The 101448-nt window shown below is 41.8% G+C and overlaps 1 protein-coding gene across 2 annotated transcripts; it reads left to right on the top strand.

Moving 5' to 3' along the window:
* Positions 1–7216: 7216 nt before the first annotated feature.
* On the top strand, positions 7217–85926 carry GXYLT2 (glucoside xylosyltransferase 2). 2 transcript variants are annotated; one of them, XM_061128064.1, is made up of 7 exons: positions 7217–7491; positions 29182–29374; positions 34633–34764; positions 63011–63262; positions 64940–65063; positions 75923–76095; positions 80983–85926. In XM_061128064.1, exons 1-7 carry the CDS (start codon positions 7217–7219, stop codon positions 81163–81165), a joined length of 1332 nt encoding a protein of 443 aa, XP_060984047.1. In that variant the 3' UTR covers positions 81166–85926. The 2 variants fall into 2 exon arrangements, with proteins under 2 accessions (XP_060984047.1, XP_060984048.1); XM_061128065.1 differs by lacking the exon at positions 7217–7491 and adding an exon at positions 25067–25107.
* Positions 85927–101448: the final 15522 nt, after the last annotated feature.

Below are 101448 nucleotides of genomic sequence, written 5' to 3'. Positions count from 1 at the left end.
CCAATCTAAATGGTCCTGAGCCCCATCTTGGTGCAGGCCTCTTTCCTGAGTGGTCCTCCGGAAGACAAACTGCCCCTAGCGTACATGCCCTTAGGCTTGAGGGTGGCCAAAGGGCAGGTGTTTGCAGGAGAGTGGATGAAGCTTGGGCATGTGGGTAGGAGTGGAGGAAGAGGGGATGAGCTCAGGACTGGGGATAAGGACTTACACTCACCACCTCCAAGTATATGTGTAGAAATCTTGAATTTCCTCCTGGACAGTGGTTAGTTTGACCTGTAAATATTTAAGCAAAGGATAGGTGGGGCTCCATTTTTTTTTTTCACTTTTATATTATATTGGAGTGTGGGCTTCCCAGGTGGTTCAGCAGTAAAGAATCTGCCTGCAATGCAGGAGATGTGGTTTGATCCCTGGGTTGGGAAGATCTCCTTGAGAAGGAAATGGCAACCCACTCCAGTATTCTTGCCTGGAAAATCCCATGGACAGAGGAGCCCAACAGGCTACAGTCCATGGGGTTGCAAAAGAGTCAGACACAACTTAGTGACCAAACAATAATGGTTAGTTTCAGGCGTACTGAAAAGTGAATCAGTTATACATATACATCTATCTACTTTTTCAAATTCTTTGTCCAAATAGGTTATTACAGAATGTTGAGTAGAGTTCCCTGTGCTATAATGGTGGTTCTCTGTTTTTACTCTCACCCCAGACCCTGAGAATTCTAGGGATGGACCTGATAGAACATTGTCACTGAGTTGAGTGCTGCCTTATATCGCTTTGACTGTTAAAGTCACAGAGTGTCACTCTTTGGGGAACCCAGTTTATTCAAATGTCCCCATTCTAACTTCACAACTTGTTTAGGTTCTAGGTTTTATTTCCTATCCAAAGAAAAATTTCACTACAATAATGCTGAATAATCTCTTGGGTTTCTTACCGTCTTATAGTTTCTTGGCTTCAGAGATTTTCCTTGTTTTCCCACCAGGTCAGTGACACATATCAAGAGACGTATATATATCTTCAAAGGATACCAAATAACATTTGAACCAATAAGAAAGTGAAAGTCGCTCAGTCGTGTCTGACTCTTTGCAACCCCATGGAATGTATAGTTCATGGAATTCTCCAGGCCAGAATACTGGAGTGCGCAGCTGTTCCCTTCTCCAGGGGAGCAATTGAACCAATAAGGGACATTTAATTATACTCCACTGGAAAAACAACATCGTGGAGATGTTAATTCATCATAAGTTAATTTATAAATTTTTCTTAATACCAATAAGGTTTTTTTTTAATTTTAGAATGAGACAAGCTAGTTCTGAATTCATATGGAAAAATAAATAAGAATGGCCTGGGAAGCTCTAAAACAATGGAACTCATCCTGCTAGGTATGTAAACATGTCATCATTCCAAGGAAATAAAACTGCACGCTAACATGGGAGACAGACGAGCAGAATGGGACAGAAAACTCCCAAAATATCCAAAACTACACCTAGGAATGCAGCACATGACCAAGGTGGCATCTGGAATTGATGGAGAAAGATAGACTGTGCAGTTTAAGTGTTCAGAAAACCACAGGAAGATAAAGTTGGGCCCAAACTCACCCAGAATAAATGCCAAGTGAACCAAAGATTTACATTTAAAAATGAAACTATATTTATTCATAAGGTTTGTGTATGCAGATTCTAGAAACTCCTACAAATCAATCAAAGGCAACTCAACAGAAAAAAGAGCAAAAGACTGGGGCAGAGATTTCATAAAATAAGAGGTCTAATTGGCCAGTACATCCATGAAAAGATGCTAACTTCATTAGTGCTCAGGGAAATACAAATTAAAACCACATTGAAATACCACTACACAGTCTCCAGAGTGGTTAAAGTGAAAAAAGACAAAACACTTGGAGAGAATGTTTAGCAGAAAGAACTCTCATGTGTTGCGGGTAGGTGTGTCAGTTGATACAATCACAAGGGAAAACTGTTGGGTAGCATCCACTAAAGCTAAGCTTATGCCTACCTTGCAACACAGCAGTTTGCCTCCTAATATATATATCCAACATACACATATTCCCGTGCTCACCAAAAGACAAATACAAGAAGGTTCACAGCAGGTATTCAGTGAAAACATTTCCTTCCAACCCTGTCGTCCATCTGTTCTGGGCTTCTTACTCCATAAGATAAAGATATCTTTATTATTCAAGCTCTTGCTCAAAATGTTGGATCACCACCAGCAGCAGGAGCAATGTTTAACGGCTTATTAGAAATACAGACTCTCGGGTCATGGCTCAGATATACCACATTGATATCTACATTTAACAAGATCTCCAGATAATTTGTCCACCCATTAAAGTTTGAAAAGTCATAGTCAGATTCTCTTCTGTTCCTGTTGACTGATATAGACATAACCCTAAGCCTCCTCTCCTTTCAACTGAGGTATTTACTGGCTACCATCTTGTACAGATCACTTTACACCCTTCTCTTTGCTCAAGCTACATATTTACATTATCCTCTGGTGCAGGGGGTGGAGGGCCATGGTTAACAACACAGACAGTAGAGTCAGAGTACTTGAATGAAAAATCTTTCATCTGCTTGTTTTTTTTTTTTTTTTCATTTATTTTTATTAGATCTGCTTTCTTTTAAAAAAGAAAAAGAGATTTTTTAAGAGCAATATTTTTAGGTTCACTGTAAAATTGAAGGGAAAGTACAGAGAATTCTGATACACTTACTGCTTCCTCACATACACAGTCTTCTCTCCACCAACATCTCAGCACCAGAGGGGAACATGCTTTCACCTGATGAATATACGCTGGCACACCATTATCACCCCAAGTGTTAGATGCACCATAGTTTATTTATCCATCAACTGCTGAGGGACATTTTGGTTGCCTCTAAGTTTTCACAGTTACTAATAAAGCCTATTACTGATTACTAATAACCTGCACTCAAGTGTCAACAGACATAAGTTGACTAAATACCAACGAGCATGACTGCTGGATTGTATGGTAAGGGTATGTTTAATTTTGTAACTGTCTTCCAAAGAAGCTGTATCATTCTGCATGCCCACCAGAAGTGCATGAGTGTCCCTGTTGGTCCACATCCCTGTTAGCATTTGGTCGTGTCAGTGTGCCAGATTTTGGCCATTCTAATAGGTGCATAGTCGTATCTCGTTGTTGTTTTAATTTGCATTTCCCTAGTGACAGAATAACCCACTCCAGTATTCTTGCTTGGAGAATCCTGTGGACAGAGGAGCCTGGTGGGCTGCTGTCCATGGGGTCGCACAGAGTCGGACACGACTGAAGCGACTTAGCAGCAGCAGTGACAGAATGTGGAGCATCTTTTCATTCGTTTACTTGCTATCTGTTTATCAGCTGTGATGAAGTGTCCATTAAGGTCTTCAGTCCATTTTTTTTTTTTTTTTCAGTCCATTTTTAAATCAGGTTGTTTCTTTTCTTATTGCTGAGTTTTAAGAGCTCTTTGCATGTTTTGAATAACAGTCCCTTGTCAGATGTGTCTTTTGCAAATCTTTTCTTTCAGTCTGTAGCTTATCTTCCAATTCTCTTGCATTTGTCTTTCACAGGACAGAAGTTTTTAATTATAATAAAATCTATCTTATCAATAATTTCCTTCATGGACTGTGCCTTTGGCATTATATCTAAGAATTTGTTGCCATCTCTGAAGAGTTGTAAGCAGAAGAGAAAGTGAAAGTGAAAGTCACTCAGGTGTGTCTGTTTGCAACTCTATGAACTATACAGTCCAAGGAATTCTCCAGGCCAGAATACTGGAGTGGGTAGTTGTTCCCTTCTCCAAGGGATCTTCCCAACCCAGGGATCGAACCCAGGTCTCCTGCATTGCAGGCAGATTCTTTACCAACTGAGGCACCAGGGAAGCCCAAGAGGAGAAATAGGACTCAGTATATGTTTTTAAAAAATTATTCTGGTTTAAGGATTGGAAGAAGGCATGGGGGAAAGCAAGGAGGTTTCTAGGCCACAAAAGAGCTACATCATACAATTTAAAGTAGCGAGGGGTGGAGTGGGAATAATTTATATGAAATACAATGAAATCCCATGAGGAACTGGGCAAGGTTTGGTCTTGTCAAACAATCCTTACTGACAACTCAGGAGAAAGGTGGACAGATGTCAACTGCACCTTGGAGGTAGAGCTGACAGAACTTGCTGACTCTCAGATATGGGAGGTAAAGGAGGCAGCCTTCTAAAACAGCTCCTAGTAATCCTGGTATTCAGGCCCTTGTGTAAACCTCTCCACTTAAGTGTAGAACGGGTTTAATGCCTTGCTTCCAATAAGAACATGGCATTGCAATAGAATGTCACTTCCTAAAATAGATAATAAGACCATCACTTCTGTGTTCTCTCTCTAGCTCTTCTGATGTCCTTACCCTGATAGAGAGAGTCACCCGGCAAGGCACTGAGGGTAGTCTCTGGCAAAGAGTCATCAAAACAGAAACTCTCAATACAATGCTCTGAAAAGAAACCACCCCTTTCAACAACCATGTGAGTCTTAGAAGCAGATCCTTTCCCAGTTGAGCCTTCAGTGGAGACCACCACACCTGGGCCAACACTTTGATTACAGCCTTTTTTTTTTTTTTTTTGATTGATTACAGCCTTTTGAGAGTCTGTGAAGCAGAGATCCCAGCTACACTCTGCTGGTTTCCTACCTACAGAAAGCATGAGATTGTATGTGTATAATATTTTTTTAAAAATATTTATTTATTCAGCTGTCTAGTCTTAGTTGAGGCATGTGGGCTTAGTTGCACCACGTGAGCTTAGTTGTACGTAAAATCTTAGTTTCCTGACCAGAGATCAAACCCACATCCCCTGCATTGGAAGGTGAGTCTTAACCACTGGAGCACCAGGGAAGTCCCTGTATGTGTATTATCTTAAGCCACCAAGTTTGGGGGTTTGTTATACAACAATAGATAACCAATACAAGTGTGAGCAAAACAGAGAAACCAAGGATGCTTCCTACCTAATTTCTGGCTTGAGCATCTGGGTATCTAGACATGCCAAAATTCCAAGGGAAAGAACAGATTTCTGGGATAGAGAGACAAATAAAAAAAGCTTTTGGTATATTAGACATCCAAGTGAAAAACTGGGTGAATCCTAGATAATGTATCTGGAACCCTTTTTCCATGACATTAGATGTCAGAGCAGTAACCAAAACATGAATTTGAACTCAGGGAAAGGAAGTAAATCAGGCCTTTCCTTTGTTCCAGCAAGGCTGAATAAATCAGGGTCCTCTGTTTGTTCAAACCTAGCTGGCCCAAGTTCTATTTTGGTATCTGAGACCAAAACCTTAACTGCTAGTCATGTGTGACTTGGCCTCATTTTTTATTCTTGTTGCACATGTTTCTTCTTGAGGAAGAGAGGAGGTGGCAAGACAGAGTTTGGAAATTCTTGCTTCGCTTGGTCACATACCAACATAATAATGGTCATTTCTGAACTCAGAAGGCCTGAACATCACACCTTAGCCTAACCCAACGTTTTTCCACAGCATCGCCATGTTGGCAGTTGGCCCAAAACATTTTTTTTTTCTTTAAAGGTATTTTATTTATTTGGCTGCACCAGGTCTTGGCTGTGCCATGTAGGATCTAGTTCCCTGACCAGGGATCAAATCCATGCCCCCTGCAGTGGAAGCACAGAGTCTTAACCACTGGGCCACCAAAGAAGTCCCAACCCAGAATGATTTGTTGTGTGTTACTGGAGTGTCCTAGCATTGTAGGAGGTCTAGCATGTGCCAGTAGAATCTGCCAGTTATTGACAACCCCAAACATCCTTTGCACAATTCCAAAATGCATCTTACTGAGACAGCACCTCACCCTTGGTGAGAATCAATGAATTTTTTGTGCTCACTCACCTGCAACATCTGCCATACACACCCTGAGCCTCCATCCTGCCATCTCCCAGGTACCTGCTTGACCAGAGATTTCAGGTGTTTATACGTACTCATTCTTAAAACTTTAAATACAATAGAATTTCAAAGAATTAAAATGTAATGCTAATATGAGAACCATTTGGAATATAATTGAATTTTAGGTGATGTAGAAGGCAACATGGAATCTTGTAGAACCTCAGAGACAGTGCCATAACTAGCGTTCTTTGTTCCATGGCCAAGCTGAAAAGAAAGTTAATAGAACACTGGCTGTCAGTTCATGATAAATAATAAGAGCAGGAGCCCTCATGGTTCAGATTTAAGATGGGATGCCCTGGAAGAAGAGTCAGAAACTTCCAGAAACTTGGTCTGATAATTCTGGCTGTTAAAGTCTCAGAAGAATGCATTTCTCCACCGGGTTGTGAACTTATTACTCTATCTCAAATGCATGTCAGAAAGCGTGCGTTTATGTATATAGGACAAGCTCTGTTTTACTGTACTAATTATCACATAATTGGTGCTCATGTTTTATTAAGCAGCAATTGTGAGCTAAGCACCGTGTGAGTTTCTTCGAATGCTTTGTTTAAGGTAAGGCCCACAAACACCTCTGGGGAGAACAGCAATACAATCCCAGTTTGCATGGAGGGAAATAAAGGCTCAAGAAAGCCGTGCAAATTGCTCCAGATCACTTAGCCAGTGAGGTGTAGAGGCAAATTTCAAACCCACACTCTAAAATTCGCTCTGTAACTTCTTTAGACTCTATGGAGCTGGAATCATGTTAGCGTACAGCCAGGCCTTGCAATCGCCAGGCCAGACAGGGATGTCCCGGCCTCATCGGACTTGTGGATAGCTGCGCGAGTGCGTGGACAGATGGATAAAAATAAATGACGGGGGAAATGCATGGGATAATGAGGGAATACAATGAACAGGGGATGGAATGGAAGAGTAAGTGAGTGAGTGAAATGAGGAAGTAAACGGGGGAACGGAACGGAGTGGGAGAGAATGGGTCAGTGGATGGGTGGATGGATGAAGGAGTAAGGGGCTTTGAGGCGGCCGGACCAGAAGACCGAGCGCCTAGCTGCCGGCGGGTGGGCGGACGGGCAGCTACTCCACACAGTACGGTAGGCGCGGGCTGCCCCTCCTCGGGCCGGCTCACGCCTCCCCCTCTCTCCCTCCCTCCTCTTCCTCCTCCGTCGCGCGCCCGCCCGCCCGTCGGCCGCCGGGACCCCAGTCCCCGGCGGGCGGGCGGAGGAGGCGGCCGCCGCGCGCCGCTGCCCTCGCCCCGCCGCCCGGGGCGCCGCGATGCTCAGAGGGGCCCGGCCGCCCGGGGGCCGCCGCCGCCGCGCCGCACCATGAAGCTCCGCAACAAGGCGGCGGCGCTGCTCCTGCTCGCGCTGGCCGCGCTCCTGCTCGCGCTTCTGTCCCTGCGCGCCGGCCGCGCCGCACCCGCAGCGCCCCTCGCGCGCCCCGCGTCCACCCCGCCGCGCCGCCCCGCGCCGGCCCCCGCGCGCCTCCCCGGCTGGAGCGCCCTCCCGGGGGCCGGCCCGAGCGCTCGTCGGCGCCGGCCTCCTCGTCTGCGCCCCCGAGCCGGCCGTCGGGGCGCCGTGAGCCTGAAGAAGTCGGCGAGGTGAGTCGTGGCAGCCCCGGAATCCCATCCGTGGACCCGTGTCTCCCTCCCTCCAGCCGTGTCAAGGCCAAGGGAGGCTGTGGGCTGGAGGGGCAAACTCCAGGTTCACCCACCGGCTGCCCACTTTTACGTCTTACCCTGCTAGAAATGAAAAATCGTCTTCTTGGAATCCTGTTAACAGCGCAGTGCTAGTCATCACGTACCTTTTGGAAAGGGAAGTGTCAGGGGAAATGATTGGCATGTTACATTCTTAACTGTCCGGGCAAAAGCGTATATTTTCATTTTTCCAAACTTGCGCCCTTTCTCAAAAGCCATCGCGATGCAGGAATGCTTTATCTAACGCTCATATTTCACTGGAGATTTTTTTTTTTTTTTAAACCAAAAACTTAGATCTGATTGAGTTGGAGAAGTTAGATTTTTGCTAAGTACTGGCTGTCTCTTATTGAACCTCGAATTCCCCTGTGGTTAGAACAGAAGAGGCACTCTACCTGAGGGTGTTAAGAAGAAGTGTTCTCCCAGGAAGGAGTGATGCGTGGCACGGGAAAGACAGTGTGGCTTTGCTTGTTACTCCTTCTTTTTCAGACTCCTGTATGGTCAAGAGTCCTGCAAGGAAAACATCTTAGCCTTCAACATTCTGTTTGATATCCTCTTTCTCTACACAGAGCTTAACCCGCCACAGCTTTTCATCAGAGCGTTTTATCTTTGGCCTTAGGGTTGCTGGAACGCCTGCAGGTTAGGGATTTGCGTTTATTTCCTTTGTTGTGGAGAGAGCTTTTTAACAATCCCCCTGGCTTGTAACCGTCTGTTTCCTCTACCCTTTTGAGGCTGTTGATGTTTCTAACTGCCAGTTGCGGCATCCACCTTTGCTGGGCTCCCTAAAGACTTGAAGCGACTGGAAGACTTCTTTTTGACTATAGTGACTAAATCTGGTTTGACGTTTTTACTATGAGAGAGAAGTCAGGAGACCTCAGTGAGTAGCTGTGTCAGCTTTTGTTTCTCTTCTGCCTGATAAGAGATGTACAGATGAGTAGGGATGAGTTTCAGGGGCAAAATCCCCAATGACCTATAGAATTGTTTTTGAGTACTTGGAACCATTTATAACCTCTTATGAATGTATTTGCTCTGTAAGGATATTTCTGTTAGGAACTAAATAGGGTTTTCCCTCCTAGGTACTAAGGTTTCTTGTAATGGGTTCTAATACAATTTAACTACAAGGTTGCTGTGATTTGTAAGTTGATGGGACAACTTGAAAGATAATAAGATTGGACACCATTTGTCATGGCTAACTTTACAAGGCATAGTGTTAACCTCAGTGCATTAAAAGTCATTATTAATGCAGATTATGTTTCTTAATTACACCATCGGTACCATAACCCTATAATGGTGGTTCTCCCAGAGTGCTCTTTGAACCAGCAGCACCAGTTTTACCTGGGGCTTTGTTAGAAATGCAGTCTTACCCTTCCCTTCTTCCACCCCACCCCTAGACCCTCTAAGTAAGAAATCAGGAGGATGAGGTCAGTAATCTGTGTTTTAATAAGCCCTCCTCTTGTTTCTGATGCACACCGAACTTTGAGAGCCTGCTCTAAGTAAGCACTAATCAAGCACTAATATTATCCCCATTTTACAGATGAGTAAAATATTACACAGGTTTAACAATTTGTCTAAGTTTCCAAGGTGAGGTTAAATATCCCAGCAGTCTGGGTCCAGGTTGAGCCCTTTAGTACTAGTCCACATGTCATACACGAGGCTTGCCTGCATTCATCATTTTCCTGAGATTTTTTTCTAAAGAAATGTGACCAATTTTTGGAACTGTCTTCATCCTTCAAGGTGTTGGGAACACTGGGGCAGCATCTTCTTGTCTCTATCTGAACAAATTGGCTCTGACTCAGAAGAGATCACGAACAGAATCCAAATGGATGTTTTCAGGAAGGACTATTTCCATGAGCAACAGCACCTCCTGAAGTCATTTTTCTTCTGAACATATCTTGTAGATTATCATGGAAATCATGGCCAACACCATAAGAATAAAAAACAAAATTTTGAAAGTCAGGAAAGAATGAAAAACAAAAAAGCCACAGGAAGTCTCAAATGCATAAATGTGAATGCTCAAATGCATAAATGTGAAAGTCCTGTGGCAAAGTTGACATTTTTGGGGCCTTCTTAAGGTTTCTCTTGCTACCTGGACGGGAATGGTGACAGAAGCAGTAAGGGAGCAGGGGGCAAGATCTTTGCATGGACGCCTTTGTTGCCTTCCTAATCCTGCCTGGGTTAAATTTTTGTGGTTTAGGAGGAATTTCATTTTAGGGAGGGAAAAGTAAGCCTCATATTTTCAGAAAATGAGTGCTTTAATCTCCTGATGTGGCTAGAATCCAGAAGAGATGAAGGCTACATGCATGATCTGGTATCTCGGGCCTGGGGAGTAGTCAGTAGAAATTGTGGGGCTGGATGAGACCCAGTCCACCACCTGCTGACCATCCTTCCAGGGCTGCACTGCTTCCTGCAGAGTCGTGGTATAAGTGAACTCCCGCCACGTCAGCTCAGCAAGCATGGCATTCTCCTTCCACATCTTGTTTTCATTTCAGAGACGTTTCCAGGGATTTGACTAAGTTAGCAGGCAGACCCTACAATTTTATAAGTAGTCATTTGTATGCAATCTGTCCTGTGGTGGGCTCCCCTTTCCATAAATATAAAGGCAGGAGGTGAGGTCTGAGTTTTAGGTCAAGGGTGGAATCTGAAAACGGACACCACACTCTTAAGTAGCGGTTCCAGGGCACAAGAGAAATGAAATCTTCCTTCTATTTTGGTTTTTTTTTTTTTGGTGATTTAGACCTGGCTGACTTCCAAAACAAATTTGAGACGACTAACAGTAACTGACACATATACAATAAGGCCATTGAAATACTTATGAAACATGAAAAGTCATAAAGAGGAGGTGGGAAATAAGTACTGTTTGTCTGAGACTAAGGCCTCTATTGTTGTGAGGATTAAGTGTTCAATTTATCTCTAAGCTTCCTGGCAGCCATGTCAAAAAGGGAACCATGATGGCCTGTGTTATTTTCTTTGAATGATAAGAGGAAAAGTTTATCAAGAGGGATCATTTTTTTTTTTCATGGAACTGAATCCTAAAATGAGAACCTTACATTAGAATTGATTTCAGAAGACTGTCTGTCCAGCATGCTTCTGAATACCCTTTGAGCCTGCCTACAGAAGAGGAAGTTTAATATAACTGCCCATCATTGTGATAGGAAAAAGAATTTGTCATCTGGAGTCCACAGGATTGGGTTCTATTCTGGAACCATTTCACCCTAATTTCTATATCGTTCAAATGAGAGTCGATCCACAGATTTTCTAAGATCTCTTTCAGCTCTGCCATTTGACCGTCCTGTGATGAGATCATCAAGTTCAGCTGCAAAATCCCAGCAAGGACTGTTGCTTAGCCCTTTGTGCTGTGTCTTGCAAAATCACTGTTTCTCATTTATTGGCTGTAACCTAGAACTCCTGCGGATTAGTCAGCCTCCACCCTCTCCTGAACTCCTCTTCTTTGTCTTTTGCGTTAGCCTGGATAGTGCTGTTTTCTCTAGAAATATGGCTTCTAAGGGAGACTTGGGATTGTCTAAGCCCCTCTGTGATTTTATTCCGCAGTCATTCAGCAGATGTTTATTGCACATGTGTCCTGAGTCAGGTACTTATTGTGCAATGGGAGGTGGAGTTTGAAAGAGGGATGACAACACAAAAACACATTACATATTTGGCAGCCTCCACAGCTGCCCCAGTGAGAGGAGGCGAGCATATTTGCTCATCAAGACACAGCACTTTCTGCAGTTCCCTTTGGTCTCTGAGAGAAGTCGTCTCAGAGGGTTCAAGCCTGAATAAAGGTCTCACTAAAGAGGGACTATGTTATACAGCAAAATGCCAGGCCTGTGGCCAACCTATAATTAACTGGTCACCCCAGAGCACATTATAGACCTCCAGATCTTGAGGACCATCTATGATACTTGGTCACTGTGACTGCAGATTCTACTTTCACATTCATTTTTGTTGATTGCTCCCTGAGACCCCTCTTTCACCCTCTCCATGAATTCATTTAGAAAGTCCTCTTGGTTTTATCTCAAAATATAACCCCAGTCCCACCATTTCTACTACTTTCGTGGTTACCACCCAGCTCCTGAACACCGTGGTTTGGCCTGGACCGCTGGAGTAGCTTCTCTTTGACTTGGGGTGTCCACTCTAGCGCCCTCTACAGTCCATTTTCTATACAGCTGCTGAAATAATCTTAAATAATGTGACAGAAAGTTTGCTGGCTCCAGTCACTAACTTCACATCATACACAGTAAAATTCAGTTTCTTAGTGTGGCCTTTGAACCCTATTTCAGGCCCATTTAGCTCTCTGACCTCATCTCCTATCCCTCCCCATTTCACTCACTCTGCTTCGACCACTCTGGCCTTTAAAAACACTCATTCTTACCTCAGCATTGCTTACTTTTTCCTATGCCAAAATGTTCTTTGCTCCTATCCTTGTGTGGCTACTAGCTTCCCCATTTCTTTCAGGTCTATGCTTTCAGGTTTTCACCTCAGAGGAGTCTTCCCAGCTGGGACCCTGCCCATCATCCTCTACCTCCCCGCTCTTTAGTGTTTTTTTTTTTAATAGCACTCATCATTATATGAAGATACTACTTTGCTCCTTCCCCCTTCATGCACGCTTCATATCTTGTTAATCAATGTAGAGCTGGCACCTAGAACAGAGATGAGTGTCAGTGGGTACTCAGTAAATATTTGTTGAGTGAACTAATGAATGAATGAATGAACAGCACCCCCCCCCCTTATGCCAGCACTATACTAAGACTTTGCTTCTATTATTAAATTGCATATTACTTAATAATATTCAAAACATTCTTATACCTTTTAGAGAGGATCTCTAATAGTAGCATCCTTTCAAGAGAGGGAATATTTTTCTTTTAATAGGTTTTAATTTTTTTAGAGGGCTTCCCTCATAGCTCCGTCGGTAAATCATCTGCCTGCAATGCAGGAGACCTGGGTTTGATTCCTGGGTCGGGAAGATTCCCCTAGAGAAGGGAATGGCAACCCACTCCAGTATTCTTGCCTGGAGAAGTCCATGGACAGAGGAGCCTGGCAGGCCATAGTCCATGGGGGGGTCCAAGAGTCAGACACAACTTAGCGACATTTGTGGAAAAGTTGGGGAGTATGCAGGCCAGAGGGTTCCCATGTATCTTGTACCCAGTTTCCTCTCTGATTAAAATCTTACACTGGTATGATACATTTGTTATAATTTACCAAATAATAGCAGTACGTTATTACTAATGTTTGGTGTATTTAGATTACCTTAGTTTTTACTTAGGGCTCTTTTTCAGTTCCAGGATTTTATCTATGACATCACGTTACATTCAGTTGTCACATCTCTTTGAGCTCCTCTGGGCTGTGGCAGTTTCTCAGACTTTCCTTCTTTGTTGATGACCTTGAGAGTTCTGAAGAGCACTAGTAAGGTATTTTGTAAGATGCTTCACTATTGGAATGTGTCTGATATTTTAGTCAGTGTGACTCTGGGGCTATGAATTATCAGGAGAAAAACCATAGACGTATAGTGCCATTTCATCCCACCATATCAAGTATATATACTATCAACGTGAATTACTGTTGGCGCTGGTCACCTGGCTGAGATAGTGTTTGTCAGCTGTCTCCATTCTCGACTTACTCTTTCCCTGTCTCCATACTGCACTCTTTAGAAGGGCGACACTGCACAACGGCCACGTAAGGAGTGTGGAGTTCTGTCCCCCCTCCCTGAGGATGGACCGCCTGCTTAATCACGCAGTCATGTCCAAGTCTTTGTGACCCCATGGACTGTAGCCCACCAGGTTCCTCTGTATGGGATTCCCCAGGCAAGAATACTGGAGTGGATTGCCATTTCCTTCTCTAGGGAGTATGGAATATCTGTATATAATTTATTTGAAAGTCTTTTTTGTGTGAGCTATTGTGTTTCTTCTCCCCCATTTATTAATTTATTCAGTCATAAGTCAGTATAGCATCATAGATATTTTATACTCTGAGTTACAATGCAACATGACTTAATTTTGTTGTTGAAATTGTTTCAGTTCAAGTCATTAGTAGCTCTTACTGCTGCTATGGGCTGCTATGGGCTTCTTACTGCTGCTAAAGGGCTGCTATGCCCTTTAGACATACTCCCATCCCTGTGTTTTGGTTTTTTGTTTTCATTCTTGGCTTTCTGGGCACTTTCTTACTCTCTGGCGCTATAAGAGGCTGCAGGCTCACTTCCTGTGTTTCCTGCTTCAGTCATAAAATCAGTCATTTCTTCCAGGAGACCTGATTTCTCTCATTGGAAAGTGGTATTAGAAGCCAAGATGTGGATACTCAATATGTATGTTGCTACTGGGGTGTCATTTCGTTTAGCCCTCACAGCTGAGAGAGCAAAACATATATGTGTGTACTAACCTATGTATGTGAGGTGACTTCCCTAGTGGCTTGGACAGTAAAGCGTCTGCCTATCATGCGGGAGACCCGCGTTCAATCCCTGGGTTGGGAAGATCCTCTGGAGAAGGCAATGGCAACCCGCTCCAGTACTCTTGCCTGGAAAATCCCATGGATGGGGAGTGTGGTGGGCTACAGTCCATGCGCCCGCAAAGAGTCGGACATGACTGGGAGACTTCACTTTTCTCTGTGTAAGTTAAACATGGATTTATACTTAATGTCTCCAACTGTAGTCCACTACCACATGGATCATTCTAACCTCTTTTCCTTGATTCTCTGGGAGAGGGAGTGTTTTTATTACCTAGAAGCACCAGCGAAAGTTTTCTCCCATCTTATTGGCTTTGTTTGGTTTAAATGCCTACAGTGTGGATGAGGAAATGAAAAGGAATAGAGGAGTGAGATGGGATCAGCTAATTAATTTAAACCAAGCGAGGTTCACCACTTAAGTTAGGGATGAGGCCAAATATGCCTGAACTGTGGGGTGGAGATAAAGTAATAGACGTTGTTGTTGGCTCCTGACCTCTATTTTCCCATCCCACCCCCAGATTGACAGTGAGGTATACCTCCAGGCAATGGTCTAAACCTACCGTAACATCCCCATCCATGCCATAGTGTAATCTTTTTATATCCAGGACCAAGATAGCATTTCATTTCTCTGGCAATAGTTACTGATCTTACAGGGGTTACATGACCCAAGCTGGCCTAATCAGCCAGAAGGACTTATTTTATGTTAGTGGACAAAAGACTTTATCCTCTGGATATGAACAGGAAAATTAACAGTCCCAGTTGTCACTGCCATCCTCAGAAAACCAGCCTTGACTGAAGTCATCACTCTGGGCAGTAGAGAAAGATGAAGACTGTGGATCCTTGTGGATACTGCTCAACCCTGAGAAGCACAGCTCTGCAGGCCTGACCCTTCTTGAAGCCTCCTGTTCCAAACTGCAGTTGAGATTTCCATTATTTGCAACCAAAATCCTCTCCCGCCCTGCCATGATGTGCCATATGTGGCATCCTGCTTCCCTGACCAGGGTCATACCTGCATACCCTGCATTGGAAGTGCAGAGTCTTAACCACTGGACTCCCAGGGAAGTCCCTAAACTCCTTTTAATGGAACTAGATGGTTCTTTACATCACAACCTAAGTGCTATTGATGAAGAAAAAAGGGGAACAGCTACAGGGCCACACAGGAAATGAAGGTCCCTTACACCCTGGAGCTGCCATCCTGTGCCCTTGACCTTGTCCCAGGCAGCAGGTGATTCCGGGATAAGTTCCTAAGCCAAATTAGAGCCTTTGAGGGGTGGGGGATTTAAAAAATTGGGATCAGAGAGGCAGGATAAGGGAAAAGTATTTCTAGTGGCTGGAACTAGAAACTCAGGGACTGGCAGCTCTGTCTCTGCCGTGGAGAAAGCTGGAGAGTTCATGGACCCAGGATAACAAGGAGGGTTGAGAAGCAATGCCAAGCAACTGGGGTGGGGGTGGGCTGGGTGCTGACATAGTTCCCAAGGCCAGCTTCTGCCCTCTGCTGGCTGTTCTGGTCCATCGTGTCCGACTGTGACCCCATGGACTGTAGTCTGCTGGGCTCAATTCTCCAGGCGAGAATACTGGAGTGGGTTGCCATTTCCTCCTCCAGGGAATCTTCCCAACACAGGGATCGAAAACGGATCTCTTGCATCTCCTTCAATAGCAAGTAGAGTCTTTACCACTGCGCCACCTCGGAAGCCCTAATCCCTGTCCTAACTTCCATGAATTGAGTTTCTGTCACTCACCACCGAAGAATTCTGACTGATGTAGATATGTCGCACCTGATTTTAACACCTTTAGAAAGGTTCATAACTAGTGGCCGTATTGACGCTTATCCTCCTAGAAACTCACAAGAGAGATCTCTTGGAAGAAAATTGAGAACAGATTTGTTTTCTTTGAAAATACTTCTCTTCATGTTATAGTTTACTGTAAGAAAATAAGACGTAAAGTTTTTTGTCATATCTATCTTGTGGGTGTGTGTGTGCTCAGTCGTGTCCGACTCTTTGCGGTCCCATGGACTATAGTTCACCAGGCTCGTCTGTCCATGGAATTCTCCAGGCAAGAATACTGGAGTGGGTTGCCATTTCCTACTCCAGGGGATCTTCCCCACCCAGGGATCGAGCACGCATCTCTTTCATCCCCTGCATTGGTGGACATATTCTTTACCACCAGCACCACCTCTTATCACCACTTAAAATGCTTTTTCAAAAAACAAAATAAGAGGCAGGCTTGAAGATGGAATTCATGTTCCTCTCTAGAACTTCCCCAGCACTTGATATATTTTATATCATGAAATTTTGAAAACTGCCCCAGAAAGAAGAGTTTCTTGATTCGATGCCTTTCTTTGGATTCCGTGCTATTTTGGCAGCCAAGAGCAGCTGCGGTGTGTTTGAGGGTGCTCTTTAGGTGCCCGCTTCCCCCCAACCTCTTTTAGCAACACAGAAAACTGTCATCTTCTGGTAAATACTCAAAGCTGCACAATTTAGAGTCCAAGCTTTCCATAAGTAGGAGGCAATAGAGAACACATAATTTAAAATGCAATTTCCTTTTATATGAGAGAGAACTGGGGTCCAAAGAGCTAAAATAATAATAACGTACATAAAGCAGCAAGCACAGGCCCAGCTCATGGAGATCCGTCAGCATGTGACATGCTGTTCTGGGTACTGTTCTCATCCTGGTTGCTTTATTATTTAGAAACTGAACCCTAACTAGATCCAGCTGACTGGCTGTGTGGCTTTGAATGAGTCAGTGCTCCTCAGCAAATCTAGGCTTTCTCCTAAGTTCAAGGAGGAAATGAAACAATGTGAGTCAAATGCTGGCACGGAACCTGCAACATGAGAAGCTCTCAGCAAATGTTAACCGGAGCTAAGATGTGGATTCAGGCAGGCTTTTCACTGGGTTGTGTCTTGAGGAAATGCACACAGCCTCTGTGTATAGCGAATGCTATCCTAACTCAATGACCTGGTCCTTAGGAAAAGCTGGGGAAATAGATGGAACAGCTTTCCCTGTCTCTGGTAGAATTGGGTGATTTTTCTGGAGAGTTTGAGAACCCCAAAGTCTGGCCATCTATAGCTTTGACTTCTGCTCAAGGGCAGAAAAGCTATTGTTTCTGAGCTTAGAAAAGCAGAGGGTAAGTGAAGAGTTTGCAGGAATTAGGCAGTGTCTTCAGGAACCAAAATGCAGGATTTTGTCCACAGACACTGCTCTTCAGGAGCCTGTGTTTCTGCTTGGGCTTGAACTCTTGCTCTGCTTTCTTCTCTCAATTTTGTGGGAATTACAAGGAGCCAGTTGTTTGACCGCTGCTCCAAAGTAACAGGCCTTAGTGTTCAAGTATCAAATATCATCCCTCAGGAGAAATGGGGTAATGGACTTCGCTGGTAAAGTCTGAGGAGTTTAAAAAGTGTGCAAACACTTCAAACCTGATTTGCAATAATTGAGTATTGACCTGTTTTTTGCTGCTGTGCCTTGCCTATTTTGAGCATGGGTATAAAGGATTTAGAGAAAAATGAAGGCTTCTGATGCCTCTAAGTTATATTTAATAATAGTGATAATTAATGATAGCATATATTTATTGATGACTTAAAACATTCCAGGTACTATATAAAGCATTTTGCCACATTATTTCATTTAATCTTCATAACAATCTAAGAGACTGATACGGATATTGGATAGGTAATACTGTTTAGTTGGAAGTGATGGAATCCCAGCTCCTCAGCTTAATCATAATCATATCACTTAATCATAAAAAGGGATTTACTAGCTCATAAAACTGTGAGATCAAGTAAAACTGCAAAGGAGATCAAGCTTCAGTCACAAATGTATCCAGGATGTCTGTCTTGTCTTGCTTGTTTAGTCACTCAGTCATGTCCGACTCTTTGTGGCCCTTTGGAGTGTAGCCCAGGCTCCTCTGTCCATGGGATTTTTCAGGCAAGAATATTGGAGTGGGTTGCCATTTCCTGCTCCAGGGGATCTTCCCAACCCAGGGATGGAACCCATATCTCCTGTGTCTCCTGCATGGCAGGCAGATTCGTTACCCACTGAGCCATCTGGGAAGCCCATCTGACCATCTTGCCTCTATTTTTTAGCTCTGCTTCCTTCCGTGTGGGCCACACTTGTAGGTCAGCTTTTTTCTGTGTGATAGTTCCAACAGATCTGGACTTGTGTCCTCCTCCTTTAGTAACCTTGAAGGGAAAGACTTCATCCAGCAAGAGTCCCGGGGCTGCCTCCACTGCTCTGGCTTGGATCCCATACGCACCCAATCCCTGATGGCCACACCTGGGGGGGAGGATATTTCAGCCCATCCCAACCTCATGGACTGAGAACTGAGGTTCCCACCAAAGAAAACTGAGGTGTCCTTAGCAGAAACACCTGGAAATGGATGCTAGTAAGAAACAAAAGCAGAGAACCACTGGAATCAATAAGCCCATTTTACAGATGGAAAATCTGAGGATTAGAGATGGTGAAAGTGTTGGCCCAAGAGATGGAACAGCCAAGTCACAGGCTTAGAATTTGAAGCCAGGTCTATGTGCAACTAGATCTATATTGCTTTTTTTTTTTTTTAACTTTAGCAAGGAAGGGTATTTATTGGTTCACATAACTTGAAAGTCCAGTAGATATACTAGCTTCAGACATGAGTTGATCTTTGCTTACAACCACCCTGTATTTGAGAACAAATCCTGAAATTTGAACTCTTTGCTTGCTTTCCAGAATCCCTTTGAAGAAGATACCTTTAATTAAATCTCTTTTCTTTAACTTTGAAAGTTGTTGATTTTTATAAGGGAAAAAATAGATTATAAAAGTCATCTCATTTTTAATGCCTTCTATATATCTACATATTTATAAACACATACCCACATATATTGGTTATATCTCTGGAAGGTGGTATCTGCCTGTGTGCTCAGTCATGTCCAACTCTTTGCAACCCCATGGACTGTAGTCTGCCAGGCTCCTATGTCCATGGAGTTTTCTAGGCAAGAATACTGGGGTGGGTCACCATTTCCTCTTCCAGGGGATCTTCCTGACCCAGGGATTGGACCCATGTCTCTTGCGTGTCCTGCATTGGCAGGCGGATTCTTTCTTATTGCACTACCCGGAAAGTGGTATACCAAAATGTTAACAGAGGTTATCAAATTGGGTACCCCCTCTTTTACTTGTCTATATTTTGCATTTTTTATGCTAAATATATGCATTACTTGCATATTGATGAAACAATTTAAAGTATATTAATTATCATAAAAATTAAAAATCCCTTATTGGCCTAAGGCATAAGAAGATGGAAATCCGTTGGGGAAACTACTTTTCCTCCCTTTAGGTTGGTAGGTCCTTCATGCTCTTTTTTGGGGAATGAGATAGAGGTGCCCATTCACAGAATATATAATCCACACTCTTCTCCCTCATATGTCACCAGACATTTATTTCAAACAAGTGCTGCTGGTTCATATTTTTAAAATCTCAATAACATCTTAATTTGAAAAGAAAAGGGAGATGGAGAAATAGAATTCCCTGTGTGTCAGGAACAGTCATAAGGGGGAAAACTGAAATGAGAATTAGTCCAGGCAGCGTCCTAAAGTTTTGGAAGGAGAAGAATTATGAATGCAATTGTGTATAACCTCAGCTAAGGACAAGTGGCGAATGTGGATAGCATATTAAAAAGCAGAGACATTACTTTGCCAACAAAGGTCTGTATGGTCAAAGCTATGGTTTTTCCAGTAGTCATGTATGGATGTGAGAGTTGGACCATAAAGAAGGCTGAGCGCCAAAGGATTGATGCTTTTGAACTGTGGTGTTGGAGAAGACTCTTGAGAGTCCCTTGGACTGCAAGAAGATTCAACCAGTCCATCCTAAAGGAAATCAGTACTGAATATTCATTGGAAGGACTGATGCTGAAGCTAAAACTCTAATACTTTGGCCACCTGATGCAAAGAACGGATTCATTTGAAAAGACCCTGATGCTGGGAAAGACTGAAGGCAGGAGGAAAAGGGGATGACAGAGGGCAAGATGGTTGGATGGCATCACCAACTCAATGGACATGAGTTTGAGCAAGCTCTGGGAGATGGTGAAGGACAGGGAAGCCTGGTGTGCTGCAGTCCATGGGGTCGCAAAGAATTGGACACGACTGAGTCACAGCAAAGGGTGAGTAGATAGATTAGGGAGGAAGAGATGGTGCAGGTTTACTATGGGAATCACACCTGGCGGGTCTCTAGCGGGCGCTGAAATCCAGTTCACCTTCAGATCACTGAGTCAAGAGCTTGAAGTAAAGATAAAGGCTTTATGTACCTAGAGGGGGCTTCTTTTCTGACTCACTTGTGTGTGGTCCCATATATAGCATCATAATGAAAAGCAAGGCTTCTTAAGTCTTGAGTTTGAATCCTGACTCTGCTACTTCCTAATCATAAACCTTGTATATGTGTACAATGATGGCTAAAGGCAGACACACACACATACAAAATCACCACCTTTGGGCATTGACACCTATTGTTCTTTAGAGCTAGACTTTGTTTAGGAACACAGCCATGTTTCACATGTCGTGATCCAAGCAAAATATGAATTATTAATAATTGGATTCACTTATCAAATGATTTTATTAATCCTTCCCCTCATAGCAGATATTTTTGCATCGTGTCAACACTGATCATGTAATGCAGGGACTCCAAGGCAAATGCCAGCTTTTCTGTCTGTCTTGGAAGATTAAAGACTGTTGATTTAACTCCAAACCATGGGTCATTAAAAGTGATTTAACTGTTAGCACAGTCCTGGGCGTCATGTCTGGTTTGCTAAGTAAAGGCTCTACTCACAGCTTCAGTGTGGAAATTTTTTGTCAGGGGTTTCATGTGTTCCCAGACCTGTAGTTTGCAAGGAACTTCATTAGTGTCTCTGGCTGCCAACACTTAACATGGATATAATCACCCATCACCAGACTCTTTTGCTAGGAGCTAAATCAAGGTATTTCCACTTTTTCAACTGCCACTGTGACCTCATTTGCAAATCTCCATTTTCAAATAGCCATGGCTTCATCTTAAAAGAGATTCCACTGGGACAGGGGTGGGGGGAAGAGCATTCTACAAGTCAAGTCTTCCCTAGGGTGAGCATATTCAACTCAAATCTTAAAATTTGTCTGTTTCCCTTCCTTCCCACCTCTCCCCTCAAATTTCTGTGTTTCCTTCCCTATTAAAACTTGTCACCAACAGTTCTGGTTCAGGCTGTGATTTTCTATCCAGCTCACACTGCCAGCCCATATCATAGCATCAGGTTTACCTGAGTTAATTTAGCCTGTCAGTTAAGAAGCCCTGATAACAGAGGTACCAGGAGACAGCAGAAAAGAGGGTCTGAGTAGAAGCAATTACTCGCGTTAATAATTCAGTGTGTTTTGCAGTAATGGGCTCCAAAGTAAATAGCACTACACATAAATGCCGTATTTCATTATTTATACACTCCAGAAATTGAAGTTTAATTAAGTCACACGCTTGAGACTTTTAAGCAATTAAGGAGATGCTCGTCTCCAGCAGTGCGGAGGTGGTGGTTGAGCCTTCTCTGCTGCTCTGAGCATCATTTTTCATTGGATCACAGGGTGGGCATAAACCAGGACAATGAGGGTGGCGTTTTCCAAACCTCAGTCATTCCTACATCAGCATCATGATTCTTAAGACTATACTACTGTATGCTAACTTGAAAAGAAAAAACTTAAATCTATCCTTGTTATAAATGTGTGCTTTTGTGTACTTATTTAATAGTGGCTTTATTGCAATATAATTCAGATACCCTTAAAAGATGTACAATGTGGAGATTTTTAGTTTACTCACAGAGTTGTGCAACCGTTCCTGCTATCCAGTTTCAGAACAGTTTCATCACTTGGAAAAGAAACCTTATACCCATGAAACAGTCACTCCCCCTTCCCCCCTTCTGTGAGTTCCTGGTAACCACTAACCTGCCTTTTGTCTCTATGGATTTTCCTATCCTGGACTTTTTGTACACTTGAAATCATGCAACATGTAGTCTTCTATATTTTCACAAACTATTTTAAAGGTTCTAATATGTTGACAGATGCATCAGTGCTCCATTCCTTTTTATTGCCACATAATATTCCTTTATATGGGTATACCACATTTTGTTTATTCAGTCATCAGTTGATGGACACTTGGGTTGGACTTTTTGGCTATTGTAAATAATGCTACTATGAACATTTACAAGTGTACATGTTTTTGTGAGAACAGTTGTTTTCATTTCCCTTGGGTGGATACCTAGCAGTAGAGTTACTGGGTCATATGGTAGTTCTGTACTACCAGCTGATATATCAATACTTTGGCCACTTGATGCAAAGAACTGACTTATTGGAAAAGACCCTGATGCTGGGAAAGATTGAAGGTGGGAGGAGAAGAGGATGACAGAGGTTGAGATGGTTGGATGGCATCACTGACTTGATGGACATGAGTTTGAGCAAGCTCCAGGAGTTGGTGATGGACAGGGAAGCTTGGTGTGCCGCAGTCCATGGGATCGCAAAGAGTCGGACACGACTGAGCAACTGAACTGAACTGACTAATGGTAGTTCTATAGTTAAGATTTTGAGGAACTGTTTTCCAAAGCAGTTGCACTATTTTGCAGCCTCACCCGTCGTGCTTGAGAATGCTGATTTCTCCACATTCGTAGTATATTTGTTTTTAAAGAAAACTTTTTATCACTGACATAAATTGTTAACAATAACATAAATAGAAGGGAATTGTCAAATCAAACACTAAGAAAACAAGACAGCTTTTCATTTCTAACTTGGTACTTGTGCCTGCTGAAGGCTCTCTAGCTGAGGCCTGCTGTCTTCTCAGTTGAAAAGGAGAATTTGGCAACATTAGAAAGACATATTAGCACTGTTGAAAAAGAACTGAAAATGGAATAACTTCTTACTGGGAGACTCAATGTTATTTGATGCAGTGTCTAAATGATAACTGCAAACTATGCATCACCTCTTCGGAACACAAGGAATTGGAGGCACTGAGGGCAGTGCAAGCGTGTTTCATCTTGTTTCAGCTGTCAGCCCCATAGTTACCTCATACAAGGAGCTCAGAGGTGGCTGGTCTAATGTTTGCTATGTTTTTTGTTTTCCTTCTCATAGTCTGGATGTTTTCTAAGAACTCTTGGAAACTCAAAAATACTACATCCTTGATAGGATAATAGCTGTTAACCCAGTAAATTCCTTCCTGGGAATGTAGTATAAGTAAGTAACGCAAAAAAAGGGGGAGAAAAATCTATTGACCTATCCATGTTTAGTGCAAGATTTTATATGTACATATATATAGATAAATATATATATGTATATTTGAGAAAAATTGAGAACAGCCACCATGAAAGAAATGGTAAGCCATGGTGTTTTAGTCAGATAACCAGTTAAAATGATGGTCATGAAGACTTGAAAAGTAACAGAATCAGATGAAAAAAGTAGAATATAAAATTGTATGTACACCATTAGTATGTATTTTATTCAGTGGAGTAAAGACCAGACTATAACATGCAAAAAAAAATTTTTTATGGGGCAAGGATTTTTTTTCATGTACCAACCTTACTATTTCAACACATAATGTTTTATATTTTAAAAACAGAAAATATACATTGTGCGTTTTATTCCAACCATTTTTCTAAGGATTTTTAAAATTTACATTGCCTTATGTTGACTGTAAATAATATTGTGTGCTTGCTGTAAATTATAATGAAAGAATAGGTAATCACCAACCAAGGTAGGTTTTTGGAATGAAGTAAAGACCCTGATAGAAAAGAAAAGGGAAGGTGCTTCTTCAATGAAGTGGTCAGGGAAGCATTATTCTACTGTCGAAAGAGAAGGAGGTGGTTTTGCAAAGAGCTGTGCCCTGCCATCACCTCAGTCGTGTCTGACTTTTTGCGACTCCATGGACTGTAGCCCGCCAGGCTCTTCTGTCCATGGGATTTCCCAGGCAGGAATACCGGAGTGGGTTGCCATTTCCTTCTCCAGGGGATCTTCCTGACCCAGGAATTGAACTCGAGTCTCTGCGTTGGCAGGTGGATTCTTTACCACCGAGCCTGCAGGGAAGCCCTGGGGAAGAACATTCCAGAAGCAACAGTGTAGTGAAGGTCCAGGATGTAAGCACAGCACTTACAGGAGTGTCTCAGGACATGAGAAGGAAAAGGTGGAGGGTATTCGGCTCACAAAACTGAGGATCAGGATGCAGGAACCATCTTGTAAAGAGCCACTGAAGTCCCTAAGAGCCTATGGGGGTTGAAATGAGTAGGACACGGCTTAGCGATTAGACAACAAGAATATTGACAAGGACTGTGCTGGGAGATGTACTGTGGGCAAGAAGCTCAGCTGTTCGGGGAATGAAGAGGAGTGACCGGAGAGCTGAGAGATGACACCAGCAAGGAGGGTGGAATAGTTGCACCCACAGGCTTCACCGTGGAGACACAGTGTCTGGACGTGTTGGGGAGGAGCAGGGAGGAGACCAGCTTCTGAGGCTCCTGGGACAGGACAGGAAGGAGAGCTGCACTTGAGCGGTCGACTGGGGAGGTGGCATCCTCACAAGGCGGCATGTTTTCATTAGGCAAGAGGTGAAGAGAAGACCTGGAGAAAAGGCAGAGGATAGAGCTTCATTCCTGAAGGTGAGGGGAAGAGTTAGGGAGAGAGAGGAGAGGTGAGAGGTCAACTCAGGTGATGAGTTCCTGGCTGGAGATGAACTCCTGATGCTTGTAGTCCAAGTGTGTTAATATGCAAACTCTGGGGCTTCACCCCAGACCCACGGAATCAGAATCTCTCTGGGATGGAAGTTATAATATTAATAGACACCTCCTGTGATGATGATACGCAGTCAGGCTGGGAATCCCCTGCTCGAGATGGTATCTGGTGTCTCTTCCACCTATGAAAACTGGTAGAATGATGAAAATTTGGATGAAGGTCCTCAATTCAGTTGCTCAGTCATGTCCAACTCTTTGCAACCCTATGGACTGCAGCACGCCAGGCTTCCCTGTCCATCACCAACTCCTGGAGCCTGCTCAGACTAATGTCCATCGAGCTGATGCCATCCAACCAGTGAGCTACAGAGAGGGGATGGATTCATGGAGCATTTAAAAGATGACTCAAGGTGAGAAGAAAAGCAGAGTGAGTCTAAGGCAATCTGAAACCTATTTCTAAGACCTGTGTAAAGACTCTTTTTTGATTGCTAAGTTCTAAGTTTGTTTCATACTGACTTAAAGGGAGGAGAATATTTTGGCTTGATCAATAACCTTCCAGGGTTAAAGCCATACACCTGGATTCAGGTGCCCAAGTAATGCCGTTTGAGATCTGACCTGCCTCATTTTGGCTCTGCTTTCCACTCTGTTGACTCCCATCCAGGGTCTACCAGTGGGGTAGCTAAGTTGGTTGCCATCAGCTTCAGCCTCAGCAGCAGGCCTGTAAAACTCCTGGACAGCAAATGTCTACTCCAGTCTTCTTTTATAAAGTGCAAAGAAGAACATAGTTAACCATCGGTCAGAGCAGTGGGAGTACAATTCCCATCTCCCATTCCCCACCAACACCTGGCAACTCAGGGGGTTTAGAAGTCTGAGGTCTGTAGCCTGGATGTCCCTTGACCCTTGCAGGGTCTTCAGGTGACATTTGAGAGGGGTTTGTGTCCCATTGGTAAGATTTGGTGGAAGGCACACCACTTCAGCGCCCTTAAACTTGATTATTCCTTGTGGCCACAGAACACGAATGCTTATTACCTGAAGCCTGCGATTTTTAATGTAACATGAGAGGTAGCAGAGTAGGGGCAGCAAAGGTCTCATTAAATCCCAGCCACTGCTACTTGAACTGCCACCAGGAGAAGCTTTATTTGTCTTTTTTAGTACCTGTCACCAGACACCAAAAAGGACTGCAGGCCCCAGCCCCAGCTCTGTCTACCATGCAGGCCCAAATCACTGAAGCCTGCAAAGAAAAGTGGCCTGCTGTGCTGCAGGGAAATGCAAGCTTTTTTTAATCAGGAAGAAAATAAAGTATTTGTCACATAGTTTGGGCACTTGAATAATACAGACAATTATGTCATGCATTTCTGTGTACCCTGCTCTCATCTTAAGAAATAAAAACTTAAGTGCCCGGAAGTAACCACTGCCTTGCCTTTGATGTTTCTCATCCTCATAACATGATGACTTTTACTCCATATGTCTGTGAACAACACGCAGTGGTGTTTGCTGGTTTTTCAGCTTCATCCAAACTGTCTCATTCTATCACTATCCTGCTACCAATTGCTCTTTTTCCTCTTTGTCCTTATGTTCGTACATGACCTTCTGAGATGTTTATTTTCACTGCTGTGCAGTATTCCACTTAAACATGTCAAATATATTCATGATTCTCCTTTGCATGGACAGGAAAGTTATTTCCAACTTTGCAATATTATAAATAAGACTGCTGTGGGCATTCTTGCATGGGTCCTATGCAAATGTGCAAGAGTTTCTTCAGGTCTCATATGCAGGTGTAGAACCAGAAGAGTGAGGGTATATATAGATCTTCACTCCTGATAGATGTGACCAAAAGACTTTCCAAGGTGTTTAGGTCAACTTAAATTGCCCCAGCAGCATCTGAGCTGTCCCCCACCTCCATATTCACTCTGAAATGTGTATGGTCCAACTTTTATTTTTTAAGTTTCACCAGTCCAAAACAACATAGAATCTCCTTATTGTTTGAATTAGTGTTTTCCTGATTACTGAGTTTAAGACATTTTATTCATGTAGAAGTCCAAAGTGTAAAGCTAAACTAGGTGGAGTTGTTCTCTTTGGAGGTGGGGTAATGGCTCATATTTAAGACAGCTAAGCTGTTGTTTTTAATATTTTAGTACCTGTGGATACTTGTGTTTCTAAATATTGAGCATAATTTTAAGCAAACGAGTATGTATTAAATGTTTTGTAGCCTATTTTGGTTGGTATTTTGACTGACTTTTTCTTAATCGACTGTGGTTTTGGCATTACCTGTGACACATCCTTCCCATCCCTTTACATAAATTAGTTGGGAGTTGACTTTAATAGCAGGTATGAAAGTCCATCCATGAAGCTGAGGGAGAGAAGACATCTGAGTCCTGAAGGCAAGGATTCTTGAGTTTGCCAGGCATGCTTCTGATTTAGCACCTTTGCTCTGACTGTCCCCTTTGCCTGGAATCCTCCTCACCCACAAAAGCATGTGACTCCTTCCCTCCCCACCATCAGATTGTCATTGGATCTCGCCTTCTCAGTGAGGACTTACTGCCCTGACTTTGCAATGTATAGCATGTTCCAAACCATCAGACACTCCTGTATCCCTCATGGTTCCACCCTGTATTTCCTGCTGGCTGGATAATTTTCTTTGTGAGTTACTTAATTATTATTTGCTTTGACTGTTATTCTTTCTTTGTCTTTCACCTACCACCTGTAGAATGTAGCTTCAGCAAGGGCAGTCATTTTGATCTGTATTGTTCACTGCTGTCTTCCTGGCACCCAGAAAGGTGTCTGGCACATCGTAGGCACTTCATATAGATTTATGGAGTAATGGGATGGAGTGAGCAAGGAAAAGAGAGCAGAGAAGAGCATTTCTGAGAGACAGTGCATGTGCTGGGATCTGAAGATGACTAGCAATGAGATGGAGAGCTGCAGTCTAAGTGTGACTGTGATTGTGAGTGGCTGCCCACCCAGGCTCCAGGCGCTGGAGGCAGATACAAGAGACCTAAGTAGAAGCCACAATCAGCAGTTTGGACTTGATCTTCAAGGCAGTCGGGAGTCTTTACATGACTTTTATCCAGGGAATAACACAATCCTATTTGCATTTTAGAAGACCATGACTCTGACGCCAACAAGGAGAAATCATAGATGGGGATAAGGATCAGATTGGAGGTGGGAGGACCATCTCGGGGGAGTCACAGTGATCTTGGTGAGGGAAGGTGATGCCTCATCAGGTAGCAGCAGGGAGCTGAAGAGAAGTGGACAGTCTCAGAAGATACATCTCTACTGTCCTCTCCTCTGATCCCCAAAATCAGTGGAATCTGAGTAAGTCTATGCATCTGCACCTAACTAAGCCAGGAAGCCATGCTTCTACTCAGCATGCTGTTAAGTAATCAAACTGGAAAGTCTTCCAAAGTGTTCCACCCACATCTTCAACTTTCCTCTTGGTGAAAGAAATCTGGAGCACGGCCGCCTTTATTTGAGCGAGCAGTGAATAATGGAGCAGCACGCTGATAGAACTCGAAGTTTTTGGAAGGAAGGTAGCATTCCACATCCAAGCTCCCCTGGCCTCCAGATCTCTTGTGCAAGTAAATTAGTTTCATTTGTCTCAGGGCACCTTTTTCCAGGCCAACATCTTCCAGCTTGCCTGCAAATGTTTCTCAGTGGTGTGTTTGAGGCTTGGCTGTGTCTCCTTGTCTGGAACAAATTTTTTATTACGAGGAAATAGCTGGAAGATGATTCTGGACTCTTGGACCCTGTTCCCCTCTCAGCTGTTGACTGGGTATTTGATACCTTGGTAATTTTCAGCTTAACCTGTCCTCTCTCCTGCCTGCTTCTCATTACTAAGCATTTCACGCTGGAAGCTGAATTTCATACCTACCAGCTCAGCAGTCTTGAGCGAGATGGTTAAGATTAACACCTGTTTCTGTAAGACTCTCCCAAGATGTCACGGAGGCCCCATGTGTTGTTTTCTTTGCTCACCTCCTGGGTTTGCATGATTTTCCTTTGGTCCGGTGGTCATGCCTTCCACTTCAGCCTAAAACCCTCCAGATGATAGGAGTATCATGTTGCTTGTTTCACATGGGAAAGCCACTGTCCACCCTCGACTTGTTCAAATTGCATTCAAATCTAATTTCCATGGCCCATGTGAGTGGGAGCGCCACAGCCCTGTGTCAGCTGTCAGAGTTTAGCAATACCATTTCCAAACATGGGCCAGTAGGCAGCCAGCAGGCACTAGACAGCTGAATGCTGGCGGAAAAAAGCCTCAGACACCTATAGCAGTCCAAACAGTGACTCATCCTGCTATTGCCAGGATAAATATGGGAATAAAGGGTATTTTTCTCTAAGCAGGAAGAATTGTCAAAATGCTTATCACTTTATAAAGTATAACAGATTGTGCCTGTTCGTGTTTTGAAATGTTCTAACCCTCCACTAGCTTTTATTTTTCTCTTATGAGTTTAATAATAGCTTTCCCCTATTTTTCTTCTTTCTAGGAGGCCTGGAGAACTCAGGAGTTTCCAGGCTGTGCTGCCACCCGAGCTCTGGATCCACTTGGCAGTGGTGGCCTGTGGCAATCGGCTGGAGGAGACGCTTGTCATGCTCAAATCTGCCGTGCTCTTTAGCCACAGGAAGATGCAGTTTCATATCTTCACCGAAGAATCTCTGAAGCCTGAGTTCGATAAGCAGGTGATTGTGCAGAAATTGTGGCACCGAGTGTAGACAAGAGTGCACTGTGGACATGCATATCCTGTTTCCTAATGTATTTTACTGAAGACTCAGCTGTGTGCCCACGAACACTTGGCTCTGAGCCCTTAAAGTTGTCCTCTATAACATAGGGATAATTACACCCCCTTAGAGAGAGATTGGGAGGATTAAATGAGGATCAAATGAGATGATGCACTTGAAGCACTTGACCCAGGGCTCCACCCCTCCTGGTGTTACCGACATTGTTCTCAGTGGGAGTCACGTAGCTTATTTTTATCTGTATATATATATATATATTTTTGAATGACAAATAATATGTGCTCATCAAAATAAATTCAAACAGGATGTTATAAATGTGAAACGTAGAAGTCCTTGCTACCCTTCTTCCCCCACAAAAAACTACCAGAGTCAACACTTTTGAGTAATTCTTCCACATTTTTTTCACATACAGGTGTGTGTATGTGTATTTATGTATCTGAGAGGTTGAGTATGTGTGTGTGTGTACATGTATATGTGTGTACTCTTCCTGTATTGAGGAACAAGTGACAGTTTCCCGCCAGTACAGGGGAGCTTTGGAAATACCTCTTTTCTCTGGGCTTGTTGCGTGTGCGACTATAAACCGAGCTTTGTTTTCCTGGCAAGGCTTCTCTTGCAGTGAGTTCTTGAGTGCTGGCAGAGAGAGCAGCTGTTTTGTTTTGTATCTACCAACTTGTGTCACTGGGGCTACATCCTGCCATCCGGGCAGCCACACTGAAAGGCCAAAGCAGAATGTTGGGTAACTAAAGACTAATAACTGAAAGCTGGAGAATGTATTATGATTTCTAAAGAATAAAAAAATCACTTTGACAACCTCTCCTAGAGAAGCCAGGGAAGAAACTGTCTTGGGACTTGAAATTGATTGGCAAATACCTTGAGAAAGGCCTGCATCAGGGGAAGGGGCAAGCACAAACATTGAAACACATGTAGGTAGCTTCTCTGAAGCTGTGGTATAAGAAGAATTATAATGAATGATAATAGTAATCATAATTTCAAAAATAGAACAGCCTTTATCAAGGGCTTATGATTTATGATTTACTGTTATTTAATCCTGATAACAATCCTTTGAAAAAGTTAATAACCATATCCATAGTTTACTAACTAATAAAATATCTGTATTTTACTAACTGAGATCTTTGAGGCTTAGGGAGTCTCAGTGATTAACTCATCTGATGTCAGTTCAAGGTTTCTGACCCAAATATCCATAAACCTAACTCGACTACTTCTCAAACTAGTAGACAGTAAACCTGGATTCAAAACTCAGCTCCACTATTTACCAGCTGCCTGATCTTAGGCAAGTCTCGGGGGCTTTTTTTGGGCTTCACTGTCCCCCTCTGCAACTTGGGACCATTGGGAGTGATGAAAAGAGATGCTTATCTGTACCCAAGATAGGCTAGGTCAGGCTGCAGTAACAACTTCCGGAAAGTTCAGATACTTTCCATACGCCTGCTACATGTCTCAGAGGGCCTCTCCACACGGCCCTCTCAACTTAGGACCACAGTTAACAGAGACCATTCTTGCACGCAGCTGGCACCTGCTGGAACATTTGGCCTCTGCAGTTCTTGAGATGCCACTAAAGGAAAGATAGGGACTATCAGATCCCCACGGTGCCTTTCACTCCCTCCGCTTGACACTGACATTTCTGTTCCTATTTAACTGTCCAGCGGCAGCCAGTCACAAGACCCACCCAACTCCAAAGGGGCTGAGAAGTATGCCGTGTTCAGAAATGGAGCGGAAGTGGCTATGGGCCAACACTAGTCGGGTCACGTACAGTATCCATTGAACAAGTATTTATTGAGTACCTACTACATGCTAGAAGTTGGGGCATGAGAATGGAACAGAACAGAATGCAGACTTAAATTTTAAAAAGAGAAGGAAGATGTATATATATAATTATAGATGTGTAACAGGTTGTGTTTTCCGAAGGGCCCCCAGTGATCCTGCTTCCTACTATTCACACCTTTATGTATTTTCCTCCTGCACGTCCCAGGGCTGGCCTGTGTGACCAGTAGCATAGGGAAGAAGTGATGCTATGTCACTTCTGAGATTAGATTTAAAAAGGCATTGCACCTTCCATCTTGGTTGCACTCTTTCTCTCTTGCAGCCCAGCTTTTATGTCAGAGCAGCCCTTGCAGAAGACCATGCATTGAGGCATGATGACTTCTGGCCGACATTCATGTACATGAACTTGGAGACAGGACTTCTAACCCCATCCAACCTTCAGATGACTCACCCTCAGGAGGGTTCCTCAGCCAGAACAACCCAGCTCACATGAGATAATGAATGTTTGTGGTTTTAAGCTACTAAGTTTTAGGGTAATTTGTTATAAGGCAAGAGCTAATACAGATATTTCTATATACATAATATGTGTGTGCATGGATGTTTAGTAGCCCACCAGGCTCCTCTGTCCATGGAATTTTCCAGGCAAGAATATTGGAGTGGGTTGTCATTTCCTTTTCCAGGGATCTTCCCAACTCAGGGATTGGACCCGATTCTCTTGCATGTCATGCACTGGCAGGCAGATTGTTTACCACCGTGCTACATGGGAAACAAAGAGTCAGAAACAATTGAGCGACTGAGCATGAGCACATAACATGTATGTGTGTATAACAGAGTATGCCAAACGTCCTGCCATGTGACATCTGAGGCTGGCTCATAAAAAGGATACAGCTTCTGCCTGGTTATCTCTCGGGATGCCTGGCCCTGGAACCTAGTCACCATGCAGTGAGGAAGTCCAAATTCACCCATAGGAAGAAGCCCACCCAGAGAGAAGTCAGGTCCCCAGCTGGTAACTAACCTCCACCACCAGACATGTGAGGACAAGCCGTTAGATGATTCCAGCCCCCAGCCTCCAAGACTTGTAGTTGAGGCCCCAGACATTGTGGAGCAAAGTCAAGCCGTCCCTTCTGTGCCTTGTCTGATTTTTTGATCCTTGGAATCTGTGGGCATAATAAATGGTTGTTTTATACTACTGAGTTTTGGAGTAATTTGTTATGAGCCATAGTACCTGGGACGTTATAGATTAGGAGCTATTGAATGGGAAAATTTTGTAGCTACCTGTGCAGTTGTGTTATGTTTTGCGTTGCTCAGATGACTTTATCCCTTTGATGGCTCATTTCCTCAGGTCTTTGTTAGACCAGTGAAGCTCAATTGCAAAGGAAATTATAATAGGGTGTTAAAAATCACAGCAGGGCATATGGCCCCTTTCTTTTCCATGCTGAGATTATGGTGCCAGTTTAGATGTAAAACATTGGCTCTTTCATAAGTCACAGAGTGTTTCTCAGCTTCAATTTCTTTATTTGTATCAAGCAAAAATCTATCATAGATACACAGAAGGCACAAATGATTCTTGCTCTGCTTGTTGTGGAGTATAATTGTGAGGCCGTATCAGATTCTGCAGATTCCTTGGAATGTTTCTGTCTGGTGGGTACTGTATTAGCCCTGAAACTGTAGATCAGCAGCAGTTGGTTTCTGCTCAGCCATGTGAGATGCTGGTGTGGAGGGGCAGGTTATCGCATCCTTCCCAGGGTTGTCAGTTAGTTTCAACACTGAGGCATTGTGGGAATATCCAGAGTGTCTTGTGGTAACTTTCTGGGAGGCTCAGGGACATATACCTCAGCGTCAGAACAAAACAAAATGCTAATTGCCATCATGATCCCTCTGGAAACTGCATTGTGGGCAAGTGCTGTTTTATTGAAGTAGATTTTTTTTTTTAAAGCTGTTTAAGAAGTAGAGTTTTTTAAAGCTGTAGATATTGGTATTTACCATCTACATTGTTGATATTTAATATTTGAAAGTTTCATTTACTTTTGTTATCTCCTAATATAAAAGTTGAAAATGTCAACTGGTTGATTTCTTAACCTCTTCAGGCAGTTCACAATCAAATATACAGTTTAACTTTGCCCCAGACTCAGAACCAGAAAGAAGTAGGACACAGAAGTGGGGACAGCCACCAGCCCATTCTGGTGGGGTGCATGAAACATTGACATTCTGTAATGGTAGATGTAGAACATCATGCATTTGTCAAAACCCAGAAAATTGGATGATACAAAGGATGAATCCACATGTAGACTATGGGCTTTACTTGATAATGTATTGATACTGGGTCATCACTTGTAACAAATGTGCCACATTCATGCAAGATGTTAATGATGAGGAAACTGTGGCATGGGAAAGGGAAGGAGAGAGGATTTATGGGAACTCTGTGTACTTCCTGGTCAATTTTTCTATAAACATAAAGCTGCTCTGAAAAATAAAGTCTTGATTAAAATAATTTTATTGTAAGATTAATATAAGCAGAGAAAGTAATATACACTCCCTATAAAAGTTTTCAAGAGTGCAGAAATATAAACATAGAAAATGACACCCCCACCTCTGTGGGTACCCACTTTTAACAGTGCAGTGCATATCTGTTCAGATTTTTCTCTACATGTAAAATACACACATGTATTTTCCCCTGTGTGACAGAACCATATGATAAATTTCTTTTTGCATTTTGCTTTTTCTAAAACCTAACTATATATCATAACTGTTTTTTCATAATGGCGCATATGCATGTGTACTAAGTCATTTCAGTTGTGTCCAACTCTTTGCGACCCCATGGACCGTATGTAGCCTGCCAGGCTGCTCTCTTCATGGGATTCTCCAGGCAAGAATACTGCAGTGGGTTGCCACATCCTCCTCCAGGGAATCTTCCCAATCCAGGGATCAAACCCATGTCTCATGTCTCCTGCATTGGCAGGCGAGTTCTTTACCACTAGTACCACCTGTACTTTACCTTTACAATAGTCCACTGTGTAGTTCCATCATAATGCATTTTCCCAGTTCCTTATTATTGACTATTTAATTTGTTCCCAAGGGGATTTTTTTGTTTTGTTTTTTATTTTTTACTAAAAACTATGTTTTGGTGAAAGTCCTTGTACCTCTGTCTTGGGGTTTGTTATTACCACTTTCTAAATTGCCCTCTTGGAAGTTTTTTATAATTTACCCTTCCAGTGGTTAGGTGCAAGTTTCCCATCATCCTTGCCAACTCTGGATGCTGTTTTTTAAAATCTTAACAATTCAGTGAGCACAAGTTGTGGTGATAAAGTTAAACTTTCTATGCATGCTACCTGAATAATTTCTACGTTGCCACTCAGAAGTTTTAGGTGTTTTCCATATTTCTGGGGTCTAACCACCCTCCCCTTACCTGCTATCTTTTTCAGCTTCGACAGTGGCCTGACTCATATACAAAGAAGTTTGAGCACAGAATCTACCCCATCACATTTTCGGCTGGAAACCCTCAGGAATGGAAGAAATTATTCAAACCCTGTGCTGCCCAGAGACTCTTTCTTCCGGTAGGAACACCTGCTTTTAGTAAGATGCTGTTTAGGAGAGAATTGCATTTGGAAACATCATGGAATTAACTAGGGTTTGTTTAGAGACATTTTAATTACAGTGGTTATAGTGGAAAATATGTTCCTCTTAGATTCTGTAGTTGATGCTCTTAATGATCTGGGTGTACAGAGAAGGTCCCTATGGTTGAGAAACTGTCTTTCTCAAAGACTGAGGGGCTGAGAGTGTCCAGAGCATTCTTGATTATGAGTCCTTGTGACTGTGGATCCACATTTACTAGCTCTGTGGCCCTCACTAAATCTAAACTTCTCTAAGCTTCACTTTCCTCCATAAGCTTGGCACATAGTTGATGCTCGATAAATGTTATTTTAGATTATTATTATTTCTCTTAAAATAATAACTACTGCTAGATGTAACTATGTTGTTGTTGTTGCTTTAGTCACTAAGTCGTGTCTGACTCTTGCGACCCCATGGACGGTAGCTGTCATGCTCCTCTGTTCGTGGGATTTTCCAGGCAAGAATACTGGAGTGGGTTGCCATTTCCTTCTCCAGAGTATCTTCCTTACTCAGGGATTGAACCCTCATCTGTGACATTGACAGGCAAATTCTTTACCACTGAGCCACCAGGGAGACCCAGCTGTACTTTGCTAGGGAATGATTCAGAGAAGGTCCAGAGTTTCAGTTCACCTTTTCCATTTGGAGTGTTCAAATTGAATGTCTTTGTTTCCTTTTTAAAAAAAAATCCTAAATAGAAAAGCACCAAAGATATACCAAAACTGACAATATCACTGAACAAAATGGAAGCTGTGACTTGTGCATTGCAGCCTTGACATTTGTGAAGGTCATGCTTTCAGTAAACGTTTATTGAGTGCCCATTAGGTGCTAAGCTCTGGCTTAGTGATGGCAATATGGCAGTGAGCAAGACACCCATGGTCTTTTTTATTTTTTTTAATTTTTATTGAAGTATAGTTGATTTACAATGTTGTGTTACTTTCTGCTGTACAACAAAGTTAGTCGGTTATCACTAACATATATCCAGTTTTTTTAACATTCTTTTCCCATACGGGTCATTATGGAGTATTCAGTAGAGTTCCCTGTGCTACATAGCAAATCCTTAATAGTTATTTATTGGTCTTGCCCCCTTAGAGTTTGACTCTAGCATGGAAATGAACAAGAACTTAGAAATGTGATCCATGCTGAGATGGAGAACAGAGTCTCCTGGATGTATGTAACATAGGGTTACACTTTGATCTGGGAGATATCTAGAAGGTTCTCTTGAGGAATGGCTTTTATGCTGAAACGTGAAAGAAGGAGCAGTAGCAGGGGGTGGTCACTGGGTGACGAGGGTCTGAGAAGTAACGAGAGGAAAAGGTTCCAGGTAAATGGAATAGTAGGTACATAGGCCCTACTACAAAAGGAGGAAAGCACATGTTTGAGAAGATAGAAGATTCCAGCAACTGAAAATAGAGTGCGGTGGAATAGAAGAGGTTGACTGGGTCCGGGGCTTGCAGACTCTATAAGCCATGTTGGGATGTCTGGTGTTTGTGTTCAGGACAGTGAGATGCCATTGATCAATTCTTAGCTTGGAAGTGAGGTCATCTGACTTGGGTATTGAAGACGATTCAGGGATTTCCCTGGTGGTCCAGTGGCTAAGACTCCATGCTCCGATGCAGGGGACTGAGTTCAGTCCCTGGTCAGGGAACTAGATTCCACATGCCACAACTAAGATCTGGCACAGCCAAATAAATAAATACATATTTAGGGGAAAAAAAAAGGATTCACTGGTTCATTACAGTACGGATAGTGGAATTGCTGAGACCAATTAATACTGACTTCAGCTATGGCGGTTGGTTGCCTTAGCGATGGATGCAGACCATGCCTCCATCCCTATGAGAGGTAAAGTGGAGGTGAGCAAAATTTCACCAAGTTTTCTGATCTGAACAGCTTTTAAAGTTGATCTGTTTGAAATTGCCAGGATGCAACTCTTTATGACCTACAAAAAAGGCTGTTTCTTTTAGTTCATATGAGTGTGTGTTTGTGTGTGTGTGTGTGAGCTCAGTTGTGTCCAACTCTTTGCAACTCCGTGAACTGAAGCCTGCCAGGCTCCTCTGTCCATGGAATTTTCCAGGCAAGAATACTGGAGTGGGTTGCCATTTCCTACTCCAGAGGATCTTCCTGACCCAGGGATCAAACACACATCTCTTGTGTCTCCTGCATTGGCAGGCAGACTCTTCACCACTTTGTCACCTGGGAGTGTATAGTAGTGCTATTTAGAGATAGAAAAGGGGACTCGCCTGGAGATCCAGTGGTTAAGACTCTTTGCTTCCACCATAGAGGGCATGGCTTCAACCCCTGGTTGGGAAACTAAGATTCCATATGCCACACGGTGGGGCCAAAAAAAAAAAACAAAAAATGTAAAAACAAAACTTAGAGATGGAAAAGGCTATAAACAAATACCATTATTTGTAAGGGAGAAGATGAGTTTAATTAGAGTCATATTTTGATTTTGAGGTACCTGGGAAACACCCCCACAAGGAGTCCTTACCATCTGTTGGTCTGAAACTCTAACTGGCAAATGGCATTTTTAGCGTTTCCTACTCAGAACCTGTGAAAAAGAAACACAACCTGGATGTACTATTGGTGGTGATTTGCTGCACAAGTTCACTGACTACTAAATGGGCTGTTTTTCACACGTACAACCTTTAGTACAGGTTGTGAGATGGGATTCACTACATGAAACAAAGCAAGGTGGCTCAGATGGTAAAGAATCCACCCACAGTGTAGGAGACCCGGATTCGATCCCTGGGTTAGGAAGATCCCCTGGAGAAAGGAATGGCAACCCATTCTAGTATTCTTGCCTGGAGAATCCCATGGACAGAGGAGCCTGAAGGACCCCTGGTTACAGTCCAGGGGTCTCAAGAAGTCAGAGACAGCTGAGCGATTAACACTTTCACTTCACTTTCAAGAAGCAACTACCCTAAATCAGAAGTAAAATCTCTGGGTTGGTGTTATGAAAACCATTTGAGAAGACAAGAAAAAAAATCTCAGGCTTCTGCTTAACTGTTTTAGGGGGAAAATATTAGAAATCCCAAGTTATTATTGGAAAATTGTCTCCCCAACCTACCAAAAAAATAGTAACAACCCAGTAGAAGACATTTGAATTTTCCCTGACCTTGAATTGTGGCTTTACTGCCACTACTAAAAAAACAAACCTACCATTTGATGGTTTTCATTCATCCCCTGCTGAACAAGTCTATTCCATTTTGAATGACAAATGAGTGCTGGTATTCCTTATCTGCTTTTGATAATGGAAAGTAGCCCTTCTTAAAAATAATAAAGAGAAATTGTGGTTGACAGGACATTTACTTTCCCTGACTTGTATATCATAACAGAAGATTATAAACATGGAGTTTCTGGACATCAGTGAGATATATTGATCCTCTTGGTGATTTGAAATAAAGTCTAGGTGATGTTTTCCTTGAAATTTGTGTCTATAAAACCAAATCAGGGGTGCTGCTCAGTCAGTGCAGAGGAGATGGAGATCCTAAAATGCAAACATTCTGGCCCTGGTCAGTCAAATGACTATGAATCACAGTCTTACCTCTTTTCTGAGGGGGTGTCATCTGTAGATGAAACCTTTTCTCAGGTAAGTGAAAGTGAAAGTCACTCAGTCTGACTCTTTGCAACCCCATGGACTATACAGTCCATGGAATTCTCCAGGCCAGAATACTGGAGTGGGTAGCTTTCCCCTTTTCCAGGGGATCTTCCCAACCCAGGGATCGAACCCAGGTCTCTCACATTGCAGGAGGATTCTTTACCAGCTGAGCCACAAGGGAAGCCCAAGAATACTGGAGTGGGTAGCCTATCCCTTCTCCAGTGGATCGTTCCAATCCAGGAATTGAACTGGGGTCTCCTGCATTACAGGCAGATTCTTTACCAACTGAGCTATCAGGGAAGCCCTTTTCTCAGGTAAGATTTTACTAATCAGAGCATGAACCTTTGCAAGTCATCCTATTAGATTCTCAAATACAATTAGTGGAATTCAGATCCCACCAATTCAAGATTTATGAAGTCCTAAGTCAATCAATTTAGGACATCCTGGAATGTGAAGTCAGGTGGGCCTTAGGAAGCATCACTACAAAGCTAGTGGAGGTGATGGAATTCCAGTTGAGCTATTTCAAATCCTAAAAGATGATGCTGTGAAAGTGCTGCACTCAATATGTCAGCAAATTTGGAAAACTCAGCAGTGGTCACAGGACTGGAAAAGGTCCGTTTTCATTCCAATCCCAAAGAAAGGCAATGCCAAAGAAGGCTCAAACTACCACACAGTTGCACTCATCTCACATGCTAGTAAAGTAATGCTCAAAATTCTCCAAGCCAGGCTTCAGCAATACAAGAATCGTGAACTTTCAGATGTTCAAGCTGGTTTTAGAAAAGGCAGAGGAACCAGAGATCAAATTGCCAACATCCGCTGGATCATCGAAAAAGCAAGAGAGTTACAGAAAAACATCTATTTCTGCTTTATTGACTATGCCAAAGCCTTTGACTGTGTGGATCACAATAAACTGTGGAAAATTCTTCAAGAGATGGGAATACCAGACCACCTGACCTGCCTCTTGAGAAACCTGTATGCAGGTCTGGAAGCAACAGTGATAAGTGGACATGGAACAACAGACTGGTTCCAAATAGGGAAAGGGAGTACGTCAAGGCTGTATATTGTCACCCTGCTTATTTAACTTATACGCAGAGTCCATCATGAGAAACGCTGGGCTGGAAGAAGCTCAAGCTAGAATCAAGGTTGCTGGGAGAAATATCAATAACCTCAGATATGCAGATGACACCACCCTTATGGCAGAAAGTGAAGAAGAACTAAAGAGCCTCTTGATGAAAGTGAAAGAGGAGAGTGAAAAAGTTGGCTTAAAGTTCAACATTCAGAAAACTAAGATCATGGCATCCGGTCCCATCACTTCATGGGAAATAGATGGGGAAACAGTGGAAGCAGTGGCTGACTTTATTTTTCTGGGCTTCAAAATCACTGCGGATGGTGACTGCAGCCATGAAATTGAAAGATGCTTACTCCTTGGAAGGAAAGTTATGACCAACCTAGACAGCGTATTAAAAAGCAGAGACATTACTTAACCAACAAAGGTCTGTCTCATCAAGGCTATGGTTTTTCCGGTGGTCATGTATGGATGTAAGAGTTGGACTATAAAGAAAGCTGAGCGCCAAAGAATTGATGCTTTTGAACTGTGGTGTTGGAGAAGATTCTCGAGAGTCCCTTGGACTGCAAGGAGATCCAACCAGTCCATCCTAAAGGATATCAGTCCTGGGTGTTTATTGGAAGGACTGATGCTGAAGCTGAAACTCCAATACTTTGGCCACCTGATGCAAAGAGCTGACTCATTTCAAAAGACCCTGCTGCTGGGAAAGATTGAAGGTGAGAGGAGAAGGGAATGACAGAGGATGAGATGGTTGGGTGGCATCACCAACTCAATGGAGATGAGTTTGGGAGTTGGTGATGGACAGGGAGGCCTGGCATGCTGTGGTTCATGGGGTTGCAATGAGTCGTACACGACTGAGTGACTAAACTGAAGATTATAATAATGTCCTATGCCTTGTTCATAACACTTGCCATAAACATCCACACTTAAGGAAGAAGTCAGGGAAGAATATGTCAAGAGAGACTGGATAAAATTGCTTATGTCTTGACCTATAAATATGTCCTGTGTGTGTGTGTGTGTTAGTCACTCATTCATGTCCGACTCTTTATGACCCATGGACCATAGTTATCTAGGCTTCTCTGTTCATGGATTTTTCCAGGCAAGAATACTGGACTGGTTTGCCATTTTTTTCTCCAGGGGATCTTCCCAACCCAGGAATGGAACTGGGGTCTCCCACATAGCAGGTGGATTCTTTACCAGCTGAGCTACCAAGGAAGCCCATAAAATCTCACTAATTCCTATTTAATATAGAAAAGGTGATGTGAATTCACAAAACATAAATATGTCCTGAGAATTTTTACCTCTGTATTTCCAACAAACTTGTCCCATTCTTTAATATTTCAAAGTAATACCATGCCAAATAAAAATCTTAATTACCTAGATTTCCTATATAACATCAAGAGCAACAACATATAATCTTCCCTTTTTGCACTTATAGTTTGTTAAAGAGGTCTTTACCTGGTTCCAGTATTTGGAAGACTGTATGCCCACTAGGAATGTTCTAATGTGTCTGCCATATGTTGAGCGAAAAGAGAGGTTTACTTGGCTTATTAGAACTTTTTTTATTAGAACTTTTTATAATTAAGGTAAGGTTTTTGTATTATCAATAATATGTTTCAGAATTAGCAATTAACATTGAGACTTCTTTGGAAAGAACCTTTTGTATTTCAACAAATAGTGACAGGCAAATAGGATTATATTTAAAAGCCTTATTAAGAGGAACATCAGTTAGCATCATCATAAATGATGTCTGTATATTTCATCAAGCCCTAAGAAGCCTTAAATTATCAGGATGAAGTTAACTACCTAAAAGATCACATGAAAACAACCCTAGACACCAATTTTGTTGAACAAGTTTTCCACAGTACTTATCGTTTACTCACACATTATTAAACATTTGACATTCAGGATATTAGTTACAACTCTTGGTTACCTATGAGAGAAACTCAATTTCAACTATGAATAGCTAAGCAGAGAAAGTGAAAGAGGAGAATGAAAAAGTTGGCTTAAAACTCAATATTCAAAAAACTAAGATCATGGCATCCAGTCCCATCACTTCATGGCAAATAGATGGGGAAACAATGAACAGTGACAGACTTTATTTTCTTGGGCTCCAAAATCACTGTGGATAGTGACTGCAGCCATGAAATTAAAAGGCGTTTGCTTCTTGAAAGAAAAGCTCTGACGAACCTAGATAGCATGTTAAAAAGCAGAGACATTACTTTGCCAACAAAGGTCTGTCTGGTCAAAGCTATGGTTTTTCCAGTAGTTGTGTGTGGATGTGAGAGTTGGACTATAAAGAAAGCTGAGCACCGAAGAATGGATTCTTTTGAACTCTGGTGTTGGAGAAGATTCTTGAGAGTCCCTTGGACTGTAAAGAGATCCAACCAGTCCTTCCTAAAGGAGATCAGTCCTGGGTGTTCATTGGAAGGACTGATGTTGAAGCCAAAACTCCAATACTTTGGCCACCTGATGCAAAGAACTGACTCATTTCAAAAGACCCTGATGCTGGGAAAGATTGAAGGCTGAAGGAGAAGGGGATGACAGAGGATGAGATGGTTGGATGGCATCGCCAACTCAATGGACATGTGTTTGAGTCAACTCCGGGAGCTGGTGATGGACAGGGAGGCCTGGCATGATGCAGTCCGTGGGGTTGCAAAGAGTCAGACATGACTGATCGACTGAACTGAACTGAAGCAGAAAAGGCAATTTATTCACTTACCTGACTGTGGAGTCCAGATCAGAGGACCAATCTCAAGCACAGCTAGATCCAAAGGCTGCTGTAATGTCGCCAGGGCCCTATCTGTCTCTCTCAGTCCTTTGCTAGACTCACTCCGTGAGAATGATGATTGCTTGAAGAGCCTGAGAATCAAGTTCTAGAAGCTTAGCTACTGCAGCAGAAAAAGAGCCTGGCAGGGTGGTGACGTCTGAAACGGCAGCAGGAAAGTTCTGGAAACTGCTCCCCAGTGAATCAAGCATAACTGATAGATATATATATATATATATATATTTTTTTTTTTTAAGACTTTTTTATGTGGACCTTTTTTTTTTTTTTTTTTAATTTGTTTCAATATTGCTTCTTTTGTTTGTGTTCTGGTTTTCTGGCCCTGAGCCATGTGAGACCTTCCCTTCATTGGAAGGCAAAGTCTTAACCACTGGATCTCAAGGGGAGTCCCAGAACATTATTTTTAGAACTATCTAGAATCTTTGGAAACTGTCCTAATGGCCTAAGCAAATGAAGAAACAGATTTCTTACTCAAGAAAATCTACTAAAACTTAATAAGAAAGAGTGAGAATCTGTGCCAATTGAGTCATGACCCACTCCCTCCCTCTCCCCTTCTAGCTCAGCATGGTGGAAACCCAACTCAGTTCAGTCAAGAACACAGAAATCCTTTCCTCCACAGCTCCCAACTGAGGGATATGGTATTTTCTTGGGTGCACGGGGTGGGGAGGTCATCAGCATTTCTCATCTCTACCAGCAGTGTCTTACAGAAGCTTAAATTCCAGGCAAAAATGGCCAAGGGTTCAGAGACTCCCTTCATTAAGAGAAAGCTTCATGAGATCAAGAAGCTAAATAAACTATAGGCCAGTTAGTTTACAAGGGAGAACCAGGGGAAGAAATATAAAAAGTGCCCTTCTGGTCAGAACAAAGTTCAAAGACCAGCTTCTAAAACTGTCCCCGCAGATGTGAATTTAATGGATCATCCTGCAGAGCAACTGTGCTCAGGCCATTGTCAAAAATAGAAGAGCAATCAGCTGCAATTAGTGAAGGCTAACAGCTGGGTATAATACCAACAGTGGTGAACAGCTTATGAGAAAGCTTAGAGGAATAGTCAATCAATGAGAGCCCTGATAAAAAACACTGTCATCCTGGGTGACCATGGGTATGCACAGGCTGCATCCTCTGTAGGAAAAACATCATAGATTTCACACACAAGATGAAGTGGACTACACTGAAATAGTCCAGTCAAGATACTAAACAAATAAACAACATCAACAAGCCCTGCACTTTTTGGAGTGGGGTGTAGTGTGGGCAGGGGAGAGTTCTCCAAAGTTGCTACAACATCCTAAAATGTATTATCATGCTAAAATATATTAACATGCTAAAAATATTATCTAAATTTTTTTCAACAAGAAAATATAAGGCAGGCAAATAAATAAGAAAGTGTGACTCATTCACAGGAAAAAAAATGCAGGCAACAGAAACTGGTGAGAAGACCCAGCTGTCAGATTTAGTAGAAAAGGACTTCAGAGAAGCCATTATAAATGTATTCAAGCTACAAAAGGAACCTGTGCTTAAAAATGTAAAATAAGACATCATGATGATGTTTTGTAAAATTGAGACTGTCAATAAAGAAATTTATTTTTTTTTTAAAAGAGCCACATAGAATTTCTAGAGTTGAAAGGTAAAGTAACTGAAGTGAAAAAAATCAGCTATGGATTTGAACTTAAAGTAGAAAGAAATCAGTAAACTTGAAAATAATCAAATATTAAGATTATACAACCTGAAGAACAGGCAAAAATAACAAATAAAATTGAGCAGAGACTTGGAGATGTGAAGTACCATTAGACCCACCAGGACGTGTATGATGGGAGCACCAGAAGGAAAGGAGAGAGAGAAAGGAATAGAAAAAATTTTTGAAAAAATAATGGTTGTAAACTTGGAAATTTAGTGAAAAACAATCTACACATGGAAAAGCAACCCCAAGTAAGATAAACTCAAAGAGATCCGCACACAAATCATGGTAAAAACCCTGATAGACAAAAACAAAGTCTTATGAGCTGCAAGAGAAAAATACTTGACACATGTAAGGCAACTCCAATAAGATTAATAGGGTACTTCTCATTAGAAATTGTGGGTACCTCCCTGGTAGTGCATCTGAGCCACTAAGGAAGCCCCGAGTATACTGGAATGGGTAGCCTAGCCCTCCTCTAGGAGATCTTCCCAACCCAGAAATCAAACCCAGGTCTCTGGCATTGCAGGGCGATTCTTTACCAGCTAAGTTACCATCAATTCCTGGCTTGGGAAACATCTCAAAAAGCATGGTGAAAAGAAATGTATTAAAATGCTGCATTCAAAAATACTCAGTGCAAAAGAAAAGACTAGAGTAATAAAAAAGACATGATACATATTGAAAACAAAAATAGGAGACATAAATTCAGCTGTCTATAATCACATTAAATAAAAATGGTTAGAAGTCCAATCAAATGATAGAAATTGCCAGAGATAGATGATAAAGAATACAATCCAACTATGTTCTGTTTACAGGAGACATACCTCAGGTTCAAAATACAAATAAATTGGAAAAGATATGTCAATCAGACAGCAACCACAAGGAAGCTGGACTGGCTATACTAGTATCAGATAAAGTAGAATTTAAAAAGCAACATTAATAGAGAAAAACAGGCATATTTTGTCATGATGCACGTGTTAACCCACTAAGAAAATCAAATCCACTAAGAAAATGTTGTAAACATTTATGCACTGTTTTTACATTTATGTAAACTGTAAAAGCCCCCAGAGTACTTGAAGCAAAAACTGACAGAGTTAGAGGGAGAACTAGGCAATTCACCAATAATACTAGGAGATTTCAGTGCCCCACGTTCAATAATGGATTAAGCAGAGGCCCCTGTCGCCGGTCGGCGATGTCCGGCTGGACTTGTCACCGCCGCCGCTGCCGGCTGTGAGCGGGTCTCCGGTTGGGTCCTCCGGGCGTCTCATGGCCGCTAGCTAGCAGCTCCCTGGTGCCCGACCGGCTGCATCTGCCGCTCTAAGAAAAAAAAAAAAATAATGGATTAAGCAGTAGGCAGAACATCAACAGGGAATAAAAGAACAACATTATAAACCTGGTGCAGCCAAATAAATAATAAAAACAAAAAAGTCAGAGAGATGGCTGTTTCATCTAATGCATAGAAACCAGCACAGAGGGTCAAAGAAAGTGAAGATACAGAGGCATATGCTCCAAACAAAAGGAAAAGATGGGGTTACGTCACTAACCTGATTAAGAGTTTAATGTAATAGTTATGAAGATGTTCACCAAGGTTGGGAGAGCAATGCATGAACAAAGTGAGACTTTCAACAAAAAGGAAAACTGTAAGAAAGTGCCACATGGAACTGACAGAGCTGAAGAATACAATAACTAGGCTGAAAAGTTCAGTGGAGGGGTTCAACAGCGGACTAGATCGAGTGAAATAAAGAACTTGAATTTTCAGAACAATAGCGAGAGAACGAAGAGTGTATTAGGTGTCAGTAAGGTGGAGGGTTGGGGGTTGTTCACATCAAAGGATCAGGAATCAGAAAGGCTTCAAACTTGTCAGCAGCAGTGGTGGAAGTGCTAAAATATTGGAGCAAAGCCTTTGAATTCAGAGGCAATATTATTTCTAACCTAGTTTCCCTACCAGACAAGCTACAGATGAAGCATGTGGGTAGAATCAAGACATTTTCAGATGTGCATAGTTTCAAAATATTTACCCCCATCAGTCTTCTCTCTGAATAATGTGCTCCACCAAAACGAGGGAGTACATTCAGAAATATAAAGATGCGCGATCCAGGCAGCAGACAGTCCCACAGAAAGGAGGCATGAGAGGCGTCTCAGGGGAAGGGAGATGCAGAGCATCCTGATCAGAGTGAATCAGGAAGCTGTAGAGAAACTTTGCTCGAAGTATAAACAACTAAGTAAACTCACAACAGGAAAAAACAAACAAACAAACAAAACACCATAGTTAGCAATTTCAGGGAAAACAAAGTTATCCAGAAAGGGAAAGTCTGGTTTGTGCCATGGCTTAATTGGAAATCATGTTAAATAATCATCATAAGATAACATTGTGTGTTGATCAAAATGATATTTTGATGTTGCTGTGTTGGGAGATGAGGTGTATATGTGAGCAGTGTTATGGAGTTGATAGTTTTTGTGGAAAGGACCTGAATTCTCTTCTCAGGTAGGAAGTCAGTAGATGAGATGTCTCTGACATAATAAGAAATATCTTCCTAGAGCTTCTAAGTCCCTTGGAATTGCCTGGATAATAGGCATGTCTTTTGTCCTAATGAAATGACTTGGTAGGCTTCTGGATGGGGGCTGGTGACTAGAAAGACCAAACCGTGATTAGAAGCTTGGAACTTCCAACCCTACCTCCATTCTCTAGGAAAGGGAGAGGGCGATTGGAGATTGAGTTAATCATTGATCACGCCTGCATGATGACGCCTTCATAAAAATCTGTAAACGAGGAGGTTCAGGGAGATTTTGGGTTGATGAAGACATCCATGTTCTGAGACAGTAGTGCAGACTTCATGGAGACAGAAGCTTCTGGGCTCTGGACCCTTCTGGATGTTATCTTGTGTACCTTTTCTTCTGGTTGCTCATCTGTATCCTTTTTTATATTCTGTATAACAAACCATAAAAATAAGTGTTTCCCTGAATTCTGTGAGCCATTATACCAAATCATCAGACCTGAGGAGGGGATCACGGGAACCCCTGATTTGTAGCCAAGTCAGACAGAAGTGTAGGCAGCCTGGGGACCACTTATTTATGATCAGCATCAGAAGGGGGAGGGCAGTCTTGTGGAACTGGGCCCTTAATCTTTGGTAACTAACTGCAGTAGTTCTTACTAACTCAGATAGTGTCATAATTGAATTGTAGGACACTCAGTTGGTGTCCAAAGGAAGTGCTGGGGAATTAGTTGGTTTGGAGAAAAGCCCCGCACATTTGGTGTCAGAAGCGCTGTGCATTCAAAGAATTAAGGTTTTTCTTTTAGTGTGTTATTTAGAGACGTGAAGGTACATACTCAAAGAACTGGAATTGGTTGTTTGCTGTGAGGGGGAGGAAATGTGGCAGGAGATGTTAAAGATATTTTTTATTTATCTGTCCATATGTCTGTCTGTCTATATTTAATTACTTACCAAGCCTTCATTAACTGCTCAACCCTTGTGATTCTAGTAGAAATGCACCCACTACAGAATTCCCTGCTGGTTCAATGGTTAGCTCTGTGCTTTGACTGCTGAGGGCTCTGGTCAGGGAACTAAGCAAATTACCCACTAGTAACTCTTTTTGTGTGGGGTTTTTTTTGGGACCATGCTGCCTGGCATATAGGATCTTAGTTCCCTGACCAGTCAAACCCACGCCCCCTGCAATGGGAGCTTGGAGTTTTAACCACTGGACTGCCAGCAAAGTCCCCCACTAGTAATTCCTGAAATCAATTTTGTAGATAATGACCAGCTCTTTTTAAAAATTAAATGAGTAGAATCGAATAAGGGACATGCATTACTATAGTAAGACAAATAATATTTTTGAAACTGTTTCTGTTTTATGTATTTATGTGTGCACGTTCTAGCATTGTGACATAGATGCCTTTCTTACTGTGGGCTACCATTGAAAATACTTTGAGAAATGAGGCTTTAAGATAGGTCTTCAGGACGTGCCACTGAAAGGAGCGGACTGTATGGTTGGTTCACACAGTGACATGAAGACCACACAATGTGTTACACAAACACATGATAAGACCCTCCGATTGATGAGTTCATCAGCTCTTCTCAGCTCTTTGAGGAATGTACTGATTTGTCACATTTTTTCTAATGAGGAAACTGAAATTAAGGGAAGTTTACCTCATTTTTTTCCTTGGGTATATCTTAGAGCCTGGATTGAATCCCAAGTTTATCCCATAGTCTAGTCATTCTGTCTGACTTCTTGCAATTTCTAAATGCCAAATTTTTCTTCTGTATTTATAGAAAAGATTCCCAGGATATTCCAAACTACCTCCTTTGGAAGATTCCCATGAATCTTCCGTCGTCATTTGTTAACTGGGTATAAAAATAGTACACATGTCTTTGTTCAGACTCACTTGTTCAGTGAGGCTATTGTATTTAAAATTGCTCTTCTCCCTCACTCTATTTTTCCTTCTCTGCTACTATCTTCAAAGTTTCATCTATACTTTACTTACTTGTTTTATTTTTTGCTTTCTCTCACTGGCATCTAAGTCCTATCAGGGGAAAAGTCTTTGATCTCTAACACATCGTGCACTGCACATATTAACAGAAGGTACTCAGTAAAACTGTTTGGATGGTATGGATGAGAAGGAAGGTAGGTAGAAAAGCAGGAAGGAAGGATAGAGGAAAGGGAGGGAAGGAGGAAAGCTGGATGATTGGAAGCATGAATGAGTGGACAGGGCTTTATCAAGTTCATCAAAGGGTCGTAGAGAGGATTTGAAGATTTAATGCTTATAAAGTGCCCAGACTTGAACCCTATAAATATTCAGTAAATGTTAATTGAATTTCATTCTCATATACAAGGAAAAGGAAATATTCTTTGAAAACCAGTCCAATTCAAATGAAGAGCTATAGTTGCTTGCAACCCAATGATCCTGTTTCCAGCAACTCCCTAGCAGAGGAGACAGTCTCTGAGAAGGCAACTTCTGACTCAGAAACTGGACTCTGCTTTAAAGGACAGTTGCCATGGCTAACAGGATGTCTGCAGCCAGCAAGAGAAGATAGTATGTACTTGCTGGCTGGGATTGCAACACCTGATAAGAGGAGGAAGCAATTCAAAGGGATGATGGGAGCAGATGGAAGATCTGAGAGAGCCAGTATCTCAGAGCACGCCAGAGAAACCAGACACCTTCAGGAATGCAAGGCCTGTGCAAAACGGCCTGCATGCAGTTAGAACAGTTGGCCCCACAGCTGAGATGATGAAATCCAAGACCAAACACAAGCTTGACAAGCCAGAATTTTAGGAGAACCTTCCTGAACAAAGCCATCATTGATTTTCTCGATTCAGAGGCAATCTGAATCTTGTTTGCATGGTGATCAAAGATTAAACTGATTGAAGAGTCTACTTCATTGATGGGAATGTCAAGTCAGTTTATTTCTCTCCCTCGATTCTTATCTCCTTGTAGCAAAGATGTGAAACAACAGACTAGTTACAGCTCAAGCAGGCAGAATTTTGTTAAGCAGACAGCAGATAGTAAACCCTTGAGACATGAGAGTGGGCTGACCCCCAAATGAAACAGGCTGATCCCAAAAGAGTGGCCTCCACCTCTCTTAGCTTTCCTCTTTCATACTTTCTGTCACCTCCCCCTGGAGCCTGATTGGCCCAGCCTTATGCTAAATAGGGCTTGTACCTGCCACCAATCAGGAAAGGGAATGCAAATAGACATACACTCAAGGCCAATCAAGGAAGGGGGCGTGTTTCCCCACTGGAGATTCTCCTCTGGTTCTTGACTTCCTCTTTCCTGGGCTTTTTCTTTTGTTTGCCTTCTATGTGATTGTTCCAGCCAACATCTTGGACTCCTTTTTCTAACTATCTAACAGGAACATGTGGGAATGTAGCAAGGACACAGGTACAATCTGCTCTTTGTTAAAACTTCACAAAAATCAATATGCAAGTTATATGTCATTCCACAAGAGGGCACAACAGAAGCAAAAATAAAAACTGCTATACTTTAATTTTCTCCTGTACGCTTTATTTATTTATTGGCATGACACCTTTAAAACATTTTTGTTATTTTTAAACAAGCACAGTGACCTCTTTGGTACATAAGTCATAGTTTTTTGTTTATTTTTTCAGAATGAGGGCATTATAATGCTTTCCTTTTTTTTCCCTTGGAGTACAGTTGCTTTACAATGCTGTGTGTCTCCTGTACAAGGAAGTGTATCCGATACACACTTCCCTTCCCTCTTGGACCTGCCTTCCACACCCCCCACCCCCCACACACCATTGCACCCGTCTAGGTCATCACAGAGCACCCTGCTGATCCCCTGTGCATTTTAAGCTAGCGATTTAGTGATCCTCGTTTAAAATCTCAAAACAGTGTAAGTGGTGAATCACTATTTAATCGAGTGGATATTTATTTTTGTTCAGATTTGCAATGAAACAGGACAAAAGAGCACTATAAAGGAATGATACTTTCCAAGTGTTCATAATTCTCTCCCCTATCTTAAACTATTTTAACAGTATAAAGGATATTTGAGAACATACAGCATCAAACTGAAAGTTCTTTGTTCTCTGCACATCTAAAACTAAGGGGAAATATTTCGAAGTAGATAATTACAAAGTATGTGTTGGTGGGAATATAAATGAGTGTAGCCACTGTGAAAAACAGTAGAAAGGTTCCTTAAAAAACTAAAAATAGAGTTGCCATGGTTGGTGGTGGTTTAGTCGCTAAGTCGTGTCCGACTCTTGTGATCCCAGAGGAGCCTGTCAGGCTCCTCTGTCCATGGGATTCTCCAGGCAAGAATACTGGAGTGGGTTGCCATTTCCTTCTCCAGGGGATCTTCCCAACCCAGGAATCGAACCCGGGTCTCCTGCATTGCAGGCAGATGATTTTACCAACTGAGCTACGAGGGAAGCAAACGATCCAGCAATCCAACTCCTGGGAATATATATGGAGAAAATTCTAATTTGAAAAAATGCACGCACCCTGATGTTCATAGCAGCACTATTTACAAGAGCCAAGACATGGAAACAATTTCAGAGTCCATAGACAAATGAATGGATGAAGATATGGTACATATACACAATGGAATATTACTCAGTCATAAAAAAGAATGAAACAATGCCATTTACCACAACATGGATAGACCTAGAGATTATCATACTATATGAAGTAAGTCAGAGAAAGACAAATATCATACGATGTCTCTTATATGTGAAATCTAAAATATGATACAAATGAAATGATTTACAAAACAGACAGACATAGGAAACAAACATATGGTTAGTTATCAAAAGAGAAAGAGGTGGGAAGGGATAAATTCGGAGGTTGAGATTAGCAGATACAAACTACTATATGCAAAGTAGATAACAAGATCCTACTCTCTAGCACAGGAACTGTGCTCAATATCTTATAATAAACTATAATGGGAAAGAATGTCAAAAAGACTATATGTGTATATATGTATTTGAATCACTGTGCTATACACCAGCAAGACACGACATTGTAAATCAACCCTACTTCAGTTTTGAAAACTCCAAAATTATGTGCATTTGTATGTGTATGTGTACATACACAAACATCATATATAAAAGCATTCATTCAACAATACTTACCAAACCCAAACTAATTTCAGATAGTGATAAGAATAATGAGAAAAAATTAAAGCATTTTAGAGAATGATGGGGAGTGAGGCTGTCTGAGGAGGTCGCAGTTGGGTTGAGATCTGAATTCCTGGCCTTGAAAAGATCATGTGCCTGCGTGCTCAGTTGCTTTCAGTCGTGTCTGACTCTTTGCCACCCTGTGGACTGTCGCCCACCAGGCTCTTCTGTCCATAGGATTCTCCAGGCAAGTATACTGGAGTGGGTTGCCATGCCCACATCCAGGAATCTTCCCGATCCAGGGATCAAACCCAAGTCTCCTGCGTCTTCCTGCATTGCAGGTGGATTCTTTATACTGAGCCATCGGGAAAGCCCTGAAAAGGTTATTTTTGTATATATATTTAAATATGTAGAAACTGCCTGAGGTGGGGTGAAGTTCACTGAACTGTTATGGTTAGTTAATTCTAAAAAAGAAGAAAGGGTGTAAGAGCATGGAGTGATGGTATGCTGGGGAGAGGCAGAAAAAGAACTATTTGAATTTCTTATTCTGTGGATTGCTGAATTGTCCATACTTTTATAACATACAAGCATGAGTTTGTATAATTTACACAGTTTTAAAATGGCAAACCAGTGAGAAAGAGGAAAAAAATAATTTTCATAATGTATGGAAACTTTTTATTCACATTTGCAAGGATATACAGACATGCCAGAATTACAGAGGATCACAGAAGGTGCTGACCTCTTTCTGACCAGGTGTTCTGGTTCTGGGTGTATTTACATTAAAACGAACAATAAATGCTACAATTATAGTAGAGAAAAGGATGATTGTACTGATCTATTTACTTGTCTCCCTGCCATCTGCGTCCCTTCCCTCCTGCATGCCTCTCCTGGATTTTTTAGTTTTCGAATGATATTCTCATGTGGATTCTCAGCCCAGAGTCCCTGTTGTCTTATAGGATCAAGTCGGGGCAACCCCTCAGCGTGGTTTTTCAGGGCCCTTTGCATTCTGAATGAGTTCACTTCTTAACTTTTCAGCATTATTCCAAATCATGAATTCTTATCTTAGATTGCCACCTCTATTTACTAGAGGATCTCTCAGAGGTTACCCAGCCATCAATGGACATCTTTGTCATTACCTGTCTTTCTCCCTTTCACCCAAAATTATTTTCTCTGTAATAGCTTCAAGAAAGGTCCAGTATAGGTTTTTTGAAAAAGAATGTGATAGAATGGTGGAAGAAAAAGGAATTTATTTTGATCAAGTTGCATATATATATTGAAATGTAAAATTTCCTTTTTTGATTTGGAAACAGGAATTTTGGTTCCAGAGGAGAAAGTCCAAATAGCCCCAGAAATCCTCTTCCATCCAGTTTATCTTTTTGTAGAATGAGAGAGCTTGGGGACTGCAAACATTTGCCCCAGAATCTAGCCCCTTCCCAGGTAGTGCTAGTGGTAAAGAATGTGCCTGCCAACGCGGGAGACGTGAGGGACTCTGGTTCGATCCCTGGGTCAGGAAGAACCCTGGAGAAGGAAATGGCAACGCACTCCACTATTCTTGCCTGGAGCATCCCATGGATAGAGGAGCTTGGTGGGCTACAGTCCATGGGGTCACAAAGAATCAGACACAACTGGGCAACTAAACACACAGCAAGGTATATATAATGTAAAATGTTTTAATTAACCATTTTTAAGGTACAGGTCTGTGGCATTCAGTACACTGTGCAAACCATCACCATCTCCAGAACTTTTTCATCTTCCCAGAGTTAAACAATGTCTGCATTTCTTGTGTGTTTCCATGGAGACCATCATTCGTTTAGTCATGATCTAACAGTGTATATGGAGACTGTGACTTTTAGACTGTACAGATGAATTGTTGCTGTTTTAATTATATTCAAGTCTCTGTTTTTCATAAATGTAGATGTCTTCCATTGGTAAGAATAAAAGATGTGTTTCTTTTTTGCTTCTTGGGATGTCTTTTCCACTTTTCTGTTTCCATCTTCTGCTTTAACTCTTTAACCCTATCCTGATTATCACTAACATCATTTACCAAATCCCCCCTTTGGAATTCAGTTCTACTGAAATCTAAATGGCTTTTTTTGCTTTGCTTCTGTTCTGCCTTTTCCCTTTGTAACCAGCAATGGGGAGTCCCACTGCTTGCCACTCAAAAGCCAATAGGAAAGTTTGCTTTATTTTGGATGCCAGCAGTGGTGGGCTGGGGGGAGGGGGAGGCTTTTATAGACAGAGAAAGGGGGAGGCAGAAACTGCACAGTCTGGTCTAACTCATCATGAAATTGGTGATCAGTGGTGTAACCACTGTCGCCTTGATTGTCTTCAGTACAGTTTATCTTTAGTTCTGGGGTCCGTTTATTCCCATTTCCTTGAGGCCATTTCTAAGAACTGTGGCAGCTTATGTCGTGGCTACAGTCTGATCATCATGCAGTTAACTTCTCCCATCTGGTGGGGGTTTCACTGTCTGTAAGACAGCTCACAGGATATGGCTCAACGTATTATCTGTAGGCCTTGAGAAGGAACTAAAGATCCTTAATTATGCTTAATGACCAAATGGTTATTTCATCTCATTGGACTGTTTTCCTTTGTTTCTACATTTTCTCACTTCTCTGATTAAACCTATTCTTAGCTGAACTCTTTTCACAGACAAAAGGCAGGCAGAGGTCATGGGGGGCAAGAACCATCGATTCCTGCTCCATTTTGCCTCCTCCAGCTCCCTTTCGATTCCTTCAGTTCTTAGGGTCTTTTTAAAATCCTGGAGAGGTAAGGAAATGGGATATTATACATATTTAGCAACTTAGCTGGCCCGTTAACAGAGACTTGGAGGGTGACACAGTGGACCACACCAGCAAAAGAATGATATTCAGCACAGTAGGTGTTATGTTGGTTTTCTCTTCAGGAACGTGGTTCTTTTATTCTTCAGCTATGCACAGACCTTCTCATTTCTCAGGACCTGTCCTTTCTTCTGCAGTCAGCCCTGAAGCATATTTAAAGTTACAATGGTTCTGAGACAGCTCAGCGATTGAAGTCATTACTTTGGGTAAATATTTATTGATGCCTAATATGTCTTCTAGGCATTACACTAGGCCCACAAACTTTAGAAGTTCACTAGATCTAGAAGGTCCCTGCCCTCATGGAACTTCTATTCTAATTGGGGAAGGCAAGCAATAGATGAGAAAATAATTTGGTTGTGGAAAGAGGTAGTATAGTCGTGTGTTGGAGAGGCTGGAAGGCAAGAGGAAGGAGGCTCTTGGGTGAGCATTTCTGAGGAGGTCACACCTGAGCTTATATGTGCAGGCTGAGTAAGAGCTGGGCATTCAAAAATGGTAAGTGGAAAGTTTTGCCTCACATGCGGGAATCTGTTGGTAACACTTTGCTCACAGGCCTGGGATGATGTTTATCCTAAATCACAGATGCTCCCTAGAGCTTGATCTCCAGAGCCAAGGAAAGGGGGAGAAATGTGAAGTTACTGTTAACTGATTTATAGCAACAGATATGATTTGGGGACATCATTAATTTCATGCTAATCACAGTTTTGATACTTTAGGCAATTGTCTAAAACAAGAGCTCACAAACCTTGAAACTAACTAAAGCATCAGAACTCCACATGTATTTCATAAACTATAGATACACTGTTTTTTAGATTTGAGCGCCTTATCTTCTTCACCTTGGGTGCTTTGAATATAGGGAATAAAGTGAGAGACACCATTCCAAAAGATGATTCCTAGGAATTCATTTGATGTCCAGCGGTTAGGGCTCTGTGGCCCAGGTTCAATCCCTGGTCAGGGAACTAAGATCCCACAAGCGATGCTGCCTGGCCAAACAAACAAAGCAAACAAGCCAAAACACAAAAAAAGCCTTTTCCAAAAGGTAATTCCTGTGTTAAATGGGATAGTTTCTTCTTTATGTTTTCTTTTTGAAAGTGGGGGACTTAAATGTGTTAGTTTCTAACTAAGCAAAGATTTAAGTGTGTCTCTGACAGTAGAAACTCTGGCTATATAGGCAGGAAGAGAAATGGAAGTTTGTTGGCTTCCTATTAAGTCTGTTTTGCTCCCCACCCTTTATAGACTTTGACAGTAATTGAGCCATAATGAAAAGTTGAAGGTCTTGAAGCCAGAGTTGTGCTAGGAGGTGAAAGATCACCACCGATAGGAAGTCGGTGCCCCATAGGGTCAGAGTATGTCTTTTAGGGACCACGGTTCATGTGTAACGAAAGTGCAGTGAAAAGTCTTGAAGAGATTTAAAGGTGAAAGTGATATCATCTAATGTAAGTTTTTTAAAAAGCCCTCTGGACCTTTCATAATGATATGAGGCTCAATCCATCAGGAGCATATTCCATTGTAAATGAGTGTGTATCTAACAACCTAATAACAGAGCTTCCAGCTGTAGAAAGCAAAACCATGCTTAGAGAAATGGAGAAGTACACAAATCCATAGTCAGTATGGGAGACTTCAACACTCTTCCTTTTGATAATTGTTTGTTAGTGTGAAAATTAATGATGGCTCCCAAATCGTATCTGTTGATGTAAATGAACTTGCAGTGATTTCATATTTCTCCACTCTTTCTTTGTTTCTGAAGGTAGAACTCTGTAGAGCTCCTGTGGTTATAATAAGTAAACAGAAAATCAGTTAAGACCTGGAAATCCTTGACAACACTATCAACCAGCTGACCTAATTGGTAGCTATAGAATTTATAGAATGCTCCACCCAACAACTGCAGGGTAAACATTCAGCATTCACCAAATGCTGGGCCATAAAACAAGTCTCAGTGAAAGGGAGAGGATTGAAGTCATGCAGAATATGCTCCCTGAGTATAAGGAAGTTAAGTTAGAAACAATAGTAAAAAGATATCTGGAAAATTCCAAATATTTGGAAATTAAGCAACCCCCCTTGTAAATAACCCATGGGTCCAAGAAAAAATGACACTGGAGATTTAAAAATTGTTCTGACTACTCTGTTCGGAATAGATCGGAGGCGGAACGCCGGTGAATGGACCTTTCCAGAATTCTAGGAGTGCTATAATGGTGCCTTGGACTGAGGGTGAGGCAGCGGAAAGGGAGAGAAATGGGCAAATTCCAGTGTATTTTGCAGGAACAGTGCATGAGACTTGCTGAGGATTGGATGTGAGAGATGAGGGTAGGAGAGGAAGCATCAGACCTCAATTCCTGGTTCAAATTATTTCACGTCTCCCCATTGCTCTCAGGGTCAAGTTCAAATTTGTCTGCGTAGGTCCTGATCAGGCCCCTGCCCACTTGACCAGCCTAATCTCTCCCTACCCCTTGCTCCTGGCTCTCCTGCTTTAAGCTTCAGGCCCATCAGCCAACTTGCCTATGTGTTATTCTCTCCTGGTCACTGGGACTTTTCACATGCTGTTTTATTTATCTTTAACCCTGTTCTTCACTACTAATCTCTTGGCTTAGATGTCACTTCTTCTGGGAAGCCTGTTTTCACTCCAAACTGGTTTAGAGTTTGTGATTCTGTGCTACCCCTACCATTAACACATCTTACTTTGCTTTATCTGTCTTCCCAACTAAACTTGCTTGAGAACAGAGAATATGCCTCATTCTTTTACTACTACTGCTACCACTATGTGGAGAAGGCAATGGCACCCCACTCCATAACTCTTGCCTGGAAAATCCCATGGACGGAGAAGCCTGGTGGGCTGCAGTCCGTGGGGTCGTGAAGAGTTGGACACGACTGAGCGACTTCACTCTCGCTTTTCACTTTCCTGCATTGGAGAAGGAAACGGCAACCCACTCCAGTGTTCTTGCCTGGAGAATCCCAGGGATGGGGGAGCCTGGTGGGCTGCCGTCTATGGGGTTGCACAGAGTCGGACACGACTGAAGTGACTTAGCAGCAGCAGCAGCTACCACTATGACAGCCAGTTACTGGGCTGTGAGTCAAGGAACTAACTCTCCTGAGAGTGGGACAGGAAGACTATCACATAGTATTTATCGAGTCCTCATTGTGTGTGTGCCAGGGGCTTCACATGCATTATTTCATTTAATCATCCCGACAGCACTCTGAAGTGAGTGACTGATCCCACCTACAAGATATGGAAAATAAGGCTTAGAAGGCTTGAACTAGCTTGCCCAAGACCTCAGTTAGTAGTAGAAACAGAATCTGAACACAAGTAGTTAGATTTCAAAGCCAAAACTTTCAGCCACAGAGTTGTGCTATCAGAGTAAGGTTGGAGCAAATAATGAACTTGAATGAGAGCCAGTGGCCCCTGATAATCTTGCTGCCCGTGGCCAGCCTTTGATCCTCACTTAGCACAGAGAGCCAGCAGGGTTCCCCTGAGGCAGCTGCCCAGGTTGGGATGATGAATGGAGCCGGAGCAGCTTTGTATACAGATAGCTATTGTCTGTTCCTGTGCCTCTTTTTGCCCTTCTCTTAGAAACCAAAGGCCTCATTTCTAGTGCTAATTTCCATAAGGGAATTAGAATGGCTGGTTTTATACCCTTTCAGTAAGTATTCCTCTGCCCATTAAAACGTGGCCACAGTGAGCCTCTTCAAATTAATACTACCAATAATTGCTGCAGAAATTAGCCTCAGGAGATTCAATGTTATAGAAGGAGTTGGGTTTTTCTGTTTTGTTTTTGTTTTTTTCTCAGATTAAGAGTAAAGAGACCTTTGTGCTCTTGTTTTCAGTCAAGGTAATAAGTGGATTATGATATTAGAAAGGTTCAAAACCTTCCATTTTTTCTCTGCTAGATTTTGTGTAAAAAACACTTTATGGTCAACACATGCTTTGAAGTACTGTGGCCACTGATGCGAATGGTAACTAACTACATTTGAAGTTTTTGAGAAAGGGAGTATTTCCTGCCATATCAGTAAGCAAGGATGTCAGAGTCATCAGCCATTCCAGCCCTTCAAATGTGAATTTCTGAGCCCTTTGGGCATTCAGGAAGGAGAGTAGCTGAGAGATCAGGCAGCCCTCAGGTTGCAGCCACTCCCTAAGGTGAGCACTGAGGATCTCAGAATGGGAAAAACTCAGGATACTGGCCCCAGATAGCTTAGATGCATATGAAAGGAATGATTTCAGTGAGCCCAGACTCTTGCATCTTCCTATACATAGAAAAGCACTAAATTCCTTAACTTGAGATACCTGGTTTTCTTTATTTTTTATTTTTTCCAATTATTTTTATTAGTTGGAGGCTAATTACTTCACAAAATTGCAGTGGGTTTTGTCATACATTGACATGAATCAGCCATGGAGTTACATGTATTCCCCATCCTGATCCCCCCTCCCTCCTCACCGCCCCCCCCCCACCCGATTCCCCTTGGTTGGTTTTCTTTAAATCACAAAAATTCTTTTGATATTCAAACTACATGGCGTCTGTTGCAAACTTCTGTATTACCTGATTCCTTTCTGCCCACCCCACCCCACCCTCGCCCTCCCCCGGCCCCTGCATCCTCCCACCTTCTCTGAAGCAGTTCTCTCAGGGCTGCTTGAGATGCTTCCTCCTGGGCTTAAGTCCTAGAAATTTCTGCCGAATAAAACATAACTCTCAACTTTTAGGTTGAGACTTTTTTTTAAGTCAACATTTTCAAAGAAAAAGCACAGAGACTTCTTATAGTAGCAGTGTGGCTATTTATTTATTTATTTTGACTTTTTTTTTTTTTTATTGGGGTATAATCGATCGTTAACGAGATAATTTCAGGTGAACGGTGAAGGGACTCAGCCATACATATACATGTATGCATTCTCCCCTCAAACTCCCTTCCATCCAGGCTGTGTGGCTATTTATTTAGTACTTACTGTGTACCAAGTTCCTTGTGTCTTTTATTCACTGGATGCTTGTGACAATCCGGGGACAGCGATGGTAGTGGTAGAGGTCTTGCTTTCCACTTTTTACACATGGGGACCTGGGGCCTGGAAAGACTGAGGAATTCATCCAGAGTCACAGGGCTCATGATGCCAGGATTTGAACTCACGAATGCCAGACTCAAGATTCCTAAGGACTAACTATCCTCTGTGCTGTCCCTGAGATGTATCATTAGGCTACTTTTAGATGTCTGTTTTGAAATATGATCTGTATACCAAAAAGAGCCCACCAAAGTGTTGTATACTTGAAAGAAATTAAGATGAGGATTTTTTTTCATTGTGACCTTGTTTGTGATAACAAAAGCTTGAGAAGAACCTAAGTGTTCTATTTAAATGATTAAAAAAATTATGGTAGATCCACACAATAGAACGCTATACAGAAAAATAAGTAGGTAAAATCTCTGTGTACTGAATGGAAAGCCCTCCTACATGTATTGTTTTGGTTAATACAAAAGCAAGCAACAATGTCATGTGGCAGCCTGGATGAGTGGAGAGTTTGAGGAGGAATGGAGACATGGACATGTATGGCTGAGTCCCTTCACTGCTCACCTGCAACCATCGCAATATTGTTAATCGGCTATACCCCAATACAAAATAAAAAGTTAAAAAAAAAGAGAGCAAGAAGACTGGAGACATTGTTTGTGCTATGCTACCATTTGTAGTGTAAAAGGAAATGGTATCTGCACAGCTATGTAATTTTTTAGTATGTAGTATTTATGTTGAAAAAGAAAAAACATGAAACTAATTTTAATAACATTTTAATTCAGTATATCCAAAATTTTATCATTTCAACCTATAATTATTATAAAATCATAATGAGATATTTGACATGCTTTTTAATATCCTTAATATGTCTTTAAAGTCTCTTGTATTGAAGAAGGAATTCATGGGGCCTGGACTCCATCTCAGGGATGTCTGTGCTGGTCGTGCACGGCCACCTCTCCAGTGGACTCTGAACTCTGTGCTTAGCGCCCATGGGAATGACAATGGAAGGATAAGACCCGCTCTGGGCAGGGAAATCTTGAAGATCACATCCAGGTTACTCATTGCCTAAGAGGAAACATACCTTAATCACCCCTGTCTCCGGACAGGTCATAAATTTTTTTCCGTATCTATCAAAATGTAATCACAGGCTTATCGATTATTAACTGGTTGGAACGTGACCACAAGCTTATTGATTATTAACTGTTTGGAATGTAACTGCGGGTTTCTTGATTATTGACTGTTTGAACACATAACACGTGAATGATGGGGTTATTATAGTTGTATTTACCCTTCCTTTGTTTATGTAAGTCTCAAGGAAATTGGGGTGGTGGGTTTGGACACGTACACATAGGGTGTAAAAGATTTTCACAAATGCTGGTTGGGGTCCCTGACTAAGAGGAGACTCTGCCTTGGGCCCGCCGATGTAATAAACTGCACTCCACTATCTGCATTGTCCTTCTGGGTGAGTTTGTTTCCCGGAGAGCGTGGCTATAACAGTATATTTATCACTGAATAGCTCAGTTCACTTTTTTTTTTAAACTCTCTAATTTATTTTATGTAGTATTGTTACTAACAGAACTTTTCCTGGGATAAGTGCTGGAATTCCCAGCAATGATTAATGTCTTTACAAAGTATTTAACAAGGTTACATGTATTTTTTTAATTTGGATAATCTGTTGTGACATGGTAGATAATCCTCGTTTTTTATTTCATTTTATTGACATGTAAATTGTATTCCTCTACTACATGAGGAAGGAAAGATAAATGTTACAACTAATCATGTAAGTTTTTAAATTATTCAAAACTGAAATCTCCATGATGCTTGTGTCATATGATGCCCCTGTTCATCAATTTTAAATATTGGGATCTCAGTGGAATATTGTCTTAACTTGCCATAACAAAATACCATAACTGGGTGATTTGAACCACAGAAATGTATTTTCTTACAGTTCTAGGGGCTAGAAGTCTGAGATTAGGGTGAGAACCCTCTCTCTGGCATGCAGACTGCTGCCCTTCTCACTGTGTCGTTGCGTGGCAGAAAGAGCGAGCGAGCGAGAGACACGAGCTGTCTGATGTCTCTTAATGAGGACACGGATCCCATCTTGCTGGAGAAGGAAACGGCAACCCACTCCAGTATTCTTGCCTGGAGAATCCCGTAGAGAAGCCTGGTGGGCTACCGCCTGTGGGGTCGCAAAGAGTCAGGCATGACTGAGCATGCACACATGCATCCCATCTCGAGGGTTCTACCCTCAGGACCCCAAGTAACCATAATTACCTCCCAAAGACCCCCATCTCTAAATACCATCGCATTGTGTGTTAGGGCTTCAACATACGCATTTTGGAAAGACTTTCAGGCCCTAACAAGTGTTGTTGTGATTTTAGGATGATGATCCTTCTTTGGTTGAGCTACCTCTAAATTTGGGGGAACAGTAACAAAACAAGGCAAATAACCCTATTACTATAATAACAATGGCTTTGAAATCTCAAACCCCAGGGCACAGTTCTGGTAAGCAAAAGAGCATTTAGCAAAGGAGAACTTATTTACTTAAGGTGGCTGACTTGAATGATCTACAACAGAGGTTGACAGACCAGAGCTCTTGAGTCAAGAATGTCTTTTATGTCTCATATGGTTGACAAAAGAAACATAAGAAGAAGGTTTTGTGACATCTAAAGGTTTATGTAATTTAAATTTAAGTGTTCCTAAGTATTACTGGAATTACCCATGCTCATTTGTTTATTTTTGTCCATGGCTGCTTTTATCCTACAACAGAGGTGAGTAGCTGCAATAGAGCCTAAAATATTATTCCCTAGCCATTTAGAGCGGAGAAGGCAATGGCACCCCACTCTTGCCTAGAAAATCCCATGGATGGAGGAGCCTGGTAGGCTGCAGTCCATGGGGTCGCTAAGAGTCGGACATGACTGAGCGACTTCACTTTCACTTTTTACTTTCATGCACTGGAGAAGGAAATGGCAACCCACTCCAGTGTTCTTGCCTGGAGAATCCCAGGGACGGGGGAGCCTGGTGGGCTGCCGTCTATGGGGTCGCACAGAGTCGGACACAACTGAAGTGACTTAGCAGCAGCAGCAGTCATTTAGAGAAAAGCATTTGCCAATCGCTGCAGACAAAGCTGGCCAATGACTTGCTTTGCCTATTTCCAAGTCTAAACCTTAGTGGAAAATATTATTTCAAAAGGATGCAGAGCCATACCCACCAACAGTGGGAGAAATGGATCCAGAGACAGAGTATTTACCCTAAAGCCTCGCATGAACTATTCTAGTTGTCCAGCTTCAAGTTTTCTAATGCCTGCCCTAGATTTTCCAAGAAAAAACTAAAAGAGAAGGACAGATGGCCTTACTGGAGGATGGAAGAAGAAAGCCTGGAAGAAGAAGAAGAAAGTAGTCATTTGCTGATACTTTCATTCCCTGGGAAGTTTAACCCTTACCAAATATAGTCAAGGGTCCTGGAATTGGACCAATCTGGGTTAAGATTGATCTTTCTTTGAGCGTCTACCCTTTGATTGATGCTTCTCCCTCAAGTCCAAGGAGAAGAAAGGAATGGGAGCTAAGAAGGATACCCTTTGTAGAATTAGCGGTAATCAATGAAATCAGTGTCAGTGTTGACCTCTCAGGCCACTTCCTTTGTTTCTGACTTGTCATGTTTTCCCTCCTCACCCAATACATACAAAGGTAATTTTAAAGGATGTGGATTCCCTTCTCTACGTGGACACCGATGTTCTCTTTCTGAGACCTGTTGATGACATCTGGAAGCTTCTGAGGCAGTTTAATTCCACTCAGCTTGCAGCCATGGCCCCCGAGCATGAAATCCCCAAGATCGGCTGGTACAGCCGCTTTGCCCGGCACCCTTTCTATGGCTCCGCGGGGGTTAACTCAGGAGTCATGCTAATGAATTTAACTCGGATAAGAAGTGCCCAGTTCAAGGTAAGAAAGTAGTTTATATTTCCTTTTTTAAACATCAAGGCTTTGTCTTCTCAGCGTGACGTTCCCAGAGTGTCAGTGTATTGACTTTAGAAGTAGATGGCTTGTAGAAGAAGCCAGGGAAGAGAAAGGCGTTTGGAAAGTTACAGAATATTTGTTGGTTTAGGAAAATCCCAGGTGATTATGGAATTTGAAGCTCTTCAACAGAGTTACTATTCGGGAACATTATGTTGCATTTCTGAATTCCATCTTTAAACCCTGTGTGTATCTCAGCCTTCAAAAACCTTGGAGAACTCCTTGGAATTACCCTAGGGATAAATTTAAATAAATATACAGAGATAAATGAACAAGGCCTCAGCTTTTATCTTGGCAAAGAACTGGAAGAACCTAAATTAACATCAGTAGAGAACAAGTCAAAAAAAAAATTATCCTCCTACTAAAAAGGATTAGGTCAAATCTGTAAGTGAGATAAGTAAGATTTCTAAAAAAATACTAAGTGAAAAAATTTAAATGCAACAAAGCATGGTACCACAGGGTGTGATTCCTTTTATGCCTTAGAAGTTTACAGAAGAATACCTAAGAAACTGGTCATTAATTGTGGCTCCATCTAGAGAAAGTGGGAATGGGAATTGTAGGAAGCAGAAGGAAAATATCTTTACTTTTTACATCTTTGTGTGCGGTCTGAATATTTAGTGTGAATATGCTGCTTTTGGAGAAGGCAACGGCAGCCCACTCCAGTACTCTTGCCTGGAAAATCCCATGGACAGAGGAGCCTGCAGTCCATTGGGTCGCTAAGGGTCAGACACAACTGAGCGACTTCACTTTCACTTTTCACTTTCATGCATTGGAGAAGGAAATGGCAACCCACTCTAGTGTTCTTGCCTGGAGAATCCCAGGGACGGCGGAATCTGGTGGGCTGCCGTCTATGGGGTTGCACAGTCGGACACGACTGAAGCGACTTAGCAGCAGCAGCAGCAGTAGCATGTTGCTTTTGTCTTAAAAATAAATAATTGTTGTGAGATCAGGAAAGGGTATTTTTCCTTCAGTTCAGTTCAATTTAGTTCAGTAACTCAGTCGTGTCCGACTCTTTGCGACCCCATGAATCGCAGCATCCCTGTCCATCACCGACTCCCAGAGTCTACCCAAACCCATGCCCATCAACTCGGTGATGCCATCCAGCTATCTCATCCTCTGTTGTCCCCTTCTCCTCCTGCCCCCAATCCCTCCCAGCATCAGGGTCTTTTCCAATGAAAAAGAATCATTTCCAATGAGTCAACTCTTCGCATGAGGTGGCCAAAGTACTGGAGTTTCAGCTTCAGCATCAGTCCTTCCAATGAACTAAGATACCTTAATTATTGTATCTGTATTTTGTTCCTTCACTTCAGAGGCAAGAATTTAGTGTAACAAAGGAAGGTTCGATCTGGGGCCTGCTTTTCTGAGAAGCCGTAGGCCCGCTTCTAGTTCCAGGTTCATCTGCCATCCGTGTGTACGCCTGCGGTCTCCGGTCCTAGTTTTGCTTTGTTCTGTGCCTTGAGGCCAGCAGGACCCTTCCTCTACTGATTTCATTTTCACTCTGGGGGGCAGAGAGTACAGGGGAGAACTCATCCCTGTACACTGATACTCAGCAGATCAGATGTATTTGCCATGCCGTAGCCTGTGTGATGGTTTTGTCTTTTCCAGAACAGCATGATTTCAACAGGCTTGGCTTGGGAGGACATGCTGTACCCTCTTTACCAGAAGTACAAGAATGCCATCACGTGGGGAGACCAAGACTTATTAAATATTATTTTTTACTTCAACCCAGGTAGGTTCTCTTTCAACAATGTGGTTCATGGAGGAGTTCGCCCACCTCACCCCACAGAACACATTCCAGCCTGGATTGTGTTGGCAGAGCCTGAATCATGCCTGTGTCCCCTTGCAAAGGGGGCCTTGTCATCCGCCCTTGGGGTCTCACGTGGGCCGTCCTCTCGCTGCCAACACAAAAGGTCAAATGTTGAAACCTCCAACACTGGGCTCCATTTTTCAAGAATATCTTTTGGTTTTTGCCATGCCATTCTTTGAAGAAGTACAGGCAAAATAAGTGAGTGGCATAGACCTAAATGAAAACATTATAATCCACGCGCCAAGGCCCTCCATAGCCTGAACAATTGCTAGATTGAAGGGACTTGATTCTTGGGATCCTGACAGTGAAGGGACTTGTTCAGGGTTAAAACAATGTAGAAGAGGGACCGAGAATACATATCCCTCTTTCTTTCCACCTGGGGCAAAGAAATTCTTCAAGTCAGTGATTTGGTGGACTTGGGGAAGGAAGGGGGATGTAAGTTTCTGGTCTGCATTTTTATATTGACACTTAAAGCTAAACATTTCCTTCTCTTCTTTCATCTTTATTACAGTCTTACTTAATGTGATTGAAATCAAAACCATGTTTTCTCTTTGAGAAAGATCTCTGGGGAAAAAAAAAATCACTCCTCTCCATAACCTACTCAGGACCCTCCTTGGTCTTTAAAAATCTTGAAATAGAGAATTTCCTGGTGGTCCAGTGGTTAAGACTTGGGCTTTCACCACCCTGAACCAGGGTTTGATCCCCAGTCAGAAACTAAGATCCCATAAGCCATGCGATGTGACCAAAAAAAAAAAAATCCTGAAATAGAGTCTCCTGTTTTCTCAGACTTCTGTCTCTGTATGTACCTGTATTTGGTTTTTTACAAAATTCGGAAATAAAGCCTAATCTCATGTGTCTTTGAATCAAAAAGGAGCAAATTCTGGAAAAGAAAAAAAAAAACAGGTTGATAACATAATGGACTTCATTTCTGGGAAAGATTCCTGATACTAACTCTTGTGATGAAGGGGGTGTGTTGGCTGTTGGTTTGTGGTGTGTTTTAGTCCATTTCACTCTGATAGCAACAGGGACTTCAAGGTCAGCCCCTCCTCCTTTTTCTTCTTAAGCAGATTCCATCTTTTTTTCTAGGTGTAGTTATGCTGAGTAGGACTCTTGGCTACAAATAAAAGGCCCCTGGAGTTAGTCTAAGACACAAAGGATACTTTTTTTTAATAAGCAAACTGGTGTCCTGTAGAAATCTGGAGCAGGAAGACCTGAAACAGGCAAGGGAAAAGGCTGAGCAGCCCAGGCTAGACTTTCCTTCTCCCACTGAGGATGTGCATTCCTCACTTTGAAGGTTCTCATTCTGCGCTCACAGCACAATACCACAGTTTCACACTCCAGGTCCAGCCACAAGGAAAGACTCACTTCATCCCACTTCCAGATTCCCGCGGGGGAGGAAACAGATGTTGGCAGCCTGTTGGCCAGGAGCCTGAAGCTAAGGAATAATGACTGCTGTTGATTATTTACCGAGTGTCAGGTGTTGTTCTGAGCATTTTCTTATTTAATTTTCATAGGAACTCTGATAGAATCCCCATTTTACAAATGTACCAAATGAAAGAGAGTTAAATAATTTGTGGCATAGCTAATGAGTGCCAGAGCAGGGGTACAAGCCCAGGCGTTTCCAACTCCAGCCCCATGTCTTTGGGTTGGGGGGGAGGTCTCCTAGTTGAGGGGGGGTGTCTAAAGAGCTGTGCAGTTTTCCCCAAATGTGTCTCTCTCCTGCATTATTTTATCCTTCATTTCAGGGGTCCCCAGTCTCCAGAATCTATTGCCTAATGTTCTCAGGTGGAGCTGATGTAATAATAATGGAAATAAAGTGCACAATAAATGTAATGTGCTTAAATCATCCCAAAACCACACCCCCGCAAGCCTGGTCCATGGAAAAATTGTCTTCCACAAAACTGGTCTCTGGTGCCAAAAAGGTTGGGGAACACTGCTTTATTGCATTTTCCCTCTCTGTTGTGTGGCTTAAACACTCTTCTATAGCCTATCTGTCCATATTCCCAAACTGAGGAATTCAAAAGATCTGCTCAGTTGCCTCCCAGGAAATCCTCTTAGCCTGTTGCAGAGTATTTGAGGACATGATCAACGAGTAAATAATATTCAAAGGTGGTCACAAGCAGTTCTGCCATTAGACCGAGACCCTTGTCTTTAATTAATCTGAAAACCAGCTGAATTTGATGGTGCCCCACTGCCCATCTTAGGTCCATTGAGTACAAGGATTTTATAAAATAATTAGGAAGTTGTTCTGAATCCTGAGTCTGAGCAGTAGCAAGTAAATAACGGAGTTTCCTCACTTTAGGTCAGTAAGTACTAGGTGTCTCTTTGAGCGTTCTTTGTATGGCCTGCCTTTGATCTTTCATGCTTTATTCAGATCCTTTATCAAACATGAGCTCTTTGACCTGAAATCCAGTGATATCCATCATATTAAAGGTTTTTCTTTGTTTATATTGATTGGGAGCACTTTCTATAAACCAGAACAAACAGTATTTGAGGAGGAAAAAAAAAGGTGTTACCTTATCCCTGGAAAGGAGAGAGGAAGAGAAAAGTGGCCATGACTCAGGAAATAAACATGCTTATTGTTATGATTCTCTGGGTTGCCATGGGTGAAGCGATACACACAAAACCTGAGCCCAAATCTAGAATACTTTCATTCTCATAGCTTCCTGTAGCCAATCATATCGCTAAAACTTACAAGTCATTAGCTTAAAAATGTGAAACTCTTGCTATAGTTAGATAGTAAATGCCTGTGGGTGTGTAATTGTCATGCTGAGTACTGGACTGAGTTGATAGCTGAAGCCCATGAGAGACACACAGGTAACTCATCCCAAGGGACTTTTCCTGGCAGTGAGCCGAGGCAGTTTCATCAAGAAATGGAAGATGAACTCACATCTTTATAGGTGAATTTGAGTTAAGAGCAGAGTTCTGTAGGAAGGGTAAATTTGACAAGGGCTCATAGAGAACCCGATTTAGAAAGATGTGCTTAGATTCACATATACTTAGGTTTCAGGGAATAAAATTCTACTCAGACCAACTAAGTAGGGGTCTAGGTGCCAGTCCCATGAACACATGGGTCAGATCATACCAGGCCTCTTGAGAACCATCTCTGGGCAGCTGCTCAGGACCAAAGCTAATTTCTTCATCCCTCAGAGGCCTCATGGTATCTGCGTTATTGCTTCTGCTCATCTGATTCCATTCCATCTCTCCAGCAATATTCTTTGCTTGTACATGGCCCAACATCACATCAACAGAACCTTACAAGTCTATACCAATGATGATAGGTTTTGGTTTTTTTTCTTTTTTATTTCTTAGATTCTGGAAGGAGAGAAAGACAGAGAGGGAGATTGTTCTGGTCCAGCCTATCAACTGATTCCCAGCCAGCTAGCTCTAAACCAGTTTTATTTTTTTGGATGAGGAGACTGCCCTTGTTCCAGTCATGAGGGGCCAGAGGAACAAGAGATCACGTGCCTTTTTCCTCTCTCAAACATGACTACCTGGATCTGTCCCTTCTTCAGAAACAGTTTCTAAAAATGTGTGTGTGGGCAGGAAAGGAAATGAAACCAGCCAAGTACAGATGACGAGGCAGGACATCCAACCACAGTAGAAGTGGTAGGGTTCTGTCCAGGAAGAGAGAGAAGAGCTGAAACACAAGGGGAATATATGCGTAGATCGTCCATGAGTTGAATCTAATACAAAGGAGTCAGGAGGAGTTTCTGGGGCCACAGGGAGCAAGACACAGTGTCACATGGAACAAGCTTCTTCAGAGGCCCAGTCAGGCCTTTTCTCTCATCCTGTCTGGATCACTGGAGTTTTGCACCTGGCGGACAACCACACTATTTACTCACCCACCAAAAACACCCAGCAGTTGGCAGTTATGAGGGTGTTTAGGGGTGAACAGGCCCAGTTATTTGGTTTTAGGCCTGTCCTGGAAACTGATAACAGATCATTGTCTGGGAAGTTCATGAACTCTGATCTGAAGTGCAAGAATGAAGATTGTTGGGTCCTTGTGAGAAAGAGTTGTGTCTACTTAGTCTTCCTCAAGTGATTGTAGTGCGAGTCTTAGCACCTTAAATGGCGCATTGAAGACCAGATGGAGTTGGTCTTCAGAGGTGTATTGACTGGCTGGAGGAATGGGATTAATAGACTGCCATGAAAGAGGGAAGGAAATCAAAGAGAAAGAGCATAGCCAGGAATGTGAGAGGAAGGGATGGTGGGGAGAGCTAGGAGAGGAAGAAAGCAGAGAAAGGGGAGAGATACAGAGGCTAGAGGAAGGTATAAGCTTTTGTTCTCCCATTCAGCAGCTATCTTTTGAGCACCTACTGGGTGCCAGCCCCAGGGCTAGGCAGTGGGCGTATGGCAGCAAACAGAGGAGACAGAGTTCCTCCTTTTACCAAACCTACCTTTTACTGGGAGAGATCGACTTGTAGAGAATAGAAACAAGTCATTCAGAATCACCCATTGTGATCAGTACTGTGAAGGAAACGAGTGTGGGGTTGTGCAAGCCACTGTCAGGCCTGGGGAGAAAGGGTTGCTTCTTCAGATATTGTGATCAAAGGTGACTTCATGGAGGAACGAATTGCCCTTTTCTCGAACAAGATGCATTTTGGAAGAAGGAAGAAGAGGAGGCTGGGAAAGCTTAGTCTCAGAATAAGACATTAAAAAACAAAACAACAAACAAATCGCTCTGAGGAGTGCAAACAGCCTCCGATTTGTTGATAGAATATAGTAAGTAAGTAGCAAGCTTATTTCACCGGGAAGTTAAAAATGATCAGACAAACTTTTCGATCAACTTAGAGACTCCAAGAGTAGGAAATGATCAGAAGTTTAAGGAGCAATCAATTCACATAGTCCTTTGTAAATAGTTAGAAGGCTGTGGAAATAAATGTAGACTCCTGAAGAGATCACTAAGGTATTTTAATCTCATAAATAATCAATTAATGACCTACTTTATCTATATAAAATGGAGAGGAAAAATAGCAAAGACCCAGAGAGATTGGCTGGAAAATTTTTTTAAATAAATTGCAGGAGTCTAAAGCATTGGGGATTTGGAATTTAAAAACCATTCACTGTATTATTTCCTCAACAGTGGAAAAAAATAACTTGCACATTTCATGGTGCTGTCATTTTTTAACATTAGGTTTTGACAGCTGTGATAATCTTGCTTAAACTAGATTCATTTCAGAATAGTTATTGATTATGTGCCAAATTACCATGAGTAATCCATATGACATGTTCGTCAGCTGATCTTAGAAGTTTGCCATCTTCAACCCATCCCAGGATGCTGGGGTAGCCCCTCTCCTCCTCCTTCTCACATTAACTACTTGGAGGTTTCACAGTGTAACCCACATCAAAGGTATCTGTGAATAAAAAAAGCACATCTCTTTTGTTTTTTTTTTTAACTTTTTATTTTATATTGTGATATAGCTGATTATGGGCTTCTCAGGTAATGCTAATGGTAAAGAACCCACCTGCCAATGCAGGAGATGTAAGAAACACTGGTTTGATCCCTGGGTCAGAAACATCCCCTGGAGGAGGTCATGGCAGCCCACTCCACTACTCTTGCCTGGAGAATCCCATGGCCAGAGGACCCCAGTGGTCTACAGTCTATAGAGTCACAAAAGAGTTGGACACGACTGAAGTGATTTTGCACGCGTAGCTGATTAACAATATTGTGATTGCTTTAAGTGAATAGCTAAGGGACTCAGCCATACTTATACATGTATCCATTCTCCCCCAAACTCCCCTCCCACCCAGGCTGCACATCTGTTATTTTTGCCTGTGCACTCTTGATTGCCCTTACTTTTACTGACAGCACGCAGTTTTCTCAGGGGAATTTCTCAGGGAACTCCTTCCCCATCCCATGCAGTCTTAGAGCCCTGCCTGCCCTTAACTTGCACTAAACCATCAGACCATCTCCTGGGAACCTGAGTCTGGGAATCCAAGAGCAGGAAGTAGGCAAGGCTGGTTCATCCTGACAGCAGTGCTGAGAAGTTGACGTCAGTCCTGGATCCCAGGAGCTGCCCCACTTCCTGCCCCGGTTCAGCTTTCTCTCTGATTTTATGAGCTGTGCTGTCTGTGCTTAATCGCTCAGTCGTGTCCACCCTGTGCAACCCCATGGACTGTAGCCCACCAGGCTCCTCTGTTCACGGTGATTCTCCAGGCAAGAATACCGGAGTGGGTTGCCACACCCTCCTCCAAGGGATCTTCCCAACCCAGGGATCGAACCCAGGTCTCCTGCATTGCAGGTGAATTCTTTACCATCTGAGACACCAGGGAAACCCATTTTTTTTCTGTTTTTTTTATGAGCTATCTCCTCTCTTTCCAAAGGAAAAAAAATTATTTTGCCTCACAAGTTAGAATCATAGTTAGTTACTTGCAACCTAATACATAGATATATATTTCTTGAATATCTTAGGTCAAAGAAGTCTATTTATATGACAACTTTCCTACCATTAGCTTACCTTTCTGCAGAAATCGAGTTGCTCTGAAAAATTAAATGCCTTATCTTTTCTAAAACACACTCTGATTTCCAACCTCTTCACCATCATCAGTCTACTTTCTCCTCCTTAAAAGCTCTTCCAGGCTTCTATTTATGTCAGAATCCTATCCTTACTATACATCTGAGTTTAAATAAAGCTTTACTGAAATGCTTTCCTTTCTATGAACTCTGATAAAACTTGTTCATTTCTATACTATCTTCCTTACAAGAGTATAAATTCCCCAAGGGCAGAGGCAGCTTCTTATCACTCAGTGACACCAGTGCCTTGCATTGTGGTGAACAAATACTTGTTTCAGTTCTATTCTCAATGTGTTTTGCATTTCTTTCCCTGGAACATTCTGAAGGGAAGGTAAACAGGTTAATTGAATTCTGTCTGGACCAAATTTCACATGTGGCTTTCAATAGCTGGGATTCTTAGCTGGTTTTTAGGAGATCTACACAACCCTAAACTTGTAAGCAAATATTCTTCATATGTTTTTGTAAAGGCAGAATCTAAAGCCTTCATGAGATTCCCAGAGAGGTCTGTGACTCCTAAAAGGTTAAGAAAGCCTGGCCACCTGCAGGTCTAGAGACAATTGCTGTATAAAACATTTACCACCCATGTACTATGAGTCAGGAACTATGCTAGGCTCATTCCATGTAAGTTATCTTATTTTATCCTTCTAACAGCCTAATGCGGTAGTACTTGTTATGGCAATAACAGTGTTAATAGTAATGATTGCAGCTTACATATATGGTGTGCCTCCTATGTGCTGAGCACTGTTCCATGTACTTCTAGACATGAACTCATTTAATACTCCCTCAAATCCTCCCAATGATATTTACAATTCTTCCCCCTTTTACAGATGATGAAGCTGAGGCCCAGAAAAAATTGTGTAATTTGCTTGAGTTCATGCAACTCATGGCAGAGTGCTGTATTCAGTCTCAACAGATTGACTCCAGAACATACTGTCAGCCTCTCTGCTGTTAGGTCGTGACTGACACAGTAAGGGCTTCTGTGGTGGCTCAGTGGTAAAGCATCTGCCTGCCAATGCAGGAGATGAGGGTCCAGTCCCTGGGTGGGGAAGATCCCCTGGAGAAGGATATGGCAACCCACTCTAGTATTCTTGTCTGGGAAATCCCATGGACAGAGGAGTTTGGAGGGCTACAGTCCCTGAGGTTGCAAAAGAGTCAGACACAACTTAGCAACTAAACAACAACAAGTGCTCCTAAACTGAAGTCAAGTTTTTCAGCGAATCACCTAAGGTTTTAGAGCCAGAAGATAGTAGAACTCAATTTTGAACCTACTGAATGTAAGAATCTATCTCGTTTCAAATCCTTTTGGAATTTTCAGAAGGGCAGATGTTAATTCTTCACTAAATGTTTAATAGAATTCGCCTGTGAAGCCATCTGGTCCTGGACTCTGTTGGAAGATTGTTAATCACAGTTTCCATTTCAGTACTTGTGATTGGTCTGTTCATATTTTCTATTTCTTTGTGGTTCAGTCCTAGGAGGTTGTACCTTTCTGAGAATTTCTCCATTTCTTCTAGGTTGTCCATTTTATTGACATATAGTTGCTCATAGTAGTTGCTTATGATCCTTTGTATTCCTGTGGTGTTCATTGCAACGTCTCCTTTTTCATTTCTAATTTTATTGATTTGAATCCTCTCCCTTTTTTTCTTGATGAATCTGGCTTAGGGTTTATCAATTTTTTTTTTTTTATCTTCTCGGAGAACCTACTTATAGTCTTACTGGTCTCTGCTATTGTTTTCTTCATCTCTACTTCATTTATTTCTTCTCTGATCTTTATGATTCCTTTCCTTCTACTAAGTTTGGGCTTTGTTCTTCTTTCTCTAGTTGCTTTAGGTGTAAGATTAAGTCATTTATTTGACATTTTTATTGTTTGTTGAGGTAAGATTGTATTACTATGAACTTCCATCTCAGAACTGCTTTTGCTGTGTCCCATAGGTTTTGGATTGTTGTGTTTTCATTGTCATTTGTCTCTTGGTATTTTTTAATTTCCTCCTTAATTTCTTCAGTGATTCATTGGTTATTTAATAACATATTGTTTAGCCTCTGTGTGTTTGTGTTTTGCCTTTGAACAATGCCCTAAATGGGCTTGGTCTTCTAAGGCTGCAAAGAGAGGAAAAATTTGGGGATTTTTGTTTGTTTGGGTGTGTGTGTGTGTGTGTGTGTGTGTGTGTAGTAGAGTCCTTTCACTACTTAGGAGGAGGCAAAAACCTTCATCACCAACCTTAAACTCCATGAAGGCAAGACCTGTACATATAGCAAGCTTTCAATAAATATGTGTTGATTCAGTCAATCCATGTGTTTACCAAATCAGAGATAGGGTGTAGGGCAGTACATTCAGCAGAGATTATTGGCAGGTGCTTAAGCAGGGGCTGCAAATCCAAAAGACCAGGGAGGTATCAGAAAGGAGTGAAGTGACTCTTTGGGTTAAAAGGGGCAGCTATTGTGCTGGCATCAGGCTGCAGTTCAGAAGCACAAAAGTATATTTAGATATTTTCACTCCCACCATCCTCACATCCACCCTCTGCACTGAAGTACAGGGAAGTCACATAGCTAATAAAGGAATTGGGATTCACATCCTGATAGTATGATTTCAGGGTGAGCACCACTCTCCCCCAGGTGTGGATTACGTATGTGCACGCATGGAGGTGAATGCAAGTAAGAGAAGCATCATGGCGGAATGGAGTTCTCCCAAGAAAAGGAAAATCTCGCAGTGTTTTGTGAACAATTAGGGATTAGAAGGTGCTTCGGTTTCACAGTGGTCTGTAAGTTTCTAATTTTGTTTTGCTTTTTCGCTGCCCCATGCGGCTTGCAGGATCTTAGTTCCCCAACCAGGGATTAAACCTGCACCCTTGGCAGTGCAAGTTCCAAGTCCTAAACACTGGACTGCCAGGGAATCCCACAGTGGCCTGTAAATTCTGAGTGGTGGAAATACTACATACCGTCTGCCAGAGGAGATGTATAGTGATGTTTTCATTCTTTGCTTTCCATGTTGATGCTTTCTGTAAATAACCTCTAAGCATCAGTCCTTTCCATAAGAAGGAAATACCATCAACCGAACCAACAACACATCTTTATAATGCTTTTCTGACATGGGTGACTGATTTGCTCCAAGCCTTCTGTTTTCTCACTCAAGGTCTTTCTCATGGTGAGTGATGCATGTTTGCAGAGAACTTTGATCCATCCTTCTCTAGGCCCAGCCCTTAAAGGCACAGGAAGGAGGAGCCAGGAAGCTTGAACATTTTGAATGTTATGAACGTTTTGCTAATTTTATAATCCTGGTCACCAAGAGGAAATTTACTGAGTCCAACAGGATTAGAGCTGAGTTTCTTGACCTTGGCATTACTACTGTGGTGGGGGCTGTGTTGTTCATTGAGGATGTTTACAGCATCCCTAGTCTCTACCCACTAGACACCAACAGAAGCCTCACATGTGACGATCAATGTCTCCCTCCAAACACTGCCAGATGGCCCTAAGAGACTGGAATAGCATCACCCCTGGCTAAGAACCTGTGAATCAGAGATGCAGACACAGGTATACATGTGGACATGCTCACCCACAGTGTACATAGTCACTGGGGCATGGGGACTTCTTTTTTGGGGAGTGGGGAACTTTTTATTTTGCTTTTTTTTTTGGGTGGGTTGTTTTTTGTTTTTGGGGGTTTTGTTTTTGTTTTTTGTTATTGTAGTATTTTGTTTGTTTTCCTTCGTTTTGTTTCTGTTGCTTGATTGCTTTTTAATCTGAAGAGGAACCTTTGCTTCACTCTTGACTCTAATTTTTCAGGTTGGTCCATTTCACAAAACCTTTCCAAAGAGTTGATTGTAACTGCTAACACTGTGGGCCACAGCTGAGTGCTTGGCCCTCTACTATGCCTTTTACACGAGCTTTTAAAAAACGGAATCATCAATAACGGGACAATTCTATTACATCCATCTTGTGGATAAGGAAACTGAAACACAGGGCGATTAAGTCATTGGACCTAGGTTGCACCGTTTTTGATCCACAGAGTTGGGATTCTGTCTCAGGCTGTCTGCTACCGTTGTTTGACTTCTTGTCCAAGATGCTATATTACCCCTCTCTTTGGGGTAAGGTCTCCAACATCGCTGATGCATGATCCTTCAATTCCTGAACTCAGACTATTAACAAACATGGCAAAACCTGGGCTACAAGTCACAAATCACTCACATGCTTTGAAACCCCATGTGGTGTGCAGTTTATGGAAATGTTGGTTTCATCACTGGCACTGATTGTGTCTTTCTCTTGTTGCCACCAGAGTGTCTCTACGTGTTCCCCTGCCAGTGGAACTACCGTCCTGATCACTGCATGTATGGAAGCAATTGCAGAGAGGCAGAGCGGGAAGGTGTATCTGTCCTGCATGGGAATCGAGGTGTCTACCATGACGAGAAGCAGCCAACTTTCAAAGCACTCTATGAGGCGATTCGAGATGTAAGTGCGTTCTCGTCCCCATTCAGCAGGCACCTGCTCATCAGTGTGACGCAGTGCGTGCACTTTGGTCACCCATCTCTTTGAAGGTCAAATAATTCCTCAGAAGCATTGAATTACACCCATTTTCCCCAACATCAGTCACATTACACCTCTTACTACCTGATACTGTACCTTATTCACTCTTGACTTACTATTTCCAAGTAGGTCACTTATTTTTTCCCCTGAAATAAGTTTGCTGAAGGTGGAAATGTCCTATCAGAAAGAGAAACCCTGTGCCATTTGCCATAATAAAGGATCACAGGTTAGGGTAAACACAATATTAATACAATAAAAATAAAATTATATTATTCAACTCAAGCTATGCATGTTGCCTGGTTGCCAGCTCCAGCCTGTTGAATGAACAAGTGTCAAGTTGGTCAGTTAGGCAAGGAGCCAAACCGAAGTAACAGTCAAGTCCTGCCTGCTATGACTCACACACTTTGGAAATGCCACTTTCCACGTTGCCTTTCACCTTGAGGTTGCTAGGGGAAAACCAGCAACAGCTACTTTCAGAGATTTCTCTTTTGAAACTTTCATTCCCAAAAACAGGACTATAGGGGTCATCCAACTTGGGCCAAGTATTGGTCCAAATCTGGTCGGTTTTTGTAAGACATGTGGGGTAAGAATGGTTTCTTAAAGAGGTGGGGGGAAATGAACAGAAGAATAGTTTGTGACATAAGAAAGTTTTATGAAATTCAAATTTCTTCATTCATAAATAGAGTCGTGTTGGGGCATAGTGACAACCATTCATGTATGTATTATCTGTGGCCACTTTTATGCTGCAGAAGCAGAGATGAGTCACTGTGATAGACTGTATGACCCACAGAATCTGAAATATTTACTGTCTAGCCTTTATAGCAAAAAATTGCCAACCCTTGACATATAGCATGTAGATTTTATTAGAGGGTTTTTTCTTGAGTATCCCAAGAACCCTCATGATTCGTGAACAGGCTTTGGTAGGGGTGAAGTGGGAGTGAACCCTGCAATATAGTAATATTTCATACATTTTTGCATGTGTGAAAATATGCATTTTGCAAAGCTGCCAATAAGAAAGACATAAGAGAACACGGATTCAATCCCTGGGTCAGGAAGATCCCCTGGAGGAGGGCATGGCAACCCACTCCAGTATTTTTGTCTGAAGAATCCCATGGACAGAGCAGCCTCGTGGGCTACAGTCCATAGGGTCACAAAGAGTCAGACACAACTGAAACCATTTAACACGCATGCACGCAAAGAGAATCCCAGAGAATTCCAATTCTAGAATCCCACAATTGTCTTTCTGTGGAGGGAAAATATTTCATGTACCTATAAGCTAATACTTCTTTCTTCCCCAGGTTCCTGCTGATTTAATTACATAGAAAATGTGTTCTGTACTTAGTGATATCACATTTAGGTATTCAGACACTGGACTCTAGGTGCAGACCCATTCAAGGGTGCATATGCAAGCTAAAGAAGGCTGCCGCAGACGTGGTCATCAGAACCACGCCTTCCAGTTGTTCTGTGAGCTGTCAGCCCTGATCTGGGATTGAGCAACTGTGCTTCTAGAATTACAATCTGTCTTGTTTGTTTTCTGGGTGGATCAGAAAACAGGCCCGATAAATGTTTCATAAAGGATCCTGGCTAATACACTAGCTGATTTTCCTCAGTTGGGCCTAAAAAGACAATTCTCCAATTCTCATTCATTTCAATCAGGACTGTCACTAACCGCATCCTGAAACTCGAGTAAATATGGACAGACTTCATCATACAAGACACATTTCTTCACTTAATCACTGTGCCCTACAGTGCAGTCCGGTCAGGGCTTGGCTTTGGGCATCAATAGACCTGGGTTCAGATCCCAATATTATCACTTTCTGGTGATTAGCTACTAGCTCTCTGTTCCTGCCTTTTGTTGTTATTGTTCAGTCTGTAAGTCATGTCCAACCCTTTCCGACCCGATGGACTATAGTACTCTATACTATGGGATTCTCCAGGCAAGAATACTTGAGTGTGTTGCCATTTCCTTCTCCAGGAGAGTCTTCCTGGACCAAGGATCAAACCCACATCTCCTGTGTTGGCAGGCAGATTCTTTACCACTCAGCCACCAGGGAAGCCTCTTCTTGCCTTACTGGGCCTCAGTTTCCTCATCTGTGAAATGGAGATAATATTTTCTAAAAGGTGTTGTTGGAATTCAACATAATGATGGTGTTTACACTTTTCAGTACAGTGCCTGATGTAGAGTTGTGCTCAACAGTTAGTAGAAGTTGTTTGCATGATAACAGGTTCACATTTTTTTTTTTCTTACCTCTCCCTGTGTTTTTTCCTTTCTTTCTTCTTCTCTGAAAATATTCCCCTCTCCTCCCTCTTCCTTCTTTCCTTCCCTTCTCTTTCTTTCCCTCCTCCTCTCCCATCCCATCCCCTCCCCTTTTCTCCCCCCAACTCATGTTCACACACCCTAACCCTGCGTGTATGTTTCTGTGAAGGGGAAGTATGATCTGCTCGCACTATGACCCAAGGAAAGTTACGTACCAAGCAGACATTCTGCCAGTAACTTTTTCAACAATCATCTGTGAAGAGCCTATTTAATGTAGGAACAGTCTAGGTTCTAGGAAACTCAGAAGTCAATAAGACCAAGACCGATAAAACCTGCTTCTCATGAAGCATATATTCTGGGTGGATGAAGCCAGACAATACTCTTTTAAACCAAGAAATAATAAAAGTCGTTTCAGACAGTGAGGGATTAAAAGGTGGCCAGAGCAGGGTAATGGCCATCCTGGATGGAGAGGAGGATTCACAAGCTCAAGTCCTCGGGGATGCCTCTGCCCAGCCTGAGCCTTGATCCCTGGAGGCAGCCCTGGGGAAATCTAGGGGGAGATCCTGCCAAGTAGAAGAAAGAACCCAGGAAAAGTCCCTGAGGCAGGAATAAGTGTGTGGGAAGAGGCTGCAGTAACCAGAATGACCAGAAAAGGAGAGCGAGCAGAGATGAGCATAGAGAGTTCCAGATCTCACTGAACCTTTGGGGAAAGAGAGCAGTTTGAATCTTATTCTAATTGCAGTGGGGAGCCCCTGCAAGAAAATGATGTGCTCTGATTTATGTTTTAAAAATACCTGCTTGTTTGCTGGTGGAAGGGCTGCAACAGTGAAGACACAAAGGTTACTTATGAGGCTGATTACAACCATCCAGGTGAGAGATGGGGCTGGCTGGTACTTGTGCAGAATTAGGACGATGGGAGGAAGGGGCCGGATTCCAGATACGATTGTGGAGACAGAGTTGCTGAGGGACTAGGTGAAGGATGTGGGGAAAGAGAGGAATCAGAGATGAATCCATTGTTTTGACCTCTTCTTTTCCTGTCACTGGGGGAGACAGTGGTTAAAAGAAGTTTTCGTTCATGTTCAGCGTGTCTGACTCTTTGTGAGTCCTTGGGCTGTAGCCCGACAGGCTCTTCTGTCCATGGAATTGTCCCAGCAAGAATACTGGAGTGGGATGCCATTTCCTACTCCAGGGGATGTTCCCAACCCAGAGATGGAACAGGCCTCTCCTGCATCTCCTGCATTGCCTCCATCTGCAGGTAGATTTTTTACCACTGAGCCATCTGGGAAACCCCAGAAAAAGTCAATCAATGGTCTAAATTGTGCTGTGAAAGAAACAGTGTTCCAAACATAGTCTCGGACTGAACCTTAACCTCCTTCTGGGAAGAAAATCACATTTCTGATAAACTCGCTTAAGCAATATTTCTGATGAACTTTAACGGATTAAAACTTGTTTTGGGAATCTACACACCCAGCCCACTCTGCTGTCAGGCAATAATCTGACTTTTCATCATTCTTGTTTTCCTTTTTTTTTTTCTTTCTCTAGTCTTTTTGTTTAAAATGTCCTTGCCAACAGTGAATCTTTGACTTGAGCTAACGGGAGGCATTTTCCCTTTTGCTGAGATTGTAATAAAACTTTGACTTACGCTCATAATTAGGTAGTCTGAAAGATTTGTTTGGGAGAATATAGACATGTTCCATAGGAAAGCAGGATAATCTTTTTAAAGTACGAAGTGGGATAAAACCAACAACCAATATTCAGTACCTAAATTACTAAAATAAAGTTCACTGATGATACATTTCACTAGTAGTTGTTAAACTCTGGACTTCACGAGATCACTGTAGTTCCTTTATTAAGATTGCTATAGAGGCAAAAAATATGAAGGATTCAGTGTTTTATTGTAGTAGATTTCAATTATCTATTTCAACCTTTTTTTCCAATTTTATTGAAGTATAGTTGATTATAATGTTGTGTTCATTTCTTCTGTACAGCAAAGTAATTCAGTTATACATATGTTTTTTTTTTTTCTTATTCTTTTCCATTATGGTTTGCCACAGAATTTTGAATATAGTTCCCTGTGCTGTATAGTTAAGATCTTGTTGTTTATACTTGAATCTTGATCTACTCAGCAAAAGTATGGTATATAGAATATCCTGTTCTGGGAAATACATTGGGATGGTCAGAAGGTTCCTTTGGGCTTTTCCATAAGATGGTATGGAAAAAGCCCGAACGAACTTTTTGTCCAACCCAATACTTGACCCTTAAATTTTAAGAACTTTTAGAACACAGATAAATCATCTGTTTTTTGTTTTTTTTTTTAAAGTAAAGACACTGAGCCTCCAAAAGGGTAAATGATGGCCTGGGGTTGCACAGGATTGAATCAGGGTTTGAACTTTGGTCCTTGGAGGTCCCCTCCACTGTATCTAAAAACATACCAACTGTGACTGCGTGTTTCCAGTAATTCCCTGTGTCATTTCCCAGTAAGTTATTTCCTTTTCAAATGGCATTTCAGTAACTAAAATAAACTTTTCCTTTTTTTTTTCCCACTCATCTTTCAGTTTCCCTTTCAAGACAATCTCTTTCAATCCATGTATTACCCTCTTCAGCTGAAGTTTTTGGAGACTGTGCACACTTTATGTGGACGAATTCCACAAGTTTTTCTGAAGCAAATTGAGAAAACAATGAAAAGGGCCTATGAGAAACACGTCATCATCCATGTTGGCCCCAACCAGATGCACTGAGTATTTCATGTTGTCACAAGTCAATTAGGCATCTCATGAACGAGGAAATATTCATCTTCAAGCTGCCTGGATCTCTTTTGTGTGACTATTTCATGGTGCTCTATGACAATTGAGTTTTAAAAGCCTTGTTAAATGTTGCTAAATTAGTTGCCCCCAAAAGGAAATATGCTTTAGGTTTTTTTTCCTAAAATGCTATTTATCTCTCTGTTTTTTGTGTTGTTTTTTTAAATGGTATTATTGCTCACTTAACATTGTTGAAGCAGGTTGAGCTAGCTGTGAAAAGGAACCCTCATGAGCCTTCAAGTTCCCAAGTGTTGCAGACAATGGCGGTGACATCTGATGTGGTATATTTTATCCAATTTTCTTGAGACTCTTTCTATGCAATTGGTTCTCCCCACCCCTTGTTACAAAAGCAATACATGCTTATTATAAAGCAAACAAACTTTAAAAAATTTTAGAGGATCTATAGGTCAGTGGACCAAAATCAAGATGAGATTAGCCATAATCCTATCAACTAGGGAAAAGATTTTTTTAGTGTAGTCTCATCTAGCCTTTTCCCCCTACTTCTGTATTTATTTGTTGCTTGTCTTTTCCATCATATAATGCATCTAAAACAGGTAGTCTAAGTAAAAGTTGAACCCTATGCTGAGATTTTTATGTAGGAGACTAAAAATTTAGACAAAATGATTATGTTTACAGGGCTTTATTTAAAATCTGTCTGGGACAGAGAAGCTCATCAAGATTAGGAGACCGATTGAGATGAGATTAAGGGAGTGCAAGCTGTGCACACACCCTAGTCTTGTCAGAGATCACATCCTTGAACCATTGTTATAAAACCCCTCATCCTTCTTTAAGGTTGAGGCACTTAGTTTTTCAGGCAGGAGCCAGCTATGTCCCCCTTTGCCTGGCAAAGCAATAAAGCTGTCCTTTTCTACTTAAAAAATAATATGGGAAAAGCATTCAAATTTTAGCTAATTGGGCAGTGATAAAGGGTGAAGCATATCTGGGTTTGTTTTTTTTTTTAAGAAAAATTGTTTGTTGTTGTTTAGTCGCCAAACCATGTCCAACTCTGCGACCCCAAGGACTGCAGCACGCCAGGCTTCCCTGCCCTTCACTATCTCCCGGAGTTTGCTCAAACTCCTGTCCATTGAGTCCGTGATCCTATCCAGGCCTCTTTTTCCCAATCATAAGACATGTCTATTCAGCTTCTGAAAGGAGAAATTCAGTAGTGGTGTGAAACCTAAGCAGTCTATTTAGCAGAGGTGTGATTTTGTGGTTACCTGGAGACAAAAGCATTTTATCTCTTACTTTGGTGGGTGTGGCCATGTCTCTCTAAACTCTTGGGCAATTGGTGGAAATTAAAGGCCAAGTTGGAATGTAATATGTACAAATAAACAGTTCAGTGGATTCTCTTGGCAAGGAAATTCATCTTCCTACCAGCCTTAGGAAGATCTCAGTTGGTTTTTTTTTCCTTCTCTAGGGTTATTCGGCTGTGAGCCAAGGAACCAGGCAGGTCTTATCACCTAGCTACAGTAAAGGAAGTTCTATATTCTTTACCCAAAGGGATCTAACTTAATCCCTAGTAGCTGCTATTAGCATAAGGGCATTTTGCATAATGCTTTATTTATCTCTACAAATGTGTGCATAATTGATCTCCTTGATGTTTGTAACAGCCTAGTGAACTTGGTAGGGACCTGCATCATCTCCACTGGGCAAATAAGGACATTGTAGTACAAGGAAACATATCCGATATCATTACTGTTCTATAAGACACACAGATATATATAAGACACATCCTGTTTTACAGAGAAATTTTGAGGAACAAGAATTTTTATTTTTCATCACAGATAGACAGCTATTTGAAGGTTTAAAAGGAAAATGTTTTGTTTTGGTAATGCAAATATGATAGATATGCTATGTATTGGAAGGCAGTAGGATATCATAGGGCTTCCGTGGTGGCTCAGACGGTAAAGCGTCTGCCTGCAATGCCGGAGACCCAGGTTTGATCCCTGGGTTGGGAAGATCCCTTGGAGAAGGAAATGGCAACCCACTCCAGTCCGCTTGCCTGGAAAATCCCATGGATGGAGGATCCTGGTAGGCTACAGTCCATGGGGTCGCAAAGAGTCAGACACGACTGAGTGATAGGTTCTAATAACAGCAGAGAAAGTCTTACCATGAAAAAAAAATACAAAAACCTCAGCACTACCAAAGACTGTATCAGGATCAATCAACAGTAGTATGCAGCAGTGTACAGTAGTAACAAATTTAAATCTAAAATGGTTGAGTAATAACCCATACTTTCCTTTTGACAAGTTGGATGGCCTGTGGTTTGTTATTTATGTTAAGGGAAATTACCATTATGATGTGAAACTCTATCTTTGCTGTTGTATTTTATGTTTCCTCATTTTACCACTAAAGGTGACATCATTCATTATTTGATTTCTAAAGCCTGTGGGAGAATTTCTGGATTGTCTTTTGGATGGGGAAAATGTATCCTGTATACCCACAGATGGAGTTTTGGTGAAAGAGCCAGGATGTGAGATGATTCCCTAACTTCCATTCAGGTTTTCTTCCTGCTTGTTCAGTGTGGCCCTAACCCCCACTGATGTCATTCAGATTTGTTGGTGGCTCATAGACCTGAAGTAGTTTCTTTCCTCTCTTGGCAAGCCCCACAAAAACATCTGCTTGTAAAGACCTGAAATACAGTGATGTGTTTTCCTGTATGAGAGCCAGGTTTATTCGCAGCTCTCAATTATTAGTTCTAGTCTGAAGATACAAAATAGGATTTTCAGCAAAGATCAGTGATAAGACTCTAGAACATTCTAGAATGATGCATTCATTATGAGACCATGAATCCTTAGAATTTGGTGTGGTTTTCTGCTTTGGAATTCCTTTGCTGTATTCTGAAAAATGTTAGATGAGTTTGGTGGAGAATTTAGAAAAACTGATCTTCCAATCCCCACTGCCTAAAAGTGCTAATTATTTTCTATAGTTAGCATGTTACCCATGTGGCAGTATTTTCCCTGCTTTTGATAATTTCCATAAAACTACTACATTAACGCCTTTGAAATATGATAACCACAGATTTTAATACAGCAGAATCCTGAAACTTGTGGTCTGAAGTCTGCCAAAAGGTGACACTGCCCCATATAGCACATTGCTCATCTGTGGGATGAGCTTGAGACTGGGTTTCTTCTATCCTCCTATCTTGTCCTGTCTTTTCTGGTTTCCTTTAAAATTCTGCTTAATGCATGACTACAGAGTACCATTGGAGAATGCAAGAACACTTTCTCATAGCAAAATGTAATATTTTTGTGTGCATGGATCTTGAGACTTTCAAGAGCAAATCGCTAGAAATTCCGACCGTATTTTTCTTGCTGAGTTTTTCTTTTCCCAATATAAATCTCTAAAATTGTGACTTACATTAGAAATTCCAATATTTGAAAAATTGGCTAGAAAATCTAAGTTTTCTTTCAACTTCCAAAACAACAATTTAGCATTTAGGATATATTGCTCCAAGCTTAACTATTTTATTTGAAATGTCTATTCCATATTCAGTGCTTCCACTCCAAATGGTTGTGACTTCTCCTGAATTTGTTGTTGACATGTATATTTATATGGACTTGTAGAGGTTTGTATTTATTTCATTGCAGTTATGGTGTTTATAAAACAAACCATACAAAACCTTATTCACAGTCACAAAATAGTGATCTAATAATGGAGTAATCATTCCAACCCACCCTGAAGATGGCACAACATACATACAAACTTAGGATTAGACATAGTACTGCTTAATACTTATACAAAAAGGATAAATCTCGTGTGTTGGACAAACCAACATGAACATGATTTCATGATTGAATTCAGAATTATGTTTAATGTCATAAGAGTACAAATCATTATATCCTCATTTATTAGTATGGTAGCAATTGTTTTTATGTCTTTCCATTTCTCTCCTACTTTTTCATCTTCCTGTTTTTCATTTTCGCCTTTCGCTTCCTGTCTTCGATGTTAGCCTCTCAGTGGGACCAAGATGCTTGGCATCAGTGGCAGAGCCACAGCACTTGGGAAATCTCTGTGCAGGCAGAACTAAGTTCTAATCCTAAAATCAAATCTTTATGGTGAGAATTTTCCAAAAATTTTTAAAAATTACACAATATGTACACACACACACACCTCACATGTTTTTTAAAGAAAGATCCAGCATTTATTGTGCTCTGTGAATTGAAGAATCATTTATAGTGACACCTGAGGTGAAATCGTTTCATAGTTGCTTGCGCTGGCATTTATTGGGTTACCAAAAAAAAAAAAAAAACACACACATGAACAAACTTTTTGGCCAACCCAATAAAGCTAATGCGATTTCTCTGGCAAGTACAGAAATTTTCACAGGTCAAAATTGGAAATATTCTCTTGAGTCTTCAAGATAAAAGCACTTGTGTTTGTATCATCATATGCACGAACATGTAAGAATCAGGTGCAGTTTCTGCTTCATCAGTTTTACGTGTTTGTGTTGTCACTGAAAAGTACACTCATTGTTTATTGCTCCCAAGGAGAACCTGAATGCATTTTTTATGTTGGAAAAATCTATTTTTAGTGATTTTTCTTTGGGACAAAATGAGCATAATACAGAATACTCCAAAGAAAAGGAATTATTACAGCAAATTAAAAGGACTGATATGATTTACTTACTATCTTGTCATTTTTAAGTGCCATTTCCTGTTTTACTTTTTTTCATTAAAAACTTTTTTTTAAAAAAAAGTCTTGTCTTTGGTGTTATTTTGGAAGTGTGTTTCTTTTCTTTTGTAAGATAATATTAAACAGTAATACTTAAGTCCTTTCAGCTATTAAAGAAATTTGGTTTAGCATGTAGTTTACCTTTTTAAAAAAAATCATTAAAAATCTTCTTTGTTTATAAAATACCACACTGAAAGTTATGTTATTTGGATTTTAAAGGTGCTTGGTGTTTGATAACACAATGAAGAAAAATCAGAAAATGTGAAATTAGTTCTCATGTTCTTACATTTTATTTAGCAAAAACTGAATCTGACTTATTAGCTAGTAACATAATGAAAAAATAACGTACCAAGAGTTTCGAGTCTGTATAAAGTTTTTTTTCTTCCCCTAATCCTTAGATTGTTAAAAATCAGAAGGTATTTTGTTCATTTACTGAGTTTCCTCCTTATTTTTAAAACATTTAAAAATGCTAAGGTATCTGGATATGATAAGGTTTTCCGGAATAACTGGGACCCCACATCAAATAATTATATGAGATATGAGAGTCAAGCTCTATATTTAGACAACATTGAGTTTAAATCCTAGTTCAGTCATTTTCTGACTGTGTGTGAGCTAGACAACTTTGTTTTGTCCAAGCCACGTGGCATCCAGGATCCCAGTTCCTCAACCAGGGATTGAACCCGCATCTGCTGCATTTAAAGCACAGAGTCCTACCCACTGGACATCCAGGGAAGTTCCCAGGCAAACTTTTTGACTGTCTTGGTGCTTCAAACTTCCCACTCACTAGAACAGGGAGAGTGGTTCCTCATAGATTGTTGAGAGGAACAAACACAGAAGCGCGAAATTTCAAAATTCCAAAAATTCTTTGTGGCTCCCTTACCTCCAGTAGACAAATGGCTGGTGGATTTTTAAAGAATATCAGATTGATCAAAAAAAAAATCAGATTGCAAAAAAAATGGCCTTTTTATGTATTAATCTGCCATGGGGTTAGATGTTTACTCACCAGAGGGTCCACATGCTGAAGTTCTGCCTTTCTTGTCTTTTTAGAGGAACATGGGTGGAAAAGCTTAAATATCTCTGGCTTCACCTGCAATGCAGGAGACCCTGGGTCGAGAAGATCTGCTGGAGAAGGGATAGGCTACCCACTCCAGTATTCTGGCCTGGAGAATTCCATGGACTACAGTCCATGGTGTCACAAAGAGTTGGACACGACTGAGCGACTTGCACTATCAGTGCTTTACCATTCCCAAAGCTACTCTGTTTCTGTTTGGTTCCTATCACACCCTTTAGCTCTTACATAACTCACAAGTAGCCTTCCTAACCTTGTTCATGATGTCATAATGTCCCGCATCCTTCCCTACTTTCATTATTCCCTAAGTCTGTCAATGTCACCAACATCTACCCCCTGCCCCCATGCCTTATCCTAGAAACCTGCTCGTTACTCTTGTTTCTTCCCTCCCGCTGATTTCATAACTCCCTCATCACTAAATCATCATGTCCTCACTGAAGCACCCCACTCACGGTAACCGATTTTTGTGTGTCTCTTCCAATTGCAAGTGATAGTACGAACAACCTAAACTAGTACAAAAAAAGGTGTATGCTTCTACCTCCAGCATAGTCACTGAGTCAACTTCCTCTTTTTTTATTGTTGTCTCTACTCCAACTGCAACTTCCTGGATTTCTGTTCTCTCTGACCTGGATTGTTGTCCTAATGCCTTTTTTTATTGCTCTGAATTCAGTCTGGAACTCTCCAAACCATAACCCACCCGCATCCTGTGGAAAGCTTCTCAGTATTTTCCCTCTTTGCTCCTAGAATAACGTCCAAGCTCCTTTCCCAAATGCTCAGAAAGTCTCTGCATATCTACCTCCTACCTACCTCCCTGGCTGCATTTGCGTTCTTTCTCACTCCACTAATGTTCACTAATGCATGTTTGTTTTTCTGTTCCTTTAGGAAGCCAAGCTCTTTCCCATCAAGGGGCTTTGCACATGCTTCGAATCATTTACCCTAAAAATTCACCTGGCAAATTCTACTGTCCTTCAGGTTCGATTTAAATATCCTTTCTTTGTGGAAGTTTCCTTGGATCCCCCACATAAAGGCAGTTCTCTCTCTTATATTCTCTCATAGAATCCTGGACTTTTTCTTTGCAATATGTATTATCACAGCAACAATACTTATTTGCGTAAAACTCTGAATTAATTTTTTGTCTTCCTGCACTAGATACAAAGTTCTTTGAGGGTACAGTCCTTGCTGATCTTGTTCCCTGCTCTGCATTACCTACTTTAATGGCTCACGCATTTCTTGTGCTCCAAGAATATTAAATGAAAATAAGTGATTCTGCTGCACCATGAACTGGGACCAGTTCCTATCAGTAAAGCTATAAAACACACTATATTTATTTTGAGTGTTGTTTTCAACAACTATTGCTATCTCTCCTACAAATGCTCAGGGTGTCAAGTTATAATAACCCATCCTTTAAAGTCTCATTCACTGAAAGTATATTGATATATTTAATTCCTTGGAAATTTATTTACTTGCCCATAAAATGACATGGTCAGGTCAGATGATGTTTGAGTTCCTTTCTACTTGAATGCTTTGTGTTTCCGTAATCTCTCTTTTATGTCTCAGTTGTGGACGTTTGTGGGATTTTGACTGCCTAGAAACAACCCCACTCCTAGTGCCAATTTCTATATTGTTAAAAACTTTTTAAATTGCAAGTGACAGCAAATACAACTCAAATTGGTACAGGGGGAGAGAGGGAGAGGGAATGCATTGGCTCATGTGAGTGAAAAATCCAGAAATAGCTCTGGATTCAAAGGCTTAAATGATGCCAAGGGAAATGTGTGACTCTAACAATGCTTTTTTCATTAATATTTTATTGAAAACCATACATCCTTCTAGGATTCCAGCCATAAAATTTTCATGTCATTCCAATAGAATCATTCCATCTGTGGAAAAATACATGGTCTCTATGTCCAACTGAAAAACGGTATTGTCAACATGGGTCAAAATATCAAGAAAATTGTTCTCTTGGTGTATATTTTAAAATAACTAAGGTGAGGAATGATGGTAAAACACTCTTGCCCAATGGTTGATGAGAATGCATCATCCTTCCTTCAAACCCCACCCTCCCTCATTGAGAACTGCCATTAAGCAAATAAAGCCTTCATACCAGAAATGATTCAGCAATCCAGTATGAATGAATGACTTGGGGGGGGGGGGCGGGTGGGAAGTGGAGGAAGGAGGATACAATCTCATTAACTGTTGGGGAAGAGTGCCTTACCACCATTCCTCACCTCCGCGGTCCCCATAGACTCGTGGGGGCAACCAGGCAACACATGAGTGTGTCTTAGGCTGTGACTATAAGGAGACTCCTGGGATTACCTGTTCCTGTCTCTTTACTGAGCATTTAGATCTTATCCAAATAATAGTACCTCCTTTTTTAGGATATCTGCTTTGGCTCTAGTGAAAAAATGAGTCTAAATGTTACATTAGGAGGTTGAATTCTCTTGTATCTAAATGACTGTTATTAGAAAAATTAGAAATAATTGCAAAAAAAAAAAAAATAGAAGAGTTAAAAAAAAAAGTTAAAAAAAGGAATTTCCTGGCAGTCTAGTGGTGGTTATTACTCCATCCTTTCTCTGTGGAGGGCAAAGATTCTATCCCTCATCAGGGAATGTGGCCAAAAGAAAAAGAAATGATTGCAAACACACGGAGTTGAAGAAAAAAATAAAAGGACAGATATAAACTTTGGTGTATTAAATGTTTAAAATGATAGCTATTTATAAGGTTCTAGGATTTTGCATAAATGGAACCGTGACTAATAACAATAATCATGCATGCTCAGTCATGTCCAACTCTTTGCGACCCCACAGACTCTAGCCTGCCAGGCTCCTCTGTTCATGGGATTTTTCAGGCAAGAATACTGGAGTGGGTTGCCATTTTTTTTAATCGAGGGTATCTTCCCAACCCAGGGATCGAACCCATGTCTCCTGAGCTCTTGCATTGGCAGGCGGATTCTTTACCACTAGCGTCACCTGAGAAGCCCAAAATGGAGTCATACATTATGTACTCTGTTTTGCTTGGCCTTTTTCACTCAGCACACCTGAGATTCATCCATATTGTTGCATGTATCCCTAGTTCATTCCTTTTTATTTTATCCTCCTATTGATGGGTTTGCTTGTCTCTAGTTTTTGAGTATTACAAATAAAGCTGTTACAGACATGAACAAGTGAACAAGTCATGAACATGTCTTTGGACCTATTTTTCCATTTCTGCTGGGTAAAATTTAGGCCTAGAATGTCTGAGTTCCATGGTAAATGTATGTTTAACTTTTCAAGAAACTGCTAAACTGTTTTGCACGTTGGTTGTACCACTTACATTTTCACTGACAGTTCCTGTTTCTCCAAGTTTCTTGCCAGGATTGTGTGGACAATCTTTTTAAGTTTAGCCAGTCTAGTGAGTATAAGTACCTCATTGTGGTTTTATTTTTTGTTGTCGTTGTTTGTTTTGGCTATGCCACGAGGCATGTGGGATCTTAGTTCCCTGACTAGGGGCTGAGCATTCCCCGTGTATTGGGAGTACAGAGTCTTACCCCACCAGGGTAGTCCCTCATTTTAAGCTGCATTTTCCTACTGACCATAGAGTCACAAAGAGTTGGATATGACTGAAGTGATTTAGCACGCATGCACGCAATGATGTTTAGCATCCTTTCATGTATTTGTTTAACATTCAGATGTTTTCACTGGTAAAAAAAATCTGTTCAAACCTTTTGCCAATTTTTTAAAAATTTGGTTTTTCATGTCTTATTCTTCAGTTTTGGGAGTCTTTACGTATTCTGGATACAAATCTTTGATACACATGTTCCAAATATTTTCTGTTAGCCTGTGTCATGCCTTTTTATTTTCTCAATTTGTCTTTATAAGAGCAAAAGACTTTATGTTGGTAAAATTCAATTTCTCAACTTTTTCTGTTTTCTTTTATATTTTGTGTTGTGAGAAACAATTGCTTGTCCCAAGTTGCAAAGATTTTCTCCTGTGTATTTTACCAGAAATTTTATAGTTTTAAGTTTTATACTGTTATGGACTGAATACTTATGTCCCATTCCAAACTCATATGTTGAAATCCTAAACCCCATGTGAAGGTATTAGGGGGTGGAAACTTTGGGAGGCAATTAGTTCATGAGGTTAGATTAATGCCTTTTTAAGAAGAAACACAAGAAACATTGTTTCTCTCTCAGTCATGTGAAGATGCACTATGTATTTTGAATTAAGTTTTAGGTATGGAAAGAGTTAACTTCCATCGATTTCCATACAGGCATCCAGTTGATTCAACAATTTACCCAAGTGATTTGTGTTTGGCTAAATATTAACGTTTGGATCAATATTGGAAAAGGACAATCAAAAGTCCTATAGGCCCTTGTATTCATTTATTCATTCAATAAATATCTATTGACTGCCTTATTAAATACCCTAGTAAACTTTGGAGACACATGATTCATAAGATCCAGCCCCAACCTACACAGTTTACACTTTAGCTGAGATGATAAATATAAAAAATATTTACAATTTCATATGAAAAATATGTACCAAAACTGTGTGTTTCATACTACAAACAATATAAAAAGTCACAGCCAGCTTTAAAAAAATAGAATATCAGAGTGCATATTAAGATAGGTATTATTTTACAAAGTCATACGTTTTATTGATTTGATGTAATCATATTTTATGTAATGTAACAGTGTATGTTTCCTGGGTTGCGATATAAAATGAATTTTTCCTTCTGATTTTGGTTAAAAGAGTTTTCATGCTTCTATGTTAAAGGTATGTGCAAAGTCTCATTTTCAAGTCTCAACTCAAACATCGTCTTTTCAGAGACTTCTGATCACCTCATTCCACATGGCTTCCCTACATGACTTTGATACCATATTATCCTGTATATTTCCTTCTTAGAACTTACCACAATCTATAAATCCTGGGCCTTTACTTAGTTGTCTACTTCCTTCATGTTTCTCTGTCCCACTAGACAGTAAGATCCAGGAGGGCAAGGATCCTGTGTGCGTGGCTCACCACTCACTCTACAGACCAGTTCCTGGCCTAAAATACTCAAAGAATTTCCTGGGCTCAGCTTTAGATTCTAAGTCTGTGACCTTGATGATGGAAGCTGACCCCTTCCCCACCTTCCTATTCCACACTTTGGAGTGATGACATTAACAAAATCCACATGCACATAGGCCATTGCAGAAGTGATACACCTGTGTCAACCCAGAAGATAGATCCAATCAATGTGATTTGGAGTTGTCTGGAAAGTTTTTGGGCTTCACTAAGATGGAATAAAAAATGAAACTACACTCTTGGCAAAAAAAGAAAAAGGAAAAAATGTTCCAACTAACAAATACATCTTGGAAATGAAAATCAAAAACAACACAGAGGTTTTCTGTTTAGTCCTCAGAGTGGTGACAACTACTGAGTCCACAAGTGCATGGTCAGTCACATACTTTCAGAAGATGACAGCACTGTTGAAGGAGGTCCACTGGCAGGATTGATTAAAAACATGCCTATCCATCAGTTACTCTTCTGGAGAAATGGTCATGTAGAGGCTTGTGGTGGTAGCTGCTGCCACACAAAACTGATAATAATTGTATAAAAACACAATAAAAGATTTGCCACGTACTACCCTCGGATCACTTTTAATCCTCAGTCTTTTATGAGATGAATACTGCCTCTGTTTTTTAAAGGAGGACACTGAGATTTGAATTATGGAAGATCTTGTTTTTCATAGAGAAAAACTGGATAGCTGTATATGTGATTCATGGAGACTGGCTAAATAATAATATTCCATCTATACTTCAAAGTACTAAGCAAAGTAAGATTTTAATTAGTATTTCTAAAAAAAAAATAGGAAAACCCCAAGACATATTTTGAGTAAAAAGCTAAAAAAAAATTATAGAAGAATATGTTATCTTTTAAGAGAAATTTAAGCCAAGAAGAACTACTTCAGTATATGTTTATGCAACAAACTATTTATTGAGATCCTATGGTGTATGGAGGCTGCACAAGGCTTCAAGGTACCTTGGGAAAAACCAGTGAACATAAGAATTTTCTGTCTTTGGGGTGTTTATGTTCCAGTGATGCAGAGAAATGCAACACACATAATTTTGAAAGGAAATGACAGGATATGTTATGAGATGAAAAGAGCTGGGAGCAAAAGAAATAGAACGGAGTAAGGGACAAGAGGAGGTGGTCGGGAGTGGAAAGTGCAAAGTCTCTTCGTGACAAGGCCTGAGGAGGTCTTGTTGAGTAGATGGTACTTAAGGGGATGAGAGGGCCACATGGATATCCCAGGGAAGAGGGATCTAGGCAGAAGGAAGAGCTGGGCACCCTCCTAAGTAAGGAGTGTACTCACAGATTAAGAGTACATCATGGGCTTCCCTAGAATCTCAGTGGTAAAGAATCACCTGCCAACGCAGGAGACACAAGTTCAATCCCTGATCTGGGAAGATCCCACATGCTGAGCAGCTAAGCCCAAGCATCACAATTATTGAGCCTGTGCTCTCGAGCCCAGGAGCTGCAACTACTGGGCCTACGAGCTGCAGGTACTGAAGCCTGTGCCCTAGAGCCTGTGCTCTGCAACAAGAGAAGCCCCTGCAATGAGAAACCTGCACACCACAACTAGAAAGTAGCCCCCACTCGCCACAACTAAGGCAAAGCCCGAGCAACAGTGAAGACCCAGCAAAGCCAAAAATAAAAAAATTAAAAAATAGAATTTTTTTTTTTTTCCTTAAAGAGTACATCATGAAGGTCAATGAGGCCAGAGGACTTGAAGAAGCGCTGGGGGGAGGGGTGATGGTAGGAGATGTGGTTGAGGCATGGAAGTGGCAGATTGTGTTTTTAGGACCCATGGCAAAGACTGTGGCTTTTACTCTGAGTGGAATGTAACTAGTTGGATTGGAGCATGATAGGCTCCAATCATTATTTTTTTTTTCTTCTTTTTTTTTTTTTTTTGGCTCCAATCATTATTAAAAACCCTGGCAGTTGTGTTAAAAATGGGGCTCCCCAGGTGGGCAGATGGTAAAGAATCTGCCTGCCAAGGAGGAGACCCGAGTTGGGCCCCTGGGTCAGGAAGGTTCCCTGGAAAAGGAAAGGGCAACCCACTCCAGTATTCTTGCCTGGAGAATTCCATGGACAGAGGAGCCTGGTGGGCTACAGTCCACGGTGTTGTAAAGAGTCGGACATGACTGAGCGACTAACACTTTCGTGTTGAAAATAAATTGTTGGAAGGTCCCTGGTGACTCAGCCGTAAAGCACCGCCTGTAACGCAGGAGTCAGGAAGATCCCCTGGAGAAGGAAATGGCAACCCACTCCAGTATTCTTGCCTGGGAAATCCCATGGACAGAGGAGCCTGGCAGAGTACAGTCCATGGGCTCACAAATGAGTCAGACACAAGTTAGTGACTGAACAACCAGGACAGAAGGCAGAAGAACAGCTGTAACACTACAGGTGAGACATGTAAACACCTAACCAACATCTGAAAAGATTCACAAGAAACTCATGAAGCTCCACCTAGCTGTGGTGGGTATGGGGTGGAGGAGAACATCTTAAGAGATTTTTTGCTTGACTTGTAGTCTTTGAGTTGCTTGATAAAATACTATTTATCAGACATTTGAAAAGTTTAAAATTACTATTATTATTATAAATACTAATAGTATTTACCCTTCCTTCTGGAATAAGGGCTTCTCTGATAGCTCAGTAGGTAAAGAATCCACCTGCAAAGCAGGAGACCCTGGTTTGATTCCTGGCTTGGGAAGATCCGCTGGAGAAGGGATACGCTATCTTCTCCAGTATTCTTGAACTTCCCTGGTGGCTCAGCTGGTAAAGAATAACCCTCTTGCAGTGGGGGGGGGGGGGGGGGGGACCTGGGTTTGATTCCTGGGTTGGGAAGGTCCCCTGGAGAAGGGAAAGGCTACCCACTTTAGTATTCTGGCCTGGAGTATTCCATGGACTGTATAGTCCATGGGGTCACAAAGAGTCGAACACAACTGAGCAACTTTCACTTTCACTTTTCTGGAATAAATCAATCTCCAACCAGTTAAGTGTGGCCAAGAAAAGTAGGTATCTGCTAGTGGCTGGGGGAAAGTAGCCTGGTGCAGGGTGTCAGAGCCCAAGGGGAGTGAGAAAGGAACCTGTTACAGGGACTGGTAATTGGTCGGTTGAGTACCACGGAGATTGCTAGAATAAATTAATATACTGAGAGTGAAGAATGAGTTTGTCAAAAATCATTTTTGAGGCTATTTTATTATAAGCCCATGGGAAAAGCCCATGGAGTATCTCACTCAGGATTTGGCACGTAGTAGGCACCTGAATATTTTATTTTGATCTGTCCTGCCATTGCTTCAGTGTACAAACAAATGTCTATGCAGTCAGTGAATTTCTTATGTATTGGGACAGTAAACCAGTATTAATTTAAAGGGGTAGCTTGGTGTAAATCTCTGAAGTTCAGAAAACATGGATTTGCAATTCTTGCCCTTGACCTTGTTGTAGTTTAATTAAGTTCTTAACCTACAGAGAAAAAAAAAGAATGGCAACCAGGTTTACTGTTGGACAGTGATGTGTATGGAAAAGGAGAAAACTAAAATGAATCTTCCAGTATTAGATTGGAATTGGAAGCTGTGAACTCCTAGTTTTATAGATATTGATATAGAAATAAATAAATATATGGATGTATCTATGTGCCAAGAGGGCCCAGGAATGACATCCCAGTGGCCATGAACACCCTAGCAGCCTTAACTAGATTCCTAAGTACCATTCTCCACCAAAAGGAATTGGGACTTCTTGGAGAAATGGTTACTTCCAGGGCTGGGAAAGGGAGAGGCAAGATGAGCCTGGAATACCTTTTTGTACCAGAAAATAAAGAAATGCTCCAAGAATGATGGAGACATGTCAAAAGGATGCAGGAGCCAGCTTGAAGAAGGTCTCACTGGCCAAGTCTAGACCAATTTAGGTATCAATTAATGATAGCAGTGAACTCACCCACTGGATAAAATAGGAATCAGTGAGTCAAAATTATTATAACTAAAAAAATAAATAAATGGAGAGGAGACGACTCTTTGCTTATCACAGGAAGCCAGCTGATAAATGTAAAAAGAATGATGGAATTAGAAAACTACCATTTGGCAACCAGCATAGTAATTTTTTTTTTTCTTTTTGGCCTTGCCATGTGGTTTGTGGAATCTTACTTCCCCAACCGGGGACGGAACCCAGGCCTTCTGCAGTGAAAACTCAGAGTCCTAACCACTGGACTACAAGGGAATTCTCCATCATAGTAGCAACTTAGCCTAAAAGTATGCACATAATAATTAGTTCAGTAAAGTAACACCAATGGAGGTGAAAACTTGAGAGTGAAAATCTGATGAGAAATGGGATGTTTGCAATGTTTCACAGTTCTCACAAAACAATTTAAATTACTATCATGGGCTTAATAGTAGCCCCCAAAATGATATATCCACATCCTAATCTCTGGAACCTGTGATTGTTACCTTCCTGGTAAAAAGAGTGTTTGTAGATGTAATTTAAGAATCTTGAGCTAAGGAGATCAGCTGAGATTATCCAGATGGGCTCTTAATCCAATAACTAGTGTCCTTTTAAGAGTAAGGTCAAGAGAGATGTGATAGACACAAGAGGCAACATGACCACAGGGGCAGAGATGGGAGCGATGCATGCAGTCACATGTCTAGGAATTCTGACAGTCAGCAGAAGCTGGGCGAGGCAAAAGAACTGACTCTTCTGTGGAGTCTGCAGAGGGATCGTGGGCCTTCTTACACCCTGATCTCAGATGTCTGGCCTCCAGCACTGAGAGTCCCGGATCCTATAGACTACCCTTGTTTTTGTTTAGCTGCCAAGACGTGTCCCACTCTGTGACCCCATGGACTGTAGTCGACCAGGCTCCTCTGTCCATGGGATTTCCCAAGCAAGAATACTGAAGTGGGCAGCCGTTCCCTTCTCCAGGAGATCTTCCCTACCTAGAGATTGAATCGGCATCTTATCACTGGCAGGTGGATTCTTTACCACTGACCCCCAAGGAAGCTCAATGGAGTACCCTTCCCTCCTCATAAGTTCCCATTTCATTCACACAGTTTGAAGTGCACCCCCAGGATTGCAGCAAACTTCATGAAGCCGTCCACCCAGGCAGTACCTGCCAGTCTGTTCTCCTGACTCTGGTCTTCACCCCAGCATGGCCACCAACTGCCTCCACACCATTGTGGCAGCATAGAAAACCACCCTGGGTCTTTTAGAGCAGACTTTTTGTTGCACTTATTTCTAATTAAAAAGAAAACAATCTTTATATTTAAAATGGATAACCAACAAGGGCCTACTGTATAGAACATGGGACTCTGTATGGGAGGGGAGTTTGGGGGAGAATGGATACATGTATATATATGGCTGAGTCACTCTGCGGTGCCCCTGAAACAATCACATTATTAATCGGCTATATTTCATTATCAGATAAAACATTTTTTAAATTTAGATTTTGAAAGTCTCTGGGAAAAAGTTAACCTTGATGACATGTGAAGCTTTCTCTTATTTGTTTGGAAAACTGGATTTACCCTTATTGTCCACCTTCCCCTACCTCAGCTTCATTCTGGAACCCACTGTGATCTACAAATAAGGACTAAAAAGCATGAATAAAAGACCATGAACGTCAAAGAGCCTCCAAGTCTCTCTTTTGGCATTTTAATCCAGCCTGTTCTGTGCCCTTCAGCCTTTGTAGATGGTGTGTGGGATTTTCTATACTTTTCCTCAATCCCCTCTTCTCGCTTTCCACAGGATCATCTCAGAGGGATGGCCCAAACTCCAGTCATTCTCTCTGGGGTTACAAAAAGATCCTTGCACATGTTTTTCTGACACAGTCTCAGCTGTTTTCTCTTTCCCGTTCTTTTGTCTCCATCTTCCACCTCCTCTGTGTTGTCAGGCTTTTTCCCTCTTGTGTACCCCCAGAGGAACGGGCTAGTCTTCTTGCATATTCACACTTATTGAAGGGACAGCTCCTCCATTATTCTCAGTCTCTGTGTGAGGAAGAGATTCCACACATTTTGTCTGCAACACAGAGGAAGCCCTCACGGACTGTTTGCCTGGTTAATACTATCCCCTTTGCTTGGAAGTCTCTTCTTTTGTGGTACAAATATTTTCCCATCTTTAAGTTAGTCTCTTCCAAAAAGTAACTTCTATCCTTGCCTGGAAGAGATGTTACAGGCCTCTGATCATCTGATTTGCATATTTGCCTTCTACTTTGCATCAGGGTCTATACTTCTGTCTTATTTCCCCTGGTCGTTTGCAACCTTCTTGAGTACAACAAAGCATGATTTCGGGCTCTGAAATCAGTCCAGGTTTGAATCATGGATCAGTCACTTGCCTGTGTAGTTGTGTCAGCTTGGACAAGTCAGTTCACTTCTTTACAACTCAGCTGCTTTAGTGGGGGTCATAATCTCATTTATAGGATTTTTGCAAGGATTAAATTAAATATTTTTCTACAGTGCTTAGAAGAATGCTAGACACAAAGAGAATACTTAATGTTAGCTGTTACTATTAATATTCTCCTTTGTTGCATTAGTTAGTTCAGTTCAGTTTAGTTCAGTCAATCAGTCGTGTCTGACTCTTTGCGACCCCATGAATCGCAGCACGCCAGGCCTCCCTGTCCATCACCAACTTCCAGAGTTTACTCAAATTCATGTCTATCGAATCGGTGATGCCATCCAGACATCTCATCCTCTGTGATCCCCTTCTCCTCCTGCCCCCAATCCCTCCCAGCATCAGGGTCTTTTCCAATGAGTCAACTCTTCACATGAGGTGGCCAAAGTATTGGAACTTCAGCTTCAGCATCAGTCCTTCCAATGAACACCCACGACTGATCTTTAGGATGGACTGGATGGATCTCCTTGCAGTCCAAGGGACTCTCAAGAGTCTTCTCCAACACCACAGTTCAAAAGTATCAATTCTTTGGCGCTCAGCTTTCTTCACAGTCCAACTCTCACATCCATACATGATCACTGGGAAAACCATAGCCTTGACTAGACGGACCTTTAAGTGCTATGTAATTAAATTATCTCAGAATTTAGAAGCTGAGAACAATTATAAACATTTTTCATCATTCATAGTTTCTGTGGATCAGGACTTGAGGCACAGCTTAGACGGATGGTTCTGGCTTGGGATCCTTCACGAGGCTGTGGCCCAGACCCCAGCTGGGGCTGCAGATTATCTGGGGTGGGAAGACTCAAGTTAAAGGCATCAGTCTTCTCCATTTGGGCATTTCCACAGGCTGCTCTGATGTTCTGGTGACATGGCAGCTGGCTTCCTCTAGAGAGAACAATACAAGTGCCCAGAGCAGAAGCTTCAGCATTGTTTATGACCTAGCCTCAGAAGTCAAATACCATCCCTCCCACCACGCTTATTGTTCACACAGACTTGCTCTGATTCACCTGGGAGGGGACTACACTGGGGCATGAACCCCAGGAGGCAAGCATCTTGGGGGCAATCGTAGAGGCTGGACATCACATTTTGTTTTGCTCTAAGTGGGTGAGTACCAATAGGAGGTTCTAGCAATCACAGACAGGGAGATGAGTACTGGCTAGAGAAAAGTTCCCAGGAAGAAGGAAGGAAGGAAACAAATAAAATATTTCTTCAACCTTATCCCTTGCCTCTTCCTCCCTTGCACTCTCAGCTTAAGCCAGACTGAAACCACCTCACTCCTTGATCTCATTTCAAGGCCCATGCACATCTACAGTTTTTCCCTTTAAAAGCTTCTCCTCTCTGCTTCACTTTGGCTACTTTCCTTTCAGAATTCAGCTCTCAGCTTAAACACAACTACTTCCTCTAGGGAAAGTTTCCCTGATTCCCTTAGGCTGTGGCTGCTGTGTGTACTTTATCTCCTTTCATGGACCTTATCCAGTTTTTGGAAGTCACTTTGGAGACATCTCCGACTGAGGGGAACAGCTGATGAAAAGAGACAAAGCAAGGTGTAAGAAATTAACACGGTACGTTCTCTAACAGTTCCAGAAGAACTTTAGGCAATCATGGAATTTTCTTTCTCTGCTGTACAATGCAAAAGTCACTAGCCTCATGGGGCTTCTGAACACAGGAAATGTGGCTGGCGTGACTGAGGAATTGAATTGTATTGAGGAACTCAGGAGTTGAATTTAAATTTTATTTAATTTAAATTTAAATACCTACACGTGGCTAGTGGTGACTGTATTGTTCCACACAGGTCTTACCAGAAGACCCCTGCTTAAAGACAGTCCAGGGTGGCAGAGAGGGAGGCTAAGCTTTGCTGTGTAGAGGACAAGCCCCTTCAGACTGGAAGGGCTCCTCTGTCCTTGGAATTCTGCTGGCAAGAATACTGGAGTGGGTTGCCATTTCCTTCTCCAGGGGACAATAAACTAAATTCAGTGTATTTAACGGGCTTCCCTGGTGGCTCAGCCATAAACAATCCGCCTGCAATGCAGGAGATGTGAGTTTGATCCCTGGGTGGGGAAGGTCCCCTGGAGGAGGGCGTGGCAGCCTATTCCAATATTTTTGCTGGGAAAATCCCATGGACAGAGGAGCCTGGCGGGCTTTAGTTCAGAGAGTCACAGAGTCAGACAAGACTGAAGTGACCAACACAAGCATGGGTGCATTTAAAGCACTGGCCCACTGTGAGGACACCAACCTAATACATCTCCTCCAAGGCTCTTTGTAACTGAGCAGGATGCTTAGAACAGTGAAAGGGTCTAAAGATACTAGGGGCTAGTTCTCTGATGGCAAAATTGAAGAAATTATTTTTTTTGTAGTGGGGCTTTTCCCCATGTCTGCCACCTAGGGTCAGGGTCAGAGCTGCTATCTTTTAAGAGGGTCAGCACTTGTGATGGTTGTGTCCAAATTTGCACTTTCTAACACCAGTCAAGAATTAGCTTTCTGTCCTCCCTGCCTCCCTCTCTCCCTTCCTTCCTTGGGTTTGTGTTAGGCTTTGAGAAGCGATGGTGGAACAGTTCAGTAACTTTTCTTGAAAAGCTCACAGACAAGGGAGAGTAATAAAGATGTTCACACACTAGCTGGTTGCCAAAGGTTCTAGGTTCTACTGTTTTGCTAGACTACCTCTCTACGCCTCAGCTATCCCATTTGTAAGATGTCAGGGCTGGGAGAGGACTTCTGAGGTCTCCGCCCTAACTTCCTGGGTGCTTATGTAATGTAATCAAAACCATAATGATAATAAAAACAGCAGCCACATGAATTTGAGTGCTTATGTTCCAGGCGCCACATGTGCACAATGCTTTATCGTCGAAGTTTCACAAACTTCCATTTTGTGGATGAGAAAATAGAAGCTATGTGAGTTTAAGCAACTAGCCACACAAGTAGTATTAATAAATAGTTGCGTTGGACTTTAAATTCAGCTGGTTCCATTGCTTAAACTTCTCACGCTTTTGCTGTGTTCATTCCTTCTTTTCAAGGCTGGGCCATTGAGGTGCTTTGGGTTCAGGCAGGGAGTTAATCTTGTCATGATTATTAGTAATACTGAGTTTT

Source organism: Dama dama, chromosome 24 (assembly GCF_033118175.1).
Source record: "Dama dama isolate Ldn47 chromosome 24, ASM3311817v1, whole genome shotgun sequence".
In the NCBI taxonomy this organism is placed as follows: Eukaryota; Metazoa; Chordata; class Mammalia; order Artiodactyla; family Cervidae; genus Dama; species Dama dama.
The sequence above is the reverse complement of the archived record's forward strand: the minus strand, read 5'-3'. Positions and strand labels throughout refer to the sequence as shown.

Coding starts and splice junctions, on each gene's coding strand:
- GXYLT2 (XM_061128064.1), top strand. CDS start 7,217: ATGAAGCTCCGCAACAAGGCGGCGGCGCTGCTCCTGCTCGCGCTGGCC. Junction 65,064..75,922: donor TATTTTTTACTTCAACCCAG/GTAGGTTCTCTT, acceptor TGTTGCCACCAG/AGTGTCTCTACGTGTTCCCC. Junction 76,096..80,982: donor TCTATGAGGCGATTCGAGAT/GTAAGTGCGTTC, acceptor CTCATCTTTCAG/TTTCCCTTTCAAGACAATCT.